Source organism: Macaca mulatta, chromosome 2 (assembly GCF_049350105.2).
Source record: "Macaca mulatta isolate MMU2019108-1 chromosome 2, T2T-MMU8v2.0, whole genome shotgun sequence".
Taxonomy (NCBI): Eukaryota; Metazoa; Chordata; class Mammalia; order Primates; family Cercopithecidae; genus Macaca; species Macaca mulatta.
Window position 1 is genome coordinate 72,633,736 of NC_133407.1, and position 144,179 is coordinate 72,777,914.

Sequence of the window (144,179 nt, forward strand, 5' to 3'; positions counted from 1 at the left end):
CTTTGAAGACTATAGGGCCAAAGGAAATATCCTCCGAAAACAAAGAGAAAAAGCTTTCTGAGAAACTTCTTTGTGTTCTGTGAAATCATCTCACAGAGTTACAGCTTTCCCCTCAAGAAGCCTTTCGCTAAGACAGTTCTTGTGGAATTGGCAAAGTGATATTTGGAAGCCCATAGAGGGCTATGGTGAAAAAGGAAATATCCTCAGATGAAATCTGGAAAGAAGCTTTCTGGGAAACTGCTCTGTGATGTGTGACTTCCACTCACAGAGTTACATCTGTATTACGTGGATCTCTTTGCTAGCCTTTTTTCTGTGGAATCTGAGAACAGATAATTCGGATCCCTTTGAAGTCCATAGGGCCAAAGCAAATATCCTCCGATAACAGAGAGAAAGAAGCTTTTTGAGAAACTTCTTTGTGTTCTGTGAAATCATCTCACAGAGTTACAGCTTTCCCCTCAAGAAGCCTTTCACTAAGACAGTTCTTGTGGAATTGGCAAAGTGATATTTGGAAGCCCATAGATGGCTATGGTGAAAAAGGAAATATCCTCAGATGAAATCTGGAAAGAAGCTTTCTGAGAAACTGCTCTGTGATGTGTGACTTCCACTCACAGAGTTACATCTGTATTTCGTGGATCTCTTTGCTAGCCTTATTTCTGTGGAATCTGAGAACAGATATTTCGGATCCCTTTGAAGACTATAGGGCCAAAGGAAATATCCTCCGATAACAAAGAGAAAGAAGCTTTCTGAGAAACTTCTTTATGTTCTGTGAAATCATCTCACAGAGTTACAGCTTTCCCTTCTAGAAGCCTTTCGGTAAGGCAGTTCTTGTGGAATTGGCAAAGTGATATTTGGAAGCCCATAGAGGGCTATGGAGAAAAGGAAATATCCTCAGATGAAATCTGGAAAGAAGCTTTCTGAGAAACTGCTCTGTGATGTGTGACTTTCACTCACAGAGTTATATCTGTATTTCGTGGATCCCTTTGCTAGCCTTATTTCTGTGGAATCTGAGAACAGATATTTCGGATCCCTTTAAAGACTATAGGGCCAAAGGAAATATCCTCCGATAACAAAGAGAAAGAAGCATTCTGAGAAACTTATTTGTGTTCTGTGAAATCATCTCACAGAGTTACAGCTTTCCCCTCAAGAAGCCTTTCGCTACGACAGTTCTTGTGGAATTGGCAAAGTGATATTTGGAAGCCCATAGTGGGCTATGGTGAAAAAGGAAATATACTCAGATGAAATCTGGAAAGAAGCTTTCTGAGAAACTACTCTGTGATGTGGGACTTACACTCACAGAGTTACATATGTATTTCGTGGATCTCTTTGCTAGCCTTATTTCTGTGGAATCTGAGAACAGATATTTCGCATCCTTTTGAAGACTATAGGGCCAAAGGAAATATCCTCCGATAACAGAGAGAAAGAAGCTTTTTGAGAAACTTCTTTGTGTTTTGTGAAATCATCTCACAGAGTTACAGCTTTCCCCTCAAGAAGCCTTTCGCTAAGACAGTTCTTGTGGAATTGGCAAAGTGATATTTGGAAACCCATAGAGGGCTATGGTGAAAAAGGAAATATCCTCAGATGAAATCTGGAAAGAAGCTTTCTGAGAAACTGCTCTGTGATGTGTGACTTCCACTCACAGAGTTACATCTGTATTTCGTGGATCTCTTTGCTAGTCTTATTTGTGTGGAATCTGAGAACAGATATTTCGGATCCCTTTGAAGACTATAGGGCCAAAGGAAATATCCTCCGATAACAAAGAGAAAGAAGCTTTCTGAGAAACTTCTTTGTGTTCTGTGAAATCATCTCACAGAGTTACAGCTTTCCCTTCTAGAAGCCTTTCGGTAAGGCAGTTCTTGTGGAATTGGCAAAGTGATATTTGGAAGCCCATCGAGGGCTAAGGTGAAAAGGAAATATCCTCAGATGAATTCTGGAAAGAAGATTTCTGAGAAAGTGCTATGTGATGTGTGACTTGCACTCACAGAGTTACATCTGTATTTCGTGGATCTCTTTGCTAGCCTTATTTCTTTGGAATCTGAGAACAGATATTTCGGATCCCTTTGAAGGCTATTGGGCCAAAGGAAATATACTCCGATAACAAAGAGAAAGAAGCTTTCTGAGAAACTTCTTTGTGTTCTGTGAAATCATCTCACAGAGTTACAGCTTTCCCCTCAAGAAGCCTTTCGCTAAGACAGTTCTTGTGGAATTGGCAAAGTGATACATGGAAGCCCATAGAGGGCTATGGTGAAAAAGGAAATATCCTCAGATGAAATCTGGAAAGAAGCTTTCTGAGAAACTGCTGAGTGATGTGTGACTTGCACTCACAGAGTTACATCTGTATTTCGTGGATCTCTTTGCTAGCCTTATTTCTGTGGAATCTGAGAACAGATATTTCGGATCCCTTTGAAGACTATAGGGCCAAAGGAAATATCCTCCGATAACAGAGAGAAAGAAGCTTTCTGAGAAACTTCTTTTTGTTCTGTGAAATCATCTCACAGAGTTACAGTTTTCCCCTCAAGGAGCCTTTCCCTAAGACAGTTCTTGAGGAATTCGCACAGTGATATTTGGAAGAACATAGAGGGCTATGGTGAAAAAGGAAATATCCTCAGGTGAAATCTGGAAAGAAGCTTTCTGAGAAACTGCTCTGTGATGTGTGAGTTCCACACACAGAGTTACATCTGTATTTCGTGGATCACTTTGCTAGCCTTATTTCTGTGGAATCTGAGAACAGATATTTCGGATCCCTTTGAAGACTATAGGGCCAAAGGAAATATCCTCCGATAACAAAGAGAAAGAAGCTTTCTGAGAAACTTCTATGTGTTCTGTGAAATCATCTCACAGAGTTACAGCTTTCCCTTCAAGAAGCCTTTCGGTAAGGCAGTTCTTGTGGAATTGACAAAGTGATATTTGGAAGCCCATAGAGGGCTATGGTGAAAAAGGAAATATACTCAGATGAAATCTGGAAAGAAGCTTTCTGAGAAACTGCTCCGTGATTTGTGACTTGCACTCACAGAGTTACATCTGTATTTCGTGGATCTCTTTGCTAGCCTTATTTCTGTGGAATCTGAGAACAGATATTTCGGATCCCTTTGAAGACTATAGGGCCAAAGGAAATATCCTCCGAAAACAAAGAGAAAAAGCTTTCTGAGAAACTTCTTTGTGTTCTGTTAAATCATCTCACAGAGTTACTGCTTTCCCCTCAAGAAGCCTTTCGGTAAGGCAGTTCTTGTGGAATTGGCAAAGTGATATTCGGAAGCCCATAGAGGGCTACGGTGAAAAAGGAAATATCCTCAGATGAAGTCTGGAAAAAAGCTTTCTGAGAAACTGCTCTGTGAAGTGTGACTTGCACTCACAGAGTTGCATCTGTATTTGGTGGATCTCTTTGCTAGCCTTATTTCTGTGGAATCTGAGAACAGATATTTCGGATCCCTTTGAAGACTATAGGGCCAAAGGAAATATCCTCCGATAACAAAGAGAAAGAAGCTTTCTGAGAAACTTCTTTGTGTTCTGTGAAATCATTTCACAGAGTTACAGCTTTCCCCTGAAGAAGCATTTCGCTAAGACAGTTCTTGCGGAATTGTCAAAGTGATATTTGGAAACCCATAGAGGGCTATGATGAAAAAGGAAATATCCTCAGATGAAATCTGGAAAGAAGCTTTCTGAGAAACTGCTCTGTGATGTGTGACTTGCACTCACAGAGTTACATCTGTATTTCGTGGATCTCTTTGCTTGCCTTATTTCTGTGGAATCTGAGAACAGATATGTCGGATCCCTTTGAAGACTATAGGGCCAAAGAAAATATCCTCCGATAACAAAGAGAAAGAAGCTTTCTGAGAAACTTCTTTTTGTTCTGTGAAATCATCTCACAGAGTTACAGCTTTCCCCTCAAGGAGCCTTTCCCTAAGACAGTTCTTGAGGAATTCGCACAGTGATATTTGGAAGAACATAGAGGTCTATGGTGAAAAAGGAAATATCCTCAGGTGAAATCTGGAAAGAAGCTTTCTGAGAAACTGCTCTGTGATGTGTGAGTTCCACTCACAGAGTTACATCTGTATTTCGTGGATCACTTTGCTAGCCTTATTTCTGTGGAATCTGAGAACAGATATTTCGGATCCCTTTGAAGACTATAGGGCCAAAGGAAATATCCTCCAATAACAAAGAGAAAGAAGCTTTCTGAGAAACTTCTATGTGTTCTGTGAAATCATCTCACAGACTTACAGCTTTCCCTTCAAGAAGCCTTTCGGTAAGGCAGTTCTTGTGGAATTGACAAAGTGATATTTGGAAGCCCATAGAGTTCTATGGTGAAAAAGGAAATATACTCAGATGAAATCTGGAAAGAAACTTTCTGAGAAACTGCTCCGTGATGTGTGACTTGCACTCACAGAGTTACATCTGTATTTCGTGGATCTCTTTGCTAGCCTTATTTCTGTGGAATCTGAGAACAGATATTTCGGATCCCTTTTAAGACTATAGGGCCAAAGGAAATATCCTCCGATAACAAAGAGAAAGAAGCTTTCTGAGAAACTTCTTTGTGTTCTGTGAAATCATCTCACAGAGTTACAGCTTTCCCCTCAAGAAGCCTTTCGCTAAGACAGTTTTTGTGGAATTGGCAAAGTGATATTTGGAAGCCCATAGAGGGCTATGGTGAAAAAGGAAATATCCTCAGATGAAATCTGGAAAGAAGCCTTCTGAGAATCTGCTCTGTGATGTGTCACTTGCACTCACAGAGTTACATCTGTATTTCGTGGATCTCTTTCCTAGCCTTATTTCTGTGGAATCTGAGAACAGATATTTCGGATCCCTTTGAAGACTATAGGGCCAAAGGAAATATCCTCCGATAACAAAGAGAAAGAAGCTTTCTGAGAAACTTCTTTGTGTTCTGTGAAATCATCTCACAGAGTTACAGCTTTCCCTTCAAGAAGCCTTTCGCTAAGACAGTTCTTGTGGAATTGGCAAAGTGATATTTGGAAGCCCATAGAGGGCTATGGTGAAAAAGGAAATATCCTCAGATGAAATCTGGAAAGAAGCTTTCTGAGAAACTGCTCTGTGATGTGTGACTTGCACTCACAGAGTTACATCTGTATTTCGTGAATCTCTTTGCTAGCCTTATTTCTGTGGAATCTGAGAACAGATATTTCGCATCCTTTTGAAGACTATAGGGCCAAAGGAAATATCCTCCGATAACAAAGAGAAAGAAGCTTTCTGAGAAACTTCTTTGTGTTCTCTGAAATAATCTCACAGAGTTACAGCTTTCCCTTCTAGAAGCCTTTCGGTAAGGCAGTTCTTGTGGAATTGTCAAAGTGATATTTGGAAGCCCATCGAGGGCTAAGGTGAAAAGGAAATATCCTCAGATGAAATCTGGAAAGAAGATTTCTGAGAAACTGCTATGTGATGTGTGACTTGCACTCACAGAGTTACATCTGTATTTCGTGGATCTCTTTACTAGCCTTATTTCTGTGGAATCTGAGAACAGATATTTCAGATCCCTTTGAAGACTACAGGGCCAAAGGAAATATCCTCCGATAACAAAGAGAAAGAAGCTTTCTGAGAAACTTCTTTGTGTTCTGTAAAATCATCTCACAGAGTTACAGCTTTCGCCTCAAGAAGCCTTTCGCTAAGACAGTTCTTGTGGAATTGGCAAAATGATATTTGGAAGCCCATAGAGGGCTAAGTTGAAAAAGGAAATATCCTCAGATGAAATCTGCAAAGAAGCTTTCTGACAAACTCCTCTGTGTTGTGTGACTTCCACTCACAGAGTTACTTCTGTATGTCTTGGATCTCTTTGCTAGCCTTATTTCTGTGGAATCTGAGAACAGATATTTCGGATCCCTTTGAAGGCTATAGGGCCAAAGGAAATATACTCCGATAACAAAGAGAAAGAAGCTTTCTGAGAAACTTCTTTGTGTTCTGTGAAATCATCTCAGAGAGTTACAGCTTTCCCCTCAAGAAGCCTATCGCTAAGACAGTTCTTGTGGAATTGGCAAAGTGATACTTGGAAGCCCAAAGAGGGCTATGGTGAAAAAGGAAATATCCTCAGATGAAATCTGGAAAGAAGCTTTCTGAGAAACTGCTGTGTGATGTGTGACTTGCACTCACAGAGTTACATCTGTATTTCGTGGATCTCTTTGCTAGCCTTATTTCTGTGGAATCTAAGAACAGATATTTCAGATCCCTTTGAAGACTATAGGGCCAAAGAAAATATCCTCCGATAACAAAGAGAAAGAAGCTTTCTGAGAAACTTCTTTGTGTTCTGTGAAATCATCTCACAGAGTTACAGCTTTCCCCTCAGGAAGCCTTTCGCTAAGACAGTTCTTGTGGAATTGGCAAAGTGATATTTGGAAGCCCGTAGAGGGATATGGTGAAAAAGGAATTATCCTCAGATGAAATCTGGAAAGAAGCTTTCTGAGAAACTGCTCTGTGATGTGTGACTTGCACTCACGGATTTACATATGCATTTCGTGGATCTCCTTGCTAGCCTTATTTCTGTGGAATCTGAGAACAGATATTTCGGATCCCTTTGAAGACTATAGGGGCAAAGGAAATATTCTCCGATAACCAAGAGAAAGAAGCTTTCTGAGAAACTTCTTTGTGTTCTGTGAAATCATCTCACAGAGTTACAGCTTTCCCCTCAAGAAGACTTTCTCTAAGACAGTTCTTGTGGAATTGGCAAAGTGATATTTGGAAGCCCTTAGAGGGCTATGGTGACAAAGGAAATATCCTCATATGAAATCTGGAAAGAAGCTTTCTGAGAATCTGCTTTGTGATGTGTGACTTCCACTCACAGAGTTATTTCTGTATTTCTTGGATCTCTTTGCTAGCCTTATTTCTGTGGAATCTGAGAACAGATATTTCGGATCACATTGAAGACTATAGGGCCAAAGGAAATATCCTCCGATAACAAAGAGACAGAAGCTTTCTGAGAAACTTCTTTGTGTTCTGTGAAATCATCTCACAGAGTTACAGCTTTCCCCTCAAGAAGCCTTTCGCTAAGACAGTTCTTGTGGAATTCGCACAGTGATATTTGGAAGCCCATAGAGGGCTATGGTGAAAAAGAAATATCCTCAGGTGAAATCTGGAAAGAAGCTTTCTGAAAAACTGCTCTGTGATGTGTGACTTGCACTCACAGAGTTACATCTGTATTTGGTGGATCTCTTTGCTAGCCGTATTTCTGTGGAATCTGAGAACAGATATTTAGGATCCCTTTGAAGATTATAGGGCCAAAGGAAATATCCTCCGATACAAAGAGAAAGAAGCTTTCTGAGAATCTTCTTTGTGTTCTGTGAAATCATCTCACAGAGTTACAGCTTTCCCCTCAAGAAGCCTTTCGCTAAGACAGTTCTTGTGGAATTGGCAAAGTGATATTTGGAAGCCCATAGAGGGCTATGTTGAAAAAGGAAATATCCTCAGATGAAATCTGGAAAGAAGCTTTCTGAGAATCTGCTCTGTGATGTGTCACTTGCACTCACAGAGTTACATCTGTATTTCGTGGATCTATTTGCTAGCCTTATTTCTGTGGAATCTGAGAACAGATATTTCAGATCCCTTTGAAGACTATAGGGCCAAAGGACATATCCTCCGATAACAAAGAGAAAGAAGCTTTCTAAGAAACTTCTTTGTGTTCTGTGAAATCATCTCACAGAGTTACAGCTTTCCCCTCAAGAAGCCTTTCGCTAAGACAGTTCTTGTGGAGTTGGTAAAGTGATATTTGGAAGCCCTTAGAGGGCTATGGTGAAAAAGGAAATATCCTCAGATGAAATCTGGAAAGAAGCTTTCTGAGAAACTGCTCTGTGATGTGGGACTTCCACTCACAGAGTTACATCTGTATTTCGTGGATCTTTTTGCTAGCCTTATTTCTGTGGAATCTGAGAACAGATATTTCAGATCCCTTTGAAGACTATAGGGCCAAAGGAAATATCCTCCGATAACAAAGAGAAAGAAGCTTTCTGAGAAACTTCTTTGTGTTCTGTGAAATCATCTCACAGAGTTACAGGTTTCCCCTCAAGAAGCGTTTCGCTAAGACAGTTCTTGTGGAATTGGCAAAGTGATATTTGGAAGCCCATAGAGGGCTATGGTGAAAAAAGAAATATCCTCAGATGAAATCTGCAAAGAAGCTTTCTGAGAAACTGCTCTGTGATGTGTGACTTCCACTCCCAGAGTTACATCTGTATTTCGTGGATCTCTTTGCTAGCCTTATTTCTGTGGAATCTGAGAACAGATATTTCAGATCCCTTTGAAGACTATAGGGCCAAAGGAAATATCCTCCGATAACAAAGAGAAAGAAGCTTTCTGAGAAACTTCTTTGTGTTCTGTGAAATCATCTCCCAGAGTTACAGCTTTCCCCTCAAGAAGCCTTTCGCTAAGACAGTTCTTGTGGAATTGGCAAAGTGATATTTGGAAGCCCATAGACGGCTATGCTGAAAAAGGAAATATCCTCAGATGAAATCTGGAAAGAAGCTTTCTGAGAAACTGCTCTGTGATGTGTGACTTCCACTCACAGATTTACATCTGTATTTCGTGGATCTCTTTGCTAGCCTCATTTCTGTGGAATCTCAGAACAGATATTTCGGATCCCTTTGAAGACTATAGGGCCAAAGGAAATATCCTCCGATAACAAAGAGAAAGAAGCTTTCTGAGAAACTTCTTTGTGTTCTGTGAAATCATCTCACAGAGTTACAGCTTTCCCCTCAAGAAGACTTTCGCTAAGACAGTTCTTGTGGAATTGGCAAAGTGATATTTGGAAGCCCATAGAGGGCTATGGTGACAATGGAAATATCCTCAGATGAAATCTGCAAAGAAGCTTTCTGAGAAACTGCTCTGTGATGTGTGACTTCAACTCACAGAGTTATATCTGTATTTCTTGGATCTCTTTGCTAGCCTTATTTTTGTGGAATCTGAGAACAGATATTTCGGATCCCTTTGAAGACTATAGGGCCAAAGGAAATATCCTCCGATAACAAAGAGAAAGAAGCTTTCTGAGAAACTTCTTTGTGTTCTGTGAAATCATCTCACAGAGTTACAGCTTTCCCCTCAAGAAGCCTGTCGCTAAGACAGTTCTTGTGGAATTGGCAAAGTGATATTTGGAAGCCCATAGAGGACTATGGTGAAAAAGGAAATATCCTCAGATGAAATCTGGAAAGAAGCTTTCTGAGAAACTGCTCTGTGATGTGTGACTTGCACTCACAGAGTTACATCTGTATTTCGTGGATCTCTTTGCTAGCCTTATTTCTGTGGAATCTGAGAACAGATATTTCGGATCCCTTTGAAGACTATAGGGCCAAAGGAAATATCTTCCGATAACAAAGAGAAAGAAGCTTTCTGAGAAACGTCTTTGTGTTCTATGAAATCATCTCACAGAGTTACAGCTTTCCCTTCAAGAAGCCTTGCCCTAAGACAGTTCTTGTGGAATTCGCACAGTGATATTTGGAAGTACATAGAGGGCTATGGTGAAAAAGGAACTATCCTCAGGTGAAATCTGGAAAGAAGCTTTCTGAGAAACTGCTCTATGATGTGTGACTTCCACTCACAGAGTTACATCTGTATTACGTGGAACTCTTTGCTAGCCTTATTTCTGTGGAATCTGAGAACAGATATTTCGGATCCCTTTGAAGTCCATAGGGCCAAAGGAAATATCCTCCGATAACAGAGAGAAAGAAGCTTTTTGAGAAAGTTCTTTGTGTTTTGTGAAATCATCTCACAGAGTTACAGCTTTCCCCTCAAGAAGCCTTTCGCTACGACAGTTCTTGTGGAATTGGCAAAGTGATATTTGGAAGCCCATAGTGGGCTATGGTGAAAAAGGAAATATACTCAGATGAAATCTGGAACGAAGCTTTCTGAGAAACTACTCTGTGTTGTGGGACTTACACTCACAGAGTTACATCTGTATTTCGTGGATCTCTTTGCTAGCCTTATTTCTGTGGAATCTGAGAACAGATATTTCGCATCCTTTTGAAGACTACAGGGCCAAAGGAAATATCCTCCGATAACAGAGAGAAAGAAGCTTTTTGAGAAACTTTTTTGTGTTTTGTGAAATCATCTCACAGAGTTACAGCTTTCCCCTCTAGAAGCCTTTCGCTAAGACAGTTCTTGTGGAATTGGCAAAGTGATATTTGGAAGCCCATAGAGGGCTAAGTTGAAAAAGGAAATATCCTCAGATGAAATCTGCAAAGAAGCTTTCTGAGAAACTCCTCTGTGTTGTGTGACTTCCACTCACAGAGTTACTTCTGTATTTCGTGGATCTCTTTGCTAGCCTTATTTCTGTGGAATCTGAGAACAGATATTTCGGATCCCTTTGAAGGCTATAGGGCCAAAGGAAATATACTCCGATAACAAAGAGAAAGAAGCTTTCTGAGAAACTTCTTTGTGTTCTGTGAAATCATCTCACAGAGTTACAGCTTTCCCCTCAAGAAGCCTTTCGCTAAGACAGTTCTTGTGGAATTGGCAAAGTGATACTTGGAAGCCCAAAGAGGGCTATGGTGAAAAAGGAAATATCCTCAGATGAAATCTGGAAAGAAGCTTTCTGAGAAACTGCTGTGTGATGTGTGACTTGCACTCACAGAGTTACATCTGTATTTCGTGGATCTCTTTGCTAGCCTTATTTCTGTGGAATCTGAGAACAGATATTTCAGATCCCTTTGAAGACTATAGGGCCAAAGAAAATATCCTCCGATAACAAAGAGAAAGAAGCTTTCTGAGAAACTTCTTTGTGTTCTGTGAAATCATCTCACAGAGTTACAGCTTTCCCCTCAAGAAGCCTTTCGCTTAGACAGTTCTTGTGGAATTGGCAAAGTGATATTTGGAAGCCCGTAGAGTTATATGGTGAAAAAGGAAATATCCTCAGATGAAATCTGGAAAGAAGCTTTCTGAGAAACTGCTCTGTGATGTGTGACTTCCACTCACAGAGTTATATCTGTATTTCTTGGATCTCTTTGCTAGCCTTATTTCTGTGGAATCTGAGAACAGATATTTCGGATCACATTGAAGACTATAGGGCCAAAGGAAATATCCTCCGATAACAAAGAGACAGAAGCTTTCTGAGAAACTTCTTTGTGTTCTGTGAAATCATCTCACAGAGTTACAGCTTTCCCCTCAAGAAGCCTTTCGCTAAGACAGTTCTTGTGGAATTCGCACAGTGATATTTGGAAGCCCATAGAGCGCTATGGTGAAAAAGGAAATATCCTCAGGTGAAATCTGGAAAGAAGCTTTCTGAAAAACTGCTCTGGGATGTGTGACTTGCACTCACAGAGTTACATCTGTATTTGGTGGATCTCTTTGCTAGCCATATTTCTGTGGAATCTGAGAACAGATATTTCGGATCCCTTTGAAGATTATAGGGCCAAAGGAAATATCCTCCGATACAAAGAGAAAGAAGCTTTCTGAGAATCTTCTTTGTGTTCTGTGAAATCATCTCCCAGAGTTACAGCTTTCCCCTCAAGAAGCCTTTCGCTAAGACAGTTCTTGTGGAATTGGCAAAGTGATATTTGGAAGCCCATAGACGGCTATGCTGAAAAAGGAAATATCCTCAGATGAAATCTGGAAAGAAGCTTTCTGAGAAACTGCTCTGTGATGTGTGACTTCCACTCACAGATTTACATCTGTATTTCGTGGATCTCTTTGCTAGCCTCATTTCTGTGGAATCTCAGAACAGATATTTCGGATCCCTTTGAAGACTATAGGGCCAAAGGAAATATCCTCCGATAACAAAGAGAAAGAAGCTTTCTGAGAAACTTCTTTGTGTTCTGTGAAATCATCTCACAGAGTTACAGCTTTCCCCTCAAGAAGACTTTCGCTAAGACAGTTCTTGTGGAATTGGCAAAGTGATATTTGGAAGCCCATAGAGGGCTATGGTGACAATGGAAATATCCTCAGATGAAATCTGCAAAGAAGCTTTCTGAGAAACTGCTCTGTGATGTGTGACTTCAACTCACAGAGTTATATCTGTATTTCTTGGATCTCTTTGCTAGCCTTATTTTTGTGGAATCTGAGAACAGATATTTCGGATCCCTTTGAAGACTATAGGGCCAAAGGAAATATCCTCCGATAACAAAGAGAAAGAAGCTTTCTGAGAAACTTCTTTGTGTTCTGTGAAATCATCTCACAGAGTTACAGCTTTCCCCTCAAGAAGCCTGTCGCTAAGACAGTTCTTGTGGAATTGGCAAAGTGATATTTGGAAGCCCATAGAGGACTATGGTGAAAAAGGAAATATCCTCAGATGAAATCTGGAAAGAAGCTTTCTGAGAAACTGCTCTGTGATGTGTGACTTGCACTCACAGAGTTACATCTGTATTTCGTGGATCTCTTTGCTAGCCTTATTTCTGTGGAATCTGAGAACAGATATTTCGGATCCCTTTGAAGACTATAGGGCCAAAGGAAATATCTTCCGATAACAAAGAGAAAGAAGCTTTCTGAGAAACTTCTTTGTGTTCTGTGAAATCATCTCACAGAGTTACAGCTTTCCCTTCAAGAAGCCTTGCCCTAAGACAGTTCTTGTGGAATTCGCACAGTGATATTTGGAAGTACATAGAGGGCTATGGTGAAAAAGGAACTATCCTCAGGTGAAATCTGGAAAGAAGCTTTCTGAGAAACTGCTCTATGATGTGTGACTTCCACTCACAGAGTTACATCTGTATTACGTGGAACTCTTTGCTAGCCTTATTTCTGTGGAATCTGAGAACAGATATTTCGGATCCCTTTGAAGTCCATAGGGCCAAAGGAAATATCCTCCGATAACAGAGAGAAAGAAGCTTTTTGAGAAAGTTCTTTGTGTTTTGTGAAATCATCTCACAGAGTTACAGCTTTCCCCTCAAGAAGCCTTTCGCTACGACAGTTCTTGTGGAATTGGCAAAGTGATATTTGGAAGCCCATAGTGGGCTATGGTAAAAAAGGAAATATACTCAGATGAAATCTGGAACGAAGCTTTCTGAGAAACTACTCTGTGTTGTGGGACTTACACTCACAGAGTTACATCTGTATTTCGTGGATCTCTTTGCTAGCCTTATTTCTGTGGAATCTGAAACAGATATTTCGCATCCTTTTGAAGACTACAGGGCCAAAGGAAATATCCTCCGATAACAGAGAGAAAGAAGCTTTTTGAGAAACTTTTTTGTGTTTTGTGAAATCATCTCACAGAGTTACAGCTTTCCCCTCCAGAAGCCTTTCGCTAAGACAGTTCTTGTGGAATTGGCAAAGTGATATTTGGAAGCCCATAGAGGGCTAAGTTGAAAAAGGAAATATCCTCAGATGAAATCTGCAAAGAAGCTTTCTGAGAAACTCCTCTGTGTTGTGTGACTTCCACTCACAGAGTTACTTCTGTATTTCGTGGATCTCTTTGCTAGCCTTATTTCTGTGGAATCTGAGAACAGATATTTCGGATCCCTTTGTAGGCTATAGGGCCAAAGGAAATATACTCCGATAACAAAGAGAAAGAAGCTTTCTGAGAAACTTCTTTGTGTTCTGTGAAATCATCTCAGAGAGTTACAGCTTTCCCCTCAAGAAGCCTTTCGCTAAGACAGTTCTTGTGGAATTGGCAAAGTGATACTTGGAAGCCCAAAGAGGGCTATGGTGAAAAAGGAAATATCCTCAGATGAAATCTGGAAAGAAGCTTTCTGAGAAACTGCTGTGTGATGTGTGACTTGCACTCACAGAGTTACATCTGTATTTCGTGGATCTCTTTGCTAGCCTTATTTCTGTGGAATCTGAGAACAGATATTTCAGATCCCTTTGAAGACTATAGGGCCAAAGAAAATATCCTCCGATAACAAAGAGAAAGAAGCTTTCTGAGAAACTTCTTTGTGTTCTGTGAAATCATCTCACAGAGTTACAGCTTTCCCCTCAAGAAGCCTTTCGCTTAGACAGTTCTTGTGGAATTGGCAAAGTGATATTTGGAAGCCCGTAGAGTTATATGGTGAAAAAGGAAATATCCTCAGATGAAATCTGGAAAGAAGCTTTCTGAGAAACTGCTCTGTGATGTGTGACTTCCACTCACAGAGTTATATCTGTATTTCTTGGATCTCTTTGCTAGCCTTATTTCTGTGGAATCTGAGAACAGATATTTCGGATCACATTGAAGACTATAGGGCCAAAGGAAATATCCTCCGATAACAAAGAGACAGAAGCTTTCTGAGAAACTTCTTTGTGTTCTGTGAAATCATCTCACAGAGTTACAGCTTTCCCCTCAAGAAGCCTTTCGCTAAGACAGTTCTTGTGGAATTCGCACAGTGATATTTGGAAGCCCATAGAGCGCTATGGTGAAAAAGGAAATATCCTCAGGTGAAATCTGGAAAGAAGCTTTCTGAAAAACTGCTCTGGGATGTGTGACTTGCACTCACAGAGTTACATCTGTATTTGGTGGATCTCTTTGCTAGCCATATTTCTGTGGAATCTGAGAACAGATATTTCGGATCCCTTTGAAGATTATAGGGCCAAAGGAAATATCCTCCGATACAAAGAGAAAGAAGCTTTCTGAGAATCTTCTTTGTGTTCTGTGAAATCATCTCACAGAGTTACAGCTTTCCCCTCAGGAAGCCTTTCGCTAAGACAGTTCTTGTGGAAATGGCAAAGTGATATTTGGAAGCCCATAGAGGGCTATGTTGAAAAAGGAAATATCCTCAGATGAAATCTGGAAAGAAGCTTTCTGAGAAACTGCTCTGTGATGTGTGACTTGCACTCACAGAGTTACATCTGTATTTCGTGGATCTCTTTGCTAGCCTTATTTCTGTGGAATCTGAGAACAGATATTTCGGATACCTTTGAAGACTATAGGGCCAAAGGAAATATCCTCCGATAACAGAGAGAAAGAAGCTTTTTGAGAAACTTCTTTGTGTTTTGTGAAATCATCTCACAGAGTTACAGCTTTCCCCTGAAGAAGCCTTTCGCTAAGACAGTTCTTGTGGAATTGGCAAAGTGATATTTGGAAGCCCATAGAGGTCTAAGTTGAAAAAGGAAATATCCTCAGATGAAATCTGCAAAGAAGCTTTCTGAGAAACTCCTCTGTGTTGTGTGACTTCCACTCACAGAGTTACATCTGTATTTCGTGGATCTCTTTGCTAGCCTTATTTCTGTGGAATCTGAGAACAGATATTTCGGATCCCTTTGAAGGCTATAGGGCCAAAGGAAATATACTCCGATAACAAAGAGAAAGAAGCTTTCTGAGAAACTTTTTTGTGTTCTGTGAAATCATCTCAGAGAGTTACAGCTTTCCCCTCAAGAAGCCTTTCGCTAAGACAGTTCTTGTGGAATTGGCAAAGTGATATTTGGAAGCCCAAAGAGGGCTATGGTGAAAAACGAAATATCCTCAGATGAAATCTGGAAAGAAGCCTTCTGAGAAACTGCTGTGTGATGTGTGACTTGCACTCACAGAGTTACATCTGTATTTCGTGGATCTCTTTGCTAGCCTTATTTCTGTGGAATCTGAGAACAGATATTTCAGATCCCTTTGAAGACTATAGGGCCAAAGAAAATATCCTCCGATAACAAAGAGAAAGAAGCTTTCTGAGAAACTTCTTTGTGTTCTGTGAAATCATCTCACAGAGATACAGCTTTCCCCTCAAGAAGCCTTTCGCTAAGACAGTTCTTGTGGAATTGGCAAAGTGATATTTGGAAGCCCGTAGAGGGATATGGTGAAAAAGGAAATATCCTCAGATGAAATCTGGAAAGAAGCTTTCTGAGAAACTGCTCTGTGATGTGTGACTTGCACTCACGGATTTACATATGTATTTCGTGGATCTCCTTGCTAGCCTTATTTCTGTGGAATCTGAGAACAGATATTTCGGATCCCTTTGAAGACTATAGGGCCAAAGGAAATATCCTCCGATAACAAAGAGACAGAAGCTTTCTGAGAAACTTCTTTGTGTTCTGTGAAATCATCTCACAGAGTTACAGCTTTCCCCTCAAGAAGCCTTTCGCTAAGACAGTTCTTGTGGAATTCGCACAGTGATATTTGGAAGCCCATAGAGCGCTATGGTGAAAAAGGAAATATCCTCAGGTGAAATCTGGAAAGAAGCTTTCTGAAAAACTGCTCTGTGATGTGTGACTTGCACTCACAGAGTTACATCTGTATTTGGTGGATCTCTTTGCTAGCCGTATTTCTGTGTAATCTGAGAACAGATATTTCGGATCCCTTTGAAGATTATAGGGCCAAAGGAAATATCCTCCGATACAAAGAGAAAGAAGCTTTCTGAGAATCTTCTTTGTGTTCTGTGAAATCATCTCACAGAGTTACAGCTTTCCCCTCAAGAAGCCTTTCGCTAAGACAGTTCTTGTGGAAATGGCAAAGTGATATTTGGAAGCCCATAGAGGGCTATGTTGAAAAAGGAAATATCCTCAGATGAAATCTGGAAAGAAGCTTTCTGAGAAACTGCTCTGTGATGTGTGACTTCCACTCACAGAGTTACATCTGTATTTCGTGGATCTCTTTGCTAGCCTTATTTCTGTGGATTCTGAGAACAGATATCTCGGATCCCTTTGAAGACTATAGGGCCAAAGGAAATACCCTCCGATAACAAAGAGAAAGAAGCTTTCTGAGAAACTTCTTTGTGTTCTGTGAAATAATCTGACAGAGTTACAGCTTTCCCCTCAAGAAGCCTTTCACTAAGACAGTTCTTGTGGAATTGGCAAAGTGATATTTGGAAGCCCATAGAGGGCTATGGTGAAAAAAGAAATATCCTCAGATGAAATCTGCAAAGAAGCTTTCTGAGAAACTGGTCTGTGATGTGTGACTTCCACTCCCAGAGTTACATCTGTATTTCGTGGATCTCTTTGCTAGCCTTATTTCTGTGGAATCTGAGAACAGATATTTCAGATCCCTTTGAAGACTATAGGGCCAAAGGAAATATCCTCCGATAACAAAGAGAAAGAAGCTTTCTGAGAAACTTCTTTGTGTTCTGTGAAATCATCTCCCAGAGTTACAGCTTTCCCCCCAAGAAGCCTTTCGCTAAGACAGTTCTTGTGGAATTGGCAAAGTGATATTTGGAAGCCCATAGACGGCTATGCTGAAAAAGGAAATATACTCAGATGAAATCTGGAAAGAAGCTTTCTGAGAAACTGCTCTGTGATGAGTGACTTCCACTCACAGATTTACATCTGTATTTCGTGGATCTCTTTGCTAGCCTCATTTCTGTGGAATCTCAGAACAGATATTTCGGATCCCTTTGAAGACTATAGGGCCAAAGGAAATATCCTCCGATAACAATGAGAAAGAAGCTTTCTGAGAAACTTCTTTGTGTTCTGTGAAATCATCTCACAGAGTTACAGCTTTCCCCTCAAGAAGACTTTCGCTAAGACAGTTCTTGTGGAATTGGCAAAGTGATATTTGGAAGCCCATAGAGGGCTATGGTGACAATGGAAATATCCTCAGATGAAATCTGGAAAGAAGCTTTCTGAGAAACTGCTCTGTGATGTGTGACTTCCACTCACAGAGTTATATCTGTATTTCTTCGATCTCTTTGCTAGCCTTATTTTTGTGGAATCTGAGAACAGATATTTCGGATCCCTTTGAAGACAATAGGGCCAAAGGAAATATCCTCCGATAACAAAGAGAAAGAAGCTTTCTGGGAAACTTCTTTGTGTTCTGTGAAATCATCTCACAGAGTTACAGCTTTCCCCTCAAGAAGCCTTTCGCTAAGACAGTTCTTGTGGAATTGGCAAAGTGATATTTGGAAGCCCATAGAGGACTATGGTGAAAAAGGAAATATCCTCAGATGAAATCTGGAAAGAAGCTTTCTGAGAAACTGCTCTGTGATGTGTGACTTGCACTCACAGAGTTACATCTGCATTTCGTGGATCTCTTTGCTAGCCTTATTTCTGTGGAATCTGAGAACAGATATTTCGGATCCCTTTGAAGACTATAGGGCCAAAGGAAATATCCTCCGATAACAAAGAGAAAGAAGCTTTCTGAGAAACGTCTTTGTGTTCTGTGAAATCATCTCACAGAGTTACAGCTTTCCCCTCAAGAAGCCTTGCCCTAAGACAGTTCTTGTGGAATTCGCACAGTGATATTTGGAAGAACATAGAGGGCTATGGTGAAAAAGGAACTATCCTCAGGTGAAATCTGGAAAGAAGCTTTCTGAGAAACTGCTCTATGATGTGTGAGTTCCACTTCCAGAGTTACATCTGTATTTCGTGGATCTCTTTGCTTGCCTTATTTCTGTGGAATCTGAGAACAGATATTTCGGATCCCTTTGAAGACTATAGGGCCAAAGGAAATATCCTCCGATAACAAAGAGAAAGAAGCTTTCTGAGAAACTTCTTTGTGTTCTGTGAAATCATCTCACAGAGTTACAGCTTTCGCCTCAAGAAGCCTTTCGCTAAGACAGTTCTTGTGGAATTCGCACAGTGATATTTGGAAGAACATAGAGGGCTATGGTGAAAAAGGAACTATCCTCAGGTGAAATCTGGAAAGAAGCTTTCTGAGAAACTGCTCTATGATGTGTGATTTCCACTCACAGAGTTACATCTGTATTACGTGGAACTCTTTGCTAGCCTTATTTCTGTGGAATCTGAGAACAGATATTTCGGATCCCTTTGAAGTCCATAGGGCCAAAGGAAATATCCTCCGATAACAGAGAGAAAGAAGCTTTTTGAGAAACTTCTTTGTGTTTTGTGAAATCATCTCACAGAGTTACAGCTTTCCCTTCAAGAGGCCTTTCGCTAAGACAGTTCTTGTGGAATTGGCAAAGTGATATTTGGAAGCCCATAGAGGGCTATGTTGAAAAAGGAAATATCCTCAGATGAAATCTGGAAAGAAGCTTTCTGAGAAACTGCTCTGTGATGTGTGACTTGCACTCACAGAGTTACATCTGTATTTCGTGGATCTCCTTGCTGCCCTTATTTGTGTGGAATCTGAGAACAGATATTTCGGATCCCTTTGAAGTCTATAGGGCCAAAGGAAATATCCTTCGATAACAAAGAGAAAGAAGCTTTCTGAGAAACTTCTTTGTGTTCTGTGAAATCATCTCACAGAGTTACAGCTTTCCCCTCAAGAAGCCTTTCCCTAAGACAGTTCCTGTGGAATTCGCACAGTGATATTTGGAAGAACATAGAGGGCTATGGTGAAAAAGGAAATATCCTCAGGTGAAATCTGGAAAGAAGCTTTCTGAGAAACTGCTCTGTGATGTGTGAGTTCCACTCACAGAGTTACACCTGTATTTCGTGGATCTCTTTGCTAGCCTTATTTCTGTTGAATCTGAGAACAGATATTTCGGATGCCTTTGAAGACTATAGGGCCAAAGGAAATATCCTCCGATAACAAAGAGAAAGAAGCTTTCTGAGAAACTTCTTTGTGTTCTGTGAAATCATCTCACAGAGTTACAGCTTTCCGCTCAAGAAGCCTTTCGCTAAGACAGTTCTTGTGGAATTGGCAAAGTGATATTTGGAAGCCCATAGAGGCCTATGGTGAAAAAGGAAATATCCTCAGATGAAATCTGGAAAGAAGCTTTCTGAGAAACTGCTCTGTGAAGTGTGACTGGCACTCACAGAGTAACATCTGTATTTCGTGGATCTCTTTGCTAGCCTTATTTCTGTGGAATCTGAGAACAGATATTTCGGATCCTTTTGAAGACTATAGGGCCAAAGGAAATATCCTAGGGTAACAGAGAGAAAGAAGCTTTTTGAGAAACTTCTCGGTGTTTTGTGAAATCGTCTCACAGAGTTAAGCTTTCCCCTCAAGAAGCCTTTCGCTAAGACAGTTCTTGTGGAATTGGAAAAGTGATATTTGGAATCCCATAGAGGGCTATGGTGAAAAGGAAATATCCTCAGATGAAATCTGGAAAGAAGTTTTCTGAGAAACTGCTGTGTGATGTGTCACTTGCACTCACAGAGTTACATCTGTATTTCGTGGATCTCTTTGCTAGCCTTATTTCTGTGGAATCTGAGAACAGATATTTCGGATCCCTTTGAAGACTATAGGGCCAAAGGAAATATCCTCCGCTAACAAAGAGAAAGAAGCTTTCTGAGAAACTTCTTTGTGTTCTGTGAAATCATCTCACAGAGTTACAGATTTCCCCTCAAGAAGCCTTTCGCTAAGACAGTTCTTGTGGAATTGGCAAAGTGATATTTGGAAGCCCATAGAGGGCTATGGTGAAAAAGGAAATATCCTCAGATGAAATCTGGAAAGAAGCTTTCTGAGAAACTGCTCTGTGATGTGTGACTTGCACTCACAGTGTTACATCTGTATTTCGTGGATCTCTTTGCTAGCCTTATTTCTGTGGAATCTGAGAACAGATATTTCGGATCCCTTTGAAGACTATAGGGCCAAAGGAAATATCCTCCGATAACAAAGACATAGAAGCTTTCTGAGAAACTTCTTTGTGTTCTCTGAAATCATCTCACAGAGTTACAGCTTTCCCCTCAAGAAGCCTTTCGCTAAGACAGTTCTTGTGGAATTCGCACAGTGATATTTGGAAGCCCTTAGAGGGCTATGGTGAAAAAGGAAATATCCTCAGATGAAATCTGGAAAGAAGCTTTCTGAGAAACTGCTCTGTGATGTGTGACTTCCACTCACAGAGTTACATCTGTATTTCGTAGATCTCTTTGCTAGCCTTATTTCTGTGGAATCTGAGAACAGATATTTCGGATCCCTTTGAAGACTATAGGGCCAAAGGAAATACCCTCCGATAACAAAGACAAAGAAGCTTTCTGAGAAACTTCTTTGTGTTCTGTGAAATCAACTCACAGAGTTACAGCTTTCCCCTCAAGATGCCTTTCGCTAAGACGGTTCTTGTGGAATTGGCAAAGTGATGTTTTGAAGCCCATAGAGGGCTATGGTGAAAACGAAATATCCTCAGATGAAATCTGGAAAGAAGCTTTCTGAGAATCTGCTCTGTGATGTGTCACTTGCTCTCAGAGAGTTACATCTGTATTTCTTGTATCTCTTTGCTAGCCTTATTTCTGTGGAATCTGAGAACAGATATTTCGGATCCCTTTGAAGACTATAGGGCCAAAGAAAATATCCTCCGATAACAAAGAGAAAGAAGCTTTCTGAGAAACTTCTTTGTGTTCTGTGAAATCATCTCACAGAGTTACAGCTTTCCCTTCAAGAGGCCTTTCGCTAAGACAGTTCTTGTGGAATTGGCAAAGAGATATTTGGAAGCCCATAGAGGGCTATGTTGAAAAAGGAAATATCCTCAGATGAAATCTGGAAAGAAGCTTTCTGAGAAACTGCTCTGTGATGTGTGACTTGCACTCACAGAGTTACATCTGTATTTCGTGGATCTCCTCGCTGCCCTTATTTGTGTGGAATCTGAGAACAGATATTTCGGATCCCTTTGAAGTCTATAGGGCCAAAGGAAATATCCTTCGATAACAAAGAGAAAGAAGCTTTCTGAAAAACTTCTTTGTGTTCTGTGAAATCATCTCACAGAGTTACAGCTTTCCCCTCAAGAAGCCTTTCCCTAAGACAGTTCCTGTGGAATTCGCACAGTGATATTTGGAAGAACATAGAGGGCTATGGTGAAAAAGGAAATATCCTCAGGTGAAATCTGGAAAGAAGCTTTCTGAGAAACTGCTCTGTGATGTGTGAGTTCCACTCACAGAGTTACACCTGTATTTCGTGGATCTCTTTGCTAGCCTTATTTCTGTTGAATCTGAGAACAGATATTTCGGATGCCTTTGAAGACTATAGGGCCAAAGGAAATATCCTCCGATAACAAAGAGAAAGAAGCTTTCTGAGAAACTTCTTTGTGTTCTGTGAAATCATCTCACAGAGTTACAGCTTTCCGCTCAAGAAGCCTTTCGCTAAGACAGTTCTTGTGGAATTGGCAAAGTGATATTTGGAAGCCCATAGAGGCCTATGGTGAAAAAGGAAATATCCTCAGATGAAATCTGGAAAGAAGCTTTCTGAGAAACTGCTCTGTGAAGTGTTACTTGCACTCACAGAGTTACATCTGTATTTCGTGGATCTCTTTGCTAGCCTTATTTCTGTGGAATCTGAGAACAGATATTTCGGATCCTTTTGAAGACTATAGGGCCAAAGGAAATATCCTAGGTTAACAGAGAGAAAGAAGCTTTTTGAGAAACTTCTTGGTGTTTTGTGAAATCGTCTCACAGAGTTAAGCTTTCCCCTCAAGAAGCCTTTCGCTAAGACAGTTCTTGTGGAATTGGAAAAGTGATATTTGGAAGCCCATAGAGGGCTATGGTGAAAAGGAAATATCCTCAGATGAAATCTGGAAAGAAGCTTTCTGAGAAACTGCTCTGTGATGTGTCACTTGCACTCACAGAGTTACATCTGTATTACGTGGATCTCTTTGCTAGCCTTATTTCTGTGGAATCTGAGAACAGATATTTCGGTTCCTTTTGAAGACTATAGGGCCAAAGGAAATATCCTAGGTTAACAGAGAGAAAGAAGCTTTTTGAGAAACTTCTCGGTGTTTCGTGAAATCGTCTCACAGAGTTAAGCTTTCCCCTCAAGAAGCCTTTCGCTAAGACAGTTCTTGTGGAATTGGAAAAGTGATATTTGGAAGCCCATAGAGGGCTATGGTGAAAACGAAATATCTTGAGATGAAATCTGGAAAGAAGCTTACTGAGAATCTGCTCTGTGATGTGTCACTTGCTCTCAGAGAGTTACATCTGTATTTCGTGGATCTCTTTGCTTTCCTTATTTCTGTGGAATCTGAGAACAGATATTTCGGATCCCTTTGAAGACTATAGGGCCAAAGGAAATATCCTCCGATAACAAAGAGAAAGATGCTTTCTGAGAAACTTCTTTGTGTTCTGTGAAATCATCTCACAGAGTTACAGCTTTCCCTTCAAGAGGCCTTTCGCTAAGACAGTTCTTGTGGAATTGGCAAAGTGATATTTGGAAGCCCATAGAGGGCTATGTTGAAAAAGGAAATATCCTCAGATGAAATCTGGAAAGAAGCTTTCTGAGAAACTGCTCTGTGATGTGTGACTTGCACTCACAGAGTTACATCTGTATTTCGTGGATTTCCTTGCTAGCCTTATTTGTGTGGAATCTGAGAACAGATATTTCGGATCCCTTTGAAGACTATAGGGCCAAAGGAAATATCCTCCGATAACAAAGAGAAAGAAGCTTTCTGAAAAACATCTTTGTGTTCTGTGAAATCATCTCACAGAGTTACAGCTTTCCCCTCAAGAAGCCTTTCCCTAAGACAGTTCCTGTGGAATTCGCACAGTGATATTTGGAAGAACATAGAGGGCTATGGTGAAAAAGGAAATATCCTCAGGTGAAATCTGGAAAGAAGCTTTCTGAGAAACTGCTCTGTGATGTGTGAGTTCCACTCACAGAGTTACACCTGTATTTCGTGGATCTCTTTGCTAGCCTTATTTCTGTGGAATCTGAGAACAGATATTTCGGATCCCTTTGAAGACTATAGGGCCAAAGGAAATATCCTCCGATAACAAAGAGAAAGAAGCTTTCTGAGAAACTTCTTTGTGTTCTGTGAAATCATCTCACAGAGTTACAGCTTTCCGCTCAAGAAGCCTTTCGCTAAGACAGTTCTTGTGGAATTGGCAAAGTGATATTTGGAAGCCCATAGAGGCCTATGGTGAAAAAGGAAATATCCTCAGATGAAATCTGGAAAGAAGCTTTCTGAGAAACTGCTCTGTGAAGTGTGACTTGCACTCACAGAGTTACATCTGTATTTCGTGGATCTCTTTGCTAGCCTTATTTCTGTGGAATCTGAGAACAGATATTTCGGATCCTTTTGAAGACTATAGGGCCAAAGGAAATATCCTAGGTTAACAGAGAGAAAGAAGCTTTTTGAGAAACTTCTTGGTGTTTTGTGAAATCGTCTCACAGAGTTAAGCTTTCCCCTCAAGAATCCTTTCGCTAAGACAGTTCTTGTGGAATTGGAAAAGTGATATTTGGAAGCCCATAGAGGGCTATGGTGAAAAGGAAATATCCTCAGATGAAATCTGGAAAGAAGCTTTCTGAGAAACTGCTGTGTGATGTGTCACTTGCACTCACAGAGTTACATCTGTATTTCGTGGATCTCTTTGCTAGCCTTATTTCTGTGGAATCTGAGAACAGATATTTCGGATCCCTTTGAAGACTATAGGGCCAAAGAAATATCCTCCGCTAACAAAGAGAAAGAAGCTTTCTGAGAAACTTCTTTGTGTTCTGTGAAATCATCTCACAGAGTTACAGATTTCCCCTCAAGAAGCCTTTCGCTAAGACAGTTCTTGTGGAATTGGCAAAGTGATATTTGGAAGCCCATAGAGGGCTATGGTGAAAAAGGAAATATCCTCAGATGAAATCTGGAAAGAAGCTTTCTGAGAAACTGCTCTGTGATGTGTGACTTGCACTCACAGTGTTACATCTGTATTTCGTGGATCTCTTTGCTAGCCTTATTTCTGTGGAATCTGAGAACAGATATTTCGGATCCCTTTGAAGACTATAGGGCCAAAGGAAATATCCTCCGATAACAAAGACATAGTAGCTTTCTGAGAAACTTCTTTGTGTTCTCTGAAATCATCTCACAGAGTTACAGCTTTCCCCTCAAGATGCCTTTCGCTAAAACAGTTCTTGTGGAATTCTCACAGTGATATTTGGAAGCCCTTAGAGGGATATGGTGAAAAAGGAAATATCCTCAAATGAAATCTGGAAAGAAGCTTTCTGATTAACTGCTCTGTGATGTGTGACTTCCACTCACAGAGTTACATCTGTATTTCGTGGATCTCTTTGCTAGCCTTATTTCTGTGGAATCTGAGAACAGATATTTCGGATGCCTTTAAAGACTATAGGGCCAAAGGAAATATCCTCCGATAACAAAGAGAAAGAAGCTTTCTGAGAAACTTCTTTGTGTTCTGGGAAATCATCTCACAGAGTTACAGCTTTCCCCTCAAGGAGCCTTTCGCAACGACAGTTCTTGTGGAATTGGAAAGGTGATATTTGGAAGCCCATAGAGGGCTATGGAGAAAAGGAAATATCCTCAGATTAAATCTGGAAAGAAACTTTCTGAGAAACTGCTCTGTGATGTGTGAGTTCCACTCACAGAGTTACACCTGTATTTCGTGGATCTCTTTGCTAGCCTTATTTCTGTGGAATCTGAGAACAGATATTTCGGATCCCTTTTAAGACTATAGGGCCAAAGGAAATATCCTCCGATAACAAAGAGAAAGAAGCTTTCTGAGAAACTTCTTTGTGTTCTGTGAAATCATCTCACAGAGTTACAGCTTTCCCCTCAAGAAGCCTTTCGCTAAGACAGTTCTTGTGGAATTGGCAAAGTGATATTTGGAAGCCCATAGAGGCCTATGGTGAAAAAGGAAATATCCTCAGATGAAATCTGGAAAGAAGCTTTCTGAGAAACTGCTCTGTGAAGTGTGACTTGCACTCACAGAGTTACATCTGTATTTCGTGGATCTCTTTGCTAGCCTTATTTCTGTGGAATCTGAGAACAGATATTTCGGATCCTTTTGAAGACTATAGGGCCAAAGGAAATATCCTAGGTTAACAGAGAGAAAGAAGCTTTTTGAGAAACTTCTCGGTGTTTTGTGAAATCGTCTCACAGAGTTAAGCTTTCCCCTCAAGAAGCCTTTCGCAACGACAGTTCTTGTGGAATTGGAAAAGTGATATTTGGAAGCCCATAGAGGGCTATGGTGAAAAGGAAATATCCTCAGATGAAATCTGGAAAGAAGCTTTCTGAGAAACTGCTGTGTGATGTGTCACTTGCACTCACAGAGTTACATCTGTATTTCGTGGATCTCTTTGCTAGCCTTATTTCTGTGGATTCTGAGAACAGATATCTCGGATCCCTTTGAAGACTATAGGGCCCAAGGAAATATCCTCCGATAACAAAGAGAAAGAAGCTTTCTGAGAAACTTCTTTGTGTTCTGTGAAATCATCTCACAGAGTTACAGCTTTCCCCTTCAAGAAGCCTTTCGCTAAGACAGTTCTTGTGGAATTCGCACAGTGATATTTGGAAGCCCATAGAGGGCTATGGTGAAAAAGGAAATATCCTGAGGTGAAATCTGGAAAGAAGCTTTCTGAGAAACTACTCTGTGATGTGTGACTTCCACTCACAGAGTTACATCTCTATTTCGTGGATCTCTTTGCTAGCATTATTTCTGTTGAATCTGAGAACAGATATTTCGGATCCCTTTGAAGACTATAGGGCCAAAGGAAATATCCTCTGATAACAAAGAGAAAGAAGATTTCTGAGAAACTTCTTTGTGTTCTGTGAAATCATCTCACACAGTTACAGCTTTCCCTTCAAGAAGCCTTTCGGTAAGGCAGTTCTTGTGGAATTGGCAAAGTGATATTTGGAAGCCCGAAGAGGGCTATGGTGAAAAAGGAAATATCCTCAGATGAAATCTGGAAAGAAGGTTTCTGAGAAACTGCTCAGTGATGTGTGACTTCCACTCACAGAGTTATATCTGTATTTCTTGGATCTCTTTGCTAGCCTTATTTCTGTGGAACCTGAGAAGAGATATTTCGGATCCCTTTGAAGACTATAGGGCCAAAGGAAATATCCTCCGAAAAAAAAGAGAAAGAAGCTGTCTGAGAAACTTCTTTGTGTTCTGTGAAATCATCTCACAGAGTTACAGTTTTCCCCTTAAGAAGCCTTTCGCTAAGGCAGTTCTTGTGGAATTTGTAAAGTGATATTTGGAAGCCCATAGAGGGCTATGGTGAAAAAGGAAATATCCTCAGATGAAATCTCGAAAGAAGCTTTGTGAGACACTGCTGTGTGATGTGTGACTTCCACTCACAGAGTTACATCTGTATTTAGTGGATCTCTTTGCTAGCTTTATTTCTGTGGAATCTGAGAACAGATATTTCGGATCTCTTTGAAGACTACAGGGCCAAAGGAAATATCCTCCGATAGCAAAGAGAAAGAAGCTTTCTGAGAAACTTCTTTGTGTTCTGTGAAATCATCTCACAGAGTTACAGCTTTCCCTTCAAGAAGCCTTTCGGCAAGGCAGTTCTTGTGGAATTGACAAAGTGATATTTTGAAGCCCATAGAGGGCTATGGTGAAAAAGGAAATATACTCAGATGAAATCTTTAAAGAAGCGTTCTGAGAAACTGCTGTGTGATGTGTGACTTCCACTCACAGAGTTACATATGTATTTCGTGGGACTCTTTGCTAGCCTTATTTCTGTGGAATCTGAGAACAGATATTTCGGATCCCTTTGAAGACTATAGGGCCAAAGGAAATATCCTCCTATTACAAAGAGAAAGAAGCTTTCTGAGAAACTTCTTTGTGTTCTCTGAAATCATCTAACAGAGTTACAGCTTTCCTCTCAAGAAGCCTTTCGCTAAGACAGTTCTTGTGGAATTCGCACAGTGATATTTGAAAGCCCATAGAGGGCTATGGTGAAAAAGGAAATATCCTCAGGTGAAATCTGGAAAGAAGCTTTCTGAGAAACTGCTCTGTGATGTGTGACTTCCACTCACAGAGTTACATCTGTATTTCGTGGATCTCTTTGCTAGCCTTATTTCTGTGGAATCTGAGAACAGATATTTCGGATCCCTTTGAAGACTATAGGGCCAAAAGAAATATCCTCCGATAACAAAGAGAAAGAAGATTTCTGAGAAACTTCTTTGAGTTCTGCGAAATCATCTCACAGAGTTACTGCTTTCTCTTCAAGAAGCCTTTCGGTAAGGCAGTTCTTGTGGAATTGGCAAAGTGATATTTGGAAGCCTATAGAGGGCTATGGTGAAAAAGGAAATATCCTCAGATGAAATCTGGAAAGAAGCTTTCTGAGAAACTGCTCTGTGATGTGTGACTTCCACTCACAGAGTTATATCTGTATTTCTTGGATCTCTTTGCTAACCTTATTTCTGTGGTCCTGAGAAGAGATATTTCTTATCCCTTAGAAGACTATAGGGCCAAAGGAAATATCCTCCGATAACAAAGAGAAAGAAGCTTTCTGAGAAACTTCTTTGTGTTCTGTGAAATCATCTCACAGAGTTACAGCTTTCCCCTCAAGAAGCCTTTCGCTAAGACAGTTCTTGTGGAATTGGCAAAGTGATATTTGGAAGCCTATAGAGGGCTATGGTGAAAAAGGAAATATCCTCAGATGAAATCTGGAAAGAAGCTTTCTGAGAAACTGCTGTTTGATGTGTGACTTGCACTCACAGAGTTACATCTGTATTTGGTGGATCTCTTTGCTAGCCTTATTTCTGTGGAATCTGAGAACAGATATTTCGGATCCCTTTGAAGACTATAGGGCCAAAGGAATTATCCTCCGATAACAAAGAGAAAGAAGCTTTATGAGAAACTTCTTTGTGTTCTGTGAAATTATTTCACAGAGTTACAGCTTTCCCCTCAAGAAGCCTTTCGCTAAAACAGTTCTTGTGGAATTGTCAAAGTGATATTAGGAAACCCATAGAGGGCTATGGTGAAAAAGGAAATATCCTCAGATGAAATCTCGAAAGAAGCTTTGTGAGAAACTGCTCTGTGATGTGTGAATTGCACTCACAGAGTTACATCTGTATTTCGTGGATCTGTTTGCTAGCCTTATTTCTGTGGAATCTGAGAACAGATATTTCAGATCCCTTTGAAGACTATAGGGCCAAAAAAATATCTTTCGAAAACAAAGAGAAAGAAGCTTTCTGAGAAACTTCTTTGTGTTCTGTGAAATCATCTCACAGAGTTACAGCTTTCACCTCAAGAAGCCTTTCCCTAAGACAGTTCTTGTGGAATTCGCACAGTGATATTTGGAAGAACATAGAGGGCTATGGTGAAAAAGGAAATATCCTCAGGTGAAATCTGGATAGAAGCTTTCTGAGAAACTGCTCTATGATGTGTGAGTTCCACTCAAAGAGTTACATCTGTATTTCGTGGATCTCTTTGCTAGCCTTATTTCTGTGGAATCTGAGAACAGGTATTTCGGATCCCTTTGAAGACTATAGGGCCAAAGGAAATATCCTCCGATTACAAAGAGAAAGAAGCTTTCTGAGAAACTTCTTTGTGTTCTGTGAAATCATCTCACAGAGTTACAGCTTTCCCTTCAAGAAGCCTTTCGGTAAGGCAGTTCTTGTGGAATTGACAAAGTGATATTTGGAAGCCCATAGAGGGCTATGGTTAAAAAGGATATATACTCAGATGAAATCTGGTGAGAAGCTTTCTGAGAATCTGCTCTGTGATGTGTGACTTGCACTCACGGAGTTACATCTGTATTTCGTGGATCTCTATGCTAGCCTTATTTCTGTGGAATATGAGAACAGATATTTCGGATCCCTTTGAAGACTATAGGGCCAAAGGAAATGTCCTCCGATATCAAAGAGAAATAAGCTTTCTGAGAAACATCTTTGTGTTCTGTGAAATCATCTCACAGAGTTACAGTTTTCCCCTCAAGAAGCCTTTGGCTAAGACAGTTCTTGTTTAATTGGCAAAGTGATATTTGGAAGCCCATAGAGGGCTATGGTGAAAAAGGAAATATCCCCAGATGAAATCTCGAAAGAAGCTTTCTGAGAAACTGCTCTGTGATGTGTGACTTGCACTCACTGGGTTACATCTGTATTTCGTGAATCTCTTTGCTATCCTTATTTCTGTGGAATCTGAGAACAGATATTTCGGATCCCTTTGAAGATTATAGGGCCAAAGGAAATATCTTCCGATAACAAAGAGAAAGAAGCTTTCTGAGAAACTTCTTTGTGTTCTGTGAAATCATCTCACAGAGTTACAGCTTTCAACTCAAGAAGCCTCTCCCTAACAGTTCTTGTGGAATTCGCACAGTGATATTTGGAAGCCCATAGAGGGCTATGGTGAAAAAGGAAATATCCTCAGGTGAAATCTGGAAAGAAGCTTTCTGAGAAACTGCTCTGTGATGTGTGAGTTCCACTCACAGAGTTACATCTGTATTTCGTGGATCTCTTTGCTAGCCTTATTTCTGTGGAATCTGAGAACAGGTATTTCGGATCCCTTTGAAGACTATAGGGCCAAAGGAAATATCCTCCGATTACAAAGAGAAAGAAGCTTTCTGAGAAACTTCTTTGTGTTCTGTGAAATCATCTCACAGAGTTACAGCTTTCCCTTCAAGAAGCCTTTCGGTAAGTCATTTCTTGTGGAATTGACAAAGTGATATTTGGAAGCCCGTAGAGGGCTATGGTTAAAAAGGATATATACTCAGATGAAATCTGGTAAGAAGCTTTCTGAGAAACTGCTCTGTGATGTGTGACTTGCCCTCACAGAGTTACATCTGTATTTCGTGGATCTCTTTTCTAGCCTTATTTCTTTGGAATCTGAGAACAGATATTTCGGATCCCTTTGAAGACTATAGGGCCAAAGGAAATATCCTCCGATAACAAACAGAAAGAAGCTTTCTGAGAAACTTCTTTGTGTTCTGTGAAATCATCTCACAGAGTTAGAGCTTTCCCTTAAGAAGCCTTTCGCTAAGAAAGTTCATGTGGAATTCGCACAGTGATATTTGGAAGCCCATAGAGGGCTATGGTGAAAAAGGAAATATCCTCAGATGAAATCTGGAAAGAAGCTTTCTAAGAATCTGCTCTGTAAGGTTTCACTTGCACTCACAGAGTTACATCTGTATTTCGTGGATCTCTTTGCTAACCTTATTTCTGTGGAATCTGAGAACAGATATTTCGGATCCCTTTGAAGACTATAGGGCCAAAGGAAATATCCTCCGATAACAAAGAGAAAGAAGCTTTCTGAGAAACTTCTTTGTGTTCTGTGAAATCATCTCACAAAGTTACAGCTTTCCCTTCAAGAAGCCTTTCGGTAAGGCAGTTCTTGTGGAATTGGCAAAGCGATATTTGGAAGCCCTTAGAGGGCTATGGTGAAAAAGGAAATATCCTCAGATGAAATCTGGAAAGAAGCTTTCTGAGAAACTGCACTCTGATGTGTGACTTGCACTCACAGAGTTACATCTGTATTTCGTGGATCTCTTTGCTAGCCTTATTTCGGTGGAATCTGAGAACAGATATATCGGATCCCTTTGAGGACTATAGGGCCAAAAAAATATCTTCCGAAAACAAAGAGAAAGAAGCTTTCTGAGAAACTTCTTTGTGTTCTGTGAAATCATCTCACAGAGTTACAGCTTTCCCCTCAAGAAGCCTTTCGCTTAGGCAGTTTTGTGGAATTGGCAAAGTGATATTTGGAAGCCCATAGAGGGCTATGGTGAAAAAGGAAATATCCCCAGATGATATCTGGAAAGAAGCTTTCTGAGAAACTGCTCTGTGATGTGTGACTTCCACTCACAGAGTTATATCTGTATTTCGTGGATCTCTTTGCTAGCCTTATTTCTGTGCAATCCGAGAACAGATATTTCGGATCCCTTTGAAGACTATAGGGCCAAAGGAAATATCCTCCGATAACAAAGAGAACTAAGCTTTCTGAGAAACTTCTTTGTGTTCTGTGAAATCATCTCACAGAGTTACAGTTTTCCCCTCAAGAAGCCTTTGGCTAAGACAGTTCTTGTTTAATTGGCAAAGTGATATTTGGAAGCCCATAGAGGGCTATGGTGAAAAAGGAAATATCCCCAGATGAAATCTCGAAAGAAGCTTTCTGAGAAACTGCTCTGTGATGTGTGACTTGCACTCACAGGGTTACATCTGTATTTCGTGAATCTCTTTGCTAGCCTTATTTCTGTGGAATCTGAGAACAGATATTTCGGATAACTTTGAAGATTATAGGGCCAAAGGAAATATCCTCCGATAACAAAGAGAAAGAAGCTTTCTGAGAAACTTCTTTGTGTTCTGTGAAATCATCTCACAGAGTTACAGCTTTCCCCTCAAGAAGCCTTTCGCTAAGACAGTTTTTGTGGAATTGGCAAAGTGATATTTGGAAGCCCATAGATGGCCATGGTTAAAAAGGAAATATACTCAGATGAAATCTGGTAAGAAGCTTTCTGAGAAACTGCTCGGTGATGTGTGACTTCCGCTCACGGAGTTACATGTATATTTCGTGGTTCTCTTTGCTAGCCTTATTTCTGTGGAATCTGAGAACAGATATTTCGGATCCCTTTGAAGACTATAGGGCCAAAGGAAATATCCTCCGAAAACAAAGAGAAAGAAGCTTTCTGAGAAACTTCTTTGTGTTCTGTGCAATCATCTCACAGAGTTACAGCTTTCCCCTCAAGAAGCCTTTCACTAAGACAGTTCTTGTGGAATTGGCAAAGTGATATTTGGAAGCCCATAGAGTGCTATGGTGAAAAAGGAAATATCCTCAGATGAAATCTGGAAAGAAGCTTTCTGAGAATCTGCTCTGTGATGTGTCACTTGCACTCTAAGAGTTATATCTGTATTTCGTGGATCTCTTTGCTAGCCTTATTTCTGTGGAATCTGAGAACAGATATTTCGGATCCCTTTGAAGACTATAGGGCCAAAGGAAATATCCTCCGATAACAAAGAGAAAGAAGCTTTCTGAGAAACTTCTTTGTGTTCTGTGAAATCATCTCACAGAGTTACAGCTTTCCCTTCAAGAAGCCTTTCGGTAAGGCAGTTCTTGTGGAATTGACAAAGTGATATTTGGAAGCCCATAGAGGGCTATGGTGAAAAAGGAAATATCCTCAGATGAAATCTGGTAAGAAGCTTTCTGAGAAACTGCTCTGTGATGTGTGACTTGCACTCACAGAGTTACATCTGTATTTCGTGGATCTCTTTGCTAGCCTTATTTCTGTGGAATCTGAGAAGAGATATTTCTGATCCCTTTGAAGACTATAGGGCCAAAGGAAATATCCTCCGATAACAAAGAGAAAGAAGCTTTCTGAGAAACTTCTTTGTGTTCTGTGAAATCATCTCACAGAGTTACAGATTTCACCTCAAGAAGCCTTTCCCTAAGACAATTCTTGTGGAATTCGCACAGTGATATTTGGAAGCCCATAGAGGGCTATGGTGAAAAAGGAAATATCCTCAGGTGAAATCTTGAAAGAAGCTTTCTGAGAAACTGCTCTGTGATGTGTGAGTTCCACTCGCAGAGTTACATCTGTATTTCGTGGATCTCTTTGCTAGCCGTATTTCTGTGGAATCTGAGAACAGATATTTCGGATCCCTTTGAAGACTCTAGGGCCAAAGGAAATATCCCCCGATTACAAAGAGAAAGAAGCTTTTTGAGAAACTTCTTTGTGTTCTGTGAAATCATCTCACAGAGTTACAGCTTTCCCTTCAAGAAGCCTTTCGGTAAGGCAGTTCTTGTGGAATTGACAAAGTGATATTTGGAAGCCCATAGAGGGCTATGGTTAAAAAGGATATATACTCAGATGAAATCTGGTGAGAAGCTTTCTGAGAAACTGCTCTGTGATGTGTGACTTGCACTCACGGAGTTACATCTGTATTTCGTGGATCTCTTTGCTAGCCTTATTTCTGTGGAATCTGAGAACAGATATTTCGGATCCCTTTGAAGACTATAGGGCCAAAGGAAATGTCCTCCGATAACAAAGAGAAACAAGCTTTCTGAGAAACTTCTTTGTGTTCTGTGAAATCATCTCACAGAGTTACAATTTTCCCCTCAAGAAGCCTTTGGCTAAGACAGTTCTTGTTTAATTGGCAAAGTGATATTTGGAAGCCCATAGAGGGCTATGGTGAAAAAGGAAATATCCCCAGATGAAATCTCGAAAGAAGCTTTCTGAGAAACTGCTCTGTGATGTGTGACTTGCACTCACTGGGTTACATCTGTATTTCGTGAATCTCTTTGCTATCCTTATTTCTGTGGAATCTGAGAACAGATATTTCGGATCCCTTTGAAGATTATAGGGCCAAAGGAAATATCTTCCGATAACAAAGAGAAAGAAGCTTTCTGAGAAACTTCTTTGTGTTCTGTGAAATCATCTCACAGAGTTACAGCTTTCAACTCAAGAAGCCTCTCCCTAACAGTTCTTGTGGAATTCGCACAGTGATATTTGGAAGCCCATAGAGTGCTATGGTGAAAAAGGAAATATCCTCAGGTGAAATCTGGAAAGAAGCTTTCTGAGAAACTGCTCTGTGATGTGTGAGTTCCACTCACAGAGTTACATCTGTATTTCGTGGATCTCTTTGCTAGCCTTATTTCTGTGGAATCTGAGAACAGGTATTTCGGATCCCTTTGAAGACTATAGGGCCAAAGGAAATATCCTCCGATTACAAAGAGAAAGAAGCTTTCTGAGAATCTTCTTTGTGTTCTGTGAAATCATCTCACAGAGTTACAGCTTTCCCTTCAAGAAGCCTTTCGGTAAGTCATTTCTTGTGGAATTGACAAAGTGATATTTGGAAGCCCGTAGAGGGCTATGGTTAAAAAGGATATATACTCAGATGAAATCTGGTAAGAAGCTTTCTGAGAAACTGCTCTGTGATGTGTGACTTGCCCTCACAGAGTTACATCTGTATTTCGTGGATCTCTTTTCTAGCCTTATTTCTTTGGAATCTGAGAACAGATATTTCGGATCCCTTTGAAGACTATAGGGCCAAAGGAAATATCCTCCGATAACAAACAGAAAGAAGCTTTCTGAGAAACTTCTTTGTGTTCTGTGAAATCATCTCACAGAGTTAGAGCTTTCCCTTAAGAAGCCTTTCGCTAAGACAGTTCATGTGGAATTCGCACAGTGATATTTGGAAGCCCATAGAGGGCTATGGTGAAAAAGGAAATATCCTCAGATGAAATCTGGAAAGAAGCTTTCTAAGAATCTGCTCTGTAAGGTTTCACTTGCACTCACAGAGTTACATCTGTATTTCGTGGATCTCTTTGCTGCCCTTATTTCTGTGGAATCTGAGAACAGATATTTCGGATCCCTTTGAAGACTATAGGGCCAAAGGAAATATCCTCCGATAACAAAGAGAAAGAAGCTTTCTGAGAAACTTCTTTGTGTTCTGTGAAATCATCTCACAAAGTTACAGCTTTCCCTTCAAGAAGCCTTTCGGTAAGGCAGTTCTTGTGGAATTGGCAAAGCGATATTTGGAAGCCCTTAGAGGGCTATGGTGAAAAAGGAAATATCCTCAGATGAAATCTGGAAAGAAGCTTTCTGAGAAACTGCACTCTGATGTGTGACTTGCACTCACAGAGTTACATCTGTATTTCGTGGATCTCTTTGCTAGCCTTATTTCGGTGGAATCTGAGAACAGATATATCGGATCCCTTTGAAGACTATAGGGCCAAAAAAATATCTTCCGAAAACAAAGAGAAAGAAGCTTTCTGAGAAACTTCTTTGTGTTCTGTGAAATCATCTCACAGAGTTACAGCTTTCCCCTCAAGAAGCCTTTCGCTTAGGCAGTTTTGTGGAATTGGCAAAGTGATATTTGGAAGCCCATAGAGGGCTATGTTGAAAAAGGAAATATCCCCAGATGATATCTGGAAAGAAGCTTTCTGAGAAACTGCTCTGTGATGTGTGACTTCCACTCACAGAGTTATATCTGTATTTCGTGGATCTCTTTGCTAGCCTTATTTCTGTGGAATCCGAGAACAGATATTTCGGATCCCTTTGAAGACTATAGGGCCAAAGGAAATTTCCTCCGATAACAAAGAGAAATAAGCTTTCTGAGAAACTTCTTTGTGTTCTGTGAAATCACCTCACAGAGTTACAGTTTTCCCCTCAAGAAGCCTTTGGCTAAGACAGTTCTTGTTTAATTGGCAAAGTGATATTTGGAAGCCCATAGAGGGCTATGGTGAAAAAGGAAATATCCCCAGATGAAATCTCGAAAGAAGCTTTCTGAGAAACTGCTCTGTGATGTGTGACTTGCACTCACAGGGTTACATCTGTATTTCGTGAATCTCTTTGCTAGCCTTATTTCTGTGGAATCTGAGAACAGATATTTCGGATAACTTTGAAGATTATAGGGCCAAAGGAAATATCCTCCGATAACAAAGAGAGAGAAGCTTTCTGAGAAACTTCTTTGTGTTCTGTGAAATCATCTCACAGAGTTACAGCTTTCCCCTCAAGAAGCCTTTCGCTAAGACAGTTTTTGTGGAATTGGCAAAGTGATATTTGGAAGCCCATAGATGGCCATGGTTAAAAAGGAAATATACTCAGATGAAATCTGGTAAGAAGCTTTCTGAGAAACTGCTCTGTGATGTGTGACTTCCGCTCACGGAGTTACATGTATATTTCGTGGTTCTCTTTGCTAGCCTTATTTCTGTGGAATCTGAGAACAGATATTTCGGATCCCTTTGAAGACTATAGGGCCAAAGGAAATATCCTCCGAAAACAAAGAGAAAGAAGCTTTCTGAGAAACTTCTTTGTGTTCTGTGCAATCATCTCACAGAGTTACAGCTTTCCCCTCAAGAAGCCTTTCGGTAAGGCAGTTCTTGTGGAATTGGCAAAGTGATATTTGGAAGCCCGAAGAGGGCTATGGTGAAAAAGGAAATATCCTCAGATGAAATCTGGAAAGAGGCTTTCTGAGAAACTGCTCTGTGATGTGTGACTTCCACTCACAGAGTTACATCTGTATTTCGTGGATCTCTTTGCTAGCCTTATTTCTGTGGAATCTGAGAACAGATATTTCGGATCCCTTTGAAGACTATAGGGCCAAAGGAAAAACCCTCCGATAACAAAGAGAAAGAAGCTTTCTGAGAAACTTCTTTGTGTTCTGTGAAATCATCTCACAGAGTTACAGCTTTCCCCTCAAGAAGCCTTTCACTAAGACAGTTCTTGTGGAATTGACAAAGTGATATTTGGAAGCCCATAGAGTGCTATGGTGAAAAAGGAAATATCCTCAGATGAAATCTGGAAAGAAGCTTTCTGAGAATCTGCTCTGTGATGTGTCACTTGCACTCTAAGAGTTATATCTGTATTTCGTGGATCTCTTTGCTAGCCTTATTTCTTTGGAATCTGAGAACAGATATTTCGGATCCCTTTGAAGACTATAGGGCCAAAGGAAATATCCTCCGATAACAAAGAGAAAGAAGCTTTCTGAGAAACTTCTTTGTGTTCTGTGAAATCATCTCACAGAGTTACAGCTTTCCCTTCAAGAAGCCTTTCGGTAAGGCAGTTCTTGTGGAATTGACAAAGTGATATTTGGAAGCCCATAGAGGGCTATGGTGAAAAAGGAAATATCCTCAGATGAAATCTGGTAAGAAGCTTTCTGAGAAACTGCTCTGTGATGTGTGACTTGCACTCACAGAGTTACATCTGTATTTCGTGGATCTCTTTGCTAGCCTTATTTCTGTGGAATCTGAGAAGAGATATTTCTGATCCCTTTGAAGACTATAGGGCCAAAGGAAATATCCTCCGATAACAAAGAGAAAGAAGCTTTCTGAGAAACTTCTTTGTGTTGTGTGAAATCATCTCACAGAGTTACAGATTTCACCTCAAGAAGCCTTTCCCTAAGACAATTCTTGTGGAATTCGCACAGTGATATTTGGAAGCCCATAGAGGGCTATGGTGAAAAAGGAAATATCCTCAGGTGAAATCTTGAAAGAAGCTTTCTGAGAAACTGCTCTGTGATGTGTGAGTTCCACTCGCAGAGTTACATCTGTATTTCGTGGATCTCTTTGCTAGCCGTATTTCTGTGGAATCTGAGAACAGATATTTCGGATCCCTTTGAAGACTCTAGGGCCAAAGGAAATATCCCCCGATTACAAAGAGAAAGAAGCTTTCTGAGAAACTTCTTTGTGTTCTGTGAAATCATCTCACAGAGTTACAGCTTTCCCTTCAAGAAGCCTTTCGGTAAGGCAGTTCTTGTGGAATTGACAAAGTGATATTTGGAAGCCCATAGAGGGCTATGGTTAAAAAGGATATATACTCAGATGAAATCTGGTGAGAAGCTTTCTGAGAAACTGCTCTGTGATGTGTGACTTGCACTCACGGAGTTACATCTGTATTTCGTGGATCTCTTTGCTAGCCTTATTTCTGTGGAATCTGAGAACAGATATTTCGGATCCCTTTGAAGACTATAGGGCCAAAGGAAATGTCCTCTGATAACAAAGAGAAACAAGCTTTCTGAGAAACTTCTTTGTGTTCTGTGAAATCATCTAACAGAGTTACAGTTTTCCCCTCAAGAAGCCTTTGGCTAAGACAGTTCTTGTTTAATTGGCAAAGTGATATTTGGAAGCCCATAGAGGGCTATGGTGAAAAAGGAAATATCCCCAGATGAAATCTCGAAAGAAGCTTTCTGAGAAACTGCTCTGTGATGTGTGACTTGCACTCACTGGGTTACATCTGTATTTCGTGAATCTCTTTGCTATCCTTATTTCTGTGGAATCTGAGAACAGATATTTCGGATCCCTTTGAAGATTATAGGGCCAAAGGAAATATCTTCCGATAACAAAGAGAAAGAAGCTTTCTGAGAAACTTCTTTGTGTTCTGTGAAATCATCTCACAGAGTTACAGCTTTCCCTTCAAGAAGCCTTTCGGTAAGTCAGTTCTTGTGGAATTGACAAAGTGATATTTGGAAGCCCATAGAGGGCTATGGTTAAAAAGGATATATACTCAGATGAAATCTGGTAAGAAGCTTTCTGAGAAACTGCTCTGTGATGTGTGACTTGCACTCAGGGAGTTACATCTGTATTTCGTGATCTCTTTGCTAGCCTTATTTCTGTGGAATCTGAGAACAGATATTTCGGATCCCTTTCAAGACTATAGAGCCAAAGGAAATATCCTCCGAAAACAAAGAGAAAGAAGCTTTCTGAGAAACTTCTTTGTGTTCTCTGAAATCATCACACAGAGTTACAGCTTTCCCCTCAAGAAGACTTTCGCTAAGACAGTTCTTGTGGAATTGGCAAAGTGATATTTGGAAGCCCATAGAGGGCTATGGTGAAAAAGGAAATATCCTCAGATGAAATCTGGAAAGAAGCTTTCTGAGAAACTGCTCTGTGATGTGTGACTTGCCCTCACAGAGTTACATCTTTATTTCGTGGATCTCTTTGCTAGCCTTATTTCTGTGGAATCTGAGAACAGATATTTCGGATCCCTTTGAAGACTATAGGGCCAAAGGAAATATCCTCCGATTACAAAGAGAAAGAAGGTTTCTGAGAAACTTCTTTGTGTTCTGTGAAATCATCTCACAGTGTTACAGCTTTCTCTTAAGAAGCCTTTCGCTAAGACAGTTCTTGTGGAATTCGCACAGTGATATTTGGAAGCCCATAGAGGGCTATGGTGAAAAAGGAAATATCCTCAGGTGAAATCTGGAAAGAAGCTTTCTGAGAAACTACTCTGTGATGTGTGACTTCCACTCACAGAGTTACATCTCTATTTCGTGGATCTCTTTGCTAGCATTATTTCTGTTGAATCTGAGAACAGATATTTCGGATCCCTTTGAAGACTATAGGGCCAAAGGAAATATCCTCTGATAACAAAGAGAAAGAAGATTTCTGAGAAACTTCTTTGTGTTCTGTGAAATCATCTCACACAGTTACAGCTTTCCCTTCAAGAAGCCTTTCGGTAAGGCAGTTCTTGTGGAATTGGCAAAGTGATATTTGGAAGCCCGAAGAGGGCTATGGTGAAAAAGGAAATATCCTCAGATGAAATCTGGAAAGGAGCTTTCTGAGAAACTGCTCAGTGATGTGTGACTTCCACTCACAGAGTTATATCTGTATTTCTTGGATCTCTTTGCTAGCCTTATTTCTGTGGAACCTGAGAAGAGATATTTCGGATCCCTTTGAAGACTATAGGGCCAAAGGAAATATCCTCCGAAAAAAAAGAGAAAGAAGCTGTCTGAGAAATTTCTTTGTGTTCTGTGAAATCATCTCACAGAGTTACAGTTTTCCCCTTAAGAAGCCTTTCGCTAAGGCAGTTCTTGTGGAATTTGTAAAGTGATATTTGGAAGCCCATAGAGGGCTATGGTGAAAAAGGAAATATCCTCAGATGAAATCTCGAAAGAAGCTTTCTGAGACACTGCTGTGTGATGTGTGACTTCCACTCACAGAGTTACATCTGTATTTAGTGGATCTCTTTGCTAGCTTTATTTCTGTGGAATCGGAGAACAGATATTTCGGATCTCTTTGAAGACTACAGGGACAAAGGAAATATCCTCCGATAGCAAAGAGAAAGAAGCTTTCTGAGAAACTTCTTTGTGTTCTGTGAAGTCATCTCACAGAGTTACAGCTTTCCCTTCAAGAAGCCTTTCGGCAAGGCAGTTCTTGTTGAATTGACAAAGTGATATTTTGAAGCCCATAGAGGGCTATGGTGAAAAAGGAAATATACTCAGATGAAATCTTTAAAGAAGCGTTCTGAGAAACTGCTGTGTGATGTGTGACTTCCACTCACAGAGTTACATATGTATTTCGTGGGACTCTTTGCTAGCCTTATTTCTGTGGAATCTGAGAACAGATATTTCGGATCCCTTTGAAGACTATAGGGCCAAAGGAAATATCCTCCGATAACAAAGAGAAAGAAGCTTTCTGAGAAACTTCTTTGTGTTCTCTGAAATCATCTAACAGAGTTACAGCTTTCCTCTCAAGAAGCCTTTCGCTAAGACAGTTTTTGTGGAATTCGCACAGTGATATTTGAAAGCCCATAGAGGGCTATGGTGAAAAAGGAAATATCCTCAGGTGAAATCTGGAAAGAAGCTTTCTGAGAAACTGCTCTGTGATGTGTGACTTCCACTCACAGAGTTACATCTGTATTTCGTGGATCTCTTTGCTAGCCTTATTTCTGTGGAATCTGAGAACAGATATTTCGGATCCCTTTGAAGACTATAGGGCCAAAGGAAATATCCTCCGATAACAAAGAGAAAGAAGATTTCTGAGAAACTTCTTTGTGTTCTGCGAAATCATCTCACAGAGTTACTGCTTTCTCTTCAAGAAGCCTTTCGGTAAGGCAGTTCTTGTGGAATTGGCAAAGTGATATTTGGAAGCCTATAGAGGGCTATGGTGAAAAAGGAAATATCCTCAGATGAAATCTGGAAAGAAGCTGTCTGAGAAACTGCTCTGTGATGTGTGACTTCCACTCACAGAGTTACATCTGTATTTGGTGGATCTCTTTGCTAGCCTTATTTCTGTGGAATCTGAGAACAGATATTTCGGATCCCTTTGAAGACTATAGGGCCAAAGGAATCATCCTCCGATAACAAAGAGAAAGAAGCTTTATGAGAAACTTCTTTGTGTTCTGTGAAATTATTTCACAGAGTTACAGCTTTCACCTCAAGAAGCCTTTCGCTAAAACAGTTCTTGTGGAATTGTCACAGTGATATTAGGAAACCCATAGAGGGCTATGGTGAAAAAGGAAATATCCTCAGATGAAATCTCGAAAGAAGCTTTGTGAGAAACTGCTCTGTGATGTGTGAATTGCACTCACAGAGTTACATCTGTATTTCGTGGATCTGTTTGCTAGCCTTATTTCTGTGGAATCTGAGAACAGATATTTTGGATCCCTTTGAAGACTATAGGGCCAAAGGAAATATCCTCCGATAACAAAGAGAAAGAAGCTTTCTGAGAAACTTCTTTGTGTTCTGCGAAATCATCTCACAGAGTTACAGCTTTCCCCTCAAGAAGCCTTTCGATAAGGCAGTTCTTGTGGAATTGGCAAAGTGATATTTGGAAGCCATTAGAGGGCTATGGTGAAAAAAGAAATATCATCAGATGATATCTGGAAAGAAGCTTTCTGAGAAACTGCTCTTTGATGTGTGAGTTCCACTCAGAGAGTTATATCTGTATTTCGTGGATCTCTTTGCTAGCCTTATTTCTGTGGAAACTGAGAACAGATATTTCGGATCCCTTTGAAGACTATAGGGCCAAAGGAAATATCCTCCGATAACAAAGATAAAGAAGCTTTCTGAGAAAGTTCTTTGTGTTTTGTGAAATCATCTCACAGAGTTACAGCTTTCCCTTCAAGAAGCCTTTCGCTAAGACAGTTCTTGTGGAATTGGCAAAGTGATATTTGGAAGCCCATAGAGGGCTATGGTGAAAAAGGAAATATCCTCAGATGAAATCTAGAAAGAAGCTTTCTGAGAAACTGCTCTGTGATGTGTGAGTTCCACTCGCAGAGTTACATCTATATTTCGTGGATCTCTCTGCTAGGCTTATTTCTGTGGAATCTGAGAACAGATATTTCGGATCCCTTTGAAGACTATAGGGCCAAAGGAAATATCCTCCAATAACAAAGAGAAAGAAGCTTTCTGAGAAACTTCTTTGTGTTCTGTGAAATCATCTCACAGAGTTACAGCTTTCCCTTCAAGAAGCCTTTCGGTAAGGCAGTTCTTGTGGAATTGACAAAGTGATATTTGGAAGACCATAGAGGGCTATGGTGAAAAAGGAAATATACTCCGATGAAATCTGGTAAGAAGCTTTCTGAGAAACTGCTCTGTGATGTGTGACTTGCACTCACAGAGTTACATCTGTATTTCGTGGATCTCTTTGCTAGCCTTATTTCTGTGGAATCTGAGAAGAGATATTTCAGATCCCTTTGAAGACTATAGGGCCAAAGGAAATATCCTCCGATAACAAAGAGAAAGAAGCTTTCTGAGAAACTTCTTTGTGTTCTGTGAAATCATCTCACAGAGTTACAGCTTTCACCTCAAGAAGCCTTTCCCTAAGACAGTTCTTGTGGAATTCGCACAGTGATATTTGGAAGCCCATAGAGGGCTATGGTGAAAAAGGAAATATCCTCAGGTGAAATCTGGATAGAAGCTTTCTGAGAAACTGCTCTATGATGTGTGAGTTCCACTCAAAGAGTTACATCTGTATTTCGTGGATCTCTTTGCTAGCCTTATTTCTGTGGAATCTGAGAACAGGTATTTCGGATCCCTTTGAAGACTATAGGGCCAAAGGAAATATCCTCCGATTACAAAGAGAAAGAAGCTTTCTGAGAAACTTCTTTGTGTTCTGTGAAATCATCTCACAGAGTTACAGCTTTCCCTTCAAGAAGCCTTTCGGTAAGGCAGTTCTTGTGGAATTGACAAAGTGATATTTGGAAGCCCATAGAGGGCTATGGTTAAAAAGGATATATACTCAGATGAAATCTGGTGAGAAGCTTTCTGAGAATCTGCTCTGTGATGTGTGACTTGCACTCACGGAGTTACATCTGTATTTCGTGGATCTCTATGCTAGCCTTATTTCTGTGGAATATGAGAACAGATATTTCGGATCCCTTTGAAGACTATAGGGCCAAAGGAAATGTCCTCCGATATCAAAGAGAAATAAGCTTTCTGAGAAACATCTTTGTGTTCTGGGAAATCATCTCACAGAGTTACAGTTTTCCCCTCAAGAAGCCTTTGGCTAAGACAGTTCTTGTTTAATTGGCAAAGTGATATTTGGAAGCCCATAGAGGGCTATGGTGAAAAAGGAAATATCCCCAGATGAAATCTCGAAAGAAGCTTTCTGAGAAACTGCTCTGTGATGTGTGACTTGCACTCACTGGGTTACATCTGTATTTCGTGAATCTCTTTGCTATCCTTATTTCTGTGGAATCTGAGAACAGATATTTCGGATCCCTTTGAAGATTATAGGGCCAAAGGAAATATCTTCCGATAACAAAGAGAAAGAAGCTTTCTGAGAAACTTCTTTGTGTTCTGTGAAATCATCTCACAGAGTTACAGCTTTCAACTCAAGAAGCCTCTCCCTAACAGTTCTTGTGGAATTCGCACAGTGATATTTGGAAGCCCATAGAGTGCTATGGTGAAAAAGGAAATATCCTCAGGTGAAATCTGGAAAGAAGCTTTCTGAGAAACTGCTCTGTGATGTGTGAGTTCCACTCACAGAGTTACATCTGTATTTCGTGGATCTCTTTGCTAGCCTTATTTCTGTGGAATCTGAGAACAGGTATTTCGGATCCCTTTGAAGACTATAGGGCCAAAGGAAATATCCTCCGATTACAAAGAGAAAGAAGCTTTCTGAGAAACTTCTTTGTGTTCTGTGAAATCATCTCACAGAGTTACAGCTTTCCCTTCAAGAAGCCTTTCGGTAAGTCATTTCTTGTGGAATTGACAAAGTGATATTTGGAAGCCCGTAGAGGGCTATGGTTAAAAAGGATATATACTCAGATGAAATCTGGTAAGAAGCTTTCTGAGAAACTGCTCTGTGATGTGTGACTTGCCCTCACAGAGTTACATCTGTATTTCGTGGATCTCTTTTCTAGCCTTATTTCTTTGGAATCTGAGAACAGATATTTCGGATCCCTTTGAAGACTATAGGGCCAAAGGAAATATCCTCCGATAACAAACAGAAAGAAGCTTTCTGAGAAACTTCTTTGTGTTCTGTGAAATCATCTCACAGAGTTAGAGCTTTCCCTTAAGAAGCCTTTCGCTAAGACAGTTCATGTGGAATTCGCACAGTGATATTTGGAAGCCCATAGAGGGCTATGGTGAAAAAGGAAATATCCTCAGATGAAATCTGGAAAGAAGCTTTCTAAGAATCTGCTCTGTAAGGTTTCACTTGCACTCACAGAGTTACATCTGTATTTCGTGGATCTCTTTGCTGCCCTTATTTCTGTGGAATCTGAGAACAGATATTTCGGATCCCTTTGAAGACTATAGGGCCAAAGGAAATATCCTCCGATAACAAAGAGAAAGAAGCTTTCTGAGAAACTTCTTTGTGTTCTGTGAAATCATCTCACAAAGTTACAGCTTTCCCTTCAAGAAGCCTTTCGGTAAGGCAGTTCTTGTGGAATTGGCAAAGCGATATTTGGAAGCCCTTAGAGGGCTATGGTGAAAAAGGAAATATCCTCAGATGAAATCTGGAAAGAAGCTTTCTGAGAAACTGCACTCTGATGTGTGACTTGCACTCACAGAGTTACATCTGTATTTCGTGGATCTCTTTGCTAGCCTTATTTCGGTGGAATCTGAGAACAGATATATCGGATCCCTTTGAAGACTATAGGGCCAAAAAAATATCTTCCGAAAACAAAGAGAAAGAAGCTTTCTGAGAAACTTCTTTGTGTTCTGTGAAATCATCTCACAGAGTTACAGCTTTCCCCTCAAGAAGCCTTTCGCTTAGGCAGTTTTGTGGAATTGGCAAAGTGATATTTGGAAGCCCATAGAGGGCTATGTTGAAAAAGGAAATATCCCCAGATGATATCTGGAAAGAAGCTTTCTGAGAAACTGCTCTGTGATGTGTGACTTCCACTCACAGAGTTATATCTGTATTTCGTGGATCTCTTTGCTAGCCTTATTTCTGTGGAATCCGAGAACAGATATTTCGGATCCCTTTGAAGACTATAGGGCCAAAGGAAATTTCCTCCGATAACAAAGAGAAATAAGCTTTCTGAGAAACTTCTTTGTGTTCTGTGAAATCACCTCACAGAGTTACAGTTTTCCCCTCAAGAAGCCTTTGGCTAAGACAGTTCTTGTTTAATTGGCAAAGTGATATTTGGAAGCCCATAGAGGGCTATGGTGAAAAAGGAAATATCCCCAGATGAAATCTCGAAAGAAGCTTTCTGAGAAACTGCTCTGTGATGTGTGACTTGCACTCACAGGGTTACATCTGTATTTCGTGAATCTCTTTGCTAGCCTTATTTCTGTGGAATCTGAGAACAGATATTTCGGATAACTTTGAAGATTATAGGGCCAAAGGAAATATCCTCCGATAACAAAGAGAGAGAAGCTTTCTGAGAAACTTCTTTGTGTTCTGTGAAATCATCTCACAGAGTTACAGCTTTCCCCTCAAGAAGCCTTTCGCTAAGACAGTTTTTGTGGAATTGGCAAAGTGATATTTGGAAGCCCATAGATGGCCATGGTTAAAAAGGAAATATACTCAGATGAAATCTGGTAAGAAGCTTTCTGAGAAACTGCTCTGTGATGTGTGACTTCCGCTCACGGAGTTACATGTATATTTCGTGGTTCTCTTTGCTAGCCTTATTTCTGTGGAATCTGAGAACAGATATTTCGGATCCCTTTGAAGACTATAGGGCCAAAGGAAATATCCTCCGAAAACAAAGAGAAAGAAGCTTTCTGAGAAACTTCTTTGTGTTCTGTGCAATCATCTCACAGAGTTACAGCTTTCCCCTCAAGAAGCCTTTCGGTAAGGCAGTTCTTGTGGAATTGGCAAAGTGATATTTGGAAGCCCGAAGAGGGCTATGGTGAAAAAGGAAATATCCTCAGATGAAATCTGGAAAGAGGCTTTCTGAGAAACTGCTCTGTGATGTGTGACTTCCACTCACAGAGTTACATCTGTATTTCGTGGATCTCTTTGCTAGCCTTATTTCTGTGGAATCTGAGAACAGATATTTCGGATCCCTTTGAAGACTATAGGGCCAAAGGAAAAACCCTCCGATAACAAAGAGAAAGAAGCTTTCTGAGAAACTTCTTTGTGTTCTGTGAAATCATCTCACAGAGTTACAGCTTTCCCCTCAAGAAGCCTTTCACTAAGACAGTTCTTGTGGAATTGGCAAAGTGATATTTGGAAGCCCATAGAGTGCTATGGTGAAAAAGGAAATATCCTCAGATGAAATCTGGAAAGAAGCTTTCTGAGAATCTGCTCTGTGATGTGTCACTTGCACTCTAAGAGTTATATCTGTATTTCGTGGATCTCTTTGCTAGCCTTATTTCTGTGGAATCTGAGAACAGATATTTCGGATCCCTTTGAAGACTATAGGGCCAAAGGAAATATCCTCCGATAACAAAGAGAAAGAAGCTTTCTGAGAAACTTCTTTGTGTTCTGTGAAATCATCTCACAGAGTTACAGCTTTCCCTTCAAGAAGCCTTTCGGTAAGGCAGTTCTTGTGGAATTGACAAAGTGATATTTGGAAGCCCATAGAGGGCTATGGTGAAAAAGGAAATATCCTCAGATGAAATCTGGTAAGAAGCTTTCTGAGAAACTGCTCTGTGATGTGTGACTTGCACTCACAGAGTTACATCTGTATTTCGTGGATCTCTTTGCTAGCCTTATTTCTGTGGAATCTGAGAAGAGATATTTCTGATCCCTTTGAAGACTATAGGGCCAAAGGAAATATCCTCCGATAACAAAGAGAAAGAAGCTTTCTGAGAAACTTCTTTGTGTTCTGTGAAATCATCTCACAGAGTTACAGATTTCACCTCAAGAAGCCTTTCCCTAAGACAATTCTTGTGGAATTCGCACAGTGATATTTGGAAGCCCATAGAGGGCTATGGTGAAAAAGGAAATATCCTCAGGTGAAATCTTGAAAGAAGCTTTCTGAGAAACTGCTCTGTGATGTGTGAGTTCCACTCGCAGAGTTACATCTGTATTTCGTGGATCTCTTTGCTAGCCGTATTTCTGTGGAATCTGAGAACAGATATTTCGGATCCCTTTGAAGACTCTAGGGCCAAAGGAAATATCCCCCGATTACAAAGAGAAAGAAGCTTTCTGAGAAACTTCTTTGTGTTCTGTGAAATCATCTCACAGAGTTACAGCTTTCCCTTCAAGAAGCCTTTCGGTAAGGCAGTTCTTGTGGAATTGACAAAGTGATATTTGGAAGCCCATAGAGGGCTATGGTTAAAAAGGATATATACTCAGATGAAATCTGGTGAGAAGCTTTCTGAGAAACTGCTCTGTGATGTGTGACTTGCACTCACGGAGTTACATCTGTATTTCGTGGATCTCTTTGCTAGCCTTATTTCTGTGGAATCTGAGAACAGATATTTCGGATCCCTTTGAAGACTATAGGGCCAAAGGAAATGTCCTCCGATAACAAAGAGAAACAAGCTTTCTGAGAAACTTCTTTGTGTTCTGTGAAATCATCTCACAGAGTTACAGTTTTCCCCTCAAGAAGCCTTTGGCTAAGACAGTTCTTGTTTAATTGGCAAAGTGATATTTGGAAGCCCATAGAGGGCTATGGTGAAAAAGGAAATATCCCCAGATGAAATCTCGAAAGAAGCTTTCTGAGAAACTGCTCTGTGATGTGTGACTTGCACTCACTGGGTTACATCTGTATTTCGTGAATCTCTTTGCTATCCTTATTTCTGTGGAATCTGAGAACAGATATTTCGGATCCCTTTGAAGATTATAGGGCCAAAGGAAATATCTTCCGATAACAAAGAGAAAGAAGCTTTCTGAGAAACTTCTTTGTGTTCTGTGAAATCATCTCACAGAGTTACAGCTTTCAACTCAAGAAGCCTCTCCCTAACAGTTCTTGTGGAATTCGCACAGTGATATTTGGAAGCCCATAGAGGGCTATGGTGAAAAAGGAAATATCCTCAGGTGAAATCTGGAAAGAAGCTTTCTGAGAAACTGCTCTGTGATGTGTGAGTTCCACTCACAGAGTTACATCTGTATTTCGTGGATCTCTTTGCTAGCCTTATTTCTGTGGAATCTGAGAACAGGTATTTCGGATCCCTTTGAAGACTATAGGGCCAAAGGAAATATCCTCCGATTACAAAGAGAAAGAAGCTTTCTGAGAAACTTCTTTGTGTTCTGTGAAATCATCTCACAGAGTTACAGCTTTCCCTTCAAGAAGCCTTTCGGTAAGTCATTTCTTGTGGAATTGACAAAGTGATATTTGGAAGCCCGTAGAGGGCTATGGTTAAAAAGGATATATACTCAGATGAAATCTGGTAAGAAGCTTTCTGAGAAACTGCTCTGTGATGTGTGACTTGCCCTCACAGAGTTACATCTGTATTTCGTGGATCTCTTTTCTAGCCTTATTTCTTTGGAATCTGAGAACAGATATTTCGGATCCCTTTGAAGACTATAGGGCCAAAGGAAATATCCTCCGATAACAAACAGAAAGAAGCTTTCAGAGAAACTTCTTTGTGTTCTGTGAAATCATCTCACAGAGTTAGAGCTTTCCCTTAAGAAGCCTTTCGCTAAGACAGTTCATGTGGAATTCGCACAGTGATATTTGGAAGCCCATAGAGGGCTATGGTGAAAAAGGAAATATCCTCAGATGAAATCTGGAAAGAAGCTTTCTAAGAATCTGCTCTGTAAGGTTTCACTTGCACTCACAGAGTTACATCTGTATTTCGTGGATCTCTTTGCTACCCTTATTTCTGTGGAATCTGAGAACAGATATTTCGGATCCCTTTGAAGACTATAGGGCCAAAGGAAATATCCTCCGATAACAAAGAGAAAGAAGCTTTCTGAGAAACTTCTTTGTGTTCTGTGAAATCATCTCACAAAGTTACAGCTTTCCCTTCAAGAAGCCTTTCGGTAAGGCAGTTCTTGTGGAATTGGCAAAGCGATATTTGGAAGCCCTTAGAGGGCTATGGTGAAAAAGGAAATATCCTCAGATGAAATCTGGAAAGAAGCTTTCTGAGAAACTGCACTCTGATGTGTGACTTGCACTCACAGAGTTACATCTGTATTTCGTGGATCTCTTTGCTAGCCTTATTTCGGTGGAATCTGAGAACAGATATATCGGATCCCTTTGAAGACTATAGGGCCAAAAAAATATCTTCCGAAAACAAAGAGAAAGAAGCTTTCTGAGAAACTTCATTGTGTTCTGTGAAATCATCTCACAGAGTTACAGCTTTCCCCTCAAGAAGCCTTTCGCTTAGGCAGTTTTGTGGAATTGGCAAAGTGATATTTGGAAGCCCATAGAGGGCTATGGTGAAAAAGGAAATATCCCCAGATGATATCTGGAAAGAAGCTTTCTGAGAAACTGCTCTGTGATGTGTGACTTCCACTCACAGAGTTATATCTGTATTTCGTGGATCTCTTTGCTAGCCTTATTTCTGTGGAATCCGAGAACAGATATTTCCGATCCCTTTGAAGACTATAGGGCCAAAGGAAATATCCTCCGATAACAAAGAGAAATAAGCTTTCTGAGAAACTTCTTTGTGTTCTGTGAAATCATCTCACAGAGTTACAGTTTTCCCCTCAAGAAGCCTTTGGCTAAGACAGTTCTTGTTTAATTGGCAAAGTGATATTTGGAAGCCCATAGAGGGCTATGGTGAAAAAGGAAATATCCCCAGATGAAATCTCGAAAGAAGCTTTCTGAGAAACTGCTCTGTGATGTGTGACTTGCACTCACAGGGTTACATCTGTATTTCGTGAATCTCTTTGCTAGCCTTATTTCTGTGGAATCTGAGAACAGATATTTCGGATAACTTTGAAGATTATAGGGCCAAAGGAAATATCCTCCGATAACAAAGAGAGAGAAGCTTTCTGAGAAACTTCTTTGTGTTCTGTGAAATCATCTCACAGAGTTACAGCTTTCCCCTCAAGAAGCCTTTCGGTAAGGCAGTTCTTGTGGAATTGACAAAGTGATATTTGGAAGCCCATAGAGGGCTATGGTGAAAAAGGAAATATCCTCAGATGAAATCTGGTAAGAAGCTTTCTGAGAAACTGCTCTGTGATGTGTGACTTGCACTCACAGAGTTACATCTGTATTTCGTGGATCTCTTTGCTAGCCTTATTTCTGTGGAATCTGAGAACAGATATTTCGGATCCCTTTGAAGACTATAGGGCCAAAGGAAATGTCCTCTGATAACAAAGAGAAACAAGCTTTCTGAGAAACTTCTTTGTGTTCTGTGAAATCATCTAACAGAGTTACAGTTTTCCCCTCAAGAAGCCTTTGGCTAAGACAGTTCTTGTTTAATTGGCAAAGTGATATTTGGAAGCCCATAGAGGGCTATGGTGAAAAAGGAAATATCCCCAGATGAAATCTCGAAAGAAGCTTTCTGAGAAACAGCTCTGTGATGTGTGACTTGCACTCACTGGGTTACATCTGTATTTCGTGAATCTCTTTGCTATCCTTATTTCTGTGGAATCTGAGAACAGATATTTCGGATCCCTTTGAAGATTATAGGGCCAAAGGAAATATCTTCCGATAACAAAGAGAAAGAAGCTTTCTGAGAAACTTCTTTGTGTTCTGTGAAATCATCTCACAGAGTTACAGCTTTCAACTCAAGAAGCCTCTCCCTAACAGTTCTTGTGGAATTCGCACAGTGATATTTGGAAGCCCATAGAGGGCTATGGTGAAAAAGGAAATATCCTCAGGTGAAATCTGGAAAGAAGCTTTCTGAGAAACTGCTCTGTGATGTGTGAGTTCCACTCACAGAGTTACATCTGTATTTCGTGGATCTCTTTGCTAGCCTTATTTCTGTGGAATCTGAGAACAGGTATTTCGGATCCCTTTGAAGACTATAGGGCCAAAGGAAATATCCTCCGATTACAAAGAGAAAGAAGCTTTCTGAGAAACTTCTTTGTGTTCTGTGAAATCATCTCACAGAGTTACAGCTTTCCCTTCAAGAAGCCTTTCGGTAAGTCATTTCTTGTGGAATTGACAAAGTGATATTTGGAAGCCCGTAGAGGGCTATGGTTAAAAAGGATATATACTCAGATGAAATCTGGTAAGAAGCTTTCTGAGAAACTGCTCTGTGATGTGTGACTTGCCCTCACAGAGTTACATCTGTATTTCGTGGATCTCTTTTCTAGCCTTATTTCTTTGGAATCTGAGAACAGATATTTCGGATCCCTTTGAAGACTATAGGGCCAAAGGAAATATCCTCCGATAACAAACAGAAAGAAGCTTTCTGAGAAACTTCTTTGTGTTCTGTGAAATCATCTCACAGAGTTAGAGCTTTCCCTTAAGAAGCCTTTCGCTAAGACAGTTCATGTGGAATTCGCACAGTGATATTTGGAAGCCCATAGAGGGCTATGGTGAAAAAGGAAATATCCTCAGATGAAATCTGGAAAGAAGCTTTCTAAGAATCTGCTCTGTAAGGTTTCACTTGCACTCACAGAGTTACATCTGTATTTCGTGGATCTCTTTGCTACCCTTATTTCTGTGGAATCTGAGAACAGATATTTCGGATCCCTTTGAAGACTATAGGGCCAAAGGAAATATCCTCCGATAACAAAGAGAAAGAAGCTTTCTGAGAAACTTCTTTGTGTTCTGTGAAATCATCTCACAAAGTTACAGCTTTCCCTTCAAGAAGCCTTTCGGTAAGGCAGTTCTTGTGGAATTGGCAAAGCGATATTTGGAAGCCCTTAGAGGGCTATGGTGAAAAAGGAAATATCCTCAGATGAAATCTGGAAAGAAGCTTTCTGAGAAACTGCACTCTGATGTGTGACTTGCACTCACAGAGTTACATCTGTATTTCGTGGATCTCTTTGCTAGCCTTATTTCGGTGGAATCTGAGAACAGATATATCGGATCCCTTTGAAGACTATAGGGCCAAAAAAATATCTTCCGAAAACAAAGAGAAAGAAGCTTTCTGAGAAACTTCATTGTGTTCTGTGAAATCATCTCACAGAGTTACAGCTTTCCCCTCAAGAAGCCTTTCGCTTAGGCAGTTTTGTGGAATTGGCAAAGTGATATTTGGAAGCCCATAGAGGGCTATGGTGAAAAAGGAAATATCCCCAGATGATATCTGGAAAGAAGCTTTCTGAGAAACTGCTCTGTGATGTGTGACTTCCACTCACAGAGTTATATCTGTATTTCGTGGATCTCTTTGCTAGCCTTATTTCTGTGGAATCCGAGAACAGATATTTCGGATCCCTTTGAAGACTATAGGGCCAAAGGAAATATCCTCCGATAACAAAGAGAAATAAGCTTTCTGAGAAACTTCTTTGTGTTCTGTGAAATCATCTCACAGAGTTACAGTTTTCCCCTCAAGAAGCCTTTGGCTAAGACAGTTCTTGTTTAATTGGCAAAGTGATATTTGGAAGCCCATAGAGGGCTATGGTGAAAAAGGAAATATCCCCAGATGAAATCTCGAAAGAAGCTTTCTGAGAAACTGCTCTGTGATGTGTGACTTGCACTCACAGGGTTACATCTGTATTTCGTGAATCTCTTTGCTAGCCTTATTTCTGTGGAATCTGAGAACAGATATTTCGGATAACTTTGAAGATTATAGGGCCAAAGGAAATATCCTCCGATAACAAAGAGAGAGAAGCTTTCTGAGAAACTTCTTTGTGTTCTGTGAAATCATCTCACAGAGTTACAGCTTTCCCCTCAAGAAGCCTTTCGGTAAGGCAGTTCTTGTGGAATTGACAAAGTGATATTTGGAAGCCCATAGAGGGCTATGGTGAAAAAGGAAATATCCTCAGATGAAATCTGGTAAGAAGCTTTCTGAGAAACTGCTCTGTGATGTGTGACTTGCACTCACAGAGTTACATCTGTATTTCGTGGATCTCTTTGCTAGCCTTATTTCTGTGGAATCTGAGAACAGATATTTCGGATCCCTTTGAAGACTATAGGGCCAAAGGAAATGTCCTCTGATAACAAAGAGAAACAAGCTTTCTGAGAAACTTCTTTGTGTTCTGTGAAATCATCTAACAGAGTTACAGTTTTCCCCTCAAGAAGCCTTTGGCTAAGACAGTTCTTGTTTAATTGGCAAAGTGATATTTGGAAGCCCATAGAGGGCTATGGTGAAAAAGGAAATATCCCCAGATGAAATCTCGAAAGAAGCTTTCTGAGAAACTGCTCTGTGATGTGTGACTTGCACTCACTGGGTTACATCTGTATTTCGTGAATCTCTTTGCTATCCTTATTTCTGTGGAATCTGAGAACAGATATTTCGGATCCCTTTGAAGATTATAGGGCCAAAGGAAATATCTTCCGATAACAAAGAGAAAGAAGCTTTCTGAGAAACTTCTTTGTGTTCTGTGAAATCATCTCACAGAGTTACAGCTTTCAACTCAAGAAGCCTCTCCCTAACAGTTCTTGTGGAATTCGCACAGTGATATTTGGAAGCCCATAGAGGGCTATGGTGAAAAAGGAAATATCCTCAGGTGAAATCTGGAAAGAAGCTTTCTGAGAAACTGCTCTGTGATGTGTGAGTTCCACTCACAGAGTTACATCTGTATTTCGTGGATCTCTTTGCTAGCCTTATTTCTGTGGAATCTGAGAACAGGTATTTCGGATCCCTTTGAAGACTATAGGGCCAAAGGAAATATCCTCCGATTACAAAGAGAAAGAAGCTTTCTGAGAAACTTCTTTGTGTTCTGTGAAATCATCTCACAGAGTTACAGCTTTCCCTTCAAGAAGCCTTTCGGTAAGTCATTTCTTGTGGAATTGACAAAGTGATATTTGGAAGCCCGTAGAGGGCTATGGTTAAAAAGGATATATACTCAGATGAAATCTGGTAAGAAGCTTTCTGAGAAACTGCTCTGTGATGTGTGACTTGCCCTCACAGAGTTACATCTGTATTTCGTGGATCTCTTTTCTAGCCTTATTTCTTTGGAATCTGAGAACAGATATTTCGGATCCCTTTGAAGACTATAGGGCCAAAGGAAATATCCTCCGATAACAAACAGAAAGAAGCTTTCTGAGAAACTTCTTTGTGTTCTGTGAAATCATCTCACAGAGTTAGAGCTTTCCCTTAAGAAGCCTTTCGCTAAGACAGTTCATGTGGAATTCGCACAGTGATATTTGGAAGCCCATAGAGGGCTATGGTGAAAAAGGAAATATCCTCAGATGAAATCTGGAAAGAAGCTTTCTAAGAATCTGCTCTGTAAGGTTTCACTTGCACTCACAGAGTTACATCTGTATTTCGTGGATCTCTTTGCTACCCTTATTTCTGTGGAATCTGAGAACAGATATTTCGGATCCCTTTGAAGACTATAGGGCCAAAGGAAATATCCTCCGATAACAAAGAGAAAGAAGCTTTCTGAGAAACTTCTTTGTGTTCTGTGAAATCATCTCACAAAGTTACAGCTTTCCCTTCAAGAAGCCTTTCGGTAAGGCAGTTCTTGTGGAATTGGCAAAGCGATATTTGGAAGCCCTTAGAGGGCTATGGTGAAAAAGGAAATATCCTCAGATGAAATCTGGAAAGAAGCTTTCTGAGAAACTGCACTCTGATGTGTGACTTGCACTCACAGAGTTACATCTGTATTTCGTGGATCTCTTTGCTAGCCTTATTTCGGTGGAATCTGAGAACAGATATATCGGATCCCTTTGAAGACTATAGGGCCAAAAAAATATCTTCCGAAAACAAAGAGAAAGAAGCTTTCTGAGAAACTTCTTTATGTTCTGTGAAATCATCTCACAGAGTTACAGCTTTCCCCTCAAGAAGCCTTTCGCTTAGGCAGTTTTGTGGAATTGGCAAAGTGATATTTGGAAGCCCATAGAGGGCTATGGTGAAAAAGGAAATATCCCCAGATATTATCTGGAAAGAAGCTTTCTGAGAAACTGCTCTGTGATGTGTGACTTCCACTCACAGAGTTATATCTGTATTTCGTGGATCTCTTTGCTAGCCTTATTTCTGTGGAATCCGAGAACAGATATTTCGGATCCCTTTGAAGACTATAGGGCCAAAGGAAATATCCTCCGATAACAAAGAGAAATAAGCTTTCTGAGAAACTTCTTTGTGTTCTGTGAAATCATCTCACAGAGTTACAGTTTTCCCCTCAAGAAGCCTTTGGCTAAGACAGTTCTTGTTTAATTGGCAAAGTGATATTTGGAAGCCCATAGAGGGCTATGGTGAAAAAGGAAATATCCCCAGATGAAATCTCGAAAGAAGCTTTCTGAGAAACTGCTCTGTGATGTGTGACTTGCACTCACAGGGTTACATCTGTATTTCGTGAATCTCTTTGCTAGCCTTATTTCTGTGGAATCTGAGAACAGATATTTCGGATAACTTTGAAGATTATAGGGCCAAAGGAAATATCCTCCGATAACAAAGAGAGAGAAGCTTTCTGAGAAACTTCTTTGTGTTCTGTGAAATCATCTCACAGAGTTACAGCTTTCCCATCAAGAAGCCTTTCGCTAAGACAGTTTTTGTGGAATTGGCAAAGTGATATTTGGAAGCCCATAGATGGCCATGGTTAAAAAGGAAATATACTCAGATGAAATCTGGTAAGAAGCTTTCTGAGAAACTGCTCTGTGATGTGTGACTTCCGCTCACGGAGTTACATGTATATTTCGTGGTTCTCTTTGCTAGCCTTATTTCTGTGGAATCTGAGAACAGATATTTCGGATCCCTTTGAAGACTATAGGGCCAATGGAAATATCCTCCGAAAACAAAGAGAAAGAAGCTTTCTGAGAAATTTCTTTGTGTTCTGTGCAATCATCTCACAGAGTTACAGCTTTCCCCTCAAGAAGCCTTTCGGTAAGGCAGTTCTTGTGGAATTGGCAAAGTGATATTTGGAAGCCCGCAGAGGGCTATGGTGAAAAAGGAAATATCCTCAGATGAAATCTGGAACGAGGCTTTCTGAGAAACTGCTCTGTGATGTGTGACTTCCACTCACAGAGTTACATCTGTATTTCGTGGATCTCTTTGCTAGCCTTATTTCTGTGGAATCTGAGAACAGATATTTCGGATCCCTTTGAAGACTATAGGGCCAAAGGAAAAACCCTCCGATAACAAAGAGAAAGAAGCTTTCTGAGAAACTTCTTTGTGTTCTGTGAAATCATCTCACAGAGTTACAGCTTTCCCCTCAAGAAGCCTTTCACTAAGACAGTTCTTGTGGAATTGGCAAAGTGATATTTGGAAGCCCATAGAGTGCTATGGTGAAAAAGGAAATATCCTCAGATGAAATCTGGAAAGAAGCTTTCTGAGAATCTGCTCTGTGATGTGTCACTTGCACTCTAAGAGTTATATCTGTATTTCGTGGATCTCTTTGCTAGCCTTATTTCTGTGGAATCTGAGAACAGATATTTCGGATCCCTTTGAAGACTATAGGGCCAAAGGAAATATCCTCCGATAACAAAGAGAAAGAAGCTTTCTGAGAAACTTCTTTGTGTTCTGTGAAATCATCTCACAGAGTTACAGCTTTCCCTTCAAGAAGCCTTTCGGTAAGGCAGTTCTTGTGGAATTGACAAAGTGATATTTGGAAGCCCATAGAGGGCTATGGTGAAAAAGGAAATATCCTCAGATGAAATCTGGTAAGAAGCTTTCTGAGAAACTGCTCTGTGATGTGTGACTTGCACTCACAGAGTTACATCTGTATTTCGTGGATCTCTTTGCTAGCCTTATTTCTGTGGAATCTGAGAAGAGATATTTCTGATCCCTTTGAAGACTATAGGGCCAAAGGAAATATCCTCCGATAACAAAGAGAAAGAAGCTTTCTGAGAAACTTCTTTGTGTTGTGTGAAATCATCTCACAGAGTTACAGATTTCACCTCAAGAAGCCTTTCCCTAAGACAATTCTTGTGGAATTCGCACAGTGATATTTGGAAGCCCATAGAGGGCTATGGTGAAAAAGGAAATATCCTCAGGTGAAATCTTGAAAGAAGCTTTCTGAGAAACTGCTCTGTGATGTGTGAGTTCCACTCACAGAGTTACATCTGTATTTCGTGGATCTCTTTGCTAGCCGTATTTCTGTGGAATCTGAGAACAGATATTTCGGATCCCTTTGAAGACTCTAGGGCCAAAGGAAATATCCCCCGATTACAAAGAGAAAGAAGCTTTCTGAGAAACTTCTTTGTGTTCTGTGAAATCATCTCACAGAGTTACAGCTTTCCCTTCAAGAAGCCTTTCGGTAAGGCAGTTCTTGTGGAATTGACAAAGTGATATTTGGAAGCCCATAGAGGGCTATGGTTAAAAAGGATATATACTCAGATGAAATCTGGTGAGAAGCTTTCTGAGAAACTGCTCTGTGATGTGTGACTTGCACTCACGGAGTTACATCTGTATTTCGTGGATCTCTTTGCTAGCCTTATTTCAGTGGAATCTGAGAACAGATATTTCGGATCCCTTTGAAGAATATAGGGCCAAAGGAAATGTCCTCTGATAACAAAGAGAAACAAGCTTTCTGAGAAACTTCTTTGTGTTCTGTGAAATCATCTAACAGAGTTACAGTTTTCCCCTCAAGAAGCCTTTGGCTAAGACAGTTCTTGTTTAATTGGCAAAGTGATATTTGGAAGCCCATAGAGGGCTATGGTGAAAAAGGAAATATCCCCAGATGAAATCTCGAAAGAAGCTTTCTGAGAAACTGCTCTGTGATGTGTGACTTGCACTCACTGGGTTACATCTGTATTTCGTGAATCTCTTTGCTATCCTTATTTCTGTGGAATCTGAGAACAGATATTTCGGATCCCTTTGAAGATTATAGGGCCAAAGGAAATATCTTCCGATAACAAAGAGAAAGAAGCTTTCTGAGAAACTTCTTTGTGTTCTGTGAAATCATCTCACAGAGTTACAGCTTTCCCTTCAAGAAGCCTTTCGGTAAGTCAGTTCTTGTGGAATTGACAAAGTGATATTTGGAAGCCCATAGAGGGCTATGGTTAAAAAGGATATATACTCAGATGAAATCTGGTAAGAAGCTTTCTGAGAAACTGCTCTGTGATGTGTGACTTGCACTCAGGGAGTTACATCTGTATTTCGTGATCTCTTTGCTAGCCTTATTTCTGTGGAATCTGAGAACAGATATTTCGGATCCCTTTCAAGACTATAGAGCCAAAGGAAATATCCTCCGAAAACAAAGAGAAAGAAGCTTTCTGAGAAACTTCTTTGTATTCTCTGAAATCATCACAAAGAGTTACAGCTTTCCCCTCAAGAAGACTTTCGCTAAGACAGTTCTTGTGGAATTGGCAAAGTGATATTTGGAAGCCCATAGAGGGCTATGGTGAAAAAGGAAATATCCCCAGATGATATCTGGAAAGAAGGTTTCTGAGAAACTGCTCTGTGATGTGTGACTTCCACTCACAGAGTTATATCTGTATTTCGTGGATCTCTTTGCTAGCCTTATTTCTGTGGAATCCGAGAACAGATATTTCGGATCCCTTTGAAGACTATAGGGCCAAAGGAAATATCCTCCGATAACAAAGAGAAATAAGCTTTCTGAGAAACTTCTTTGTGTTCTGTGAAATCATCTCACAGAGTTACAGTTTTCCCCTCAAGAAGCCTTTGGCTAAGACATTTCTTGTTTAATTGGCAAAGTGATATTTGGAAGCCCATAGAGGGCTATGGTGAAAAAGGAAATATCCCCAGATGAAATCTCGAAAGAAGCTTTCTGAGAAACTGCTCTGTGATGTGTGACTTGCACTCACAGGGTTACATCTGTATTTCGTGAATCTCTTTGCTAGCCTTATTTCTGTGGAATCTGAGAACAGATATTTCGGATAACTTTGAAGATTATAGGGCCAAAGGAAATATCCTCCGATAACAAAGAGAGAGAAGCTTTCTGAGAAACTTCTTTGTGTTCTGTGAAATCATCTCACAGAGTTACAGCTTTCCCCTCAAGAAGCCTTTCGGTAAGGCAGTTCTTGTGGAATTGACAAAGTGATATTTGGAAGCCCATAGAGGGCTATGGTGAAAAAGGAAATATCCTCAGATGAAATCTGGTAAGAAGCTTTCTGAGAAACTGCTCTGTGATGTGTGACTTGCACTCACAGAGTTACATCTGTATTTCGTGGATCTCTTTGCTAGCCTTATTTCTGTGGAATCTGAGAACAGATATTTCGGATCCCTTTGAAGACTATAGGGCCAAAGGAAATGTCCTCTGATAACAAAGAGAAACAAGCTTTCTGAGAAACTTCTTTGTGTTCTGTGAAATCATCTAACAGAGTTACAGTTTTCCCCTCAAGAAGCCTTTGGCTAAGACAGTTCTTGTTTAATTGGCAAAGTGATATTTGGAAGCCCATAGAGGGCTATGGTGAAAAAGGAAATATCCCCAGATGAAATCTCGAAAGAAGCTTTCTGAGAAACTGCTCTGTGATGTGTGACTTGCACTCACAGAGTTACATCTGTATTTCGTTGATCTCTTTGCTAGCCTTATTTCTGTGGAATCTGAGAACAGATATTTCGGATCCCTTTGAAGACTATAGGGCCAAAGGAAATATCCTCCGATAACAAAGAGAAAGAAGCTTTCTGAGAAACTTCTTTGTGTTCTGTGAAATCATCTCACAGAGTTACAGCTTTCCCTTCAAGAAGCCTTTCGGTAAGGCAGTTCTTGTGGAATTGACAAAGTGATATTTGGAAGCCCATAGAGGGCTATGGTGAAAAAGGAATATCCTCAGATGAAATCTGGTAAGAAGCTTTCTGAGAAACTGCTCTGTGATGTGTGACTTGCACTCACAGAGTTACATCTGTATTTCGTGGATCTCTTTGCTAGCCTTATTTCTGTGGAATCTGAGAAGAGATATTTCTGATCCCTTTGAAGACTATAGGGCCAAAGGAAATATCCTCCGATAACAAAGAGAAAGAAGCTTTCTGAGAAACTTCTTTGTGTTGTGTGAAATCATCTCACAGAGTTACAGATTTCACCTCAAGAAGCCTTTCCCTAAGACAATTCTTGTGGAATTCGCACAGTGATATTTGGAAGCCCATAGAGGGCTATGGTGAAAAAGGAAATATCCTCAGGTGAAATCTTGAAAGAAGCTTTCTGAGAAACTGCTCTGTGATGTGTGAGTTCCACTCACAGAGTTACATCTGTATTTCGTGGATCTCTTTGCTAGCCGTATTTCTGTGGAATCTGAGAACAGATATTTCGGATCCCTTTGAAGACTCTAGGGCCAAAGGAAATATCCCCCGATTACAAAGAGAAAGAAGCTTTCTGAGAAACTTCTTTGTGTTCTGTGAAATCATCTCACAGAGTTACAGCTTTCCCTTCAAGAAGCCTTTCGGTAAGGCAGTTCTTGTGGAATTGACAAAGTGATATTTGGAAGCCCATAGAGGGCTATGGTTAAAAAGGATATATACTCAGATGAAATCTGGTGAGAAGCTTTCTGAGAAACTGCTCTGTGATGTGTGACTTGCACTCACGGAGTTACATCTGTATTTCGTGGATCTCTTTGCTAGCCTTATTTCTGTGGAATCTGAGAACAGATATTTCGGATCCCTTTGAAGAATATAGGGCCAAAGGAAATGTCCTCTGATAACAAAGAGAAACAAGCTTTCTGAGAAACTTCTTTGTGTTCTGTGAAATCATCTAACAGAGTTACAGTTTTCCCCTCAAGAAGCCTTTGGCTAAGACAGTTCTTGTTTAATTGGCAAAGTGATATTTGGAAGCCCATAGAGGGCTATGGTGAAAAAGGAAATATCCCCAGATGAAATCTCGAAAGAAGCTTTCTGAGAAACTGCTCTGTGATGTGTGACTTGCACTCACTGGGTTACATCTGTATTTCGTGAATCTCTTTGCTATCCTTATTTCTGTGGAATCTGAGAACAGATATTTCGGATCCCTTTGAAGATTATAGGGCCAAAGGAAATATCTTCCGATAACAAAGAGAAAGAAGCTTTCTGAGAAACTTCTTTGTGTTCTGTGAAATCATCTCACAGAGTTACAGCTTTCCCTTCAAGAAGCCTTTCGGTAAGTCAGTTCTTGTGGAATTGACAAAGTGATATTTGGAAGCCCATAGAGGGCTATGGTTAAAAAGGATATATACTCAGATGAAATCTGGTAAGAAGCTTTCTGAGAAACTGCTCTGTGATGTGTGACTTGCACTCAGGGAGTTACATCTGTATTTCGTGATCTCTTTGCTAGCCTTATTTCTGTGGAATCTGAGAACAGATATTTCGGATCCCTTTCAAGACTATAGAGCCAAAGGAAATATCCTCCGAAAACAAAGAGAAAGAAGCTTTCTGAGAAACTTCTTTGTATTCTCTGAAATCATCACAAAGAGTTACAGCTTTCCCCTCAAGAAGACTTTCGCTAAGACAGTTCTTGTGGAATTGGCAAAGTGATATTTGGAAGCCCATAGAGGGCTATGGTGAAAAAGGAAATATCCCCAGATGATATCTGGAATGAAGCTTTCTGAGAAACTGCTCTGTGATGTGTGACTTCCACTCACAGAGTTATATCTGTATTTCGTGGATCTCTTTGCTAGCCTTATTTCTGTGGAATCCGAGAACAGATATTTCGGATCCCTTTGAAGACTATAGGGCCAAAGGAAATATCCTCCGATAACAAAGAGAAATAAGCTTTCTGAGAAACTTCTTTGTGTTCTGTGAAATCATCTCACAGAGTTACAGTTTTCCCCTCAAGAAGCCTTTGGCTAAGACAGTTCTTGTTTAATTGGCAAAGTGATATTTGGAAGCCCATAGAGGGCTATGGTGAAAAAGGAAATATCCCCAGATGAAATCTCGAAAGAAGCTTTCTGAGAAACTGCTCTGTGATGTGTGACTTGCACTCACAGGGTTACATCTGTATTTCGTGAATCTCTTTGCTATCCTTATTTCTGTGGAATCTGAGAACAGATATTTCGGATCCCTTTGAAGATTATAGGGCCAAAGGAAATATCTTCCGATAACAAAGAGAAAGAAGCTTTCTGAGAAACTTCTTTGTGTTCTGTGAAATCATCTCACAGAGTTACAGCTTTCAACTCAAGAAGCCTCTCCCTAACAGTTCTTGTGGAATTCGCACAGTGATATTTGGAAGCCCATAGAGGGCTATGGTGAAAAAGGAAATATCCTCAGGTGAAATCTGGAAAGAAGCTTTCTGAGAAACTGCTCTGTGATGTGTGAGTTCCACTCACAGAGTTACATCTGTATTTCGTGGATCTCTTTGCTAGCCTTATTTCTGTGGAATCTGAGAACAGGTATTTCGGATCCCTTTGAAGACTATAGGGCCAAAGGAAATATCCTCCGATTACAAAGAGAAAGAAGCTTTCTGAGAAACTTCTTTGTGTTCTGTGAAATCATCTCACAGAGTTACAGCTTTCCCTTCAAGAAGCCTTTCGGTAAGTCATTTCTTGTGGAATTGACAAAGTGATATTTGGAAGCCCGTAGAGGGCTATGGTTAAAAAGGATATATACTCAGATGAAATCTGGTAAGAAGCTTTCTGAGAAACTGCTCTGTGATGTGTGACTTGCCCTCACAGAGTTACATCTGTATTTCGTGGATCTCTTTTCTAGCCTTATTTCTTTGGAATCTGAGAACAGATATTTCGGATCCCTTTGAAGACTATAGGGCCAAAGGAAATATCCTCCGATAACAAACAGAAAGAAGCTTTCTGAGAAACTTCTTTGTGTTCTGTGAAATCATCTCACAGAGTTAGAGCTTTCCCTTAAGAAGCCTTTCGCTAAGACAGTTCATGTGGAATTCGCACAGTGATATTTGGAAGCCCATAGAGGGCTATGGTGAAAAAGGAAATATCCTCAGATGAAATCTGGAAAGAAGCTTTCTAAGAATCTGCTCTGTAAGGTTTCACTTGCACTCACAGAGTTACATCTGTATTTCGTGGATCTCTTTGCTACCCTTATTTCTGTGGAATCTGAGAACAGATATTTCGGATCCCTTTGAAGACTATAGGGCCAAAGGAAATATCCTCCGATAACAAAGAGAAAGAAGCTTTCTGAGAAACTTCTTTGTGTTCTGTGAAATCATCTCACAGAGTTACAGCTTTCCCTTCAAGAAGCCTTTCGGTAAGGCAGTTCTTGTGGAATTGACAAAGTGATATTTGGAAGCCCATAGAGGGCTATGGTGAAAAAGGAAATATCCTCAGATGAAATCTGGTAAGAAGCTTTCTGAGAAACTGCTCTGTGATGTGTGACTTGCACTCACAGAGTTACATCTGTATTTCGTGGATCTCTTTGCTAGCCTTATTTCTGTGGAATCTGAGAAGAGATATTTCTGATCCCTTTGAAGACTATAGGGCCAAAGGAAATATCCTCCGATAACAAAGAGAAAGAAGCTTTCTGAGAAACTTCTTTGTGTTGTGTGAAATCATCTCACAGAGTTACAGATTTCACCTCAAGAAGCCTTTCCCTAAGACAATTCTTGTGGAATTCGCACAGTGATATTTGGAAGCCCATAGAGGGCTATGGTGAAAAAGGAAATATCCTCAGGTGAAATCTTGAAAGAAGCTTTCTGAGAAACTGCTCTGTGATGTGTGAGTTCCACTCACAGAGTTACATCTGTATTTCGTGGATCTCTTTGCTAGCCGTATTTCTGTGGAATCTGAGAACAGATATTTCGGATCCCTTTGAAGACTCTAGGGCCAAAGGAAATATCCCCCGATTACAAAGAGAAAGAAGCTTTCTGAGAAACTTCTTTGTGTTCTGTGAAATCATCTCACAGAGTTACAGCTTTCCCTTCAAGAAGCCTTTCGGTAAGGCAGTTCTTGTGGAATTGACAAAGTGATATTTGGAAGCCCATAGAGGGCTATGGTTAAAAAGGATATATACTCAGATGAAATCTGGTGAGAAACTTTCTGAGAAACTGCTCTGTGATATGTGACTTGCACTCACGGAGTTACATCTGTATTTCGTGGATCTCTTTGCTAGCCTTATTTCTGTGGAATCTGAGAACAGATATTTCGGATCCCTTTGAAGAATATAGGGCCAAAGGAAATGTCCTCTGATAACAAAGAGAAACAAGCTTTCTGAGAAACTTCTTTGTGTTCTGTGAAATCATCTAACAGAGTTACAGTTTACCCCTCAAGAAGCCTTTGGCTAAGACAGTTCTTGTTTAATTGGCAAAGTGATATTTGGAAGCCCATAGAGGGCTATGGTGAAAAAGGAAATATCCCCAGATGAAATCTCGAAAGAAGCTTTCTGAGAAACTGCTCTGTGATGTGTGACTTGCACTCACTGGGTTACATCTGTATTTCGTGAATCTCTTTGCTATCCTTATTTCTGTGGAATCTGAGAACAGATATTTCGGATCCCTTTGAAGATTATAGGGCCAAAGGAAATATCTTCCGATAACAAAGAGAAAGAAGCTTTCTGAGAAACTTCTTTGTGTTCTGTGAAATCATCTCACAGAGTTACAGCTTTCCCTTCAAGAAGCCTTTCGGTAAGTCAGTTCTTGTGGAATTGACAAAGTGATATTTGGAAGCCCATAGAGGGCTATGGTTAAAAAGGATATATACTCAGATGAAATCTGGTAAGAAGCTTTCTGAGAAACTGCTCTGTGATGTGTGACTTGCACTCAGGGAGTTACATCTGTATTTCGTGATCTCTTTGCTAGCCTTATTTCTGTGGAATCTGAGAACAGATATTTCGGATCCCTTTCAAGACTATAGAGCCAAAGGAAATATCCTCCGAAAACAAAGAGAAAGAAGCTTTCTGAGAAACTTCTTTGTATTCTCTGAAATCATCACAAAGAGTTACAGCTTTCCCCTCAAGAAGACTTTCGCTAAGACAGTTCTTGTGGAATTGGCAAAGTGATATTTGGAAGCCCATAGAGGGCTATGGTGAAAAAGGAAATATCCTCAGATGAAATCTGGAAAGAAGCTTTCTGAGAAACTGCTCTGTGATGTGTGACTTGCCCTCACAGAGTTACATCTTTATTTCGTGGATCTCTTTGCTAGCCTTATTTCTGTGGAATCTGAGAACAGATATTTCGGATCCCTTTGAAGACTATAGGGCCAAAGGAAATATCCTCCGATTACAAAGAGAAAGAAGGTTTCTGAGAAACTTCTTTGTGTTCTGTGAAATCATCTCACAGAGTTACAGCTTTCTCTTAAGAAGCCTTTCGCTAAGACAGTTCTTGTGGAATTCGCACAGTGATATTTGGAAGCCCATAGAGGGCTATGGTGAAAAAGGAAATATCCTCAGGTGAAATCTGGAAAGAAGCTTTCTGAGAAACTACTCTGTGATGTGTGACTTCCACTCACAGAGTTACATCTCTATTTCGTGGATCTCTTTGCTAGCATTATTTCTGTTGAATCTGAGAACAGATATTTCGGATCCCTTTGAAGACTATAGGGCCAAAGGAAATATCCTCTGATAACAAAGAGAAAGAAGATTTCTGAGAAACTTCTTTGTGTTCTGTGAAATCATCTCACACAGTTACAGCTTTCCCTTCAAGAAGCCTTTCGGTAAGGCAGTTCTTGTGGAATTGGCAAAGTGATATTTGGAAGCCCGAAGAGGGCTATGGTGAAAAAGGAAATATCCTCAGATGAAATCTGGAAAGAAGCTTTCTGAGAAACTGCTCAGTGATGTGTGACTTCCACTCACAGAGTTATATCTGTATTTCTTGGATCTCTTTGCTAGCCTTATTTCTGTGGAACCTGAGAAGAGATATTTCGGATCCCTTTGAAGACTATAGGGCCAAAGGAAATATCCTCCGAAAAAAAAGAGAAAGAAGCTGTCTGAGGAACTTCTTTGTGTTCTGTGAAATCATCTCACAGAGTTACAGTTTTCCCCTTAAGAAGCCTTTCGCTAAGGCAGTTCTTGTGGAATTTGTAAAGTGATATTTGGAAGCCCATAGAGGGCTATGGTGAAAAAGGAAATATCCTCAGATGAAATCTCGAAAGAAGCTTTCTGAGACACTGCTGTGTGATGTGTGACTTGCACTCACAGAGTTACATCTGTATTTAGTGGATCTCTTTGCTAGCTTTATTTCTGTGGAATCGGAGAACAGATATTTCGGATCTCTTTGAAGACTACAGGGACAAAGGAAATATCCTCCGATAGCAAAGAGAAAGAAGCTTTCTGAGAAACTTCTTTGTGTTCTGTGAAGTCATCTCACAGAGTTACAGCTTTCCCTTCAAGAAGCCTTTCGGCAAGGCAGTTCTTGTGGAATTGACAAAGTGATATTTTGAAGCCCATAGAGGGCTATGGTGAAAAAGGAAATATACTCAGATGAAATCTTTAAAGAAGCGTTCTGAGAAACTGCTGTGTGATGTGTGACTTCCACTCACAGAGTTACATATGTATTTCGTGGGACTCTTTGCTAGCCTTATTTCTGTGGAATCTGAGAACAGATATTTCGGATCCCTTTGAAGACTATAGGGCCAAAGGAAATATCCTCCTATAACAAAGAGAAAGAAGCTTTCTGAGAAACTTCTTTGTGTTCTCTGAAATCATCTAACAGAGTTACAGCTTTCCTCTCAAGAAGCCTTTCGCTAAGACAGTTCTTGTGGAATTCGCACAGTGATATTTGAAAGCCCATAGACGGCTATGGTGAAAAAGGAAATATCCTCAGGTGAAATCTGGAAAGAAGCTTTCTGAGAAACTGCTCTGTGATGTGTGACTTCCACTCACAGAGTTACATCTGTATTTCGTGGATCTCTTTGCTAGCCTTATTTCTGTGGAATCTGAGAACAGATATTTCGGATCCCTTTGAAGACTATAGGGCCAAAGGAAATATCCTCCGATAACAAAGAGAAAGAAGATTTCTGAGAAACTTCTTTGTGTTCTGCGAAATCATCTCACAGAGTTACTGCTTTCTCTTCAAGAAGCCTTTCGGTAAGGCAGTTCTTGTGGAATTGGCAAAGTGATATTTGGAAGCCTATAGAGGGCTATGGTGAAAAAGGAAATATCCTCAGATGAAATCTGGAAAGAAGCTTTCTGAGAAACTGCTCTGTGATGTGTGACTTACACTCACAGAGTTACATCTGTATTTGGTGGATCTCTTTGCTAGCCTTATTTCTGTGGAATCTGAGAACAGATATTTCGGATCCCTTTGAAGACTATAGGGCCAAAGGAATTATCCTCCGATAACAAAGAGAAAGAAGCTTTATGAGAAACTTCTTTGTGTTCTGTGAAATTATTTCACAGAGTTACAGCTTTCCCCTCAAGAAGCCTTTCGCTAAAACAGTTCTTGTGGAATTGTCAAAGTGATATTAGGAAACCCATAGAGGGCTATGGTGAAAAAGGAAATATCCTCAGATGAAATCTCGAAAGAAGCTTTGTGAGAAACTGCTCTGTGATGTGTGAATTGCACTCACAGAGTTACATCTGTATTTCGTGGATCTGTTTGCTAGCCTTATTTCTGTGGAATCTGAGAACAGATATTTCAGATCCCTTTGAAGACTATAGGGCCAAAAAAATATCTTCCGAAAACAAAGAGAAAGAAGCTTTCTGAGAAACTTCTTTGTGTTCTGTGAAATCATCTCACAGAGTTACAGCTTTCCCCTCAAGAAGCCTTTCGATAAGGCAGTTCTTGTGGAATTGGCAAAGTGATATTTGGAAGCCCATAGAGGGCTATGGTGAAAAAAGAAATATCATCAGATGATATCTGCAAAGAAGCTTTCTGAGAAACTGCTCTTTGATGTGTGAGTTCCACTCAGAGAGTTATATCTGTATTTCGTGGATCTCTTTGCTAGCCTTATTTCTGTGGAAACTGAGAACAGATATTTCGGATCCCTTTGAAGACTATAGGGCCAAAGGAAATATCCTCCGATAACAAAGATAAAGAAGCTTTCTGAGAAAGTTCTTTGTGTTCTGTGAAATCATCTCACAGAGTTACAGCTTTCCCTTCAAGAAGCCTTTCGCTAAGACAGTTCTTGTGGAATTGGCAAAGTGATATTTGGAAGCCCATAGAGGGCTATGGTGAAAAAGGAAATATCCTCAGATGAAATCTAGAAAGAAGCTTTCTGAGAAACTGCTCTGTGATGTGTGAGTTCCACTCGCAGAGTTACATCTATATTTCGTGGATCTCTCTGCTAGGCTTATTTCTGTGGAATCTGAGAACAGATATTTCGGATCCCTTTGAAGACTATAGGGCCAAAGGAAATATCCTCCAATAACAAAGAGAAAGAAGCTTTCTGAGAAACTTCTTTGTGTTCTGTGAAATCATCTCACAGAGTTACAGCTTTCACTTCAAGAAGCCTTTCGGTAAGGCAGTTCTTGTGGAATTGACAAAGTGATATTGGGAAGACCATAGAGGGCTATGGTGAAAAAGGAAATATACTCAGATGAAATCTGGTAAGAAGCTTTCTGAGAAACTGCTCTGTGATGTGTGACTTGCACTCACAGAGTTACATCTGTATTTCGTGGATCTCTTTGCTAGCCTTATTTCTGTGGAATCTGAGAAGAGATATTTCTGATCCCTTTGAAGACTATAGGGCCAAAGGAAATATCCTCCGATAACAAAGAGAAATAAGCTTTCTGAGAAACTTCTTTGTGTTCTGTGAAATCATCTCACAGAGTTACAGTTTTCCCCTCAAGAAGCCTTTGGCTAAGACAGTTCTTGTTTAATTGGCAAAGTGATATTTGGAAGCCCATAGAGGGCTATGGTGAAAAAGGAAATATCCCCAGATGAAATCTCGAAAGAAGCTTTCTGAGAAACTGCTCTGTGATGTGTGACTTGCACTCACAGGGTTACATCTGTATTTCGTGAATCTCTTTGCTAGCCTTATTTCTGTGGAATCTGAGAACAGATATTTCGGATAACTTTGAAGATTATAGGGCCAAAGGAAATATCCTCCGATAACAAAGAGAGAGAAGCTTTCTGAGAAACTTCTTTGTGTTCTGTGAAATCATCCCACAGAGTTACAGCTTTCCCTTCAAGAAGCCTTTCGGTAAGGCAGTTCTTGTGGAATTGACAAAGTGATATTTGGAAGCCCATAGAGGGCTATGGTGAAAAAGGAAATATCCTCAGATGAAATCTGGTAAGAAGCTTTCTGAGAAACTGCTCTGTGATGTGTGACTTGCACTCACAGAGTTACATCTGTATTTCGTGGATCTCTTTGCTAGCCTTATTTCTGTGGAATCTGAGAACAGATATTTCGGATCCCTTTGAAGACTATAGGGCCAAAGGAAATGTCCTCTGATAACAAAGAGAAACAAGCTTTCTGAGAAACTTCTTTGTGTTCTGTGAAATCATCTAACAGAGTTACAGTTTTCCCCTCAAGAAGCCTTTGGCTAAGACAGTTCTTGTTTAATTGGCAAAGTGATATTTGGAAGCCCATAGAGGGCTATGGTGAAAAAGGAAATATCCCCAGATGAAATCTCGAAAGAAGCTTTCTGAGAAACTGCTCTGTGATGTGTGACTTGCACTCACTGGGTTACATCTGTATTTCGTGAATCTCTTTGCTATCCTTATTTCTGTGGAATCTGAGAACAGATATTTCGGATCCCTTTGAAGATTATAGGGCCAAAGGAAATATCTTCCGATAACAAAGAGAAAGAAACTTTCTGAGAAACTTCTTTGTGTTCTGTGAAATCATCTCACAGAGTTACAGCTTTCAACTCAAGAAGCCTCTCCCTAACAGTTCTTGTGGAATTCGCACAGTGATATTTGGAAGCCCATAGAGGGCTATGGTGAAAAAGGAAATATCCTCAGGTGAAATCTGGAAAGAAGCTTTCTGAGAAACTGCTCTGTGATGTGTGAGTTCCACTCACAGAGTTACATCTGTATTTCGTGGATCTCTTTGCTAGCCTTATTTCTGTGGAATCTGAGAACAGGTATTTCGGATCCCTTTGAAGACTATAGGGCCAAAGGAAATATCCTCCGATTACAAAGAGAAAGAAGCTTTCTGAGAAACTTCTTTGTGTTCTGTGAAATCATCTCACAGAGTTACAGCTTTCCCTTCAAGAAGCCTTTCGGTAAGTCATTTCTTGTGGAATTGACAAAGTGATATTTGGAAGCCCGTAGAGGGCTATGGTTAAAAAGGATATATACTCAGATGAAATCTGGTAAGAAGCTTTCTGAGAAACTGCTCTGTGATGTGTGACTTGCCCTCACAGAGTTACATCTGTATTTCGTGGATCTCTTTTCTAGCCTTATTTCTTTGGAATCTGAGAACAGATATTTCGGATCCCTTTGAAGACTATAGGGCCAAAGGAAATATCCTCCGATAACAAACAGAAAGAAGCTTTCTGAGAAACTTCTTTGTGTTCTGTGAAATCATCTCACAGAGTTACAGCTTTCCCTTCAAGAAGCCTTTCGGTAAGTCATTTCTTGTGGAATTGACAAAGTGATATTTGGAAGCCCGTAGAGGGCTATGGTTAAAAAGGATATATACTCAGATGAAATCTGGTAAGAAGCTTTCTGAGAAACTGCTCTGTGATGTGTGACTTGCCCTCACAGAGTTACATCTGTATTTCGTGGATCTCTTTTCTAGCCTTATTTCTTTGGAATCTGAGAACAGATATTTCGGATCCCTTTGAAGACTATAGGGCCAAAGGAAATATCCTCCGATAACAAACAGAAAGAAGCTTTCTGAGAAACTTCTTTGTGTTCTGTGAAATCATCTCACAGAGTTAGAGCTTTCCCTTAAGAAGCCTTTCGCTAAGACAGTTCATGTGGAATTCGCACAGTGATATTTGGAAGCCCATAGAGGGCTATGGTGAAAAAGGAAATATCCTCAGATGAAATCTGGAAAGAAGCTTTCTAAGAATCTGCTCTGTAAGGTTTCACTTGCACTCACAGAGTTACATCTGTATTTCGTGGATCTCTTTGCTACCCTTATTTCTGTGGAATCTGAGAACAGATATTTCGGATCCCTTTGAAGACTATAGGGCCAAAGGAAATATCCTCCGATAACAAAGAGAAAGAAGCTTTCTGAGAAACTTCTTTGTGTTCTGTGAAATCATCTCACAAAGTTACAGCTTTCCCTTCAAGAAGCCTTTCGGTAAGGCAGTTCTTGTGGAATTGGCAAAGCGATATTTGGAAGCCCTTAGAGGGCTATGGTGAAAAAGGAAATATCCTCAGATGAAATCTGGAAAGAAGCTTTCTGAGAAACTGCACTCTGATGTGTGACTTGCACTCACAGAGTTACATCTGTATTTCGTGGATCTCTTTGCTAGCCTTATTTCGGTGGAATCTGAGAACAGATATATCGGATCCCTTTGAAGACTATAGGGCCAAAAAAATATCTTCCGAAAACAAAGAGAAAGAAGCTTTCTGAGAAACTTCTTTGTGTTCTGTGAAATCATCTCACAGAGTTACAGCTTTCCCCTCAAGAAGCCTTTCGCTTAGGCAGTTTTGTGGAATTGGCAAAGTGATATTTGGAAGCCCATAGAGGGCTATGGTGAAAAAGGAAATATCCCCAGATGATATCTGGAAAGAAGCTTTCTGAGAAACTGCTCTGTGATGTGTGACTTCCACTCACAGAGTTATATCTGTATTTCGTGGATCTCTTTGCTAGCCTTATTTCTGTGGAATCCGAGAACAGATATTTCGGATCCCTTTGAAGACTATAGGGCCAAAGGAAATATCCTCCGATAACAAAGAGAAATAAGCTTTCTGAGAAACTTCTTTGTGTTCTGTGAAATCATCTCACAGAGTTACAGTTTTCCCCTCAAGAAGCCTTTGGCTAAGACAGTTCTTGTTTAATTGGCAAAGTGATATTTGGAAGCCCATAGAGGGCTATGGTGAAAAAGGAAATATCCCCAGATGAAATCTCGAAAGAAGCTTTCTGAGAAACTGCTCTGTGATGTGTGACTTGCACTCACAGGGTTACATCTGTATTTCGTGAATCTCTTTGCTAGCCTTATTTCTGTGGAATCTGAGAACAGATATTTCGGATAACTTTGAAGATTATAGGGCCAAAGGAAATATCCTCCGATAACAAAGAGAGAGAAGCTTTCTGAGAAACTTCTTTGTGTTCTGTGAAATCATCTCACAGAGTTACAGCTTTCCCCTCAAGAAGCCTTTCGCTAAGACAGTTTTTGTGGAATTGGCAAAGTGATATTTGGAAGCCCATAGATGGCCATGGTTAAAAAGGAAATATACTCAGATGAAATCTGGTAAGAAGCTTTCTGAGAAACTGCTCTGTGATGTGTGACTTCCGCTCACGGAGTTACATGTATATTTCATGGTTCTCTTTGCTAGCCTTATTTCTGTGGAATCTGAGAACAGATATTTCGGATCCCTTTGAAGACTATAGGGCCAAAGGAAATATCCTCCGAAAACAAAGAGAAAGAAGCTTTCTGAGAAACTTCTTTGTGTTCTGTGCAATCATCTCACAGAGTTACAGCTTTCCCCTCAAGAAGCCTTTCGGTAAGGCAGTTCTTGTGGAATTGGCAAAGTGATATTTGGAAGCCCGAAGAGGGCTATGGTGAAAAAGGAAATATCCTCAGATGAAATCTGGAAAGAGGCTTTCTGAGAAACTGCTCTGTGATGTGTGACTTCCACTCACAGAGTTACATCTGTATTTCGTGGATCTCTTTGCTAGCCTTATTTCTGTGGAATCTGAGAACAGATATTTCGGATCCCTTTGAAGACTATAGGGCCAAAGGAAAAACCCTCCGATAACAAAGAGAAAGAAGCTTTCTGAGAAACTTCTTTGTGTTCTGTGAAATCATCTCACAGAGTTACAGCTTTCCCCTCAAGAAGCCTTTCACTAAGACAGTTCTTGTGGAATTGGCAAAGTGATATTTGGAAGCCCATAGAGTGCTATGGTGAAAAAGGAAATATCCTCAGATGAAATCTGGAAAGAAGCTTTCTGAGAATCTGCTCTGTGATGTGTCACTTGCACTCTAAGAGTTATATCTGTATTTCGTGGATCTCTTTGCTAGCCTTATTTCTGTGGAATCTGAGAACAGATATTTCGGATCCCTTTGAAGACTATAGGGCCAAAGGAAATATCCTCCGATAACAAAGAGAAAGAAGCTTTCTGAGAAACTTCTTTGTGTTCTGTGAAATCATCTCACAGAGTTACAGCTTTCCCTTCAAGAAGCCTTTCGGTAAGGCAGTTCTTGTGGAATTGACAAAGTGATATTTGGAAGCCCATAGAGGGCTATGGTGAAAAAGGAAATATCCTCAGATGAAATCTGGTAAGAAGCTTTCTGAGAAACTGCTCTGTGATGTGTGACTTGCACTCACAGAGTTACATCTGTATTTCGTGGATCTCTTTGCTAGCCTTATTTCTGTGGAATCTGAGAACAGATATTTCGGATCCCTTTGAAGACTATAGGGCCAAAGGAAATGTCCTCTGATAACAAAGAGAAACAAGCTTTCTGAGAAACTTCTTTGTGTTCTGTGAAATCATCTAACAGAGTTACAGTTTTCCCCTCAAGAAGCCTTTGGCTAAGACAGTTCTTGTTTAATTGGCAAAGTGATATTTGGAAGCCCATAGAGGGCTATGGTGAAAAAGGAAATATCCCCAGATGAAATCTCGAAAGAAGCTTTCTGAGAAACTGCTCTGTGATGTGTGACTTGCACTCACTGGGTTACATCTGTATTTCGTGAATCTCTTTGCTATCCTTATTTCTGTGGAATCTGAGAACAGATATTTCGGATCCCTTTGAAGATTATAGGGCCAAAGGAAATATCTTCCGATAACAAAGAGAAAGAAACTTTCTGAGAAACTTCTTTGTGTTCTGTGAAATCATCTCACAGAGTTACAGCTTTCAACTCAAGAAGCCTCTCCCTAACAGTTCTTGTGGAATTCGCACAGTGATATTTGGAAGCCCATAGAGGGCTATGGTGAAAAAGGAAATATCCTCAGGTGAAATCTGGAAAGAAGCTTTCTGAGAAACTGCTCTGTGATGTGTGAGTTCCACTCACAGAGTTACATCTGTATTTCGTGGATCTCTTTGCTAGCCTTATTTCTGTGGAATCTGAGAACAGGTATTTCGGATCCCTTTGAAGACTATAGGGCCAAAGGAAATATCCTCCGATTACAAAGAGAAAGAAGCTTTCTGAGAAACTTCTTTGTGTTCTGTGAAATCATCTCACAGAGTTACAGCTTTCCCTTCAAGAAGCCTTTCGGTAAGTCATTTCTTGTGGAATTGACAAAGTGATATTTGGAAGCCCGTAGAGGGCTATGGTTAAAAAGGATATATACTCAGATGAAATCTGGTAAGAAGCTTTCTGAGAAACTGCTCTGTGATGTGTGACTTGCCCTCACAGAGTTACATCTGTATTTCGTGGATCTCTTTTCTAGCCTTATTTCTTTGGAATCTGAGAACAGATATTTCGGATCCCTTTGAAGACTATAGGGCCAAAGGAAATATCCTTCGATAACAAACAGAAAGAAGCTTTCTGAGAAACTTCTTTGTGTTCTGTGAAATCATCTCACAGAGTTAGAGCTTTCCCTTAAGAAGCCTTTCGCTAAGACAGTTCATGTGGAATTCGCACAGTGATATTTGGAAGCCCATAGAGGGCTATGGTGAAAAAGGAAATATCCTCAGATGAAATCTGGAAAGAAGCTTTCTAAGAATCTGCTCTGTAAGGTTTCACTTGCACTCACAGAGTTACATCTGTATTTCGTGGATCTCTTTGCTACCCTTATTTCTGTGGAATCTGAGAACAGATATTTCGGATCCCTTTGAAGACTATAGGGCCAAAGGAAATATCCTCCGATAACAAAGAGAAAGAAGCTTTCTGAGAAACTTCTTTGTGTTCTGTGAAATCATCTCACAAAGTTACAGCTTTCCCTTCAAGAAGCCTTTCGGTAAGGCAGTTCTTGTGGAATTGGCAAAGCGATATTTGGAAGCCCTTAGAGGGCTATGGTGAAAAAGGAAATATCCTCAGATGAAATCTGGAAAGAAGCTTTCTGAGAAACTGCACTCTGATGTGTGACTTGCACTCACAGAGTTACATCTGTATTTCGTGGATCTCTTTGCTAGCCTTATTTCGGTGGAATCTGAGAACAGATATATCGGATCCCTTTGAAGACTATAGGGCCAAAAAAATATCTTCCGAAAACAAAGAGAAAGAAGCTTTCTGAGAAACTTCTTTGTGTTCTGTGAAATCATCTCACAGAGTTACAGCTTTCCCCTCAAGAAGCCTTTCGCTTAGGCAGTTTTGTGGAATTGGCAAAGTGATATTTGGAAGCCCATAGAGGGCTATGGTGAAAAAGGAAATATCCCCAGATGATATCTGGAAAGAAGCTTTCTGAGAAACTGCTCTGTGATGTGTGACTTCCACTCACAGAGTTATATCTGTATTTCGTGGATCTCTTTGCTAGCCTTATTTCTGTGGAATCCGAGAACAGATATTTCGGATCCCTTTGAAGACTATAGGGCCAAAGGAAATATCCTCCGATAACAAAGAGAAATAAGCTTTCTGAGAAACTTCTTTGTGTTCTGTGAAATCATCTCACAGAGTTACAGTTTTCCCCTCAAGAAGCCTTTGGCTAAGACAGTTCTTGTTTAATTGGCAAAGTGATATTTGGAAGCCCATAGAGGGCTATGGTGAAAAAGGAAATATCCCCAGATGAAATCTCGAAAGAAGCTTTCTGAGAAACTGCTCTGTGATGTGTGACTTGCACTCACAGGGTTACATCTGTATTTCGTGAATCTCTTTGCTAGCCTTATTTCTGTGGAATCTGAGAACAGATATTTCGGATAACTTTGAAGATTATAGGGCCAAAGGAAATATCCTCCGATAACAAAGAGAGAGAAGCTTTCTGAGAAACTTCTTTGTGTTCTGTGAAATCATCTCACAGAGTTACAGCTTTCCCCTCAAGAAGCCTTTCGCTAAGACAGTTTTTGTGGAATTGGCAAAGTGATATTTGGAAGCCCATAGATGGCCATGGTTAAAAAGGAAATATACTCAGATGAAATCTGGTAAGAAGCTTTCTGAGAAACTGCTCTGTGATGTGTGACTTCCGCTCACGGAGTTACATGTATATTTCGTGGTTCTCTTTGCTAGCCTTATTTCTGTGGAATCTGAGAACAGATATTTCGGATCCCTTTGAAGACTATAGGGCCAAAGGAAATATCCTCCGAAAACAAAGAGAAAGAAGCTTTCTGAGAAACTTCTTTGTGTTCTGTGCAATCATCTCACAGAGTTACAGCTTTCCCCTCAAGAAGCCTTTCGGTAAGGCAGTTCTTGTGGAATTGGCAAAGTGATATTTGGAAGCCCGAAGAGGGCTATGGTGAAAAAGGAAATATCCTCAGATGAAATCTGGAAAGAGGCTTTCTGAGAAACTGCTCTGTGATGTGTGACTTCCACTCACAGAGTTACATCTGTATTTCGTGGATCTCTTTGCTAGCCTTATTTCTGTGGAATCTGAGAACAGATATTTCGGATCCCTTTGAAGACTATAGGGCCAAAGGAAAAACCCTCCGATAACAAAGAGAAAGAAGCTTTCTGAGAAACTTCTTTGTGTTCTGTGAAATCATCTCACAGAGTTACAGCTTTCCCCTCAAGAAGACTTTCACTAAGACAGTTCTTGTGGAATTGGCAAAGTGATATTTGGAAGCCCATAGAGTGCTATGGTGAAAAAGGAAATATCCTCAGATGAAATCTGGAAAGAAGCTTTCTGAGAATCTGCTCTGTGATGTGTCACTTGCACTCTAAGAGTTATATCTGTATTTCGTGGATCTCTTTGCTAGCCTTATTTCTGTGGAATCTGAGAACAGATATTTCGGATCCCTTTGAAGACTATAGGGCCAAAGGAAATATCCTCCGATAACAAAGAGAAAGAAGCTTTCTGAGAAACTTCTTTGTGTTCTGTGAAATCATCTCACAGAGTTACAGCTTTCCCTTCAAGAAGCCTTTCGGTAAGGCAGTTCTTGTGGAATTGACAAAGTGATATTTGGAAGCCCATAGAGGGCTATGGTGAAAAAGGAAATATCCTCAGATGAAATCTGGTAAGAAGCTTTCTGAGAAACTGCTCTGTGATGTGTGACTTGCACTCACAGAGTTACATCTGTATTTCGTGGATCTCTTTGTTAGCCTTATTTCTGTGGAATCTGAGAAGAGATATTTCTGATCCCTTTGAAGACTATAGGGCCAAAGGAAATATCCTCCGATAACAAAGAGAAAGAAGCTTTCTGAGAAACTTCTTTGTGTTGTGTGAAATCATCTCACAGAGTTACAGATTTCACCTCAAGAAGCCTTTCCCTAAGACAATTCTTGTGGAATTCGCACAGTGATATTTGGAAGCCCATAGAGGGCTATGGTGAAAAAGGAAATATCCTCAGGTGAAATCTTGAAAGAAGCTTTCTGAGAAACTGCTCTGTGATGTGTGAGTTCCACTCACAGAGTTACATCTGTATTTCGTGGATCTCTTTGCTAGCCGTATTTCTGTGGAATCTGAGAACAGATATTTCGGATCCCTTTGAAGACTCTAGGGCCAAAGGAAATATCCCCCGATTACAAAGAGAAAGAAGCTTTCTGAGAAACTTCTTTGTGTTCTGTGAAATCATCTCACAGAGTTACAGCTTTCCCTTCAAGAAGCCTTTCGGTAAGGCAGTTCTTGTGGAATTGACAAAGTGATATTTGGAAGCCCATAGAGGGCTATGGTTAAAAAGGATATATACTCAGATGAAATCTGGTGAGAAGCTTTCTGAGAAACTGCTCTGTGATGTGTGACTTGCACTCACGGAGTTACATCTGTATTTCGTGGATCTCTTTGCTAGCCTTATTTCTGTGGAATCTGAGAACAGATATTTCGGATCCCTTTGAAGACTATAGGGCCAAAGGAAATGTCCTCTGATAACAAAGAGAAACAAGCTTTCTGAGAAACTTCTTTGTGTTCTGTGAAATCATCTAACAGAGTTACAGTTTACCCCTCAAGAAGCCTTTGGCTAAGACAGTTCTTGTTTAATTGGCAAAGTGATATTTGGAAGCCCATAGAGGGCTATGGTGAAAAAGGAAATATCCCCAGATGAAATCTCGAAAGAAGCTTTCTGAGAAACTGCTCTGTGATGTGTGACTTGCACTCACTGGGTTACATCTGTATTTCGTGAATCTCTTTGCTATCCTTATTTCTGTGGAATCTGAGAACAGATATTTCGGATCCCTTTGAAGATTATAGGGCCAAAGGAAATATCTTCCGATAAGAAAGAGAAAGAAGCTTTCTGAGAAACTTCTTTGTGTTCTGTGAAATCATCTCACAGAGTTACAGCTTTCCCTTCAAGAAGCCTTTCGGTAAGTCAGTTCTTGTGGAATTGACAAAGTGATATTTGGAAGCCCATAGAGGGCTATGGTTAAAAAGGATATATACTCAGATGAAATCTGGTAAGAAGCTTTCTGAGAAACTGCTCTGTGATGTGTGACTTGCACTCAGGGAGTTACATCTGTATTTCGTGATCTCTTTGCTAGCCTTATTTCTGTGGAATCTGAGAACAGATATTTCGGATCCCTTTCAAGACTATAGAGCCAAAGGAAATATCCTCCGAAAACAAAGAGAAAGAAGCTTTCTGAGAAACTTCTTTGTGTTCTCTGAAATCATCACACAGAGTTACAGCTTTACCCTCAAGAAGACTTTCGCTAAGACAGTTCTTGTGGAATTGGCAAAGTGATATTTGGAAGCCCATAGAGGGCTATGGTGAAAAAGGAAATATCCTCAGATGAAATCTGGAAAGAAGCTTTCTGAGAAACTGCTCTGTGATGTGTGACTTGCCCTCACAGAGTTACATCTTTATTTCGTGGATCTCTTTGCTAGCCTTATTTCTGTGGAATCTGAGAACAGATATTTCGGATCCCTTTGAAGACTATAGGGCCAAAGGAAATAACCTCCGATTACAAAGAGAAAGAAGGTTTCTGAGAAACTTCTTTGTGTTCTGTGAAATCATCTCACAGAGTTACAGCTTTCTCTTAAGAAGCCTTTCGCTAAGACAGTTCTTGTGGAATTCGCACAGTGATATTTGGAAGCCCATAGAGGGCTATGGTGAAAAAGGAAATATCCTCAGGTGAAATCTGGAAAGAAGCTTTCTGAGAAACTACTCTGTGATGTGTGACTTCCACTCACAGAGTTACATCTCTATTTCGTGGATCTCTTTGCTAGCATTATTTCTGTTGAATCTGAGAACAGATATTTCGGATCCCTTTGAAGACTATAGGGCCAAAGGAAATGTCCTCTGATAACAAAGAGAAAGAAGATTTCTGAGAAACTTCTTTGTGTTCTGTGAAATCATCTCACACAGTTACAGCTTTCCCTTCAAGAAGCCTTTCGGTAAGGCAGTTCTTGTGGAATTGGCAAAGTGATATTTGGAAGCCCGAAGAGGGCTATGGTGAAAAAGGAAATATCCTCAGATGAAATCTGGAAAGAAGCTTTCTGAGAAACTGCTCAGTGATGTGTGACTTCCACTCACAGAGTTATATCTGTATTTCTTGGATCTCTTTGCTAGCCTTATTTCTGTGGAACCTGAGAAGAGATATTTCGGATCCCTTTGAAGACTATAGGGCCAAAGGAAATATCCTCCGAAAAAAAAGAGAAAGAAGCTGTCTGAGAAACTTCTTTGTGTTCTGTGAAATCATCTCACAGAGTTACAGTTTTCCCCTTAAGAAGCCTTTCGCTAAGGCAGTTCTTGTGGAATTTGTAAAGTGATATTTGGAAACCCATAGAGGGCTATGGTGAAAAAGGAAATATCCTCAGATGAAATCTCGAAAGAAGCTTTCTGAGACACTGCTGTGTGATGTGTGACTTCCACTCACAGAGTTACATCTGTATTTAGTGGATCTCTTTGCTAGCTTTATTTCTGTGGAATCGGAGAACAGATATTTCGGATCTCTTTGAAGACTACAGGGACAAAGGAAATATCCTCCGATAGCAAAGAGAAAGAAGCTTTCTGAGAAACTTCTTTGTGTTCTGTGAAGTCATCTCACAGAGTTACAGCTTTCCCTTCAAGAAGCCTTTCGGCAAGGCAGTTCTTGTGGAATTGACAAAGTGATATTTTGAAGCCCATAGAGGGCTATGGTGAAAAAGGAAATATACTCAGATGAAATCTTTAAAGAAGCGTTCTGAGAAACTGCTGTGTGATGTGTGACTTCCACTCACAGAGTTACATATGTATTTCGTGGGACTCTTTGCTAGCCTTATTTCTGTGGAATCTGAGAACAGATATTTCGGATCCCTTTGAAGACTATAGGGCCAAAGGAAATATCCTCCTATAACAAAGAGAAAGAAGCTTTCTGAGAAACTTCTTTGTGTTCTGTGAAATTATTTCACAGAGTTACAGCTTTCCCCTCAAGAAGCCTTTCGCTAAAACAGTTCTTGTGGAATTGTCAAAGTGATATTAGGAAACCCATAGAGGGCTATGGTGAAAAAGGAAATATCCTCAGATGAAATCTCGAAAGAAGCTTTGTGAGAAACTGCTCTGTGATGTGTGAATTGCACTCACAGAGTTACATCTGTATTTCGTGGATCTGTTTGCTAGCCTTATTTCTGTGGAATCTGAGAACAGATATTTCAGATCCCTTTGAAGACTATAGGGCCAAAAAAATATCTTCCGAAAACAAAGAGAAAGAAGCTTTCTGAGAAACTTCTTTGTGTTCTGTGAAATCATCTCACAGAGTTACAGCTTTCCCCTCAAGAAGCCTTTCGATAAGGCAGTTCTTGTGGAATTGGCAAAGTGATATTTGGAAGCCCATAGAGGGCTATGGTGAAAAAAGAAATATCATCAGATGATATCTGGAAAGAAGCTTTCTGAGAAACTGCTCTTTGATGTGTGAGTTCCACTCAGAGAGTTATATCTGTATTTCGTGGATCTCTTTGCTAGCCTTATTTCTGTGGAAACTGAGAACAGATATTTCGGATCCCTTTGAAGACTATAGGGCCAAAGGAAATATCCTCCGATAACAAAGATAAAGAAGCTTTCTGAGAAAGTTCTTTGTGTTCTGTGAAATCATCTCACAGAGTTACAGCTTTCCCTTCAAGAAGCCTTTCGCTAAGACAGTTCTTGTGGAATTGGCAAAGTGATATTTGGAAGCCCATAGAGGGCTATGGTGAAAAAGGAAATATCCTCAGATGAAATCTAGAAAGAAGCTTTCTGAGAAACTGCTCTGTGATGTGTGAGTTCCACTCGCAGAGTTACATCTATATTTCGTGGATCTCTCTGCTAGGCTTATTTCTGTGGAATCTGAGAACAGATATTTCGGATCCCTTTGAAGACTATAGGGCCAAAGGAAATATCCTCCAATAACAAAGAGAAAGAAGCTTTCTGAGAAACTTCTTTGTGTTCTGTGAAATCATCTCACAGAGTTACAGCTTTCCCTTCAAGAAGCCTTTCGGTAAGGCAGTTCTTGTGGAATTGACAAAGTGATATTGGGAAGACCATAGAGGGCTATGGTGAAAAAGGAAATATACTCAGATGAAATCTGGTAAGAAGCTTTCTGAGAAACTGCTCTGTGATGTGTGACTTGCACTCACAGAGTTACATCTGTATTTCGTGGATCTCTTTGCTAGACTTATTTCTGTGGAATCTGAGAAGAGATATTTCAGATCCCTTTGAAGACTATAGGGCCAAAGGAAATATCCTCCGATAACAAAGAGAAAGAAGCTTTCTGAGAAACTTCTTTGTGTTCTGTGAAATCATCTCACAGAGTTACAGCTTTCACCTCAAGAAGCCTTTCCCTAAGACAGTTCTTGTGGAATTCGCACAGTGATATTTGGAAGCCCCTAGAGGGCTATGGTGAAAAAGGAAATATCCTCAGGTGAAATCTGGATAGAAGCTTTCTGAGAAACTGCTCTATGATGTGTGAGTTCCACTCAAAGAGTTACATCTGTATTTCGTGGATCTCTTTGCTAGCCTTATTTCTGTGGAATCTGAGAACAGGTATTTCGGATCCCTTTGAATACTATAGGGTCAAAGGAAATATCCTCCGATTACAAAGAGAAAGAAGCTTTCTGAGAAACTTCTTTGTGTTCTGTGAAATCATCTCACAGAGTTACAGCTTTCCCTTCAAGAAGCCTTTCGGTAAGGCAGTTCTTGTGGAATTGACAAAGTGATATTTGGAAGCCCATAGAGGGCTAAGGTTAAAAAGGATATATACTCAGATGAAATCTGGTGAGAAGCTTTCTGAGAAACTGCTCTGTGATGTGTGACTTGCACTCACGGAGTTACATCTGTATTTCGTGGATCTCTTTGCTAGCCTTATTTCTGTGGAATATGAGAACAGATATTTCGGATCCCTTTGAAGACTATAGGGCCAAAGGAAATGTCCTCCGATATCAAAGAGAAATAAGCTTTCTGAGAAACATCTTTGTGTTCTGTGAAATCATCTCACAGAGTTACAGTTTTCCCCTCAAGAAGCCTTTGGCTAAGACAGTTCTTGTTTAATTTGCAAAGTGATATTTGGAAGCCCATAGAGGGCTATGGTGAAAAAGGAAATATCCCCAGATGAAATCTCGAAAGAAGCTTTCTGAGAAACTGCTCTGTGATGTGTGACTTGCACTCACTGGGTTACATCTGTATTTCGTGAATCTCTTTGCTATCCTTATTTCTGTGGAATCTGAGAACAGATATTTCGGATCCCTTTGAAGATTATAGGGCCAAAGGAAATATCTTCCGATAACAAAGAGAAAGAAGCTTTCTGAGAAACTTCTTTGTGTTCTGTGAAATCATCTCACAGAGTTACAGCTATCAACTCAAGAAGCCTCTCCCTAACAGTTCTTGTGGAATTCGCACAGTGATATTTGGAAGCCCATAGAGGGCTATGGTGAAAAAGGAAATATCCTCAGGTGAAATCTGGAAAGAAGCTTTCTGAGAAACTGCTCTGTGATGTGTGAGTTCCACTCACAGAGTTACATCTGTATTTCGTGGATCTCTTTGCTAGCCTTATTTCTGTGGAATCTGAGAACAGGTATTTCGGATCCCTTTGAAGACTATAGGGCCAAAGGAAATATCCTCCGATTACAAAGAGAAAGAAGCTTTCTGAGAAACTTCTTTGTGTTCTGTGAAATCATCTCACAGAGTTACAGCTTTCCCTTCAAGAAGCCTTTCGGTAAGTCATTTCTTGTGGAATTGACAAAGTGATATTTGGAAGCCCGTAGAGGGCTATGGTTAAAAAGGATATATACTCAGATGAAATCTGGTAAGAAGCTTTCTGAGAAACTGCTCTGTGATGTGTGACTTGCCCTCACAGAGTTACATCTGTATTTCGTGGATCTCTTTTCTAGCCTTATTTCTTTGGAATCTGAGAACAGATATTTCGGATCCCTTTGAAGACTATAGGGCCAAAGGAAATATCCTCCGATAACAAACAGAAAGAAGCTTTCTGAGAAACTTCTTTGTGTTCTGTGAAATCATCTCACAGAGTTAGAGCTTTCCCTTAAGAAGCCTTTCGCTAAGACAGTTCATGTGGAATTCGCACAGTGATATTTGGAAGCCCATAGAGGGCTATGGTGAAAAAGGAAATATCCTCAGATGAAATCTGGAAAGAAGCTTTCTAAGAATCTGCTCTGTAAGGTTTCACTTGCACTCACAGAGTTACATCTGTATTTCGTGGATCTCTTTGCTACCCTTATTTCTGTGGAATCTGAGAACAGATATTTCGGATCCCTTTTAAGACTATAGGGCCAAAGGAAATATCCTCCGATAACAAAGAGAAAGAAGCTTTCTGAGAAACTTCTTTGTGTTCTGTGAAATCATCTCACAAAGTTACAGCTTTCCCTTCAAGAAGCCTTTCGGTAAGGCAGTTCTTGTGGAATTGGCAAAGCGATATTTGGAAGCCCTTAGAGGGCTATGGTGAAAAAGGAAATATCCTCAGATGAAATCTGGAAAGAAGCTTTCTGAGAAACTGCACTCTGATGTGTGACTTGCACTCACAGAGTTACATCTGTATTTCGTGGATCTCTTTGCTAGCCTTATTTCGGTGGAATCTGAGAACAGATATATCGGATCCCTTTGAAGACTATAGGGCCAAAAAAATATCTTCCGAAAACAAAGAGAAAGAAGCTTTCTGAGAAACTTCTTTGTGTTCTGTGAAATCATCTCACAGAGTTACAGCTTTCCCCTCAAGAAGCCTTTCGCTTAGGCAGTTTTGTGGAATTGGCAAAGTGATATTTGGAAGCCCATAGAGGGCTATGGTGAAAAAGGAAATATCCCCAGATGATATCTGGAAAGAAGCTTTCTGAGAAACTGCTCTGTGATGTGTGACTTCCACTCACAGAGTTATATCTGTATTTCGTGGATCTCTTTGCTAGCCTTATTTCTGTGGAATCCGAGAACAGATATTTCGAATCCCTTTGAAGACTATAGGGCCAAAGGAAATATCCTCCGATAACAAAGAGAAATAAGATTTCTGAGAAACTTCTTTGTGTTCTGTGAAATCATTTCACAGAGTTACAGTTTTCCCCTCAAGAAGCCTTTGGCTAAGACAGTTCTTGTTTAATTGGCAAAGTGATATTTGGAAGCCCATAGAGGGCTATGGTGAAAAAGGAAATATCCCCAGATGAAATCTCGAAAGAAGCTTTCTGAGAAACTGCTCTGTGATGTGTGACTTGCACTCACAGGGTTACATCTGTATTTCGTGAATCTCTTTGCTAGCCTTATTTCTGTGGAATCTGAGAACTGATATTTCGGATAACTTTGAAGATTATAGGGCCAAAGGAAATATCCTCCGATAACAAAGAGAAAGAAGCTTTCTGAGAAACTTCTTTGTGTTCTGTGAAATCATCTCACAGAGTTACAGCTTTCCCCTCAAGAAGCCTTTCGCTAAGACAGTTTTTGTGGAATTGGCAAAGTGATATTTGGAAGCCCATAGATGGCCATGGTTAAAAAGGAAATATACTCAGATGAAATCTGGAAAGAAGCTTTCTGAGAAACTGCTCTGTGATGTGTCACTTGCACTCTAAGAGTTATATCTGTATTTCGTGGATCTCTTTGCTAGCCTTATTTCTGTGGAATCTGAGAACAGATATTTCGGATCCCTTTGAAGACTATAGGGCCAAAGGAAATATCCTCCGATAACAAAGAGAAAGAAGCTTTCTGAGAAACTTCTTTGTGTTCTGTGAAATCATCTCACAGAGTTACAGCTTTCCCTTCAAGAAGCCTTTCGGTAAGGCAGTTCTTGTGGAATTGACAAAGTGATATTTGGAAGCCCATAGAGGGCTATGGTGAAAAAGGAAATATCCTCAGATGAAATCTGGTAAGAAGCTTTCTGAGAAACTGCTCTGTGATGTGTGACTTGCACTCACAGAGTTACATCTGTATTTCGTGGATCTCTTTGCTAGCCTTATTTCTGTGGAATCTGAGAAGAGATATTTCTGATCCCTTTGAAGACTATAGGGCCAAAGGAAATATCCTCCGATAACAAAGAGAAAGAAGCTTTCTGAGAAACTTCTTTGTGTTCTGTGAAATCATCTCACAGAGTTACAGATTTCACCTCAAGAAGCCTTTCCCTAAGACAATTCTTGTGGAATTCGCACAGTGATATTTGGAAGCCCATAGAGGGCTATGGTGAAAAAGGAAATATCCTCAGGTGAAATCTTGAAAGAAGCTTTCTGAGAAACTGCTCTGTGATGTGTGAGTTCCACTCACAGAGTTACATCTGTATTTCGTGGATCTCTTTGCTAGCCGTATTTCTGTGGAATCTGAGAACAGATATTTCGGATCCCTTTGAAGACTCTAGGGCCAAAGGAAATATCCCCCGATTACAAAGAGAAAGAAGCTTTCTGAGAAACTTCTTTGTGTTCTGTGAAATCATCTCACAGAGTTACAGCTTTCCCTTCAAGAAGCCTTTCGGTAAGGCAGTTCTTGTGGAATTGACAAAGTGATATTTGGAAGCCCATAGAGGGCTATGGTTAAAAAGGATATATACTCAGATGAAATCTGGTGAGAAGCTTTCTGAGAAACTGCTCTGTGATGTGTGACTTGCACTCACGGAGTTACATCTGTATTTCGTGGATCTCTTTGCTAGCCTTATTTCTGTGGAATCTGAGAACAGATATTTCGGATCCCTTTGAAGACTATAGGGCCAAAGGAAATGTCCTCTGATAACAAAGAGAAACAAGCTTTCTGAGAAACTTCTTTGTGTTCTGTGAAATCATCTAACAGAGTTACAGTTTTCCCCTCAAGAAGCCTTTGGCTAAGACAGTTCTTGTTTAATTGGCAAAGTGATATTTGGAAGCCCATAGAGGGCTATGGTGAAAAAGGAAATATCCCCAGATGAAATCTCGAAAGAAGCTTTCTGAGAAACTGCTCTGTGATGTGTGACTTGCACTCACTGGGTTACATCTGTATTTCGTGAATCTCTTTGCTATCCTTATTTCTGTGGAATCTGAGAACAGATATTTCGGATCCCTTTGAAGATTATAGGGCCAAAGGAAATATCTTCCGATAACAAAGAGAAAGAAGCTTTCTGAGAAACTTCTTTGTGTTCTGTGAAATCATCTCACAGAGTTACAGCTTTCCCTTCAAGAAGCCTTTCGGTAAGTCAGTTCTTGTGGAATTGACAAAGTGATATTTGGAAGCCCATAGAGGGCTATGGTTAAAAAGGATATATACTCAGATGAAATCTGGTAAGAAGCTTTCTGAGAAACTGCTCTGTGATGTGTGACTTGCACTCAGGGAGTTACATCTGTATTTCGTGATCTCTTTGCTAGCCTTATTTCTGTGGAATCTGAGAACAGATATTTCGGATCCCTTTCAAGACTATAGAGCCAAAGGAAATATCCTCCGAAAACAAAGAGAAAGAAGCTTTCTGAGAAACTTCTTTGTGTTCTCTGAAATCATCACACAGAGTTACAGCTTTCCCCTCAAGAAGACTTTCGCTAAGACAGTTCTTGTGGAATTGACAAAGTGATATTTTGAAGCCCATAGAGGGCTATGGTGAAAAAGGAAATATACTCAGATGAAATCTTTAAAGAAGCGTTCTGAGAAACTGCTGTGTGATGTGTGACTTCCACTCACAGAGTTACATATGTATTTCGTGGGACTCTTTGCTAGCCTTATTTCTGTGGAATCTGAGAACAGATATTTCGGATCCCTTTGAAGACTATAGGGCCAAAGGAAATATCCTCCTATAACAAAGAGAAAGAAGCTTTCTGAGAAACTTCTTTGTGTTCTCTGAAATCATCTAACAGAGTTACAGCTTTCCTCTCAAGAAGCCTTTCGCTAAGACAGTTCTTGTGGAATTCGCACAGTGATATTTGAAAGCCCATAGAGGGCTATGGTGAAAAAGGAAATATCCTCAGGTGAAATCTGGAAAGAAGCTTTCTGAGAAACTGCTCTGTGATGTGTGACTTCCACTCACAGAGTTACATCTGTATTTCGTGGATCTCTTTGCTAGCCTTATTTCTGTGGAATCTGAGAACAGATATTTCGGATCCCTTTGAAGACTATAGGGCCAAAGGAAATATCCTCCGATAACAAAGAGAAAGAAGATTTCTGAGAAACTTCTTTGTGTTCTGCGAAATCATCTCACAGAGTTACTGCTTTCTCTTCAAGAAGCCTTTCGGTAAGGCAGTTCTTGTGGAATTGGCAAAGTGATATTTGGAAGCCTATAGAGGGCTATGGTGAAAAAGGAAATATCCTCAGATGAAATCTGGAAAGAAGCTTTCTGAGAAACTGCTCTGTGATGTGTGACTTCCACTCACAGAGTTACATCTGTATTTGGTGGATCTCTTTGCTAGCCTTATTTCTGTGGAATCTGAGAACAGATATTTCGGATCCCTTTGAAGACTATAGGGCCAAAGGAATTATCCTCCGATAACAAAGAGAAAGAAGCTTTATGAGAAACTTCTTTGTGTTCTGTGAAATTATTTCACAGAGTTACAGCTTTCCCCTCAAGAAGCCTTTGGCTAAAACAGTTCTTGTGGAATTGTCAGAGTGATATTAGGAAACCCATAGAGGGCTATGGTGAAAAAGGAAATATCCTCAGATGAAATCTCGAAAGAAGCTTTGTGAGAAACTGCTCTGTGATGTGTGAATTGCACTCACAGAGTTACATCTGTATTTCGTGGATCTGTTTGCTAGCCTTATTTCTGTGGAATCTGAGAACAGATATTTCAGATCCCTTTGAAGACTATAGGGCCAAAAAAATATCTTCCGAAAACAAAGAGAAAGAAGCTTTCTGAGAAACTTCTTTGTGTTCTGTGAAATCATCTCACAGAGTTACAGCTTTCCCCTCAAGAAGCCTTTCGATAAGGCAGTTCTTGTGGAATTGGCAAAGTGATATTTGGAAGCCCATAGAGGGCTATGGTGAAAAAAGAACTATCATCAGATGATATCTGGAAAGAAGCTTTCTGAGAAACTGCTCTTTGATGTGTGAGTTCCACTCAGAGAGTTATATCTGTATTTCGTGGATCTCTTTGCTAGCCTTATTTCTGTGGAAACTGAGAACAGATATTTCGGATCCCTTTGAAGACTATAGGGCCAAAGGAAATATCCTCCGATAACAAAGATAAAGAAGCTTTCTGAGAAAGTTCTTTGTGTTCTGTGAAATCATCTCACAGAGTTACAGCTTTCCCTTCAAGAAGCCTTTCGCTAAGACAGTTCTTGTGGAATTGGCAAAGTGATATTTGGAAGCCCATAGAGGGCTATGGTGAAAAAGGAAATATCCTCAGATGAAATCTAGAAAAAAGCTTTCTGAGAAACTGCTCTGTGATGTGTGAGTTCCACTCGCAGAGTTACATCTATATTTCGTGGATCTCTCTGCTAGGCTTATTTCTGTGGAATCTGAGAACAGATATTTCGGATCCCTTTGAAGACTATAGGGCCAAAGGAAATATCCTCCAATAACAAAGAGAAAGAAGCTTTCTGAGAAACTTCTTTGTGTTCTGTGAAATCATCTCACAGAGTTACAGCTTTCACTTCAAGAAGCCTTTCGGTAAGGCAGTTCTTGTGGAATTGACAAAGTGATATTGGGAAGACCATAGAGGGCTATGGTGAAAAAGGAAATATACTCAGATGAAATCTGGTAAGAAGCTTTCTGAGAAACTGCTCTGTGATGTGTGACTTGCACTCACAGACTTACATCTGTATTTCGTGGATCTCTTTGCTAGCCTTATTTCTGTGGAATCTGAGAAGAGATATTTCTGATCCCTTTGAAGACTATAGGGCCAAAGGAAATATCCTCCGATAACAAAGAGAAAGAAGCTTTCTGAGAAACTTCTTTGTGTTCTGTGAAATCATCTCACAGAGTTACAGCTTTCACCTCAAGAAGCCTTTCCCTAAGACAGTTCTTGTGGAATTCGCACAGTGATATTTGGAAGCCCATAGAGGGCTATGGTGAAAAAGGAAATATCCTCAGGTGAAATCTGGATAGAAGCTTTCTGAGAAACTGCTCTATGATGTGTGAGTTCCACTCAAAGAGTTACATCTGTATTTCGTGGATCTCTTTGCTAGCCTTATTTCTGTGGAATCTGAGAACAGGTATTTCGGATCCCTTTGAAGACTATAGGGCCAAAGGAAATATCCTCCGATTACAAAGAGAAAGAAGCTTTCTGAGAAACTTCTTTGTGTTCTGTGAAATCATCTCACAGAGTTACAGCTTTCCCTTCAAGAAGCCTTTCGGTAAGGCAGTTCTTGTGGAATTGACAAAGTGATATTTGGAAGCCCATAGAGGGCTATGGTTAAAAAGGATATATACTCAGATGAAATCTGGTGAGAAGCTTTCTGAGAAACTGCTCTGTGATGTGTGACTTGCACTCACGGAGTTACATCTGTATTTCGTGGATCTCTTTGCTAGCCTTATTTCTGTGGAATATGAGAACAGATATTTCGGATCCCTTTGAAGACTATAGGGCCAAAGGAAATGTCCTCCGATATCAAAGAGAAATAAGCTTTCTGAGAAACATCTTTGTGTTCTGTGAAATCATCTCACAGAGTTACAGTTTTCCCCTCAAGAAGCCTTTGGCTAAGACAGTTCTTGTTTAATTGGCAAAGTGATATTTGGAAGCCCATAGAGGGCTATGGTGAAAAAGGAAATATCCCCAGATGAAATCTCGAAAGAAGCTTTCTGAGAAACTGCTCTGTGATGTGTGACTTGCACTCACTGGGTTACATCTGTATTTCGTGAATCTCTTTGCTATCCTTATTTCTGTGGAATCTGAGAACAGATATTTCGGATCCCTTTGAAGATTATAGGGCCAAAGGAAATATCTTCCGATAACAAAGAGAAAGAAGCTTTCTGAGAAACTTCTTTGTGTTCTGTGAAATCATCTCACAGAGTTACAACTATCAACTCAAGAAGCCTCTCCCTAACAGTTCTTGTGGAATTCGCACAGTGATATTTGGAAGCCCATAGAGGGCTATGGTGAAAAAGGAAATATCCTCAGGTGAAATCTGGAAAGAAGCTTTCTGAGAAACTCCTCTGTGATGTGTGAGTTCCACTCACAGAGTTACATCTGTATTTCGTGGATCTCTTTGCTAGCCTTATTTCTGTGGAATCTGAGAACAGGTATTTCGGATCCCTTTGAAGACTATAGGGCCAAAGGAAATATCCTCCGATTACAAAGAGAAAGAAGCTTTCTGAGAAACTTCTTTGTGTTCTGTGAAATCATCTCACAGAGTTACAGCTTTCCCTTCAAGAAGCCTTTCGGTAAGTCATTTCTTGTGGAATTGACAAAGTGATATTTGGAAGCCCGTAGAGGGCTATGGTTAAAAAGGATATATACTCAGATGAAATCTGGTAAGAAGCTTTCTGAGAAACTGCTCTGTGATGTGTGACTTGCCCTCACAGAGTTACATCTGTATTTCGTGGATCTCTTTTCTAGCCTTATTTCTTTGGAATCTGAGAACAGATATTTCGGATCCCTTTGAAGACTATAGGGCCAAAGGAAATATCCTCCGATAACAAACAGAAAGAAGCTTTCTGAGAAACTTCTTTGTGTTCTGTGAAATCATCTCACAGAGTTAGAGCTTTCCCTTAAGAAGCCTTTCGCTAAGACAGTTCATGTGGAATTCGCACAGTGATATTTGGAAGCCCATAGAGGGCTATGGTGAAAAAGGAAATATCCTCAGATGAAATCTGGAAAGAAGCTTTCTAAGAATCTGCTCTGTAAGGTTTCACTTGCACTCACAGAGTTACATCTGTATTTCGTGGATCTCTTTGCTACCCTTATTTCTGTGGAATCTGAGAACAGATATTTCGGATCCCTTTGAAGACTATAGGGCCAAAGGAAATATCCTCCGATAACAAAGAGAAAGAAGCTTTCTGAGAAACTTCTTTGTGTTCTGTGAAATCATCTCACAAAGTTACAGCTTTCCCTTCAAGAAGCCTTTCGGTAAGGCAGTTCTTGTGGAATTGGCAAAGCGATATTTGGAAGCCCTTAGAGGGCTATGGTGAAAAAGGAAATATCCTCAGATGAAATATGGAAAGAAGCTTTCTGAGAAACTGCACTCTGATGTGTGACTTGCACTCACAGAGTTACATCTGTATTTCGTGGATCTCTTTGCTAGCCTTATTTCGGTGGAATCTGAGAACAGATATATCGGATCCCTTTGAAGACTATAGGGCCAAAAAAATATCTTCCGAAAACAAAGAGAAAGAAGCTCTCTGAGAAACTTCTTTGTGTTCTGTGAAATCATCTCACAGAGTTACAGCTTTCCCCTCAAGAAGCCTTTCCCTTAGGCAGTTTTGTGGAATTGGCAAAGTGATATTTGGAAGCCCATAGAGGGCTATGGTGAAAAAGGAAATATCCCCAGATGATATCTGGAAAGAAGCTTTCTGAGAAACTGCTCTGTGATGTGTGACTTCCACTCACAGAGTTATATCTGTATTTCGTGGATCTCTTTGCTAGCCTTATTTCTGTGGAATCCGAGAACAGATATTTCGAATCCCTTTGAAGACTATAGGGCCAAAGGAAATATCCTCCGATAACAAAGAGAAATAAGATTTCTGAGAAACTTCTTTGTGTTCTGTGAAATCATTTCACAGAGTTACAGTTTTCCCCTCAAGAAGCCTTTGGCTAAGACAGTTCTTGTTTAATTGGCAAAGTGATATTTGGAAGCCCATAGAGGGCTATGGTGAAAAAGGAAATATCCCCAGATGAAATCTCGAAAGAAGCTTTCTGAGAAACTGCTCTGTGATGTGTGACTTGCACTCACAGGGTTACATCTGTATTTAGTGAATCTCTTTGCTAGCCTTATTTCTGTGGAATCTGAGAACTGATATTTCGGATAACTTTGAAGATTATAGGGCCAAAGGAAATATCCTCCGATAACAAAGAGAAAGAAGCTTTCTGAGAAACTTCTTTGTGTTCTGTGAAATCATCTCACAGAGTTACAGCTTTCCCCTCAAGAAGCCTTTCGCTAAGACAGTTTTTGTGGAATTGGCAAAGTGATATTTGGAAGCCCATAGATGGCCATGGTTAAAAAGGAAATATACTCAGATGAAATCTGGTAAGAAGCTTTCTGAGAAACTGCTCTGTGATGTGTGACTTCCGCTCACGGAGTTACATGTATATTTCGTGGTTCTCTTTGCTAGCCTTATTTCTGTGGAATATGAGAACAGATATTTCGGATCCCTTTGAAGACTATAGGGCCAATGGAAATATCCTCCGAAAACAAAGAGAAAGAAGCTTTCTGAGAAACTTCTTTGTGTTCTGTGCAATCATCTCACAGAGTTACAGCTTTCCCCTCAAGAAGCCTTTCGGTAAGGCAGTTCTTGTGGAATTGGCAAAGTGATATTTGGAAGCCCGAAGAGGGCTATGGTGAAAAAGGAAATATCCTCAGATGAAATCTGGAAAGAGGCTTTCTGAGAAACTGCTCTGTGATGTGTGACTTCCACTCACAGAGTTACATCTGTATTTCGTGGATCTCTTTGCTAGCCTTATTTCTGTGGAATCTGAGAACAGATATTTCGGATCCCTTTGAAGACTATAGGGCCAAAGGAAAAACCCTCTGATAACAAAGAGAAAGAAGCTTTCTGAGAAACTTCTTTGTGTTCTGTGAAATCATCTCACAGAGTTACAGCTTTCCCCTCAAGAAGCCTTTCACTAAGACAGTTCTTGTGGAATTGGCAAAGTGATACTTGGAAGCCCATAGAGTGCTATGGTGAAAAAGGAAATATCCTCAGATGAAATCTGGAAAGAAGCTTTCTGAGAATCTGCTCTGTGATGTGTCACTTGCACTCTAAGAGTTATATCTGTATTTCGTGGATCTCTTTGCTAGCCTTATTTCTGTGGAATCTGAGAACAGATATTTCGGATCCCTTTGAAGACTATAGGGCCAAAGGAAATATCCTCCGATAACAAAGAGAAAGAAGATTTCTGAGAAACTTCTTTGTGTTCTGTGAAATCATCTCACAGAGTTACAGCTTTCCCTTCAAGAAGCCTTTCGTAAGGCAGTTCTTGTGGAATTGACAAAGTGATATTTGGAAGCCCATAGAGGGCTATGGTGAAAAAGGAAATATCCTCAGATGAAATCTGGTAAGAAGCTTTCTGAGAAACTGCTCTGTGATGTGTGACTTGCACTCACAGAGTTACATCTCTATTTCGTGGATCTCTTTGCTAGCCTTATTTCTGTGGAATCTGAGAAGAGATATTTCTGATCCCTTTGAAGACTATAGGGCCAAAGGAAATATCCTCCGATAACAAAGAGAAAGAAGCTTTCTGAGAAACTTCTTTGTGTTCTGTGAAATCATCTCACAGAGTTACAGATTTCACCTCAAGAAGCCTTTCCCTAAGACAATTCTTGTGGAATTCGCACAGTGATATTTGGAAGCCCATAGAGGGCTATGGTGAAAAAGGAAATATCCCCAGGTGAAATCTTGAAAGAAGCTTTCTGAGAAACTGCTCTGTGATGTGTGAGTTCCACTCACAGAGTTACATCTGTATTTCGTGGATCTCTTTGCTAGCCGTATTTCTGTGGAATCTGAGAACAGATATTTCGGATCCCTTTGAAGACTCTAGGGCCAAAGGAAATATCCCCCGATTACAAAGAGAAAGAAGCTTTCTGAGAAACTTCTTTGTGTTCTGTGAAATCATCTCACAGAGTTACAGCTTTCCCTTCAAGAAGCCTTTCGGTAAGGCAGTTCTTGTGGAATTGACAAAGTGATATTTGGAAGCCCATAGAGGGCTATGGTTAAAAAGGATATATACTCAGATGAAATCTGGTGAGAAGCTTTCTGAGAAACTGCTCTGTGATGTGTGACTTGCACTCACGGAGTTACATCTGTATTTCGTGGATCTCTTTGCTAGCCTTATTTCTGTGGAATCTGAGAACAGATATTTCGGATCCCTTTGAAGACTATAGGGCCAAAGGAAATGTCCTCTGATAACAAAGAGAAACAAGCTTTCTGAGAAACTTCTTTGTGTTCTGTGAAATCATCTCACAGAGTTACAGTTTTCCCCTCAAGAAGCCTTTGGCTAAGACAGTTCTTGTTTAATTGGCAAAGTGATATTTGGAAGCCCATAGAGGGCTATGGTGAAAAAGGAAATATCCCCAGATGAAATCTCGAAAGAAGCTTTCTGAGAAACTGCTCTGTGATGTGTGACTTGCACTCACTGGGTTACATCTGTATTTCGTGAATCTCTTTGCTATCCTTATTTCTGTGGAATCTGAGAACAGATATTTCGGATCCCTTTGAAGATTATAGGGCCAAATGAAATATCTTCCGATAACAAAGAGAAAGAAGCTTTCTGAGAAACTTCTTTGTGTTCTGTGAAATCATCTCACAGAGTTACAGCTTTCCCTTCAAGAAGCCTTTCGGTAAGTCAGTTCTTGTGGAATTGACAAAGTGATATTTGGAAGCCCATAGAGGGCTATGGTTAAAAAGGATATATACTCAGATGAAATCTGGAAAGAAGCTTTCTGAGAAACTGCTCTGTGATGTGTGACTTCAACTCACAGAGTTATATCTGTATTTCTTGGATCTCTTTGCTAGCCTTATTTTTGTGGAATCTGAGAACAGATATTTCGGATCCCTTTGAAGACTATAGGGCCAAAGGAAATATCCTCCGATAACAAAGAGAAAGAAGCTTTCTGAGAAACTTCTTTGTGTTCTGTGAAATCATCTCACAGAGTTACAGCTTTCCCCTCAAGAAGCCTGTCGCTAAGACAGTTCTTGTGGAATTGGCAAAGTGATATTTGGAAGCCCATAGAGGACTATGGTGAAAAAGGAAATATCCTCAGATGAAATCTGGAAAGAAGCTTTCTGAGAAAATGCTCTGTGATGTGTGACTTGCCCTCACAGAGTTACATCTTTATTTCGTGGATCTCTTTGCTAGCCTTATTTCTGTGGAATCTGAGAACAGATATTTCGGATCCCTTTGAAGACTATAGGGCCAAAGGAAATATCCTCCGATTACAAAGAGAAAGAAGGTTTCTGAGAAACTTCTTTGTGTTCTGTGAAATCATCTCACAGAGTTACAGCTTTCTCTTAAGAAGCCTTTCGCTAAGACAGTTCTTGTGGAATTCGCACAGTGATATTTGGAAGCCCGTAGAGGGCTATGGTGAAAAAGGAAATATCCTCAGATGAAATCTGGAAAGAAGCTTTCTGAGAATCTGCTCTGTGATGTTTCACTTGCACTCACAGAGTTACATCTGTATTTCGTGGATCTCTTTGCTAGCCTTATTTCTGTGGAATCTGAGAACAGATATTTCGGATACCTTTGAAGACTATAGGGCCAAAGGAAATATCCTCCGATAACAAAGAGAAAGAAGCTTTCTGAGAAACTTCTTTGTGTTCTTTGAAATCATCTCACAAAGTTACAGCTTTCGCTTCAAGAAGCCTTTCGGTAAGGCACTTCTTGTGGAATTGGCAAAGTGATATTTGGAAACCCTTAGAGGGCTATGGTGAAAAAGGAAATATCCTCAGATGAAATCTGGAAAGAAGCTTTCTGAGAAATTGCACTCTGATGTGTGACTTGCACTCACAGAGTTACATCTGTATTTCGTGGATCTCTTTGCTAGCCTTATTTCTGTGGAATCTGAGAACAGATATATCGGATCCCTTTGAAGACTATAGGGCCAAAAAAATATCTTCAGAAAACAAAGAGAAAGAAGCTTTCTGAGAAAGTTCTTTGTGTTCTGTGAAATCATCTCACAGAGTTACAGCTTTCCCTTCAAGAAGCCTTTCGCTAAGACAGTTCTTGTGGAATTGGCAAAGTGATAATTGGAAGCCCATAGAGGGCTATGGTGAAAAAGGAAATATCCTCAGATGAAATCTAGAAAGAAGCTTTCTGAGAAACTGCTCTGTGATGTGTGAGTTCCACTCGCAGAGTTACATCTATATTTCGTGGATCTCTCTGCTAGGCTTATTTCTGTGGAATCTGAGAACAGATATTTCGGATCCCTTTGAAGACTATAGGGCCAAAGGAAATATCCTCCAATAACAAAGAGAAAGAAGCTTTCTGAGAAACTTCTTTGTGTTCTGTGAAATCATCTCACAGAGTTACAGCTTTCCCTTCAAGAAGCCTTTCGGTAAGGCAGTTCTTGTGGAATTGACAAAGTGATATTGGGAAGACCATAGAGGGCTATGGTGAAAAAGGAAATATACTCAGATGAAATCTGGTAAGAAGCTTTCTGAGAAACTGCTCTGTGATGTGTGACTTGCACTCACAGAGTTACATCTGTATTTCGTGGATCTCTTTGCTAGCCTTATTTCTGTGGAATCTGAGAAGAGATATTTCAGATCCCTTTGAAGACTATAGGGCCAAAGGAAATATCCTCCGATAACAAAGAGAAAGAAGCTTTCTGAGAAACTTCTTTGTGTTCTGTGAAATCATCTCACAGAGTTACAGCTTTCACCTCAAGAAGCCTTTCCCTAAGACAGTTCTTGTGGAATTCGCACAGTGATATTTGGAAGCCCCTAGAGGGCTATGGTGAAAAAGGAAATATCCTCAGGTGAAATCTGGATAGAAGCTTTCTGAGAAACTGCTCTATGATGTGTGAGTTCCACTCAAAGAGTTACATCTGTATTTCGTGGATCTCTTTGCTAGCCTTATTTCTGTGGAATCTGAGAACAGGTATTTCGGATCCCTTTGAAGACTATAGGGCCAAAGGAAATATCCTCCGATTACAAAGAGAAAGAAGCTTTCTGAGAAACTTCTTTGTGTTCTGTGAAATCATCTCACAGAGTTACAGCTTTCCCTTCAAGAAGCCTTTCGGTAAGGCAGTTCTTGTGGAATTGACAAAGTGATATTTGGAAGCCCATAGAGGGCTATGGTTAAAAAGGATATATACTCAGATGAAATCTGGTGAGAAGCTTTCTGAAAAACTGCTCTGTGATGTGTGACTTGCACTCACGGAGTTACATCTGTATTTCGTGGATCTCTTTGCTAGCCTTATTTCTGTGGAATATGAGAACAGATATTTCGGATCCCTTTGAAGACTATAGGGCCAAAGGAAATGTCCTCCGATATCAAAGAGAAATAAGCTTTCTGAGAAACATCTTTGTGTTCTGTGAAATCATCTCACAGAGTTACAGTTTTCCCCTCAAGAAGCCTTTGGCTAAGACAGTTCTTGTTTAATTGGCAAAGTGATATTTGGAAGCCCATAGAGGGCTATGGTGAAAAAGGAAATATCCCCAGATGAAATCTCGAAAGAAGCTTTCTGAGAAACTGCTCTGTGATGTGTGACTTGCACTCACTGGGTTACATCTGTATTTCGTGAATCTCTTTGCTATCCTTATTTCTGTGGAATCTGAGAACAGATATTTCGGATCCCTTTGAAGATTATAGGGCCAAAGGAAATATCTTCCGATAACAAAGAGAAAGAAGCTTTCTGAGAAACTTCTTTGTGTTCTGTGAAATCATCTCACAGAGTTACAGCTTTCAACTCAAGAAGCCTCTCCCTAACAGTTCTTGTGGAATTCGCACAGTGATATTTGGAAGCCCATAGAGGGCTATGGTGAAAAAGGAAATATCCTCAGGTGAAATCTGGAAAGAAGCTTTCTGAGAAACTGCTCTGTGATGTGTGAGTTCCACTCACAGAGTTACATCTGTATTTCGTGGATCTCTTTGCTAGCCTTATTTCTGTGGAATCTGAGAACAGGTATTTCGGATCCCTTTGAAGACTATAGGGCCAAAGGAAATATCCTCCGATTACAAAGAGAAAGAAGCTTTCTGAGAAACTTCTTTGTGTTCTGTGAAATCATCTCACAGAGTTACAGCTTTCCCTTCAAGAAGCCTTTCGGTAAGTCATTTCTTGTGGAATTGACAAAGTGATATTTGGAAGCCCGTAGAGGGCTATGGTTAAAAAGGATATATACTCAGATGAAATCTGGTAAGAAGCTTTCTGAGAAACTGCTCTGTGATGTGTGACTTGCCCTCACAGAGTTACATCTGTATTTCGTGGATCTCTTTTCTAGCCTTATTTCTTTGGAATCTGAGAACAGATATTTCGGATCCCTTTGAAGACTATAGGGCCAAAGGAAATATCCTCCGATAACAAACAGAAAGAAGCTTTCTGAGAAACTTCTTTGTGTTCTGTGAAATCATCTCACAGAGTTAGAGCTTTCCCTTAAGAAGCCTTTCGCTAAGACAGTTCATGTGGAATTCGCACAGTGATATTTGGAAGCCCATAGAGGGCTATGGTGAAAAAGGAAATATCCTCAGATGAAATCTGGAAAGAAGCTTTCTAAGAATCTGCTCTGTAAGGTTTCACTTGCACTCACAGAGTTACATCTGTATTTCGTGGATCTCTTTGCTACCCTTATTTCTGTGGAATCTGAGAACAGATATTTCGGATCCCTTTGAAGACTATAGGGCCAAAGGAAATATCCTCCGATAACAAAGAGAAAAAAGCTTTCTGAGAAACTTCTTTGTGTTCTGTGAAATCATCTCACAAAGTTACAGCTTTCCCTTCAAGAAGCCTTTCGGTAAGGCAGTTCTTGTGGAATTGGCAAAGCGATATTTGGAAGCCCTTAGAGGGCTATGGTGAAAAAGGAAATATCCTCAGATGAAATCTGGAAAGAAGCTTTCTGAGAAACTGCACTCTGATGTGTGACTTGCACTCACAGAGTTACATCTGTATTTCGTGGATCTCTTTGCTAGCCTTATTTCGGTGGAATCTGAGAACAGATATATCGGATCCCTTTGAAGACTATAGGGCCAAAAAAATATCTTCCGAAAACAAAGAGAAAGAAGCTTTCTGAGAAACTTCTTTGTGTTCTGTGAAATCATCTCACAGAGTTACAGCTTTCCCCTCAAGAAGCCTTTCGCTTAGGCAGTTTTGTGGAATTGGCAAAGTGATATTTGGAAGCCCATAGAGGGCTATGGTGAAAAAGGAAATATCCTCAGATGATATCTGGAAAGAAGCTTTCTGAGAAACTGCTCTGTGATGTGTGACTTCCACTCACAGAGTTATATCTGTATTTCGTGGATCTCTTTGCTAGCCTTATTTCTGTGGAATCCGAGAACAGATATTTCGAATCCCTTTGAAGACTATAGGGCCAAAGGAAATATCCTCCGATAACAAAGAGAAATAAGATTTCTGAGAAACTTCTTTGTGTTCTGTGAAATCATCTCACAGAGTTACAGTTTTCCCCTCAAGAAGCCTTTGGCTAAGACAGTTCTTGTTTAATTGGCAAAGTGATATTTGGAAGCCCATAGAGGGCTATGGTGAAAAAGGAAATATCCCCAGATGAAATCTCGAAAGAAGCTTTCTGAGAAACTGCTCTGTGATGTGTGACTTGCACTCACAGGGTTACATCTGTATTTCGTGAATCTCTTTGCTAGCCTTATTTCTGTGGAATCTGAGAACTGATATTTCGGATAACTTTGAAGATTATAGGGCCAAAGGAAATATCCTCCGATAACAAAGAGAAAGAAGCTTTCTGAGAAACTTCTTTGTGTTCTGTGAAATCATCTCACAGAGTTACAGCTTTCCCCTCAAGAAGCCTTTCGCTAAGAAAGTTTTTGTGGAATTGGCAAAGTGATATTTGGAAGCCCATAGATGGCCATGGTTAAAAAGGAAATATACTCAGATGAAATCTGGTAAGAAGCTTTCTGAGAAACTGCTCTGTGATGTGTGACTTCCGCTCACGGAGTTACATGTATATTTCGTGGTTCTCTTTGCTAGCCTTATTTCTGTGGAATCTGAGAACAGATATTTCGGATCCCTTTGAAGACTATAGGGCCAATGGAAATATCCTCCGAAAACAAAGAGAAAGAAGCTTTCTGAGAAACTTCTTTGTGTTCTGTGCAATCATCTCACAGAGTTACAGCTTTCCCCTCAAGAAGCCTTTCGGTAAGGCAGTTCTTGTGGAATTGGCAATGTGATATTTAGAAGCCCGAAGAGGGCTATGGTGAAAAAGGAAATATCCTCAGATGAAATCTGGAAAGAGGCTTTCTGAGAAACTGCTCTGTGATGTGTGACTTCCACTCACAGAGTTACATCTGTATTTCGTGGATCTCTTTGCTAGCCTTATTTCTGTGGAATCTGAGAACAGATATTTCGGATCCCTTTGAAGACTATAGGGCCAAAGGAAAAACCCTCCGATAACAAAGAGAAAGAAGCTTTCTGAGAAACTTCTTTGTGTTCTGTGAAATCATCTCACAGAGTTACAGCTTTCCCCTCAAGAAGCCTTTCACTAAGACAGTTCTTGTGGAATTGGCAAAGTGATATTTGGAAGCCCATAGAGTGCTATGGTGAAAAAGGAAATATCCTCAGATGAAATCTGGAAAGAAGCTTTCTGAGAATCTGCTCTGTGATGTGTCACTTGCACTCTAAGAGTTATATCTGTATTTCGTGGATCTCTTTGCTAGCCTTATTTCTGTGGAATCTGAGAACAGATATTTCGGATCCCTTTGAAGACTATAGGGCCAAAGGAAATATCCTCCGATAACAAAGAGAAAGAAGCTTTCTGAGAAACTTCTTTGTGTTCTGTGAAATCATCTCACAGAGTTACAGCTTTCCCTTCAAGAAGCCTTTCGGTAAGGCAGTTCTTGTGGAATTGACAAAGTGATATTTGGAAGCCCATAGAGGGCTATGGTGAAAAAGGAAATATCCTCAGATGAAATCTGGTAAGAAGCTTTCTGAGAAACTGCTCTGTGATGTGTGACTTGCACTCACAGAGTTACATCTGTATTTCGTGGATCTCTTTGCTAGCCTTATTTCTGTGGAATCTGAGAAGAGATATTTCTGATCCCTTTGAAGACTATAGGGCCAAAGGAAATATCCTCCGATAACAAAGAGAAAGAAGCTTTCTGAGAAACTTCTTTGTGTTCTGTGAAATCATCTCACAGAGTTACAGATTTCACCTCAAGAAGCCTTTCCCTAAGACAATTCTTGTGGAATTCGCACAGTGATATTTGGAAGCCCATAGAGGGCTATGGTGAAAAAGGAAATATCCTCAGGTGAAATCTTGAAAGAAGCTTTCTGAGAAACTGCTCTGTGATGTGTGAGTTCCACTCACAGAGTTACATCTGTATTTCGTGGATCTCTTTGCTAGCCGTATTTCTGTGGAATCTGAGAACAGATATTTCGGATCCCTTTGAAGACTCTAGGGCCAAAGGAAATATCCCCCGATTACAAAGAGAAAGAAGCTTTCTGAGAAACTTCTTTGTGTTCTGTGAAATCATCTCACAGAGTTACAGCTTTCCCTTCAAGAAGCCTTTCGGTAAGGCAGTTCTTGTGGAATTGACAAAGTGATATTTGGAAGCCCATAGAGGGCTATGGTTAAAAAGGATATATACTCAGATGAAATCTGGTGAGAAGCTTTCTGAGAAACTGCTCTGTGATGTGTGACTTGCACTCACGGAGTTACATCTGTATTTCGTGATCTCTTTGCTAGCCTTATTTCTGTGGAATCTGAGAACAGATATTTCGGATCCCTTTCAAGACTATAGAGCCAAAGGAAATATCCTCCGAAAACAAAGAGAAAGAAGCTTTCGGAGAAACTTCTTTGTGTTCTCTGAAATCATCACACAGAGTTACAGCTTTCCCCTCAAGAAGACTTTCGCTAAGACAGTTCTTGTGGAATTGGCAAAGTGATATTTGGAAGCCCATAGAGGGCTATGGTGAAAAAGGAAATATCCTCAGATGAAATCTGGAAAGAAGCTTTCTGAGAAACTGCTCTGTGATGTGTGACTTGCCCTCACAGAGTTACATCTTTATTTCGTGGATCTCTTTGCTAGCCTTATTTCTGTGGAATCTGAGAACAGATATTTCGGATCCCTTTGAAGACTATAGGGCCAAAGGAAATATCCTCCGATTACAAAGAGAAAGAAGGTTTCTGAGAAACTTCTTTGTGTTCTGTGAAATCATCTCACAGAGTTACAGCTTTCTCTTAAGAAGCCTTTCGCTAAGACAGTTCTTGTGGAATTCGCACAGTGATATTTGGAAGCCCGTAGAGGGCTATGGTGAAAAAGGAAATATCCTCAGATGAAATCTGGAAAGAAGCTTTCTGAGAATCTGCTCTGTGATGTTTCACTTGCACTCACAGAGTTACATCTGTATTTCGTGGATCTCTTTGCTAGCCTTATTTCTGTGGAATCTGAGAACCGATATTTCGGATCCCTTTGAAGACTATAGGGCCAAAGGAAATATCCTCCGATAACAAAGAGAAAGAAGCTTTCTGAGAAACTTCTTTGTGTTCTTTGAAATCATCTCACAAAGTTACAGCTTTCGCTTCAAGAAGCCTTTCGGTAAGGCACTTCTTGTGGAATTGGCAAAGTGATATTTGGAAACCCTTAGAGGGCTATGGTGAAAAAGGAAATATCCTCAGATGAAATCTGGAAAGAAACTTTCTGAGAAATTGCACTCTGATGTGTGACTTGCACTCACAGAGTTACATCTGTATTTCGTGGATCTCTTTGCTAGCCTTATTTCTGTGGAATCTGAGAACAGATATATCGGATCCCTTTGAAGACTATAGGGCCAAAAAAATATCTTCAGAAAACAAAGAGAAAGAAGCTTTCTGAGAAACTTCTCTGTGTTCTGTGAAATCATCTCACAGAGTTACAGCTTTCCCCTCAAGAAGACTTTCGCTTAGGCAGTTCTTGTGGTATTGGCGAAGTGATATTTGGAAGCCCATAGAGGGCTATGGTGAAAAAGGAAATATCCTCAGATGATATCTGGAAAGAAGCTTTCTGAGAAACTGCTCTGTGATGTGTGACTTCCACTCACAGAGTTATATCTGTGTTTCGTGGATCTCTGTGCTAGCCTTATTTCTGTGGAATCCGAGAACAGATATTTCGGATCCCTTTGAAGACTATAGGGCCAAAGGAAATATCCTCCGATAACAAAGAGAAATAAGCTTTCTGAGAAACTTCTTTGTGTTCTGTGAAATCATCTCACAGAGTTACAGTTTTCCCCTCAAGACGCCTTTGGCTAAGACAGTTCTTGTTTAATTGGCAAAGTGATATTTGGAAGCCAATAGAGGGCTATGGTGAAAAAGGAAATATCCCCAGATGAAATCTCGAAAGAAGCTTTCTGAGAAACTGCTCTGTGATGTGTGACTTGCACTCACAGGGTTACATCTGTATTTCGTGAATCTCTTCGATAGCCTTATTTCTGTGGAATCTGAGAACAGATATTTCGGATAACTTTGAAGATTATAGGGCCAAAGGAAATATCCTCCGATAACAAAGAGAAAGAAGCTTTCTGAGAAACTTCTTTGTGTTCTGTGAAATCATCTCACAGAGTTACAGCTTTCCCCTCAAGAAGCCTTTCGCTAAGACAGTTTTTGTGGAATTGGCAAAGTGATATTTGGAAGCCCACAGAGGGCTATGGTGAAAAGGAAATATCCTCAGATGAAATCTGGAAAGAAACTTTCTGAGAAACTGCTCTGTGATGTGTGAGTTCCACTCACAGAGTTACATCTGTATTTCGTGGATCTCTTTGCTAGCCTTATTTCTGTGGAATCTGAGAACTGATATTTCGGATCCCTTTGAAGACTATAGGGCCAAAGGAAATATCCTCCGATTACAAAGAGAAAGAAGCTTTCTGAGAAACTTCCTTGTGTTCTGTGAAATCATCTCACAGAGTTACAGCTTTCCCTTCAAGAAGCCTTTCGGTAAGGCAGTTCTTTTGGAATTGACAAAGTGATATTTGGAAGAACATAGAGGGCTACGGTTAAAAAGGATATATACTCAGATGAAATCTGGTAAGAAGCTTTCTGAGAAACTGCTCTGTGATGTGTGACTTGCACTCACGGAGTTACATCTGTATTTCGTGGATCTCTTTGCTAGCCTTATTTCTGTGGAATCTGAGAACAGATATTTCGGATCCCTTTGAAGACTATAGGGCCAAAGGAAATATCCTCCGAAAACAAAGAGAAAGAAGCTTTCTGAGAAACTTCTTTGTGTTCTGTGAAATCATCTCACAGAGTTACAGCTTTTCCCTCAAGAAGCCTTTCGCTAAGACAGTTCTTGTGGAATTGGCAAAGTGATATTTGGAAGCCCATAGAGGGCTATGGTGAAAAAGGAAATATCCTCAGATGAAGTCTGGAAAGAAGCTTTCAGAGAAACTGCTCTATGAAGTGTGACTTGCACTCACAGAATTACATCTGTATTTCGTGGATCTCTTTGCTAGCCTTATTTCTGTGGAATCTGAGAACAGATATTTCGGATCCCTTTGAAGACTATAGGGCCAAAGGAAATATCCTCCGATAACAAAGAGAAAGAAGCTTTCTGAGAAACTTCTTTGTGTTCTGTGAAATCATCTCACAGAGTTACAGTTTTCCCCTCAAGACGCCTTTGGCTAAGACAGTTCTTGTTTAATTGGCAAAGTGATATTTGGAAGCCCATAGAGGGCTATGGTGAAAAAGGAAATATCCCCAGATGAAATCTCGAAAGAAGCTTTCTGAGAAACTGCTCTGTGATGTGTGACTTGCACTCACAGGGTTACATCTGTATTTCGTGAATCTCTTTGCTAGCCTTATTTCTGTGGAATCTGAGAACAGATATTTCGGATAACTTTGAAGATTATAGGGCCAAAGGAAATATCCTCCGATAACAAAGAGAAAGAAGCTTTCTGAGAAACTTCTTTGTGTTCTGTGAAATCATCTCACAGAGTTACAGCTTTCCCCTCAAGAAGCCTTTCGCTAAGACAGTTCTTGTGGAATTCGCACAGTGATATTTGGAAGCCCATAGAGGGCTATGGTGAAAAAGGAAATATCCTCAGATGAAATCTGGAAAGAAGCTTTCTGAGAATCTGCTCTGTGATGTTTCACTTGCACTCACAGAGTTACATCTGTATTTCGTGTATCTCTTTGCTAGCCTTATTTCTGTGGAATCTGAGAACAGATATTTCGGATCCCTTTGAAGACTATAGGGCCAAAGGAAATATCCTCCGAAAACAAAGAGAAAGAAGCTTTCTGAGAAACTTCTTTGTGTTCTGTGAAATCATCTCACAGAGTTACAGCTTTTCCCTCAAGAAGCCTTTCGCTAAGACAGTTCTTGTGGAATTGGCAAAGTGATATTTGGAAGCCCATAGAGGGCTATGGTGAAAAAGGAAATATCCTCAGATGAAGTCTGGAAAGAAGCTTTCAGAGAAACTGCTCTATGAAGTGTGACTTGCACTCACAGAATTACATCTGTATTTCGTGGATCTCTTTGCTAGCCTTATTTCTGTGGAATCTGAGAACAGATATTTCGGATCCCTTTGAAGACTATAGGGCCAAAGGAAATATCCTCCGATAACAAAGAGAAAGAAGCTTTCTGAGAAACTTCTTTGTGTTCTGTGAAATCATCTCACAGAGTTACAGCTTTCCCCTCAAGAAGACTTTCGCTAAGACCGTTCTCGTGGAATTGGCAAAGTGATATTTGGAAGCCCATAGAGGGCTATGGTGGAAAAGGAAATATCCGCAGATGAAATCTGGAACGAAGCTTTCTGAGAAACGGCTCTGTGATGTGTGACTTGCCCTCACAGAGTTACATCTGTATTTCGTGGATCTCTTTGCTAGCCTTATTTGTGTGGAATCTGAGAACAGATATTTCGGATCCCTTTGAAGACTATGGGGCCAAAGTAAATATCCTCCGATAACAAAGAGAAAGAAGCTTTCTGAGAAACTTCTTTGTGTTCTGTGAAATCATCTCACAGAGTTACAGCTTTCCCTTAAGAAGCCTTTCGCTAAGACAGTTCTTGTGGAATTCGCACAGTGATATTTGGAAGCCCATAGAGGGCTATGGTGAAAAAGGAAATATCCTCAGATGAAATCTGGAAAGAAGCTTTCTGAGAATCTGCTCTGTGATGTTTCACTTGCACTCACAGAGTTACATCTGTATTTCGTGGATCTCTTTGCTACCCTTATTTCTGTGGAATCTGAGAACAGATATTTCGGATCCCTTTGAAGACTATAGGGCCAAAGGAAATATCCTCCGATAACAAAGAGAAAGAAGCTTTCTGAGAAACTTCTTTGTGTTCTGTGAAATCATCTCACAAAGTTACAGCTTTCCCCTCAAGAAGCCTTTCAGTAAGGCAGTTCTTGTGGAATTGGCAAAGTGATATTTGGAAGCCCATAGAGGGCTATGGTGAAAAAGGAAATATCCTCAGATGAAATCTGGAAAGAAGCTTTCTGAGAATCTGCTCTGTGATGTTTCACTTGCACTCACAGAGTTACATCTGTATTTCGTGGATCTCTTTGCTAGCCTTATTTCTGTGGAATCTGAGAACAGATATTTCGGATCCCTTTGAAGACTATAGGGCCAAAGGAAATATCCTCCGATAACAAAGAGAAAGAAGCTTTCTGAGAAACTTCTTTGTGTTCTGTGAAATCATCTCACAAAGTTACAGCTTTCCCTTCAAGAAGCCTTTCGGTAAGGCACTTCTTGTGGAATTGGCAAAGTGATATTTGGAAACCCTTAGAGGGCTATGGTGAAAAAGGAAATATCCTCAGATGAAATCTGGAAAGAAGCTTTCTGAGAAACTGCTGTGTGATGTGTGACTTGCACTCACAGAGTTACCTCTGTATTTCGTGGATCTCTTTGCTAGCCTTATTTCTGTGGAATCTGAGAACAGATATATCGGATCCCTTTGAAGACTATAGGGCCAAAAAAATATCTTCCGAAAACAAAGAGAAAGAAGCTTTCTGAGAAACGTCTCTGTGTTCTGTGAAATCATCTCACAGAGTTACAGCTTTCCCCTCAAGAAGACTTTCGCTTAGGCAGTTCTTGTGGTATTGGGAAAGTGATATTTGGAAGCCCATAGAGGGCTATGGTGAAAAAGGAAATATCCTCAGATGATATCTGGAAAGAAGCTTTCTGAGAAACTGCTCTGTGATGTGTCACTTCCACTCACAGAGTTATATCTGTATTTCGTGGATCTCTTTGCTAGCCTTATTTCTGTGGAATCCGAGAACAGATATTTCGGATCCCTTTGAAGACTATAGGGCCAAAGGAAATATCCTCCGATAACAAAGAGAAAGAAGCTTTCTGAGAAACTTCTTTGTGTTCTGTGAAATCTTCTCACAGAGATACAGTTTTCCCCTCAAGACGCCTTTGGCTAAGACAGTTCTTGTTTAATTGGCAAAGTGATATTTGGAAGCCCATAGAGGGCTATGGTGAAAAAGGAAATATCCCCAGATGAAATCTCGAAAGAAGCTTTCTGAGAAACTGCTCTGTGATGTGTGACTTGCACTCACAGGGTTACATCTGTATTTCGTGAATCTCTTTGCTAGCCTTATTTCTGTGGAATCTGAGAACAGATATTTCGGATAACTTTGAAGATTATAGGGCCAAAGGAAATATCCTCCGATAACAAAGAGAAAGAAGCTTTCTGAGAAACTTCTTTGTGTTCTGTGAAATCATCTCACAGAGTTACAGCTTTCCCCTCAAGAAGCCTTTCGCTAGGACAGTTTTTGTGGAATTGGCAAAGTGATATTTGGAAGCCCATAGAGGGCTATGGTGAAAAAGGAAATATCCTCAGATGAAATCTGGAAAGAAGCCTTCTGAGAATCTGCTCTGTGATGTGTCACTTGCACTCACAGAGTTACATCTGTATTTCGTGGATCTCTTTGCCAGCCTTATTTCTGTGGAATCTGAGAACAGATATTTCGGATCCCTTTGAAGACTATTGGTCCAAAGGAAATATCCTTTGATAACAAAGAGAAAGAAGCTTTCTGAGAAATTTCTCTGTGTTCTGTGAAATCATTTCACAGAGATACAGCTTTCCCTTCAAGAAGCCTTTCGTAAGGCAGTTCTTGTGGAATTGGCAAAGTGATATTTGGAAGCCCATAGAGGGCTATGGTGAAAAGGAAATATCCTCAGATGAAATCTGGAAAGAAGCTTTCTGAGAAACTGCTCTGTGATGTGTGACTTGCACTCACAGAGTTACATCTGTATTTCGTGGATCTCTTTGCTAGCCTTATTTCTGTGGAATCTGAGAAGAGATATTTCAGATCCAATTGAAGATTATAGGGCCAAAGGAAATATCCTCCGATAACAAAGAGAAAGAAGCTTTCTGAGAAACTTCTTTGTGTTCTGTGAAATGAACTCACAGAGTTATAGCTTTCACCTCAAGAAGCCTTTCCCTAAGACAGTTCTTGTGGAATTCGCACAGTGATATTTGGAAGCCCATAGAGGGCTATGGTGAAAAAGGAAATATCCTCAGGTGAAATCTGGAAAGAAACTTTCTGAGAAACTGCTCTGTGATGTGTGAGTTCCACTCACAGAGTTACATCTGTATTTCGTGGAGCTCTTTGCTAGCCTTATTTCTGTGGAATCTGAGAACAGATATTTCGGATCCCTTTGAAGACTATAGGGCCAAAGGAAATATCCTCCGAAAACAAAGAGAAAGAAGCTTTCTGAGAAACTTCTTTGTGTTCTGTGAAATCATCTCACAGAGTTACAGCTTTCCCCCCAAGATGCCTTTCGCTAAGACAGTTCTTGTGGAATTGGCAAAGTGATATTTGGAAGCCCATAGAGGGCTATGGTGAAAAAGGAAATATCCTCAGATGTAGTCTGGAAAGAAGCTTTCAGAGAAACTGCTCTATGAAGTGTGACTTGCACTCACAGAATTACATCTGTATTTCGTGGATCTCTTTGCTAGCCTTATTTCTGTGGAATCTGAGAACAGATATTTCGGATCCCTTTGAAGACTATAGGGCCAAAGGAAATATCCTCCGATAACAAAGAGAAAGAAGCTTTCTGAGAAACTTCTTTGTGTTCTGTGAAATCATCTCACAGAGTTACAGCTTTCCCCTCAAGAAGACTTTCGCTAAGACCGTTCTCGTGGAATTGGCAAAGTGATATTTGGAAGCCCATAGAGGGCTATGGTGAAAAAGGAAATATCCTCAGATGAAATCTGGAAAGAAGCTTTCTGAGAAACTGCTCTGTGATGTGTGACTTGCCCTCACAGAGTTACATCTGTATTTCCTGGATCTCTTTGCTAGCCTTATTTCTGTGGAATCTGAGAACAGATATTTCGGATCCCTTTGAAGACTATAGGGCCAAAGGAAATATCCTCCGATAACAAAGAGAAAGAAGCTTTCTGAGAAACTTCTTTGTGTTCTGTGAAATCATCTCACAAAGTTACAGCTTTCCCTTCAAGAAGCCTTTCGGTAGGGCAGTTCTTGTGGAATTGGCAAAGTGATATTTGGAAACCCTTTGAGGGCTATGGTGAAAAAGGAAATATCCTCAGATGAAATCTGGAAAGAAGCTTTCTGAGAAACTGCACTCTGATGTGTGACTTGCACTCACAGAGTTACATCTGTATTTCGTGGATCTCTTTGCTACACTTATTTCTGTGGAATCTGAGAACAGATATATCGGATCCCTTTGAAGACTATAGGGCCAAAAAATATCTTCCGAAAACAAAGAGAAAGAAGCTTTCTGAGAAACTTCTTTGTGTTCTGTGAAATCATCTCACAGAGTTACAGCTTTCCCCTCAAGAAGCCTTTCGCTAAGACCGTTCTCGTGGAATTGGCAAAGTGATATTTGGAAGCCCATAGAGGGCTATGGTGGAAAAGGAAATATCCGCAGATGAAATCTGGAACGAAGCTTTCTGAGAAACGGCTCTGTGATGTGTGACTTGCCCTCACAGAGTTACATCTGTATTTCGTGGATCTCTTTGCTAGCCTTATTTGTGTGGAATCTGAGAACAGATATTTCGGATCCCTTTGAAGACTATAGGGCCAAAGTAAATATCCTCCGATAACAAAGAGAAAGAAGCTTTCTGAGAAACTTCTTTGTGTTCTGTGAAATCATCTCACAGAGTTACAGCTTTCCCTTAAGAAGCCTTTCGCTAAGACAGTTCTTGTGGAATTCGCACAGTGATATTTGGAAGCCCATAGAGGGCTATGGTGAAAAAGGAAATATCCTCAGATGAAATCTGGAAAGAAGCTTTCTGAGAATCTGCTCTGTGATGTTTCACTTGCACTCACAGAGTTACATCTGTATTTCGTGGATCTCTTTGCTACCCTTATTTCTGTGGAATCTGAGAACAGATATTTCGGATCCCTTTGAAGACTATAGGGCCAAAGGAAATATCCTCCGATAACAAAGAGAAAGAAGCTTTCTGAGAAACTTCTTTGTGTTCTGTGAAATCATCTCACAAAGTTACAGCTTTCCCCTCAAGAAGCCTTTCAGTAAGGCAGTTCTTGTGGAATTGGCAAAGTGATATTTGGAAGCCCATAGAGGGCTATGGTGAAAAAGGAAATATCCTCAGATGAAATCTGGAAAGAAGCTTTCTGAGAATCTGCTCTGTGATGTTTCACTTGCACTCACAGAGTTACATCTGTATTTCGTGGATCTCTTTGCTAGCCTTATTTCTGTGGAATCTGAGAACAGATATTTCGGATCCCTTTGAAGACTATAGGGCCAAAGGAAATATCCTCCGATAACAAAGAGAAAGAAGCTTTCTGAGAAACTTCTTTGTGTTCTGTGAAATCATCTCACAAAGTTACAGCTTTCCCTTCAAGAAGCCTTTCGGTAAGGCACTTCTTGTGGAATTGGCAAAGTGATATTTGGAAACCCTTAGAGGGCTATGGTGAAAAAGGAAATATCCTCAGATGAAATCTGGAAAGAAGCTTTCTGAGAAACTGCTGTGTGATGTGTGACTTGCACTCACAGAGTTACCTCTGTATTTCGTGGATCTCTTTGCTAGCCTTATTTCTGTGGAATCTGAGAACAGATATATCGGATCCCTTTGAAGACTATAGGGCCAAAAAAATATCTTCCGAAAACAAAGAGAAAGAAGCTTTCTGAGAAACGTCTCTGTGTTCTGTGAAATCATCTCACAGAGTTACAGCTTTCCCCTCAAGAAGACTTTCGCTTAGGCAGTTCTTGTGGTATTGGGAAAGTGATATTTGGAAGCCCATAGAGGGCTATGGTGAAAAAGGAAATATCCTCAGATGATATCTGGAAAGAAGCTTTCTGAGAAACTGCTCTGTGATGTGTCACTTCCACTCACAGAGTTATATCTGTATTTCGTGGATCTCTTTGCTAGCCTTATTTCTGTGGAATCCGAGAACAGATATTTCGGATCCCTTTGAAGACTATAGGGCCAAAGGAAATATCCTCCGATAACAAAGAGAAAGAAGCTTTCTGAGAAACTTCTTTGTGTTCTGTGAAATCTTCTCACAGAGATACAGTTTTCCCCTCAAGACGCCTTTGGCTAAGACAGTTCTTGTTTAATTGGCAAAGTGATATTTGGAAGCCCATAGAGGGCTATGGTGAAAAAGGAAATATCCCCAGATGAAATCTCGAAAGAAGCTTTCTGAGAAACTGCTCTGTGATGTGTGACTTGCACTCACAGGGTTACATCTGTATTTCGTGAATCTCTTTGCTAGCCTTATTTCTGTGGAATCTGAGAACAGATATTTCGGATAACTTTGAAGATTATAGGGCCAAAGGAAATATCCTCCGATAACAAAGAGAAAGAAGCTTTCTGAGAAACTTCTTTGTGTTCTGTGAAATCATCTCACAGAGTTACAGCTTTCCCCTCAAGAAGCCTTTCGCTAGGACAGTTTTTGTGGAATTGGCAAAGTGATATTTGGAAGCCCATAGAGGGCTATGGTGAAAAAGGAAATATCCTCAGATGAAATCTGGAAAGAAGCCTTCTGAGAATCTGCTCTGTGATGTGTCACTTGCACTCACAGAGTTACATCTGTATTTCGTGGATCTCTTTGCCAGCCTTATTTCTGTGGAATCTGAGAACAGATATTTCGGATCCCTTTGAAGACTATTGGTCCAAAGGAAATATCCTTTGATAACAAAGAGAAAGAAGCTTTCTGAGAAATTTCTCTGTGTTCTGTGAAATCATTTCACAGAGATACAGCTTTCCCTTCAAGAAGCCTTTCGTAAGGCAGTTCTTGTGGAATTGGCAAAGTGATATTTGGAAGCCCATAGAGGGCTATGGTGAAAAGGAAATATCCTCAGATGAAATCTGGAAAGAAGCTTTCTGAGAAACTGCTCTGTGATGTGTGACTTGCACTCACAGAGTTACATCTGTATTTCGTGGATCTCTTTGCTAGCCTTATTTCTGTGGAATCTGAGAAGAGATATTTCAGATCCAATTGAAGATTATAGGGCCAAAGGAAATATCCTCCGATAACAAAGAGAAAGAAGCTTTCTGAGAAACTTCTTTGTGTTCTGTGAAATCAACTCACAGAGTTACAGCTTTCACCTCAAGAAGCCTTTCCCTAAGACAGTTCTTGTGGAATTCGCACAGTGATATTTGGAAGCCCATAGAGGGCTATGGTGAAAAAGGAAATATCCTCAGGTGAAATCTGGAAAGAAACTTTCTGAGAAACTGCTCTGTGATGTGTGAGTTCCACTCACAGAGTTACATCTGTATTTCGTGGAGCTCTTTGCTAGCCTTATTTCTGTGGAATCTGAGAACAGATATTTCGGATCCCTTTGAAGACTATAGGGCCAAAGGAAATATCCTCCGAAAACAAAGAGAAAGAAGCTTTCTGAGAAACTTCTTTGTGTTCTGTGAAATCATCTCACAGAGTTACAGCTTTCCCCCCAAGATGCCTTTCGCTAAGACAGTTCTTGTGGAATTGGCAAAGTGATATTTGGAAGCCCATAGAGGGCTATGGTGAAAAAGGAAATATCCTCAGATGTAGTCTGGAAAGAAGCTTTCAGAGAAACTGCTCTATGAAGTGTGACTTGCACTCACAGAATTACATCTGTATTTCGTGGATCTCTTTGCTAGCCTTATTTCTGTGGAATCTGAGAACAGATATTTCGGATCCCTTTGAAGACTATAGGGCCAAAGGAAATATCCTCCGATAACAAAGAGAAAGAAGCTTTCTGAGAAACTTCTTTGTGTTCTGTGAAATCATCTCACAGAGTTACAGCTTTCCCCTCAAGAAGACTTTCGCTAAGACCGTTCTCGTGGAATTGGCAAAGTGATATTTGGAAGCCCATAGAGGGCTATGGTGAAAAAGGAAATATCCTCAGATGAAATCTGGAAAGAAGCTTTCTGAGAAACTGCTCTGTGATGTGTGACTTGCCCTCACAGAGTTACATCTGTATTTCCTGGATCTCTTTGCTAGCCTTATTTCTGTGGAATCTGAGAACAGATATTTCGGATCCCTTTGAAGACTATAGGGCCAAAGGAAATATCCTCCGATAACAAAGAGAAAGAAGCTTTCTGAGAAACTTCTTTGTGTTCTGTGAAATCATCTCACAAAGTTACAGCTTTCCCTTCAAGAAGCCTTTCGGTAGGGCAGTTCTTGTGGAATTGGCAAAGTGATATTTGGAAACCCTTTGAGGGCTATGGTGAAAAAGGAAATATCCTCAGATGAAATCTGGAAAGAAGCTTTCTGAGAAACTGCACTCTGATGTGTGACTTGCACTCACAGAGTTACATCTGTATTTCGTGGATCTCTTTGCTACACTTATTTCTGTGGAATCTGAGAACAGATATATCGGATCCCTTTGAAGACTATAGGGCCAAAAAATATCTTCCGAAAACAAAGAGAAAGAAGCTTTCTGAGAAACTTCTTTGTGTTCTGTGAAATCATCTCACAGAGTTACAGCTTTCCCCTCAAGAAGCCTTTCGCTTAGGCAGTTTTGTGGAATTGGCAAAGTGATATTTGGAAGCCCATAGAGGGCTATGGTGAAAAAGGAAATATCCTCAGATGAAGTCTGGAAAGAAGCTTTCAGAGAAACTGCTCTGTGAAGTGTGACTTGCACTCACAGAGTTACATCTGTATTTCGTGGATCTCTTTGCTAGCCTTATTTCTGTGGAATCTGAGAACAGATATTTCGGATCCCTTTGAAGACTATAGGGCCAAAGGAAATATCCTCCGATAACAAAGAGAAAGAAGCTTTCTGAGAAACTTCTTTGTGTTCTGTGAAATCATCTCACAGAGTTACAGCTTTCCCCTCAAGAAGCCTTTCGCTAAGACAGTTTTTGTGGAATTGGCAAAGTGATATTTGGAAGCCCATAGAGGGCTATGGTGAAAAAGGAAATATCCTCAGATGAAATCTGGAAAGAAGCCTTCTGAGAATCTGCTCTGTGATGTGTCACTTGCACTCACAGAGTTACATCTGTATTTCGTGGATCTCTTTGCTAGCCTTATTTCTGTGGAATCTGAGAACAGATATTTCGGATCCCTTTGAAGACTATTGGTCCAAAGGAAATATCCTTTGATAACAAAGAGAAAGAAGCTTTCTGAGAAATTTCTCTGTGTTCTGTGAAATCATTTCACAGAGATACAGCTTTCCCTTCAAGAAGCCTTTCGTAAGGCAGTTCTTGTGGAATTGGCAAAGTGATATTTGGAAGCCCATAGAGGGCTATGGTGAAAAGGAAATATCCTCAGATGAAATCTGGAAAGAAGCTTTCTGAGAAACTGCTCTGTGATGTGTAAGTTCCACTCACAGAGTTACATCTGTATTTCGTGGATCTCTTTGCTAGCCTTATTTCTGTGGAATCTGAGAACAGATATTTCGGATCCCTTTGAAGACTATAGGGCCAAAGGAAATATCCTCCGATTACAAAGAGAAAGAAGCTTTCTGAGAAACTTCTTTGTGTTCTGTGAAATCATCTCACAGAGTTACAACTTTCCCTTCACGAAGCCTTTCGGTAAGGCAGTTCTTTTGGAATTGACAAAGTGATATTTGGAAGCCCATAGAGGGTTACGGTTAAAAAGGATATATACTCAGATGAAATCTGGTAAGAAGCTTTCTGAGAAACTGCTCTGTGATGTGTGACTTGCACTCACGGAGTTACATCTGTATTTCGTGGATCTCTTTGCTAGCCTTATTTCTGTGGAATCTGAGAACAGATATTTCGGATCCCTTTGAAGACTATAGGGCCAAAGGAAATATCCTCCGATAACAAAGAGAAAGAAGCTTTCTGAGAAACTTCTTTGTGTTCTGTGAAATCATCTCACAGAGTTACAGCTTTCCCCTCAAGAAGACTTTCGCTAAGACCGTTCTCGTGGAATTGGCAAAGTGATATTTGGAAGCCCATAGAGGGCTATGGTGAAAAAGGAAATATCCTCAGATGAAATCTGGAAAGAAGCTTTCTGAGAAACTGCTCTGGGATGTGTGACTTGCCCTCACAGAGTTACATCTGTATTTCGTGGATCTCTTTGCTAGCCTTATTTCTGTGGAATCTGAGAACAGATATTTCGGATCCCTTTGAAGACTATAGGGCCAAAGTAAATATCCTCCGATAACAAAGAGAAAGAAGCTTTCTGAGAAACTTCTTTGTGTTCTGTGAAATCATCTCACAGAGTTGCAGCTTTCCCTTAAGAAGCCTTTCGCTAAGACAGTTCTTGTGGAATTCGCACCGTGATATTTGGAAGACCATAGAGGGCTATGGTGAAAAAGGAAATATCCTCAGATGAAATCTGGAAAGAAGCTTTGTGAGAAACTGCTCTGTGATGTGTGACTTGCACTCACAGAGTTACATCTGTATTTCGTGGATCTCTTTGCTACCCTTATTTCTGTGGAATCTGAGAACAGATATTTCGGATCCCTTTGAAGACTATAGGGCCAAAGGAAATATCCTCCGATAACAAAGAGAAAGAAGCTTTCTGAGAAACTTCTTTGTGTTCTGTGAAATCATCTCACAAAGTTACAGCTTTCCCTTCAAGAAGCCTTTCGGTAAGGCAGTTCTTGTGGAATTGGCAAAGTGATATTTGGAAACCCTTTGAGGGCTATGGTGAAAAAGGAAATATCCTCAGATGAAATCTGGAAAGAAGCTTTCTGAGAAACTGCACTCTGATGTGTGACTTGCACCCACAGAGTTACATCTGTATTTCGTGGATCTCTTTGCTACCCTTATTTCTGTGGAATCTGAGAACAGATATATCGGATCCCTTTGAAGACTATAGGGCCAAAAAAATATCTTCCGAAAACAAAGAGAAAGAAGCTTTCTGAGAAACTTCTTTGTGTTCTGTGAAATCATCTCACAGAGTTACAGCTTTCCCCTCAAGAAGCCTTTCGCTTAGGCAGTTTTGTGGAATTGGCAAAGTGATATTTGGAAGCCCATAGAGGGCTATGGTGAAAAAGGAAATATCCTCAGATGATATCTGGAAAGAAGCTTTGTGAGAAACTGTTCTGTGATGTGTGACTTCCACTCACAGAGTTATATCTGTATTTCGTGTATCTCTTTGCTAGCCTTATTTCTGTGGAATCCGAGAACAGATATTTCGGATCCCTTTGAAGACTATAGGGCCAAAGGAAATATCCTCCGATAACAAAGAGAAATAAGCTTTCTGAGAAACTTCTTTGTGTTCTGTGAAATCATCTCACAGAGTTACAGTTTTCCCCTCAAGAAGCCTTTGGCTAAGACAGTTCTTGTTTAATTGGCAAAGTGATATTTGGAAGCCCATAGAGGGCTATGGTGAAAAAGGAAATATCCTCAGATGAAGTCTGGAAAGAAGCTTTCAGAGAAACTGCTCTATGAAGTGTGACTTGCACTCACAGAATTACATCTGTATTTCGTGGATCTCTTTGCTAGCCTTATTTCTGTGGAATCTGAGAACAGATATTTCGGATCCCTTTGAAGACTATAGGGCCAAAGGAAATATCCTCCGATAACAAAGAGAAAGAAGCTTTCTGAGAAACTTCTTTGTGTTCTGTGAAATCATCTCACAGAGTTACAGCTTTCCCCTCAAGAAGACTTTCGCTAAGACCGTTCTCGTGGAATTGGCAAAGTGATATTTGGAAGCCCATAGAGGGATATGGTGAAAAAGGAAATATCCTCAGATGAAATCTGGAAAGAAGCTTTCTGAGAAACTGCTCTGTGATGTGTGACTTGCCCTCACAGAGTTACATCTGTATTTCGTGGATCTCTTTGCTAGCCTTATTTCTGTGGAATCTGAGAACAGATATTTCGGATCCCTTTGAAGACTATAGGGCCAAAGTAAATATCCTCCGATAACAAAGAGAAAGAAGCTTTCTGAGAAACTTCTTTGTGTTCTGTGAAATCATCTCACAGAGTTACAGCTTTCCCTTAAGAAGCCTTTCGCTAAGACAGTTCTTGTGGAATTCGCACAGTGATATTTGGAAGCCCATAGAGGGCTATGGTGAAAAAGGAAATATCCTCAGATGAAATCTGGAAAGAAGCTTTCTGAGAATCTGCTCTGTGATGTTTCACTTGCACTCACAGAGTTACATCTGTATTTCGTGGATCTCTTTCCTACCCTTATTTCTGTGGAATCTGAGAACAGATATTTCGGATCCCTTTGAAGACTATAGGGCCAAAGGAAATATCCTCCGATAACAAAGAGAAAGAAGCTTTCTGAGAAACTTCTTTGTGTTCTGTGAAATCATCTCACAGAGCTACAGCTTTCCCCTCAAGAAGCCTTTCGCTAAGACAGTTTTTGTGGAATTGGCAAAGTGATATTTGGAAGCCCATATAGGGCTATGGTGAAAAAGGAAATATCCTCAGATGAAGTCTGGAAAGAAGCTTTCAGAGAAACTGCTCTGTGAAGTGTGACTTGCACTCACAGAGTTACATCTGTATTTCGTGGATCTCTTTGCTAGCCTTATTTCTGTGAAATCCGAGAACAGATATTTCGGATCCCTTTGAAGACTATAGGGCCAAAGGAAATATCCTCCGATAACAAAGAGAAAGAAGCTTTCTGAGAAACTTCTTTGTGTTCTGTGAAATCATCTCACAGAGTTACAGTTTTCCCCTCAAGACGCCTTTGGCTAAGACAGTTCTTGTTTAATTGGCAAAGTGATATTTGGAAGCCCATAGAGGGCTATGGTGAAAAAGGAAATATCCCCAGATGAAATCTCGAAAGAAGCTTTCTGAGAAATTGCTCTGTAATGTGTGACTTGCACTCACAGGGTTACATCTGTATTTCGTGAATCTCTTTGCTAGCCTTATTTCTGTGGAATCTGAGAACAGATATTTCGGATAACTTTGAAGATTATAGGGCCAAAGGAAATATCCTCCGATAACAAAGAGAAAGAAGCTTTCTGAGAAACTTCTTTGTGTTCTGTGAAATCATCTCACAGAGTTACAGCTTTCCCCTCAAGAAGCCTTTCGCTAAGACAGTTTCTGTGGAATTGGCAAAGTGATATTTGGAAGCCTATAGAGGGCTATGGTGAAAAAGGAAATATCCTCAGATGAAATCTGGAAAGAAGCCTTCTGAGAATCTGCTCTGTGATGTGTCACTTGCACTCACAGAGTTACATCTGTATTTCGTGGATCTCTTTGCTAGCCTTATTTCTGATGAATCTGAGAACCGATATTTCGGATCCCTTTGAAGACTATAGGGCCAAAGGAAATATCCTCCGATAACAAAGAGAAAGAAGCTTTCTGAGAAACTTCTTTGTGTTCTCTGAAATCATCTCAGAGAGATATTGCTTTCCCTTCAAGAAGCCTTTCGGTAAGGCAGTTCTTGTGGAATTGGCAAAGTGATATTTGGAAGCCCGTAGAGGGCTATGGTGAAAAAGGAAATATACTCAGATGAAATCTGGAAAGAAGCTTTCTGAGAAACTGCTCTGTGATATGTGAGTTCCACTCACAGAATTACATCTGTATTTCGTGGATCTCTTTGCTAGCCTTATTTCTGTGGAATCTGAGAACAGATATTTCGGATCCCTTTGAAGACTATAGGGCCAAAGGAAATATCCTCCGATAACAAAGAGAAAGAAGCTTTCTGAGAAACTTCTTTGTGTTCTGTGAAATCATCTCACAGAGTTACAGCTTTCCCCTCAAGAAGCCTTTCGCTAAGACAATTCTTGTGGAATTGGCAAAGTGATATTTGGAAGCCCATGAAGGGCTATGGTGAAAAAGGAAATATCCTCAGATGAAATCTGCAAAGAAGCTTTCTGAGAAACTGCTCTGTGATGTGTGACTTCCACTCACAGAGTTACATCTGTATTTCGTGGATCCCTTTGCTAGCCTTATTTCTGTGGAATCTGAGAACAGATATTTCGGATCCCTTTGAAGACTATAGGGCCAAAGGAAATATACTCCGATAACAAAGAGAAAGAAGCTTTCTGAGAAACTTCTTTGTGTTCTCTGAAATCATCTCACAGAGATATTGCTTTCCCTTCAAGAAGCCTTTCGGTAAGGCAGTTCTTGTGGAATGACAAAGTGATATTTAGAAGCCCATAGAGGGTTACGGTTAAAAAGGATATATACTCAGATGAAATCTGGTAAGAAGCTTTCTGAGAAACTGCTCTGTGATGTGTGACTTGCACTCACGGAGTTACATCTGTATTTCGTGGATCTCTTTGCTAGCCTTATTTCTGTGGAATCTGAGAACAGATATTTCGGATCCCTTTGAAGACTATAGGGCCAAAGGAAATATCCTCCGATAACAAAGAGAAAGAAGCTTTCTGAGAAACTTCTTTGTGTTCTGTGAAATCATCTCACAGAGTTACAGCTTTCCCCTCAAGAAGCCTTTCGCTAAGACCGTTCTCGTGGAATTGGCAAAGTGATATTTGGAAGCCCATAGAGGGCTATGGTGAAAAAGGAAATATCCTCATATGAAATCTGCAAAGAAGCTTTCTGAGAAACTGCTCTGTGATGTGTGACTTGCCCTCACAGAGTTACATCTGTATTTCGTGGATCTCTTTGCTAGCCTTATTTCTGTGGAATCTGAGAACAGATATTTCGGATCCCTTTGAAGACTATAGGGCCAAAGGAAATATCCTCCGATAACAAAGAGAAAGAAGCTTTCTGAGAAACTTCTTTGTGTTCTGTGAAATCATCTCACAGAGTTACAGCTTTCCCTTAAGAAGCCTTTCGCTAAGACAGTTCTTGTGGAATTCGCACAGTCATATTTGGAAGCCCATAGAGGGCTATGGTGAAAAAGGAAATATCCTCAGATGAAATCTGGAAAGAAGCTTTCTGAGAAACTGCTCTGTGATGTGTGACTTGCCCTCACAGAGTTACATCTGTATTTCGTGGATTCCTTTGCTAGCCTTATTTCTGTGGAATCTGAGAACAGATATTTCGGATCCCTTTGAAGACTAAAGAGCCAAAGGAAATATCCTCCGATAACAAAGTGAAAGAAGCTTTCTGAGAAACTTCTTTGTGTTCTGTGAAATCATCTCACAGAGTTACAGCTTTCCCCTCAAGAAGCCTTTCGCTAAGACAGTTCTTGTGGAATTGGCAAAGTGATATTTGGAAGCCCATAGAGGGCTTTGGTGAAAAAGGAATTATCCTCAGATGAAATCTGGAAAAAAGCTTTCTGAGAAACTGCTGTGTGATGTATGACTTGCACTCACAGAGTTACATCTGTATTTCGTGGATCTCTTTGCTAGCCTTATTTCTGTGGAATCTGAGAACAGATATTTCGGATCCCTTTGAAGACTATAGGGCCAAAGGAAATATCCTCCGATAACAAAGAGAAAGAAGCTTTCTGAGAAACTTCTTTGTGTTCTGTGAAATCATCTCACAGAGTTACAGCTTTCCCTTCAAGAAGCCTGTCGGGAAGGCAGTTCTTGTGGAACTGACAAAGTGATATTTGGAAGCCCATAGAGGGCTATGGTTAAAAAGGAAATATACTCAGATGAAATCTGGTAAGAAGCTTTCTGAGAAACTGCTCTGTGATGTGTGACTTCCACTCACGGAGTTACATCTGTATTTCGTGGATCTCTTTGCTAGCCTTATTTCTGTGGAATCTGAGAACAGAAATTTCGGATCCTTTTGTAGACTATAGGGCCAAAGGAAATATCCTAGGATAACAGAGAGAAAGAAGCTTTTTGAGAAACTTCTTGGTGTTTTGTGAAATCATCTCACAGAGTTACAGCTTTCCCCTCAAGAAGACTTTCGCTAAGACAGTTCTTGTGGAATTGGCAAAGTGATATTTGGAAGCCCATAGAGGGCTATGGTGAAAAAGGAAATATCCTCCGATGAATTCTGGAAAGAAGCTTTCTGAGAAACTGCTCTGTGATGTGTGACTTGCACTCACAGAGTTACATCTGTATTTCGTGGATCTCTTTGCTAGCCTTATTTCTGTGGAATCTGAGAACAGATATTTCGGATCCCTTTGAAGACTATTGGTCCAAAGGAAGTATCCTTCGATAACAAAGAGAAAGAAGCTTTCTGAGAAATTTCTTTGTGTTCTGTGAAATCATCTCACAGAGATACAGCTTTCCCTTCAAGAAGCCTTTCGGTAAGGCAGTTCTTGTGGAATTGGCAAAGTGATATTTGGAAGCCCAACGAGGGCTAAGGTGAAAAGGAAATATCCTCAGATGAAATCTGGAATGAAGCTTTCTGAGAAACTGCTGTGTGATGTGTCACTTGCACTCACAGAGTTACATCTGTATTTCGTGGACTCTTTGCTATCCTTATTTCTGTGGAATCTGACAACAGATATTTCGGATCCCTTTGAAGACTATAGGGCCAAAGGAAATATCCTCCGATAACAAAGAGAAAGAAGCATTCTGAGAAACTTCCTTGTGTTCTGTGAAATCATCTCACAGAGTTACAGCTTTCCCCTCAAGAAGCCTTTCGCTAAGACAGTTCTTGTGGAATTGGCAAAGTGATATTTGGAAGCCCATAGAGGGCTTTGGTGAAAAAGGAATTATCCTCAGATGAAATCTGGAAAGAAGCTTTCTGAGAAACTGCTGTGTGATGCGTGACTTGCACTCACAGAGTTACATCTGTATTTCGTGGATCTCTTTGCTAGCCTTATTTCTGTGGAATCTGAGAACAGATATTTAGGATCCATTTGAAGACTATAGGGCCAAAGGAAATATCCTCCGATAACAAAGAGAAAGAAGCTTTCTGAGAAACTTCTTTGTGTTCTGTGAAATCATCTCACAGAGTTACAGCTTTCCCCTCAAGAAGCCTTTCGCTAAGACAGTTCTTGTGGAATTGGCAAAGTGATATTTGGAAGCCCATAGAGGGCTATGGTGAAAAAGGAAATATACTCAGATGAAATCTGGAAAGAAGCTGTCTGAGAAACTGCTCTGTGATGTGTGACTTCCACTCACAGAGTTACATCTGTATTTCGTGGATCTCTTTGCTAGCCTTATTTCTGTGGAATCTGAGAACCGATATTTCGGATCCCTTTGAAGAGTATAGGGCCAAAGGAAATATCCTCCGATAACAAAGAGAAAGAAGCTTTCTGAGAAACTTCTTTGTGTTCTCTGAAATCATCTCAGAGAGATATTGCTTTCCCTTCAAGAAGCCTTTCGGTAAGGCAGTTCTTGTGGAATTGGCAAAGTGATATTTGGAAGCCCATGAAGGGCTACGGTGAAAAAGGAAATATCCTCAGATGAAATCTGCAAAGAAGCTTTCTGAGAAACTGCTCTGTGATGTGTGACTTCCACTCACAGAGTTACATCTGTATTTCGTGGATCCCTTTGCTAGCCTTATTTCTGTGGAATCTGAGAACAGATATTTCAGATCCCTTTAAGACTATAGGGCCAAAGGAAATAGCCTCCGATAACAAAGAGAAAGAAGCATTCTGAGAAACTTATTTGTGTTCTGTGAAATCATCACACAGAGTTACAGCTTTCCCCTCAAGAAGCCTTTCGCTACGACAGTTCTTGTGGAATTGGCAAAGTGATATTTTGAAGCCCATAGAGGGCTATGGTGAAAAAGGAAATATATTCAGATGAAATCTGGAAAGAAGCTTTCTGAGAAACTGCTCTGTGATGTGGGACTTACACTCACAGAATTACATCTGTATTTCGTGGATCTCTTTGCTAGCCTTATTTCTGTGGAATCTGAGAACACATATTTCGCATCCTTTTCAAGATTATAGGGCCAAAGAAAATATCCTCCGATAACAGAGAGAAAGAAGCTTTTTGAGAAACCTCTTTGTGTTCTGTGAAATCATCTCACAGAGTTACAGCTTTCTCCTCAAGAAGCCTTTCGCTAAGACAGTTCTTGTGGAATTGGCAAAGTGATATTTGGAAATCCATAGAGGGCTATGGTGAAAAAGGAAATATCCTCAGATGAAATCTGGAAAGAAGCTTTCTGAGAAACTGCTCTGTGATATGTGACTTCCACTCACAGAGTTACATCTGTATTTCGTGGATCTCTTTGCTAGCCTTATTTCTGTGGAATCTGAGAACAGATATTTCGGATCCCTTTGAAGACTATAGGGCCAAAGGAAATATCCTCCGATAACAAAGAGAAAGAAGCTTTCTGAGAAACTTCTTTGTGTTCTGTGAAATCATCTCACAGAGTTACAGCTTTCCCCTCAAGAAGCCTTTCGCTTAGGCAGTTTTGTGGAATTGGCAAAGTGATATTTGGAAGCCCATAGAGGGCTATGGTGAAAAAGGAAATATCCTCAGATGATATCTGGAAAGAAGCTTTGTGAGAAACTGTTCTGTGATGTGTGACTTCCACTCACAGAGTTATATCTGTATTTCGTGTATCTCTTTGCTTGCCTTATTTCTGTGGAATCCGAGAACAGATATTTCGGATCCCTTTGAAGACTATAGGGCCAAAGGAAATGTCCTCCGATAACAAAGATAAAGAAGCTTTCTGAGAAACTTCTTTGTGTTCTGTGAAATCATCTCACAGAGTTATAGCTTTCCCCTCAAGAAGCCTTTCGCTAAGACAGTTCTTGTGGAATTGGCAAAGTGATATTTGGAAGCCCATAGAGGGCTATGGTGAAAAAGGAAATATACTCAGATGAAATCTGGAAAGAAGCTGTCTGAGAAACTGCTCTGTGATGTGTGACTTCCACTCATAGAGTTACATCTGTATTTCGTGGATCTCTTTGCTAGCCTTATTTCTGTGGAATCTGAGAACCGATATTTCGGATCCGTTTGAAGACTATAGGGCCAAAGGAAATATCCTCCGATAACAAAGAGAAAGAAGCTTTCTGAGAAACTTCTTTGTGTTCTCTGAAATCATCTCAGAGAGATATTGCTTTCCCTTCAAGAAGCCTTTCGGTAAGGCAGTTCTTGTGGAATTGGCAAAGTGATATTTGGAAGCCCGTAGAGGGCTATGGTGAAAAAGGAAATATACTCAGATGAAATCTGGAAAGAAGCTTTCTGAGAAACTGCTCTGTGATATGTGACTTCCACTCACAGAGTTACATCTGTATTTCGTGGATCTCTTTGCTAGCCTTATTTCTGTGGAATCTGAGAACAGATATTTCGGATCCCTTTGAAGACTATAGGGCCAAAGGAAATATCCTCCGATAACAAAGAGAAAGAAGCTTTCTGAGAAACTTCTTTGTGTTCTGTGAAATCATCTCACAGAGTTACAGCTTTCCCCTCAAGATGCCTTTCGCTAAGAAAATTCTTCTGGAATTGGCAAAGTGATATTTGGAAGCCCATGAAGGGCTATGGTGAAAAAGGAAATATCCTCAGATGAAATCTGCAAAGAAGCTTTCTGAGAAACTGCTCTGTGATGTGTGACTTCCACTCACAGAGTTACATCTGTATTTCGTGGATCCCGTTGCTAGACTTATTTCTGTGGAATCTGAGAACAGATATTTCAGATCCCTTTGAAGACTATAGGGCCAAAGGAAATATCCTCCGATAACAAAGAGAAAGAAGCATTCTGAGAAACTTATTTGTGTTCTGTGAAATCATCACACAGAGTTACAGCTTTCCCCTCAAGAAGCCTTTCGCTACGACAGTTCTTGTGGAATTGGCAAAGTGATATTTTGAAGCCCATAGAGGGCTATGGTGAAAAAGGAAATATACTCAGATGAAATCTGGAAAGAAGCTTTCTGAGAAACTGCTCTGTGATGTGGGACTTACACTCACAGAATTACATCTGTATTTCGTGGATCTCTTTGCTAGCCTTATTTCTGTGGAATCTGAGAACACATATTTCGCATCCTTTTCAAGACTATAGGGCCAAAGGAAATATCCTCCGATAACAGAGAGAAAGAAGCTTTTTGAGAAACTTCTTTGTGTTCTGTGAAATCATCTCACAGAGTTACAGCTTCCTCCTCAAGAAGCCTTTCGCTAAGACAGTTCTTGTGGAATTGGCAAAGTGATATTTGGAAACCCATAGAGGGCTATGGTGAAAAAGGAAATATCCTCAGATGAAATCTGGAAAGAAGCTTTCTGAGAAACTGCTCTGTGATGTGTGACTTCCACTCACAGAGTTACATCTGTATTTCGTGGATCTCTTTGCTAGCCTTATTTCTGTGGAATCTGAGAACAGATATTTCGGATCCCTTTGAAGACTATAGGGCCAAAGGAAATGTCCTCCGATAACAAAGAGAAAGAAGCTTTCTGAGAAACTTCTTTGTGTTCTGTGAAATCATCTCACAGAGTTACAGCTTTCCCTTCCAGACGCCTTTGGGTAAGGCAGTTCTTGTGGAATTGGCAAAGTGATATTTGGAAGCCCATAGAGGGCTAAGGTGAAAAGGAAATATCCTCAGATGAAATCTGGAAAGAAGCTTTCTGAGAAACTGCTGTGTGCTGTGTCACTTGCACTCACAGAGTTACATCTGTATTTCGTGGACTCTTTGCTCTCCTGATTTCTGTAGAATCTGAGAAGAGATATTTCGGATCCCTTTGAAGACTATAGGGCCAAAGGAAATATCCTCCGATAACAAAGAGAAAGAAGCTTTCTGAGAAACTTCTTTGTGTTCTCTGAAATCATCTCACAGAGATATTGCTTTCCCTTCAAGAAGCCTTTCGGTAAGGCAGTTCTTGTGGAATTGACAAAGTGATATTTAGAAGCCCGTAGAGGGTTACGGTTAAAAAGGATATATACTCAGATGAAATCTGGTAAGAAGCTTTCTGAGAAACTGCTCTGTGATGTGTGACTTGCACTCAGGGAGTTACATCTGTATTTCGTGGATCTCTTTGATAGCCTTATTTCTGTGGAATCTGAGAACAGATATTTCGGATCCCTTTGAAGACTATAGGGCTAAAGGAAATATCCTCCGAAAACAAAGAGAAAGAAGCTTTCTGAGAAACTTCTTTGTGTTCTGTGAAATCATCTCACAGAGTTACAGCTTTCCCCCCAAGAAGCCTTTCGCTAAGACAGTTCTTGTGGAATTGGCAAAGTGATATTTGGAAGCCCATAGAGGGCTATGGTGAAAAAGGAAATATCCTCAGATGAAGTCTGGAAAGAAGCTTTCAGAGAAACTGCTCTATGAAGTGTGACTTGCACTCACAGAATTACATCTGTATTTCGTGGATCTCTTTGCTAGCCTTATTTCTGTGGAATCTGAGAACAGATATTTCGGATCCCTTTGAACATTATAGGGCCAAAGGAAATATCCTCCGATAACAAAGAGAAAGAAGCTTTCTGAGAAACTTCTTTGTGTTCTGTGAAATCATCTCACAGAGCTACAGCTTTCCCCTCAAGAAGCCTTTCGCTAAGACAGTTTTTGTGGAATTGGCAAAGTGATATTTGGAAGCCCATAGAGGTCTATGGTGAAAAAGGAAATATCCTCAGATGAAGTCTGGAAAGAAGCTTTCTGAGAAACTGCTCTGTGATATGTGACTTCCACTCACAGAGTTACATCTGTATTTCGTGGATCTCTTTGCTAGCCTTATTTCTGTGGAATCTGAGAACAGATATATCGGATCCCTTTGAAGACTACAGGGCCAAAAAAATATCTTCCGAAAACAAAGAGAAAGAAACTTTCTGAGAAACTTCTTTGTGTTCTGTGAAATCATCTCACAGAGTTACAGCTTTCCCCACAAGAAGCCTTTCGCTTAGGCAGTTCTTGTGGAATTGGCAAAGTGATATTTGGAAGGCCATAGAGGGCTATGGTGAAAAAGGAAATATCCTCAGATGATATCTGGAAAGAAGCTTTCTGAGAAACTACTCTGTGATGTGTGACTTCCACTCACAGAGTTATATCTGTATTTCGTGGATCTCTTTGCTAGCCTTATTTCTGTGGAATCCGAGAACAGATATTTCGGATCCCTTTGAAGACTTTAGGGCCAAAGGAAATATCCTCCGATAACAAAGAGAAATAAGCTTTCTGAGAAACTTCTTTGTGTTCTGTGAAATCATCTCACAGAGTTACAGTTTTCCCCTCAAGAAGCCTTTGGCTAAGACAGTTCTTGTTTAATTGGCAAAGTGATATTTGGAAGCCCATAGAGGGCTATGGTGAAAAAGGAAATATCCCCAGATGAAATCTCGAAAAAGCTTTCTGAGAAACTGCTCTGTGATGTGTGACTTGCACTCACAGGGTTACATCTGTATTTCGTGAATCTCTTTGCTAGCCTTATTTCTGTGGAATCTGAGAACAGATATTTCGGATAACATTGAAGATTATAGGGCCAAAGAAATATCCTCCGATAACAAAGAGAAAGAAGCTTTCTGAGAAACTTCTTTGTGTTCTGTGAAATCATCTCACAGAGTTACAGCTTTCCCCTCAAGAAGCCTTTCGCTAAGACAGTTTTTGTGGAATTGGCAAAGTGATATTTGGAAGCCCATAGAGGGCTATGGTGAAAAAGGAAATATCCTCAGGTGAAATCTGGAAAGAAGCTTTCTGAGAAACTGCTGTGTGATGTGTGAGTTCCACTCACAGAGTTACATCTGTATTTCGTGGATCTCTTTGCGAGCCTTATTTCTGTGGAATCTGAGAACAGATATTTCGGATCCCTTTGAAGACTATAGGGCCAAAGGAAATATCCTCCGATTACAAAGAGAAAGAAGCTTTCTGAGAAACTTCTTTGTGTTCTGTGAAATCATCTCACAGAGTTACAGCTTTCCCCTCAAGAAGCATTTCGCTAAGGCAGTTCTTGTGGAATTGGCAAAGTGATATTTGGAAGCCCATAGAGGGCTATGGTGAAAAAGGAAATATCCTCAGATGAAATCTGGAAAGAAGCTTTCTCAGAAACTGCTCTGTGATGTGTGACTTGCACTCACAGAGTTACATCTGTATTTCGTGGATCTCTTTGCTAGCCTTATTTCTGTGGAATCTGAGAACAGATATTTCGGATCCTTTTGTAGACTATAGGGCCAAAGGAAATATCCTAGGATAACAGAGAGAAAGAAGCTTTTTGAGAAACTTCTTTGTGTTTTGTGAAATCATCTCACAGAGTTACAGCTTTCCCCTCAAGAAGACTTTCGCTAAGACAGTTCTTGTGGAATTGGCAAAGTGATAATTGGAAGCCCATAGAGGGCTATGGTGAAAAAGGAAATATCCTCCGATGAAATCTGGAAAGAAGCTTTCTGAGAAACTGCTCTGTGATGTGTGACTTCCACTCACAGAGTTACATCTGTATTTCGTGGATCTCTTTGCTAGCCTTATTTCTGTGGAATCTGAGAACAGATATTTCGGATCCCTTTGAAGATTACTGGTCCAAAGTAAGTATCCTTCGATAACAAAGAGAAAGAAGCTTTCTGAGAAATTTCTTTGTGTTCTGTGAAATCATCTCACAGAGATACAGCTTTCCCTTCAAGAAGCCTTTCGGTAAGGCAGTTCTTGTGGAATTGGCAAAGTGATATTTGGAAGCCCATAGAGGGCTTCGGTGAAAAAGGAATTATCCTCAGATGAAATCTGGAAAGAAGCTTTCTGAGAAACTGCTGTGTGATGTGTGACTTGCACTCACAGAGTTACATCTGTATTTCGTGGATCTCTTTGCTAGCCTTATTTCTGTGGAATCTGAGAACAGATATTTCGGATCCATTTGAAGACTATAGGGCCAAAGGAAATATCCTCCGATAACAAAGAGAAAGAAGCTTTCTGAGAAACTTCTTTGTGTTCTGTGAAATCATCTCACAGAGTTACAGCTTTCCCCTCAAGAAGCCTTTCGCTAAGACAGTTCTTGTGGAATTGGCAAAGTGATTATTGGAAGCCCATAGAGGGCTATGGTGAAAAAGGAAATATACTCAGATGAAATCTGGAAAGAAGCTGTCTGAGAAACTGCTCTGTGATGTGTGACTCCCACTCTCAGAGTTACATCTGTATTTCGTGGATCTCTTTGCTAGCCTTATTTCTGTGGAATCTGAGAACCGATATTTCGGATCCCTTTGAAGACTATAGGGCCAAAGGAAATATCCTCCGATAACAAAGAGAAAGAAGCTTTCTGAGAAACTTCTTTGTGTTCTCTGATATCATCTCAGAGATATATTGCTTTCCCTTCAAGAAGCCTTTCGGTAAGGCAGTTCTTGTGGAATTGGCAAAGTGATATTTGGAAGCCCGTAGAGGGCTATGGTGAAAAAGGAAATATACTCAGATGAAATCTGGAAAGAAGCTTTCTGAGAAACTGCTCTGTGATATGTGACTTCCACTCACAGAGTTACATCTGTATTTCGTGGATCTCTTTGCTAGCCTTATTTCTGTGGAATCTGAGAACAGATATTTCGGATCCCTTTGAAGACTATAGCGCCAAAGGAAATATCCTCCGATAACAAAGAGAAAGAAGCTTTCTGAGAAACTTCTTTGTGTTCTGTGAAATCATCTCACAGAGTTACAGCTTTCCCCTCAAGATGCCTTTCGCTAAGAAAATTCTTGTGGAATTGGCAAAGTGATATTTGGAAGCCCATGAAGGGCTATGGTGAAAAAGGAAATATCCTCAGATGAAATCTGCAAAGAAGCTTTCTGAGAAACTGCTCTGTGATGTGTGACTTCCACTCACAGAGTTACATCTGTATTTCGTGGATCCCTGTGCTAGCCTTATTTCTGTGGAATCTGAGAACAGATATTTCAGATCCCTTTGAAGACTATAGGGCCAAAGGAAATATCCTCCGATAACAAAGAGAAAGAAGCATTCTGAGAAACTTATTTGTGTTCTGTGAAATCATCACACAGAGTTACAGCTTTCCCCTCAAGAAGCCTTTCGCTATGACAGTTCTTGTGGAATTGGCAAAGTGATATTTGGAAGCCCATAGAGGGCTATGGTGAAAAAGGAAATATACTCAGATGAAATCTGGAAAGAAGCTTTCTGAGAAACTACTCTGTGATGTGGGACTTACACTCACAGAATTACATCTGTATTTCGTGGATCTCTTTGCTAGCCTTATTTCTGTGGAATCTGAGAACACATATTTCGCATCCTTTTGAAGACTATAGGGCCAAAGGAAATATCCTCCGATAACAGAGAGAAAGAAGCTTTTTGAGAAACTTCTTTGTGTTCTGTGAAATCTTCTCACAGAGATACAACTTCCTCCTCAAGAAGCCTTTCGCTAAGACAGTTCTTGTGGAATTGGCAAAGTGATATTTGGAAACCCATAGAGGGCTATGGTGAAAAAGGAAATATCCTCAGATGAAATCTGGAAAGAAGCTTTCTGAGAAACTGCTCTGTGATGTGTGACTTCCACTCACAGAGTTACATCTGTATTTCGTGGATCTCTTTGCTAGCCTTATTTCTGTGGAATCTGAGAACAGATATTTCGGATCCCTTTGAAGACTATAGGGCCAAAGGAAATATCCTCCGATAACAAAGAGAAAGAACCTTTCTGAGAAACTTCTTTGTGTTCTCTGAAATCATCTCACAGAGATATTGCTTTCCCTTCAAGAAGCCTTTCGGTAAGGCAGTTCTTGTGGAATTGGCAAAGAGATATTTGGAAGCCCGTAGAGGGCTATGGTGAAAAAGGAAATATACTCAGATGAAATCTGGAAAGAAGCTTTCTGAGAAACTGCTCTGTGATATGTGACTTCCACTCACAGAGTTACATCTGTATTTCGTGGATCTCTTTGCTAGCCTTATTTCTGTGGAATCTGAGAACAGATATTTCGGATCCCTTTGAAGACTATAGGGCCAAAGGAAATATCCTCCGATAACAAAGAGAAAGAAGCTTTCTGAGAAACTTCTTTGTGTTCTGTGAAATCATCTCACAGAGTTACAGCTTTCCCCTCAAGAAGACTTTCGCTAAGACAATTCTTGTGGAATTGGCAAAGTGATATTTGGAAGCCCATAAAGGGCTATGGTGAAAAAGGAAATATCCTCAGATGAAATCTGGAAAGAAGCTTTCTGAGAAACTGCTCTGTGATGTGTGACTTCCACTCACAGAGTTACATCTGTATTTCGTGGATCCCTTTGCTAGCCTTATTTCTGTGGAATCTGAGAACAGATATTTCAGATCCCTTTGAAGACTATAGGGCCAAAGGAAATATCCTCCGATAACAAAGAGAAAGAAGCATTCTGAGAAACTTATTTGTGTTCTGTGAAATCATCACACAGAGTTACAGCTTTCCCCTCAAGAAGCCTTTCGCTACGACAGTTCTTGTGGAATTGGCAAACTGATATTTGGAAGCCCATAGAGGGCTATGGTGAAAAAAGAAATATACTCAGATGAAATCTGGAAAGAAGCTTTCTGAGAAAGTGCTCTGTGATGTGGGACTTACACTCACAGAATTACATCTGTATTTCGTGGATCTCTTTGCTAGCCTTATTTCTGTGGAATCTGAGAACACATATTTCGCATCCTTTTCAAGACTATAGGGCCAAAGGAAATATCCTCCGATAACAGAGAGAAAGAATCTTTTTGAGAAACTTCTTTGTGTTTTGTGAAATCATCTCACAGAGTTACAGCTTCCCCTCAAGAAGCCTTTCGCTAAGACAGTTCTTGTGGAATTAGCAAAGTGATATTTGGAAACCCATAGAGGGCTACGGTGAAAAAGGAAATATCCTCAGATGAAATCTGGAAAGAAGCTTTCTGAGAAACTGCTCTGTGATGTGTGACTTCCACTCACAGAGTTACATCTGTATTTCGTGGATCTCTTTGCTAGCCTTATTTGTGTGGAATCTGAGAACAGATATTTCGGATCCCTTTGAAGACCATAGGGCCAAAGGAAATATCCTCCGATAACAAAGAGAAAGAAGCTTTCTGAGAAACTTCTTTGTGTTCTGTGAAATCATCTCACAGAGTTACAGCTTTCCCTTCCAGAAGCCTTTCGGTAAGGCAGTTCTTGTGGAATTTGCAAAGTGATATTTGGAAGCCCATCGAGGGCTAAGGTGAAAAGGAAATATCCTCAGATGAAATCTGTAAAGAAACTTTCTGAGAAACTACTGTGCGCTGTGTCACTTGCACTCACAGAGTTACATCTGTATTTCGTGGACTCTTTGCTATCCTGATTTCTGTGGAATCTGAGAAGAGATATTTCGGATCCCTTTGAAGACTATAGGGCCAAAGGAAATATCCTGCGATAACAAAGAGAAAGAAGCATTCTGAGAAACTTCTTTGTGTTCTGTGAAATCATCTCACAGAGTTACAGCTTTCCCCTCAAGAAGCCTTTCGCTAAGACAGTTCTTGTGGAATGGGCAAAGTGATATTTGGAAGCCCATAGAGGGCTTTGGTGAAAAAGGAATTATCCTCAGATGAAATCTGGAAAGAAGCTTTCTGAGAAACTGCTGTGTGATGTGTGACTTGCACTCACAGAGTTACATCTGTATTTCGTGGATCTCTTTGCTAGCCTTATTTCTGTGGAATCTGAGAACAGATATTTCGGATCCATTTGAAGACTATAGGGCCAAAGGAAATATCCTCCGATAACAAAGAGAAAGAAGCTTTCTGAGAAACCTCTTTGTGTTCTGTGAAATCATCTCACAGAGTTACAGCTTTCCCCTCAAGAAGCCTTTCGCTAAGACAGTTCCTGTGGAATTGGCAAAGTGATATTTGGAAGCCCGTAGAGGGCTATGGTGAAAAAGGAAATATACTCAGATGAAATCTGGAAAGAAGCTTTCTGAGAAACTGCTCTGTGATATGTGACTTCCACTCACAGAGTTACATCTGTATTTCGTGGATCTCTTTGCTAGCCTTATTTCTGTGGAATCTGAGAACAGATATTTCGGATCCCTTTGAAGACTATAGGGCCAAAGGAAATATCCTCCGATAACAAAGAGAAAGAAGCTTTCTGAGAAACTTCTTTGTGTTCTGTGAAATCCTCTCACAGAGTTACAGCTTTCCCTTCCAGAAGCCTTTCGGTAAGGCAGTTCTTGTGGAATTGGCAAAGTGATATTTGGAAGCCCATCGAGGGCTAAGGTGAAAAGGAAATATCCTCAGATGAAATCTGGAAAGAAGCTTTCTGAGAAACTGCTGTGTGCTGTGTCACTTGCACTCACAGAGTTACATCTGTATTTCGTGGACTCTTTGCTATCCTGATTTCTGTGGAATCTGAGAAGAGATATTTCGGATCCCTTTGAAGACTATAGGGCCAAAGGAAATATCCTCCGATAACAAAGAGAAAGAAGCTTTCTGAGAAACTTCTTTGTGTTCTCTGAAATCATCTCACAGAGATATTGCTTTCCCTTCAAGAAGCCTTTCGGTAAGGCAGTTCTTGTGGAATTGGCAAAGAGATATTTGGAAGCCCATAGAGGGCTATGGTGAAAAAGGAAATATCCTCAGATGAAATCTGGAAAGAAGCTTTCTGAGAAACTGCTCTGTGATGTGTGACTTGCACTCACAGAGTTACATCTCTATTTCGTGGATCTCTTTGCTAGCCTTATTTCTGTGGAATCTGAGAACAGATATTTCGGATCCTTTTGTAGACTATAGGGCCAAAGGAAATATCCTAGGATAACAGAGAGAAAGAAGCTTTTTGAGAAACTTCTTGGTGTTTTGTGAAATCATCTCACAGAGTTACAGCTTTCCCCTCAAGAAGACTTTCGCTAAGACAGTTCTTGTGGAATTGGCAAAGTGATATTTGGAAGCCCATAGAGGGCTATGGTGAAAAAGGAAATATCCTCCGATGAAATCTGGAAAGAAGCTTTCTGAGAAACTGCTCTGTGATGTGTGACTTCCACTCACAGAGTTACATCTGTATTTCGTGGATCTCTTTGCTAGCCTTATTTCTGTGGAATCTGAGAACAGATATTTCGGATCCCTTTGAAGACTATTGGTCAAAAGGAAGTATCCTTCGATAACAAAGAGAAAGAAGCTTTCTGAGAAATTTCCTTGTGTTCTGTGAAATCATCTCACAGAGTTACAGCTTTCCCCTCAAGAAGCCTTTCGCTAAGACAGTTCTTCTGGAATTGGCAAAGTGATATTTGGAAGCCCATAGAGGGCTTTGGTGAAAAAGGAATTATCCTCAGATGAAATCTGGAAAGAAGCTTTCTGAGAAACTGCTGTGTGATGTGTGACTTGCACTCACAGAGTTACATCTGTATTTCGTGGATCTCTTTGCTAGCCTTATTTCTGTGGAATCTGAGAACAGATATTTCGGATCCATTTGAAGACTATAGGGCCAAAGGAAATATCCTCCGATAACAAAGAGAAAGAAGCTTTCTGAGAAACTTCTTTGTGTTCTGTGAAATCATCTCACAGAGTTACAGCTTTCCCCTCAAGAAGCCTTTCGCTAAGACAGTTCTTGTGGAATTGGCAAAGTGATATTTGGAAGCCCATAGAGGGCTATGGTGAAAAAGGAAATATACTCAGATGAAATCTGGAAAGAAGCTGTCTGAGAAACTGCTCTGTGATGTGTGACTTCCACTCATAGAGTTACATCTGTATTTCGTGGATCTCTTTGCTAGCCTTATTTCTGTGGAATCTGAGAACCGATATTTCGGATCCCTTTGAAGACTATAGGGCCAAAGGAAATATCCTCCGATAACAAAGAGAAAGAAGCTTTCTGAGAAACTTCTTTGTGTTCTCTGAAATCATCTCAGAGAGATATTGCTTTCCCTTCAAGAAGCCTTTCGGTAAGGCAGTTCTTGTGGAATTGGCAAAGTGATATTTGGAAGCCCGTAGAGGGCTATGGTGAAAAAGGAAATATACTCAGATGAAATCTGGAAAGAAGCTTTCTGAGAAACTGCTCTGTGATATGTGACTTCCACTCACAGAGTTACATCTGTATTTCGTGGATCTCTTTGCTAGCCTTATTTCTGTGGAATCTGAGAACAGATATTTCGGATCCCTTTGAAGACTATAGGGCCAAAGGAAATATCCTCCGATAACAAAGAGAAAGAAGCTTTCTGAGAAACTTCTTTGTGTTCTGTGAAATCATCTCACAGAGTTACAGCTTTCCCCTCAAGATGCCTTTCGCTAAGAAAATTCTTGTGGAATTGGCAAAGTGATATTTGGAAGCCCATGAAGGGCTATGGTGAAAAAGGAAATATCCTCAGATGAAATCTGCAAAGAAGCTTTCTGAGAAACTGCTCTGTGATGTGTGACTTCCACTCACAGAGTTACATCTGTATTTCGTGGATCCCGTTGCTAGACTTATTTCTGTGGAATCTGAGAACAGATATTTCAGATCCCTTTGAAGACTATAGGGCCAAAGGAAATATCCTCCGATAACAAAGAGAAAGAAGCATTCTGAGAAACTTATTTGTGTTCTGTGAAATCATCACACAGAGTTACAGCTTTCCCCTCAAGAAGCCTTTCGATACGACAGTTCTTGTGGAATTGGCAAAGTGATATTTTGAAGCCCATAGAGGGCTATGGTGAAAAAGGAAATATACTCAGATGAAATCTGGAAAGAAGCTTTCTGAGAAACTGCTCTGTGATGTGGGACTTACACTCACAGAATTACATCTGTATTTCGTGGATCTCTTTGCTAGCCTTATTTCTGTGGAATCTGAGAACACATATTTCGCATCCTTTTCAAGACTATAGGGCCAAAGGAAATATCCTCCGATAACAGAGAGAAAGAAGCTTTTTGAGAAACTTCTTTGTGTTCTGTGAAATCATCTCACAGAGTTACAGCTTCCTCCTCAAGAAGCCTTTCGCTAAGACAGTTCTTGTGGAATTGGCAAAGTGATATTTGGAAACCCATAGAGGGCTATGGTGAAAAAGGAAATATCCTCAGATGAAATCTGGAAAGAAGCTTTCTGAGAAACTGCTCTGTGATGTGTGACTTCCACTCACAGAGTTACATCTGTATTTCGTGGATCTCTTTGCTAGCCTTATTTCTGTGGAATCTGAGAACAGATATTTCGGATCCCTTTGAAGACTATAGGGCCAAAGGAAATATCCTCCGATAACAAAGAGAAAGAAGCTTTCTGAGAAACTTCTTTGTGTTCTGTGAAATCATCTCACAGAGTTACAGCTTTCCCTTCCAGACGCCTTTGGGTAAGGCAGTTCTTGTGGAATTGGCAAAGTGATATTTGGAAGCCCATAGAGGGCTAAGGTGAAAAGGAAATATCCTCAGATGAAATCTGGAAAGAAGCTTTCTGAGAAACTGCTGTGTGCTGTGTCACTTGCACTCACAGAGTTACATCTGTATTTCGTGGACTCTTTGCTCTCCTGATTTCTGTAGAATCTGAGAAGAGATATTTCGGATCCCTTTGAAGACTATAGGGCCAAAGGAAATATCCTCCGATAACAAAGAGAAAGAAGCTTTCTGAGAAACTTCTTTGTGTTCTCTGAAATCATCTCACAGAGATATTGCTTTCCCTTCAAGAAGCCTTTCGGTAAGGCAGTTCTTGTGGAATTGACAAAGTGATATTTAGAAGCCCATAGAGGGTTACGGTTAAAAAGGATATATACTCAGATGAAATCTGGTAAGAAGCTTTCTGAGAAACTGCTCTGTGATGTGTGACTTGCACTCAGGGAGTTACATCTGTATTTCGTGGATCTCTTTGATAGCCTTATTTCTGTGGAATCTGAGAACAGATATTTCGGATCCCTTTGAAGACTATAGGGCTAAAGGAAATATCCTCCGAAAACAAAGAGAAAGAAGCTTTCTGAGAAACTTCTTTGTGTTCTGTGAAATCATCTCACAGAGTTACAGCTTTCCCCCCAAGAAGCCTTTCGCTAAGACAGTTCTTGTGGAATTGGCAAAGTGATATTTGGAAGCCCATAGAGGGCTATGGTGAAAAAGGAAATATCCTCAGATGAAGTCTGGAAAGAAGCTTTCAGAGAAACTGCTCTATGAAGTGTGACTTGCACTCACAGAATTACATCTGTATTTCGTGGATCTCTTTGCTAGCCTTATTTCTGTGGAATCTGAGAACAGATATTTCGGATCCCTTTGAAGACTATAGGGCCAAAGGAAATTTCCTCCGATAACAAAGAGAAAGAAGCTTTCTGAGAAACTTCTTTGTGTTCTGTGAAATCATCTCACAGAGTTACAGCTTTCCCCTCAAGAAGACTTTCGCTAAGACCGTTCTCGTGGAATTGGCAAAGTGATATTTGGAAGCCCATAGAGGGCTATGGTGAAAAAGGAAATATCCTCAGATGAAATCTGGAAAGAAGCTTTCTGAGAAACTGCTCTGTGATGTGTGACTTGCCCTCACAGAGTTACATCTGTATTTCGTGGATCTCTTTGCTAGCCTTATTTCTGTGGAATCTGAGAACAGATATTTCGGATCCCTTTGAAGACTATAGGGCCAAAGTAAATATCCTCCGATAACAAAGAGAAAGAAGCTTTCTGAGAAACTTCTTTGTGTTCTGTGAAATCATCTCACAGAGTTACAGCTTTCCCTTAAGAAGCCTTTCGCTAAGACAGTTCTTGTGGAATTCGCACAGTGATATTTGGAAGCCCATACAGGGCTATGGTGAAAAAGGAAATATCCTCAGATGAAATCTGGAAAGAAGCTTTCTGAGAATCTGCTCTGTGATGTTTCACTTGCACTCACAGAGTTACATCTGTATTTCGTGGATCTCTTTGCTACCCTTATTTCTGTGGAATCTGAGAACAGATATTTCGGATCCCTTTGAAGACTATAGGGCCAAAGGAAATATCCTCCGATAACAAAGAGAAAGAAGCTTTCTGAGAAACTTCTTTGTGTTCTGTGAAATCATCTCACAAAGTTACAGCTTTCCCTTCAAGAAGACTTTCGGTAAGGCAGTTCTTGTGGAATTGGCAAAGTGATATTTGGAAACCCTTAGAGGGCTATGGTGAAAAAGGAAATATCCTCAGATGAAATCTGGAAAGAAGCTTTCTGAGAAACTGCACTCTGATGTGTGACTTGCACTCACAGAGTTACATCTGTATTTCGTGGATCTCTTTGCTACCCTTATTTCTGTGGAATCTGAGAAGAGATATATCGGATCCCTTTGAAGACTATAGGGGCAAAAAAATATCTTCCGAAAACAAAGAGAAAGAAGCTTTCTGAGAAACTTCTTTGTGTTCTGTGAAATCATCTCACAGAGTTACAGCTTTCCCCTCAAGAAGCCTTTCGCTTAGGCAGTTTTGTGGAATTGGCAAAGTGATATTTTGAAGCCCATAGAGGGCTATGGTGAAAAAGGAAATATCCTCAGATGATATCTGGAAAGAAGCTTTGTGAGAAACTGTTCTGTGATGTGTGACTTCCACTCACAGAGTTATATCTGTATTTCGTGTATCTCTTTGCTTGCCTTATTTCTGTGGAATCCGAGAACAGATATTTCGGATCCCTTTGAAGACTATAGGGCCAAAGGAAATATCCTCCGATAACAAAGAGAAATAAGCTTTCTGAGAAACTTCTTTGTGTTCTGTGAAATCATCTCACAGAGTTACAGTTTTCCCCTCAAGAAGCCTTTGGCTAAGACAGTTCTTGTTTAATTGGCAAAGTGATATTTGGAAGCCCATAGAGGGCTATGGTGAAAAAGGAAATATCCCCAGATGAAATCTCGAAAGAAGCTTTCTGAGAAACTGCTCTGTGATGTGTGACTTGCACTCACAGAGTTACATCTGTATTTCGTGGATCTCTTTGCTGGCCTTATTTCTGTGGAATCTGAGAACAGATATTTCGGATCCCTTTGAAGACTATAGGGCCAAAGGAAATATCCTCCGATAACAAAGAGAAAGAAGCTTTCTGAGACTTCTTTGTGTTCTGTGAAATCATCTCCCAGAGTTACAGCTTTCCCCTCAAGAAGACTTTCGCTAAGACAGTTCTTGTGGAATTGGCAAAGTGATATTTGGAAGCCCATAGAGGGCTATGGTGAAAAAGGAAATATCCTCAGATGATATCTGGAAAGAAGCTTTGTGAGAAACTGTTCTTTGATGTGTGACTTCCACTCACAGAGTTATATCTGTATTTCGTGTATCTCTTTGCTAGCCTTATTTCTGTGGAATCCGAGAACAGATATTTCGGATCCCATTGAAGACTATAGGGCCAAAGGAAATATCCTCCGATAACAAAGAGAAATAAGCTTTCTGAGAAACTTGTTTGTGTTCTGTGAAATCATCTCACAGAGTTACAGTTTTCCCCTCAAGAAGCCTTTGGCTAAGACAGTTCTTGTTTAATTGGCAAAGTGATATTTGGAAGCCCATAGAGGGCTATGGTGAAAAAGGAAATATCCCCAGATGAAATCTCGAAAGAAGCTTTCTGAGAAACTGCTCTGTGATGTGTGACTTGCACTCACAAGGTTACATCTCTATTTCGTGGATCTCTTTGCTAGCCTTATTTCTGTGGAATCTGAGAACAGATATTTCGGATCCCTTTGAACATTATAGGGCCAAAGGAAATATCCTCCGATAACAAAGAGAAAGAAGCTTTCTGAGAAACTTCTTTGTGTTCTGTGAAATCATCTCACAGAGCTACAGCTTTCCCCTCAAGAAGCCTTTCGCTAAGACAGTTTTTGTGGAATTGGCAAAGTGATATTTGGAAGCCCATAGAGGGCTATGGTGAAAAAGGAAATATCCTCAGATGAAGTCTGGAAAGAAGCTTTCTGAGAAACTGCTCTGTGATATGTGACTTCCACTCACAGAGTTACATCTGTATTTCGTGGATCTCTTTGCTAGCCTTATTTCTGTGGAATCTGAGAACAGATATATCGGATCCCTTTGAAGACTACAGGGCCAAAAAAATATCTTCCGAAAACAAAGAGAAAGAAACTTTCTGAGAAACTTCTTTGTGTTCTGTGAAATCATCTCACAGAGTTACAGCTTTCCCCTCAAGAAGCCTTTCGCTTAGGCAGTTCTTGTGGAATTGGCAAAGTGATATTTGGAAGGCCATAGAGGGCTATGGTGAAAAAGGAAATATCCTCAGATGATATCTGGAAAGAAGCTTTCTGAGAAACTACTCTGTGATGTGTGACTTCCACTCACAGAGTTATATCTGTATTTCGTGGATCTCTTTGCTAGCCTTATTTCTGTGGAATCCGAGAACAGATATTTCGGATCCCTTTGAAGACTTTAGGGCCAAAGGAAATATCCTCCGATAACAAAGAGAAATAAGCTTTCTGAGAAACTTCTTTGTGTTCTGTGAAATCATCTCACAGAGTTACAGTTTTCCCCTCAAGAAGCCTTTGGCTAAGACAGTTCTTGTTTAATTGGCAAAGTGATATTTGGAAGCCCATAGAGGGCTATGGTGAAAAAGGAAATATCCCCAGATGAAATCTCGAAAAAGCTTTCTGAGAAACTGCTCTGTGATATGTGACTTGCACTCACAGGGTTACATCTGTATTTCGAGAATCACTTTGCTAGCCTTATTTCTGTGGAATCTGAGAACAGATATTTCGGATAACATTGAAGATTATAGGGCCAAAGAAATATCCTCCGATAACAAAGAGAAAGAAGCTTTCTGAGAAACTTCTTTGTGTTCTGTGAAATCATCTCACAGAGTTACAGCTTTCCCCTCAAGAAGCCTTTCGCTAAGACAGTTTTTGTGGAATTGGCAAAGTGATATTTGGAAGCCCATAGAGGGCTATGGTGAAAAAGGAAATATCCTCAGGTGAAATCTGGAAAGAAGCTTTCTGAGAAACTGCTGTGTGATGTGTGAGTTCCACTCACAGAGTTACATCTGTATTTCGTGGATCTCTTTGCGAGCCTTATTTCTCTGGAATCTGAGAACAGATATTTCGGATCCCTTTGAAGACTACTGGTCCAAAGGAAGTATCCTTCGATAACAAAGAGAAAGAAGCTTTCTGAGAAATTTCTTTGTATTCTGTGAAATCATCTCACAGAGATACAGCTTTCCCTTCAAGAAGCCTTTCGGTAAGGCAGTTCTTGTGGAATTGGCAAAGTGATATTTGGAAGCCCATAGAGGGCTTCGGTGAAAAAGGAATTATCCTCAGATGAAATCTGGAAAGAAGCTTTCTGAGAAACTGCTGTGTGATGTGTGACTTGCACTCACAGAGTTACATCTGTATTTCGTGGATCTCTTTGCTAGCCTTATTTCTGTGGAATCTGAGAACAGATATTTCGGATCCATTTGAAGACTATAGGGCCAAAGGAAATATCCTCCGATAACAAAGAGAAAGAAGCTTTCTGAGAAACTTCTTTGTGTTCTGTGAAATCATCTCACAGAGTTACAGCTTTCCCCTCAAGAAGCCTTTCGCTAAGACAGTTCTTGTGGAATTGGCAAAGTGATTATTGGAAGCCCATAGAGGGCTATGGTGAAAAAGGAAATATACTCAGATGAAATCTGGAAAGAAGCTGTCTGTGAAACTGCTCTGTGATGTGTGACTTCCACTCTCAGAGTTACATATGTATTTCGTGGATCTCTTTGCTAGCCTTATTTCTGTGGAATCTGAGAACCGATATTTCGGATCCCTTTGAAGACTATAGGGCCAAAGGAAATATCCTCCGATAACAAAGAGAAAGAAGCTTTCTGAGAAACTTCTTTGTGTTCTCTGATATCATCTCAGAGAGATATTGCTTTCCCTTCAAGAAGCCTTTCGGTAAGGCAGTTCTTGTGGAATTGGCAAAGTGATATTTGGAAGCCCGTAGAGGGCTATGGTGAAAAAGGAAATATACTCAGATGAAATCTGGAAAGAAGCTTTCTGAGAAACTGCTCTGTGATATGTGACTTCCACTCACAGAGTTACATCTGTATTTCGTGGATCTCTTTGCTAGCCTTATTTCTGTGGAATCTGAGAACAGATATTTCGGATCCCTTTGAAGACTATAGGGCCAAAGGAAATATCCTCCGATAACAAAGAGAAAGAAGCTTTCTGAGAAACTTCTTTGTGTTCTGTGAAATCATCTCACAGAGTTACAGCTTTCCCCTCAAGATGCCTTTCGCTAAGAAAATTCTTGTGGAATTGGCAAAGTGATATTTGGAAGCCCATGAAGGGCTATGGTGAAAAAGGAAATATCCTCAGATGAAATCTGCAAAGAAGCTTTCTGAGAAACTGCTCTGTGATGTGTGACTTCCACTCACAGAGTTACATCTGTATTTCGTGGATCCCTTTGCTAGCCTTATTTCTGTGGAATCTGAGAACAGATATTTCAGGTCCCTTTGAAGACTATAGGGCCAAAGGAAATATCCTCCGATAACAAAGAGAAAGAAGCATTCTGAGAAACTTATTTGTGTTCTGTGAAATCATCACACAGAGTTACAGCTTTCCCCTCAAGAAGCCTTTCGCTATGACAGTTCTTGAGGAATTGGCAAAGTGATATTTGGAAGCCCATAGAGGGCTATGGTGAAAAAGGAAATATACTCAGATGAAATCTGGAAAGAAGCTTTCTGAGAAACTACTCTGTGATGTGGGACTTACACTCACAGAATTACATCTGTATTTCGTGGATCTCTTTGCTAGCCTTATTTCTGTGGAATCTGAGAACAGATATTTCGGATCCCTTTGAAGACTATAGGGCCAAAGGAAATATCCTCCGATAACAAAGAGAAAGAAGCTTTCTGAGAAACTTCTTTGTGTTCTGTGAAATCATCTCACAGAGTTACAGCTTTCCCTTCCAGACGCCTTTCGGTAAGGCAGTTCTTGTGGAATTGGCAAAGTGATATTTGGAAGCCCTTAGAGGGCTAAGTTGAAAAGGAAATATCCTCAGATGAAATCTGGAAAGAAGCTTTCTGAGAAACTGCTGTGTGCTGTGTCACTTGCACTCACAGAGTTACATCTGTATTTCGTGGACTCTTTGCTCTCCTGATTTCTGTAGAATCTGAGAAGAGATATTTCGGATCCCTTTGAAGACTATAGGGCCAAAGGAAATATCCTCCGATAACAAAGAGAAAGAAGCTTTCTGAGAAACTTCTTTGTGTTCTCTGAAATCATCTCACAGAGATATTGCTTTCCCTTCAAGAAGCCTTTCGGTAAGGCAGTTCTTGTGGAATTTGCAAAGTGATATTTGGAAGCCCGTAGAGGGCTATGGTGAAAAAGGAAATATACTCAGATGAAATCTGGAAAGAAGCTTTCTGAGAAACTGCTCTGTGATATGTGACTTCCACTCACAGAGTTACATCTGTATTTCGTGGATCTCTTTGCTAGCCTTATTTCTGTGGAATCTGAGAACAGATATTTCGGATCCCTTTAAAGACTATAGGGCCAAAGGAAATATCCTCCGATAACAAAGAGAAAGAAGCTTTCTGAGAAACTTCTTTGTGTTCTGTGAAATCATCTCACAGAGTTACAGCTTTCCCCTCAAGAAGACTTTCGCTACGACAATTCTTGTGGAATTGGCAAAGTGATATTTGGAAGCCCATAAAGGGCTATGGTGAAAAAGGAAATATCCTCAGATGAAATCTGGAAAGAAGCTTTCTGAGAAACTGCTCTGTGATGTGTGACTTCCACTCACAGAGTTACATCTGTATTTCGTGGATCCCTTTGCTAGCCTTATTTCTGTGGAATCTGAGAAGAGATATTTCAGATCCCTTTGAAGACTATAGGGCCAAAGGAAATATCCTCCGATAACAAAGAGAAAGAAGCATTCTGAGAAACTTATTTGTGTTCTGTGAAATCATCACACAGAGTTACAGCTTTCCCCTCAAGAAGCTTTTCGCTACGACAGTTCTTGTGGAATTGGCAAACTGATATTTGGAAGCCCCTAGAGGGCTATGGTGAAAAAGGAAATATACTCAGATGAAATCTGGAAAGAAGCTTTCTGAGAAACTGCTCTGTGATGTGGGACTTACACTCACAGAATTACATCTGTATTTCGTGGATCTCTTTGCTAGCCTTATTTCTGTGGAATCTGAGAACACATATTTCGCATCCTTTTCAAGACTATAGGGCCAAAGGAAATATCCTCCGATAACAGAGAGAAAGAATCTTTTTGAGAAACTTCTTTGTGTTTTGTGAAATCATCTCACAGAGTTACAGCTTTCCCCTCAAGAAGCCTTTCGCTAAGACAGTTCTTGTGGAATTAGCAAAGTGATATTTGGAAACCCATAGAGGGCTACGGTGAAAAAGGAAATATCCTCAGATGAAATCTGGAAAGAAGCTTTCTGAGAAACTGCTCTGTGATGTGTGACTTCCACTCACAGAGTTACATCTGTATTTCGTGGATCTCTTTGCTAGCCTTATTTGTGTGGAATCTGAGAACAGATATTTCGGATCCCTTTGAAGACTATAGGGCCAAAGGAAATATCCTCCGATAACAAAGAGAAAGAAGCTTTCTGAGAAACTTCTTTGTGTTCTGTGAAATCATCTCACAGAGTTACAGCTTTCCCTTCCAGAAGCCTTTCGGTAAGGCAGTTCTTGTGGAATTTGCAAAGTGATATTTGGAAGCCCATCGAGGGCTAAGGTGAAAAGGAAATATCCTCAGATGAAATCTGTAAAGAAGCTTTCTGAGAAACTGCTGTGCGCTGTGTCACTTGCACTCACAGA